This window comes from Corythoichthys intestinalis, chromosome 1 (genome assembly GCF_030265065.1).
Source record: "Corythoichthys intestinalis isolate RoL2023-P3 chromosome 1, ASM3026506v1, whole genome shotgun sequence".
NCBI lineage: Eukaryota > Metazoa > Chordata > Actinopteri > Syngnathiformes > Syngnathidae > Corythoichthys > Corythoichthys intestinalis.
The window spans coordinates 32077588-32180563 of NC_080395.1; the positions used below are offsets into that span (position 1 = coordinate 32077588).

General features: G+C 39.0%; 3 protein-coding genes across 7 annotated transcripts; 1 reads left to right on the plus strand and 2 right to left on the minus strand.

The window, feature by feature from the left end:
- The first annotated feature begins 3559 nt into the window (after positions 1-3559).
- LOC130923701 (putative gonadotropin-releasing hormone II receptor) lies at positions 3560-14675 on the plus strand. The gene is made up of 4 exons (XM_057849615.1): positions 3560-3699; positions 6422-6945; positions 13593-13797; positions 13862-14675. The coding sequence occupies exons 2-4, from the start codon at positions 6442-6444 to the stop codon at positions 14359-14361; spliced, it is 1209 nt and encodes a 402-aa protein (XP_057705598.1). The 5' UTR covers positions 3560-3699; positions 6422-6441; the 3' UTR covers positions 14362-14675.
- On the minus strand, positions 5967-42793 carry wdr93 (WD repeat domain 93). Of its 5 annotated transcripts, none has more exons than XR_009064757.1 (18): positions 42639-42792; positions 40474-40583; positions 37973-38174; positions 37812-37876; positions 37648-37726; positions 37483-37547; positions 34699-34768; positions 34523-34592; positions 34377-34441; positions 32754-32840; positions 32546-32677; positions 26869-27073; positions 22726-22786; positions 22424-22580; positions 22151-22337; positions 21957-22072; positions 14053-14176; positions 5967-6954 (listed from the first exon to the last, which is right to left on the minus strand). XR_009064757.1 is itself a non-coding variant. In XM_057849599.1 (17 exons), the coding sequence occupies exons 2-16, from the start codon at positions 40573-40575 to the stop codon at positions 21997-21999; spliced, it is 1623 nt and encodes a 540-aa protein (XP_057705582.1). In that variant the 5' UTR covers positions 40576-40583; positions 42639-42792; the 3' UTR covers positions 13763-14343; positions 21957-21996. The 5 variants fall into 5 exon arrangements, 2 of the variants coding, with proteins under 2 accessions (XP_057705582.1, XP_057705570.1); XR_009064756.1 differs by having other exon boundaries at positions 14053-14343; XM_057849599.1 differs by lacking the exon at positions 5967-6954 and having other exon boundaries at positions 13763-14343.
- Positions 42794-45726: 2933 nt separating this feature from the next.
- On the minus strand, positions 45727-91025 carry LOC130917846 (RNA polymerase II elongation factor ELL-like). Its single transcript, XM_057839584.1, has 12 exons — positions 90764-91025; positions 90491-90538; positions 64868-64995; positions 60764-60927; positions 55106-55350; positions 52366-52490; positions 52090-52198; positions 49734-50172; positions 47599-47650; positions 46176-46347; positions 46032-46076; positions 45727-45908 (listed from the first exon to the last, which is right to left on the minus strand). Exons 1-12 carry the CDS (start codon positions 90911-90913, stop codon positions 45798-45800), a joined length of 1788 nt encoding a protein of 595 aa, XP_057695567.1. The 5' UTR covers positions 90914-91025; the 3' UTR covers positions 45727-45797.
- Between the last annotated feature and the right edge of the window lie 11951 nt (positions 91026-102976).

Here is a 102976-nt window from a genome sequence, read left to right on the forward strand (position 1 = left end):
ATTTTCAGAATCTGCCGATACCAAGTCCCGATCCCATTCCGGAAAAAAAGTTTTTGTTTTTTTGTTGTTATCATTTGAACAAAAGTTCCAAACATGTTACAGTACTGTACAGTACAGTACTTCCACTTCCGCTCTTTCCAGGAAGGTTGCGGAGTATAAAACGTAAATATTTTTGTATTTTTTGGCAATGCCATTGTATTTTCGGATTATTTTGTCACTTTTTGCCCTTAAAAATGCATACACTCCCCAGCAGCTGGCAACCAAATTATCAATGGATTTCTTTGTAGATTAAACTCATTTAATCAATGATGGCAGCCCGATTAAACTTGGAAGAAGATTAGTTATCAAATGGTACTGGAAGTACAGTGGGGCAAATAAGTATTTAGTCAACCACTAATTGTGCAAGTTCTCCCACTTGAAAATATTAGAAAGGTCTGTAATTGTCAACATGGGTAAACTTCAACCATGAGAGACAGAATGTGAAAAAAAACCCCAGAAAATCACATTGTTTGATTTTTAAAGAATTTTTTTGCAAATCATGGTGGAAAATAAGTATTTGGTCAATACCAAAGGTTCATCTCAATACTTTGTTATGTACCCTTTGTTGGCAATAACGGAGGCCAAAAATTTTCTGTAACTCTTCACAAGCTTTTCACACACTGTTTCTGGTATTTTGGCCCATTCCTCCATGCAGATCTCCTCTAGAGCAGTGATGTTTTGGGGCTGTCGTTGGGCAACACGAACTTTCAACTGCCTCCACAGAATTTCTATGGGGTTGAGATCTGGAGACTGGCTAGGCCACTCCAGGACCTTGAAATGTTTCTTACGAAGCCACTCCTTTGTTGCCCTTGCTGTGTGTTTGGGATCACTGTCATGCTGTAAGACCCAGCCACGTCTTCAATGCCCTTGCTGTTGGAAGGAGATTTTCACTCAAAATCTCTCGATACATGGCCCCATTCATTTTTTCCTTTACACAGATCAGTTTTTGTGGTTACACAGATCAGTCGTTGTGGTCCCTTTGCAGAAAAACAGCCCCAAAGCATGATGTTTCCACCCCCATGCTTCACAGTGGGTATGGTGCAATTCAATATTCTTTTTCCTCCAAACACGAGAACCCGTGTTTCTACTAAAAAGTTCTATTTAGGTTTCATCTGACCATATCACATTCTCCCAGTCCTCTTCTGGATAATCCAAATGCTCTCTAGCGAACCGCAGACGGGCCTGGACGTGTACTGGCTTCAGCAGTAGGACATGTCTGGCAGTGCAGGATTTGAGTCCCTGGTGGCGCATAGTGTTACTGATAGTAGCCTTTGTTACTGTGGTCCCAGCTCTCTGTAGGTCATTCACTAGGTCCCCCCGTGTGGTTCTGGGGGTTTTGCTCACCGTTCTTGTTATCATTTTGACGCCACGGGGTGAGATCTTGCATGGAGCCCCAGATCGAGGGAGATTATCAGTGGTCTTGTATGTCTTCCATTTTCTAATAATTGCTCCCACAGTTGATTTCTTTACACCAAGCGTTTTACCTATTGCAGATTCAGTCTTCCCAGCCTGGTGCAGGTCTACAGTTTTGTCTGCGTTGTCCTTCAACAGCTCTTTGGTCTTGGCCATAATGGAGTTTGGAGTGTGACTGACTGAGGGTGTGGACAAGTGTCATTTATACAGATAATGCAACTGCAGTTCAAAACTGCAGTTCAAGTGTGAACCTGTCAAGTTATCAGCTGCAAAGGGGTGCATACGTCCTGCCGGGACACCCCGCACATATCAATGTATGTATACATTATTATTGCTGCTGTGGCATTCCTTCGCAGGCAAGAGAGAATCCTTATTCTACGTTCATCATTCTAGCAACTGTTTCCCATTGTTGTTTATAGCTGTCCATTTTATTTGTCTGTTTTGCAGATATTTTCTCTAATGTTATATATTCAATGATTAGATTTAGCCATTGGTTCATGTTAATATTTTGTTAATTTTTCCAATTAAGCAATATTGTTTTTTTGGCTATCGTTAAAACTTACCAATAGTGGATGGGCTTGATTATTTGAGATATTCACTGTGTTCAGATCGCTAAGCAGACAAAGATTTGGAGACCATGGAATCCTGCGGTTCATAAGGGATGAGAGTTTCTTCGTTACCTGCAACCAGAACTGTTGCACCAGATTATATTGCCATAAAGCATGCAAGTATGTATCCGATGTATCTTTGTTACAGTTTGTACATTTGTCGGGTTGGGAAAACCCCATTTTGTACATATTAGACTGAGTAATATGCCATCTGTGCAATATTTTAAACTGTATAAGTTGAAGATTCTTATTCTTAGTCATTGTAAATATATTTGTACAAATGTGGGTCCAGTAATTATTATCTAATGTTACCAAAAGGTCGTTACTCCATTTTTCAATTGGTAAACGTGTAGAGTTGTTGCGTAAGAACGCTTTATATACTTTTGAAAGTTTTTTTTTTTTGTTTTTTTTGTTGAGGATGTTTACTATTTTATTTACGAAGGGTGGTGGATCTAAAGTACCCGTTAGTGATGGGAATTTGCTTTTGATGGCTGCCCTGATTTTATTGTATTGAAGCAAATTGACCCCTCTGATTTGGAAATCGTGTAGTGATCTCCAACTCTCACTGGAGCGGTTTGCAGCATAATGTGAAGCGGTTGGGATCAAGATCAGCACCTCCAAATCCGAGACCATGATCCTCACTCGGAAATAGTTGACGTGCCCTCTCCTGGTCGGGGATGAGATCCTGCACCAAGTGGTGGAGTTCAAGTAGCTTGGGGTCTTGTTGATGAGTAAGGGGAGGAGAGAGCGGGAAATCGAAAGGTGTATCGGTGCATCGTCTGCATTGGTGCGGACTCTGCACCAGTGCGTTGTGGTGAAGAAGGAGCTGAACCAATAGGTGAAGTTCTCGCTTTACTAGTCGATCTACTTTCCCACCCTTACCTATGGTTACGAGCTGTGGGTCGTGACCGCAAGAACAAGATCCCGGATACAAGCGGCTGAAGTGAGTTTCCTCCACAGGGTGTCCGGGCTCTCCCTTAGAGATAGAGTGAGAAGCACGGTAATCCTGGAGGGACTCAGGGTTGAGCCGCTACTCCTCTACATTGAGAGGAGTCAGCTGAGGTGGCTCGGGCATCTGATTCGGATGCCTCTTGGATGCCTCCCTGGAGAGGTGTTCAGGCATGTCCCGCCGGCGGGAGGCCCCGGGGATGACCCAGGGCACACTAGAGAGACTATGTCTCTCAGCTGGCTTGGGAACGCCTTGGGATCCCGTCGGAGGAGCTGATTGAAGTGGTCGGGGAGAGGGAAGTCTGGGCTTCCCTGCCAAAGATGCTGCCCCTGCGACCCGAGCCCGGATTAAGCAGCAGATAATGGATGGATGGAAAATAATCCTTTATCATGCATCATTAACAGGGTATTTTTTAATGTAATATATATGTACAGCGCTGTATATATTTCGGGCATGATAAGAGGTGAGGCCACACCTTTGCTCTTCCCTCATTGGCTCACAGGATGCATGTGGAGGGTGAGTGAGCCTGCGTGCATGCATTCAAAGAGAAGCTCTTTATGCTGGACTGACTATTTCATTTAAAGGCTTTGAATATTTACAACATTAACAAAAGCTTATTTTCTCTCACTCCCTGAGGGCTTCATCGCAATCTTTACAGGGCATGGTCAGAAAAACATTTCTACACTGCGGGTAAGTACAAATTTGCATGTATTTTCCCTTTTCTCCGAAGATTAGGAATACACTAGATTTGTGATTTGATTAATGGTTGAAGTTCACTTTGATCTGAGACTATTGTTTAATTAGTAGGACTAATTAAGGTGGCATTTTTGTAGTAGAAGTACATTTTTCTACTATATTTAAGATGCTCTGTCAGGAATATAGTTGCAATGATATTTTTTTTTACCAAAATCAAATTGATATTTAATACTATTACTAATAGGCAAAATTACAGCATGTTTAATGAACTCTAGTTCCCAGTTCAAATAAAATAGGACCTTTGTTGCCATCAATAAGCGTTTTAAAAATAACATTTCCTGTTATAGTAACTACCACAACACACTCTTCAAATGTTGTACATATACCTGGCCTTGGTCAAGTTAATGATTGTTTTGCGAAGAATATCCACTTTGGTCTCCGTTTCATTCATTTCCCCACTTAACTATTTCAAAAGTTTGGTCATTTATTTTTGAACAATAGATGACCACATTGATTCATTAAAAAAAAAAAAAATCTTCTACATCGAGTTATCTATAACATGCTCGTCATTCAAAATGAATGAATCTTAGCTTTTACCATAGACTTCATAATGTATTGACATGACACATTCCCCATTCACTGCGTCATGCCTCCCCTAAGTGGTCAGTCCAACATTTCTCTTCATTTCTTAGCAGTCGGTCACATGCAGCGATCTAATGCTGGATTTAGGTTGAACAAGTATGAAAGCTGTACTGCATACAAACAGGAAGGATTGTCTCAGGAGTTATTTGTTCGAGGATTCAAGGTAATTATCATATTTTTCGTAACATGCATGCATTTTCAAACGTGAAAAAAATCAATGGTAGAAATTAGCTGCTACAGCATTGGCATTATACTTCGCAATATTTACGTAAAATAAATGCTACCTGCACAGTTTCTTTGCTTTTAACCAAGAATCGAGACTCTTTTACATCCATATTGAAGGAGATAGTACCTTTACTCCTAGGCACCGTCTAACTGTTTGCATTACTCCAACACCCCCTATATAAAATAAATAGCACTTATACCATAGTTAAGGAAAACAAGCAGAATATAGGGCATAAGGGATAAACAACACCTTCTTATCTCGGAAGCCCAGCACGTGCGTCATACAACTAACTGAGCAAGATTGACGCTGGAAAAACCTACGTCTGTACCACCAAGTCTCGCAGTCAGTTCTCCCGGACAGTCCACAACAAATAGTGGGACGGTCTGTCCTAACACAAGGAACACAGGAGAAAGCCCTATATCCAACTGATAACACGACTGACAAGACTCCGAGAGCCCCGTTGACAATGAGTTGGCAAAATCCACATCCTCGTTGCCCGGACAACAGTAACTCCCGAATCCTCCTGGCCAATCCACAAACAGACAATTATCCCAAACACACCCTTCTTCCTGCCCACGGCCCGCCCCGCGACAGCCTTCAAAAGACTGAATGTTTAACTAAGCGTTGTCATTTTTCTCAGGAACTTCTGATATGGTGACCTTGGGACGAGTTTGCCTCCTCGCCTTAGTATTTTCCGTTTCGCCTTGTTGTTTTGATCTCTGTCAATCTGAATAAATTGCCAACTTGTTTTCGGTGAGCCTTCTTTAAACCTCTCAAGATGGAGTCCGTACAAAGGGTTAAGACTAAGGTGAACGCGCGGAGTTTGCCCTTCTGGCCGGATTGCCGGGGTCCCCCCGGCCCGGACCATTGGATCTGCGCCAGCGCGGGTCCGGCGGGTCAGCTGGCGTGGTTCCGGCAATCTGGCTAGACCGCTAGAAGGTCAGATTCCTTCAATTTCTATAAAGAATTCAGGGATTTAAGCATTTATTCACAATAATTTTCATTGGGAAAATCTCTTTGTTTACATATGGCACACACAAATTTTCTTACTGACTAGCCTCATAGTTCGCAATATTTACGTAAAATAAATGCTACCTGTAAGTTTTTTTGGTGCTTTTAACCAAGAATCGAGACTGTTTTACATCCATATCTATAAAGTTCAGGGATTTAAGCATTTATTCACAAGAATTTTTAACATAAAAAGCTCTATGTCTTTCCACTCAGTCAGCTTTGACGGAGATAGGCCCCCTATGAGTCGGCCCCGTGCCCCGTCAATACATTATGAAGTCTATGGCTTTTACATGCTTTTCTCGTGGTCGAGGATTTGTTTCTTAGACCACCCAGAGGGAGGGCTGAAAAAGCCACTTGCTCTGTTGTTCTTCTTCTTCTTGGTGTACACACTAACTAAAACGGCTACTCCTTCGATATGCATGGACGGATCAGAATGAAATTTGGTTGGTATATTCTAGGGACGTATACATATCAATTCTCAGAGCTTGATTTTTTATTTTTTGTCTCGGTGCTCATTGTTTAATTGGGGATTGATTAACTGTCGTAGCTACTCAAGTTATCCAAAAGATGGCAACGTTGCATCTTGTTTGGGTACTGGGCAGTCATACGTCATTTGAAATTTTTTATCCAGGTACTGAAGTTTCCTGCTAAATCCCAAAGAAATCTTATTGGGGTTCATTTAGGTCCCATTGTTGTTCTTTAATTTAAATTTGAGTGTTAAGGGTTGTTTGGCTTCAGTCGTAGATTTAATATGTACAGTGTTAGTATTGAGCAAAGATGTCTCTTTTACATAAACAAAAAAGTCTTTACATTTCATTTCTTGTTTTGGTTAAGCAGAATGCATCTTCCTCTGGAAAATGGCCACTAGACTGTATCAGGTATCCGGCGAGCTCCAAGTCGGCAATGGTAGTTGTAACGCGTCACTGCCGTGCCTGGAGTTGCCCACCTTTACCACCGCTGCTAAAGTCCGGGTGATTGTCACCTTCATCCTGTGTGGTGTGTCGACCTTCTGCAACCTTGCTGTGCTTCGTGCGGCCTATGTAGACGGCAAACGCAAATCCCACGTCCGGGTTCTGATTGTCAACCTAACGCTGGCCGACCTCCTTGTGACATTTGTGGTGATGCCGGTAGACGCTGCGTGGAACATAACGGTGCAGTGGCTGGCAGGTGACTTTGCCTGCAGGCTCCTGATGTTCCTCAAGCTTCTGGCAATGTACTCAGGCGCCTTTGTCACCGTGGTGATCAGCCTGGACCGCCAGTCAGCCATTCTCAACCCACTGGCCATCAACGAAGCCCGGAAGAGGAACAGGTGCATGCTGGCGGCGGCGTGGACCATGAGTGTTCTGCTGTCTGTTCCTCAGGTCAGCTCACTGAAAATCAAATTGAACAACCACTCAGTAGAAGGCCAAAAATAACTTCCTACATTTGTGGCAATTAATTGAAAAAGAAAAGAGGATTAAAAGGATAAAGAAAACTCATTGAACTAACATTCATACTCTCCATAGAACAATTTAGTCTTTCCTCATGCAATTTTCAGTTATGTTTGTTCTCATTAAGGTCAAAAGGTGAACTGGGGGCTATCCCATTTGACTTAAAACGGTTGGGTATACCCTAAATCAGAGGTCACGGAACCGCGGTCCTCGGTCCGGTTCCGGACCCCCAAGCCGTATGGACCGGATCTCAAGGTGTCCGGACTAATACACGTTGCAACAACAAAAATCATTTTTTTCTGCGGGTTTGCAGAGCGGAGTTGGGCAACAAAAAAAAAACCTTAGCGGTGACGCGCGTGAGCCAGCCAATGGGAGTGAAGCATTTGAAAGTTATTTTTAGAACAGCGTGTCTCACACTCGCTTTCCAGACTCCGCGGAGTGACAGCCAAAAACTGAGCCGAATGAAGTTGGAGGAAGAGGCGAAAAGGTACGGCAAATGGCGTGCTCAAAACTTGCAAGAATGATGCAGAAAACAGAGTGTTTAAGGAGGAGTAGACCAACACATTTTTGTTCATTTGACCTAGCGGCAGCACAAGACCGCCATCATGCCTCATCTGTTCAGAGACGGTGTTCTGCCAAAATCTGCTACATCGGCGAAACGTCCTACATTAGTCGAATTTGACACCCAAAGTAATACCGTGCACGCTAAACTTGTTTTGTTTGGATGCATACAGGCAAAACGTACTAAAAATGCCTTAAGAAAATACTTAAATGCAGTTATACTAAATAAGGACGGTTTAAATACGCTACGTGACTAATGTGGTCAACTGCTTCAAAGCTAACACAAAAAACCACAATGGTTAAAAGTATGAGAGAGTAATACATGCAAAAAGTTTTTTTGAGGCAATGAAAAGGTTCTAAAAAACTAAATAAAAACAAAAATAGTGAGTACTCGCCGCTTCTGACCGATGTGCGCATGCGTGCGGATGCTTGCGCTGAGCGTTGTGTAGACGTTTCGCCGCGTAGTAAGGAATGGCCGAACAACGATAGCGCTTGTAAAAAGCAGCAATGGAAAAAGCACTATGAGACGAAGCATGCAGCTTTTTCGCAAAGTTTCCCTATGAACTCTGCCATCTGTTCTCAAAAAAAATAGCGGAATTAAGGGCTCAATATGATCGCTTTATTATACTGGACTGTCTCAGAAAATTAGAATACACAATATTCTAATTTTTTGAGACAGTCCTGTGTATATATACAGGACTGTCTCAGGAAATTAGAATACACAATATTCTAATTTCCTGACTGTCTCAGGAAATTATACACAATATTCTAATTTCCTGACTGTCTCAGGAAATTAGAATATTGTGTATTCTAATTTCCTGAGACAGTCCTGTATATATACACAGGACTGTCTCAAAAAATTAGAATATTGTGTATTCTAATTTCCTGAGACAGTCCAGTATATTACTAATTAATTATTATCAAATATTATCTATACTATAATTATACTATTACTATACTATTATAATATACTATTACTATACATTTATTTTTTATATTTTATTTACATTTTTGAATGTTGTAATTATCAGCATGGCCACGTAATCTTTACGCTACGTTTGTATTTTTTGGAAAAAACAAAGAAGCATTAAAAATATTTCGGACCTGAGATTGATGTAATTTTTTAATTTCGGACCCAGAGGATTTTTAATTCATGACCCCTGCCCTAAATGAAAGAATGTTTCACACAAAGGCGTAGGTTTGCATATAGACAGTACGGACAAAACACGACCAACTTTTCAGGATGCTCAAATTGTCCCCACCAACTTTTAAGCAACCTTATGTGCATTTTATAACGAGTTCAGTCATACATTTAATTTAAATTGTCTTGACCCCCCCCCCCCTCCCCCCCAACACATATACACACACACTCTCTCACAGTACAGAATTACGTGCAACATGCTGCCTCCTTCGCCCGCTTTGAAGAGGAGGGATATTAGAAGTTTTTTGGGGCCAGCAGCCGCTGTAAGTAATATAAAAAGTCATTGTTGTGAACGTGGGACACACACCACAATTTTGCTACTGAAAGTCCGACCTGCATCACAGTTTAGCATTACTATTACATTAAACTGTGTGAACTTGCTAACCTGAGTAGGAAGCTGCTTAGGGGGAAGTGTCCTCCTGTATGTGTTTCTACTATGTTAACGTTAATTAAACTGTGAGAACTGTAGTGAACTCTGCTCAGCTGTAAGAAATGTAGTAAACCAAGGTTTCCTCCCCCTTCTCCCCAGTTTTCATTTTAGTTTACTTATGTGGTCTTTAAGCAGCCCAAAGGAGCTTTCATTTTTTGTTGAGTTTGGCTGCGCTTGTGGACAAAACCAGTGGTGCTTTTCCTGAAGGAAGGCTCCATTTTTATTTATTTTTGTTATTCCCAGGCTAAGAAGTTTTTGTTATATTTATTTAGACAGATAATTTTGAGTAGTATTAAGACAAATGTTTATATATATTTTTTCATTCCTGGGTACTTAAGAGTTGATTAACTAGTCTGTATTTCTTGTGTATGTTAATATAATTTGTGTTCAAATAATCCAATTTAAATTTGCTGATAAAATGCAGACATTTATTCTGGAAGTTTTCAAAATATTTCTTTAGTAGTATTTGAAAACAAAGGTTTGAATCGAACGGTCTACCACCCAAACCAATACATATGCACTGCAAAAACACACCTCCGACAAAAACACAACTCAGATTTCTTGAGATAAGAAAAATAGCTATCTGAAAATAATCTCAACACTTATTTAAAGCAAAAAGTGAGTACCGTAATTTCCGGACTACAAGCCGCTACTTCTTTCCTTTATTTTGGGTCCTGCGGCGTGTGCAATGATGCGGCCAATTTGTGTATTTTCCTGACGGCCGCCAGGGGCGCTCGAGCATGGAATGTGGGAGTGAGACACATGGAATATATGTGTGGAGGAAGACGCTAGTTTGCACTATTACCGGTAGTTTAACTTTGTGCGCTGTGCATCCGCCTTTGTGCATGAGTATAAGTGGCATACCTGCATCATGGAAAATGCTCGAAGAAATTAATTTTGCCATCCGAGTTGTATTGGGAAGCTTTGATGACGAGCGGCGAGAGATCGTTTGCCAAGACTCGCCGCATGCAAAGAGCAGTTTTTGCACAGGTTTGCCGAGGGAGCCTGGCAGCGTGAAGCGCTGTGAAAGAGTGTGCCATCACCAACGGGTTTTGAAGGGGCCATTCTGCTGCGTTACGAGGAGGACAGCACGGGCTAGGAGTGAATTTGCCTCATTATGGGAGACATTGAAGGCGACAACGAAGGAGAGACAGTGGGTGCGTGGCGAAGTGCATCTGAGCGTCTTCATATCCGACACTGAGGGTGAAGACTTCCATGGTTTGAATGCACAGGAAGAAGATGATGATTGCTAAGAAAGACTTTTATGTTTTTATTAACCAGCACAATTAGTGCTGCACCGCCATGCTGATGCTATGTAACTTCCATGCCGCTGCTATATAACTGCTGTGTTTGCCGGCGCTGTTTGGAACGAAAAGTTAAAGTGTGATATTAAAATTTTGAAAACTGTATATTTCTTTGTCAATGTCTCTTGTTACTAAGTGGACACACGTGGCTTATAGGCAGAACGGTACGGTACGGTAATTGCTTTTGCTGCTTATTTTGAGAAATATCGACAGTGATGTTCTGCTCTTCGTTTCTGCACGGGTTTCAAATTGGAAAGGCAGAATGGACGACATGTTTACATAGCTAACGAGTGACACTGTGGAAGTACGGCAGTGCTGCCCAGTGACGTCACCTCATTGCGTCGTCAACAGCAATGGCGACCTACTGGTTAAAATTTTTCAAATTTGATAAAAACGAAAACATTAAGAGGGGTTTGAATATCAAATTACCATAACTCGTACTAACATTTATTTTTTAAGAACTACAAGTCTTTTTGTCCGTGGTTCCCTTTAAAGAACAATAGTAAATTTATTTTACATGATTTGGTGCATACAATAGTACATGGTATATCCACAGCAACAGGGTTCCAAATCCATACTAATGTTAACTTTTCTCTCAGGCATTGAACTGTTTTGCTAGTTGTTTCTGCTAACGAAGACAAACTCACTGATGTAAATAAGTAAAAAAAAAAAAAAAAAAAAAAAGTTCTCACACTAATCAAATACATAAATAGGATTGCGCAAGGTAAAGTGAAACATTCATTCAAGGCTATTTTATTATGAAAAATAGAATCGAGTACATAGGTTTACTCAGCCCCTTATATTGGAAAACTGATGTTAATTCCAGTGTAGTATATGATTACTGCTTCCTCCTACCATGATGAAAATATGGTAACAGGGTTTTCTGCATGTTGAGCGTTATACGTCCTCTAATTCTGGAATGATCCATAGGCCCGTATTTACGCCATGAGCAAATCAGATTCTTTAATTCTGCATTCCAAAATCATGCATGTTAAATTCAGTGAAAGACTTCCTCTGTGTGAAATTGTGTGTGAAACCAAGGGCGTAGGTTTGATCTCGGTAGGGACGATGTAACAGCATAACCTGCACGTACACTTTTTGCCTGGGACGGGACATTAATAAGACAAAAAAAAATTGAGTGAACGGTCGTCAGGGTTAGATTTCTCCCCAATAAGAACCTAATTAATTGATAGGCTAAATGATTGATAATGATGCAAATACACTCCTGAGCCCATGCTGTCCTCTTCGGCACGAAGCAGACTGGCCCCTCGAAACCCGTTGGTGATGGCGGACTTCTTTCACACTGCTTCACGCTGCCAGGCTCCCCCGGCATACATGTGCAATAGCTGCTCTTCGCATGAGGCAAGTCTTGTCAAACGATCTCTCGCCGCGAGCCGTCAAAACTTCCCATACAATTCAGATGGCCAATTTAATTTTTTCTAGCGTTCTCCATGATGCAGATCTGCCAATTCTACTCTGCACAAAGACGAGGGTCCGCCACCTCTGTTCATGCACAATGTACAAAGTTAAACCACCGGTCATAGTGCAAACAAGCGTCTTCCTCGACACTTATATTCCATGTGTCTCACTCCCACATTCCATGCTCGAACGCCCCGGGCGGCCGTCAGAAAAATGCACAAATTGGCCAAATCATTGCACACGCCGCAGGGTCCAAAATGAGGGGAAAAAGTAGCGGCTTGTAGTCCGGAAATTACGGTAAATGAGTCTCCAGAGGGATTCAAACCCACGTTTCCCATGCAAACTGTCAAATGGCAGGAGGTCAATTCAAGCCGCCTAGGATCGGTTTAAAGACACTGCTGATGAGCTGGAATTGGATGCAGGTACGACATTAGGAACTCATACCACATCTCTGTAACAAAACAATCTGACCAGCTGCAGAATTTGACAAAATCACACCAGTCGTTATACTAGCTTCACTTAATAAGTAGCACAGTGTTTCTCCCAGTCCAGGCCAACCGCGTCATCACTCCCAGCGTGCATTGCGCATGTAAAACATTGCACCCTTCGTGGGTCAAAACATGTTTTGAATATTAAAGATTTTTAAATCAATGGCAATAATATATGTTTCTAATAACATATTTTAGTAAAAGAAAACAATTGTGGCTTATTAGAGTCTACAAGTATTTAGGTCTGAGGATCCCTTTAAGCTGAGCTAATCAAGTCTTTGATGTTTAAGTGCCTATTAATATGTTGCAGAAAGAGTGAATTGAGTGAATGTGCATCATCACAGACATAAAAATAACGTAATGATAATGTAACATTTTGATTTATAACTTGACTTACGTTTTTAACCTTCATTTGGCTTAGGCACCCAAGCACTCATACCAAACCCGTGTCATTGAGAATAAAATGTTTTCATGAAGTCACTCGGGCATGGTTTAATAATAAAGTACACAATGAAGTCCTCATGTTTAAGGTCACACAACATCCTATTTTCATAAAACATTTAAAACATAGGCAGACTTGACATGGTAAACGCGTGCTGTTTTTATGTGCGCTTGTGGATATATTTTACGCAAAATATTAAAAATGTCAAATATGTTCAGTTAAGCCTACTGGCAGGGCCGGCCCAGGCTATACGCAGACTATGCAGCTGATTAGGGCCCCTGACCACTAGAGGGCCCCCCAATCTGGCAATTTTAAAAATTTATATTCTATTTTGTTTACTACAGTTTGCTTTAATTGACCTTTGTGAGTTTTGATACTTGATTACAAGCTTAAAAAAATAAAATTTCTTCCTTAGCTTCTTTCTTTCCTCTTTTGGTGCTATCTACTGTAAGTACTGACAATCATTCTGGGTGAGAAGTTTGAAGTATGCAGTGCAAAAAATCTGATTAATATACAAAATATGGACGTATGGGTTGGATTGCAAGTATGGGTTTCACAGTACACTGTGACGAAAAGATGGGCCAAAAATATGGGCCCCTTTGCATTATTTTGCTTAGGGCCCCCAAATGGCCTGGGCCGGCCCTGCCAACTGGATGTGGAAAAAATTAAGACATTTGGTTGCAAATATCAAGGTTTGCCTAAGACGGACATGTCTTAAATTGTACCAACTCAGATGTTCCTGTTTCACAACGTGACCATCAAGGATCCTAAGGACTTCACGCAGTGCACCACACGAGGAAGTTTCGGTAGCCACTGGCAAGAGACGGCGTACAACATGTTCACCTTCTTTTGCCTGTTCCTGCTGCCATTGACTATCATGATCACGTGCTACACCAGGATCTTCATCGAAATTTCCAAACGCCTGAGCAAGGATAACGGTGGGTTTTAAACAATCATTTCAATAGGCTAAAATTGTATTACTCATTTCAGTTGTCCTGCCAGTTTCCTCCACTGAGGTACATTTGCGCTGCTCCAAGAACAACATCCCCAGAGCTCGCATGAGGACTCTAAAAATGAGTGTCGTAATCGTCTTGTCCTTCATCATCTGCTGGACTCCCTACTACCTGCTGGGCGTGTGGTACTGGTTCTTCCCAGACGACCTGGAAGGAAAGGTGTCCCACTCGCTCACTCACCTGCTGTTCATCTTCGGCCTGGTCAACGCCTGCTTGGACCCTCTCATCTACGGCCTCTTTACAATTCGCTTCCGCAAGGGTCTCCTCCGCAGGTTCCACTGCAGCACCCGAGCCACCACGGACACTGAAATGAACACGGTTATAACCGGATCTTTCGCCGGCGCTGGGAGTGATGTGTTGATGAAACAGGAGGCAAGCCCAGGTAGCATGGAGACGTCCCAAATGCGTGATGATAATGACAGCGGGAGGCCAGGAACACACAACAATGCACAGAGAACTGGACACAAAGATCTGGAGAGCATAATATGAGGAGAAAACAAATAAAAGCATTGTGTGTTCTTGTTTCCACTCTGAAAATCCACATATACACTATATGGACAATTTCATCATCTCCATAAAGACATGTGTAACTGCTTTTAGTAAGAACATTAAGCACATGTTGTTGTTCTGAACGAATGGGGAAAAAAATGACATTTTGACTTGAGATGTCCTGATACTTTTGCTTTGTATTGTATCTATGTATAACGTGCCCCTTACGCTGGATCATTCTATATTCGGAAAGCTCAACATGAAGCTGTTTAAATTAAAATCACACAATGCATATTGTAAAATATATATATATATATTTCTGGGCAAAAAGTACCAAATAAAATGTAACAATCCCATTAAAACAGTAATGACCCATGCACTCATCCAAAGTCTGACAATGGAGATCAGTAAGTGAGTGAGTCAGTGAAGCCCAGATATTTATTTACTCTGCCACTTCATCCAGCTCATCATGAGGACCAGCTTGGAGTCATAGTCCCTCCGTAGTTGTGGGTTGCTCTGGTGCCTGGAACACCTCACTAGGCAGGTGTCCAGGAGGCATTCTAAACAGATACACAAGCCACCTCAACTGGCTCCTCCCAATTCGGTGAAGCAGACCTGTTGATCGTCCGCATCATTCTTAGTTTATCTGAGGACAAGATGCTTGAAATTTCTTCACTGGGGGCAGGATTTCATCCCCGGATGTTCCAACCAAGGGCGTAGGTTTAGTCTCAATATTGGTAGGGACCAGGGGTGAAAGTGGCTAGAATTTCTTGCCGGAACTCCCGCATAAAGTTGCCACAGAGCCCTTTTTTTGTGTGTGTGTGTGTGCGTGTGTGTGTGTGTGGGGGGGGCTTAAACCTCCTAAAACCACCAAAATGCAAGAACTTTTGGCACAGTTATAAATATAACACACAATAAAACACAACAGGTTTCACAGTGGTTAGCACGTTCCCCTCACAGTTCTGATACCAAGGGTTAAATCCCGGGCTCCGGCCTTCCAGTGTGGAGTTTGCATGTTCTCACTATGCCTGCATTGGTTTTCTCCTGGTGTGTGTGAAAGCAGGGCTATAATGGCTAAATTAAACTGAAAACATAATGAAATTAAAATGTCAATCATTACGTTCGGGTCGGGGTTCTTGCTAAATTTTTAAAATAAATATATATTTATATACGTATACCAAAACGATGTACGGATGTTAAACAAAGGAATACTTATCAAATAAATAATTTGGATAAAAAAGACAAGGCGCTGTATGGTCATTGCAGAGCCAGAGCGTGCCATGCGCCCTCTTTTTACTTTCTCCTCTGCGATGCAAAACCACATCTGTTTATTTACATTTTACAAACTTTTCCAGCGTTATTTCGTTGTGCAAATGCATTTAAAATGATCATAAAAAATATGTAGACTATTTAAACATTAAGAAAAGTTGCGTTTTTTTTCTGCCAACTGAGAATTCGTTACAAAAGACAGGCTTTAATGCGCAGGCATTGTCACCAAATGTGATCACGCAAAACGCAACCAGTCTGTTTTTCCAAGCAGCAAGCAGTGATCTGTCCATGTCTGACTGGAGCATCCTTTCTCTTTCCTCCTCACAAATAATACATAGAATTTTGAGGGGTTTTTTTCTCGGGCTTGGGCCTACAAATAAAATATAAAATTTCGGGTTTTTTTTCCGGGCGCGGGCCTACAAATAAAACATAACATTTTGGGGTTTTTACGGGCCTGCAAATCAAGTTAATTGATCGGGCTCGGGCAGGTCGGGCATTAAACCAGTGGACCCGGGTCGGGTCGGGCTGGATTTTTTAAAGCCCGATCTTACCTCTTGATGACCTTAAATTGGTTGCAGTTACACGTCGGGGAACGCTCCCTCCGGAACAAAACACGACAGGATTTGACCAACATTGTGACAATGCTGACCAAAAATGACGTAATGTCCAGGTTATAAAATCGCCCAGCAGCCTTCCACGCACAGAGAGTGCCAGTGGGCAACACAGGTCAAGTCTGTGAAAGAGTCCAACCGGCTTCATTCTCGGAATCTTTTCATGCACGAAAGCAATGACGAGAGTAAATCCTGCGTTACCTTATACGGAAAATTCCCTGGTAATATGTGTGAAAAGGGCTACAGGCAATGCGACTTGTCAGATAGAGAGAGACGGGGAGAACTACGTAGAATAAATCAATAATAAAAATCAGTGAAAACGGATGACGCTAAGCAAGCTCTTTATTAGGCTTGTATGTATTGTTAACACTTGTGTATGTAAATCTGACATTAGTAGATTGTTCTTATTGGAGATGCGTGTGTGGCAGCGTGGCAGTTTTTTTTTTTTTTTTAAACATTGGGTTTTGACAGTTGCCGTCATATTTTCGGGATCAAAGCACCGTATGCCGGAACGGCGTTCCGCCATCGTATTTCTTGGCGGAACGCCGATCCGGTGCGTTCCGGCCCACTTTCACCCCTGGTAGGGACGATATAACAGCCTAATCTGCATGTACACTTTTTGCTGGGAAAGGACATTAATAAGACCAAATATATTTGGTGAACGGGGGTCACGGCTACACTTCTCACCAATATAAACCGAATTAATTGATAGGCTTAATGATTAATGCAAAATAAATCTGTATTGACCTCGACTAACTTTCACACTGCAAATTTATAACGTCTTAATCTGATATTTTTTTGTTAAATCAAGTCAAATAATTTTCCCCCATCATGTTTTGAGTGTTAAAGGCTAGTTAACAGATTAATGTGTCAGATTGTTCCACTTACTTTAAGTAAATATTACTACAGTATTTGTTTTCATTAAGCCCATACATCCAAACGTTGGTCATTTTTCACCTAAATCAAGAGAAAAATTGCTTTCAAATAATGTTTTGAACAATATTCTTGCATCAAGAACATTTCTGATGAACAAGTTTTTCTTTTAAGATTAAATATACAAACTTTTTGCTAAAAATAAGTCTGTTAGTCTTATTTTGAGCTAGCTGTTTTTCTTATGTCAAGAAATCTAAGTGAGTAAAATTGACTTAGCACTGTAGCAGATGCAAAATTAGTGGTGTGTTCCCCACCTCCACAATATTGACGTCTTTTTACATTACTTCTGTATTCTACATTCTAATATCCCTCGTATTCGAAGGGGGCGGGGGAGGCGGCATGTTGTATTTCTGTCGGGCTGAGAATGCGTGTGTGTGTGTGTGTGTGGGGGGGGGGTTAAAGTCATGAGCCAATCAAACGTGCGAGGGAAAAAAATGGACCGGCACATTCAGCGAGTGAAAAGGGGATCAATGCAAGTCTGAACATAATGAAAATACTGTAATTTACCTAATAATGGTAGGATCAACTCTATCCTCACAACATATAGAAAGACAATCTAAATGACCGAGCCTGAACATAATGAAAGTACTGTAATTCACTTAATAATGGTAGGATCAATTCTATCCTCACAACATATAGAAGGACTATTTAAATGACCGATATAACTGAAGTCATAATATAAACAAGGTTGCTTCAAAGTTGGTGGGGATAATTTCAGCATCCTACAAAGTTGGTAGTGTTATGTCCCCACCGTCCCTATGCAAACCTACGCCCTTGGTTCCAACTGACTGAACCCTTTTCCAACTGATGGCCAAAGTCTCAGATTTGAAGGTGCTCATTCCAGTAGCTTCACAAAAAATGTAACATGTCGTACAGTTAATTAAAAATCGTTCACAGGGACTGCTTATTCCCTTTCGGCGACAAACACATAGCATACTCGTGAACACGCGCTCTGCAGCAGTACATATAATACAGCACAGATCCTCTGCATGATGTCAGCATTCTTTAGACTCAAAATTTAAGCTTTAGCCAGTCCTCAAGGGGATTACTGGCTTTTTATCAGGACTGACTCAATGGCCAAATGACAAAGGCCATGCCCCCCATCCACATAAATGTCTCAGCTATACTGAACAGGGCTTTGCCCTAAAATCATGTTTGCTTAACAAAAAATATTTTCCAATGACCATAGATCGCAGAATACTGTCTATTGTATGTTACACACAATACATGTCAAAGGGAATTGCATTATTCAAACACAAAGGTCATGGAGCTTGCATGAAATATTCCTCCATGGGGGGAAAATATTTTCATTTGCAAGGGAAATTTATGGGTTATCACTATTTACACATTATCCCACACACGCCGACTTTTCCTTAGTGAAAGGGCATTTTTACCCACTATATTTAAAGCTGCAGTAAAGAATGACTTTGGATGTTAGCTTTCTCCCATGCAAAATCAAAGGTTTATTTTAGATGTTTCTCATTTCATTAATAAGTAATGTTGTACCAATACGAATATGAGAAAGGGACCCAATACAGCATTAAAATGCAGGTATTGATATTGGCTAATGCTAAGAAATAGCATGCGGATGCTGCGCTACATGTACTTTGTAGATATATTTTCCAACCACTGGTCACCCTTTCCAAGATGGCCACCAACAACACAACACCACCGAAGAAACAGAAGAAGAAGAGGAAAAATAGGTGGTGAATAAGTTTTTCTTCTGGTAAGTGTTGTTGAACATGCTCATTTAGCAGTCATATCTTTGATGGATGGTCATAAACGTTAACTGGTGGATGAAGTTAAACAGCAATTCCAGCCAGGTTTTAAATTTTTATATACACTGACATTGAAATGAGCGTCTATAAAGATGTTTGTTTTGTTAAAAGGAAGGGAAACTGGAAAAGCAGGATAGCAAACTTGTGTCCTTTTCCAACATAGGTGATTAGCACTTGAGCTATGCCAATGTACAGTACTAATGTGGTATAATGTCACTGACTGGACTTAATACGAGCATCAGGCTTCATACAAAATTGTACAAACATTGAAAAACCAGCAACATTTTGGCCATTGGAAGCATCTTAAGTCTTAAATTATAGAGGAATATATTCATTCATTCATTTTTTATTGTCACACATACCAGGTAGGCACAAAGTTTGTTAAGCATTGTCTGAACAAACCATAATAGCATTCATTTTTTACATTCAATTATTTTGTATGTTTTCAAAAAAACGTGGCATCAGTACAGTATCGTTATCGCCAGATATGACACATTCAGTCAGAATCGGTATTGGGAGCCCGAAAATGGTTTTGATGCAACACTAATACAAAGTGAATAAATTGTTTGGGAGCAAAGTACTGCCATAGGTTACAGAGGAATAATCTTTTGAATCGGGCACGGTTTATTATCCCCTCAATGACAGTGCAGATCATTGGCAACCACTCTAGCGTACTAGCTGCTTCCAATTCGAACCTGGCTTTTGTGCACAAATTAAAAATCCATATCTGATCCCTGCAGTGTATGGTTTCATACAATGAGGGAGGGTATGAGGGGTGTAAGAGTATGAGGTATGAATATTTAATGATTCTAAAGCAGGGGTATCTCACTAAATGAAATGGAAGCTAGTTTAGGGTGACCATATTTCGGATTTTAAAAAAAGAGGAAAAAAGCTATATATAGCCAAAGACACAAATTCAAATAATCAGAGGTTACTCAACAGGCTTTATTATTCGTAAAATAATAGAACAATAATATTAGGGGCTTTGGAGGGGTGGGGATGGAAGTAAATAATGATTTAAAAAAATGCCTCTTCTGTATTGGCGAATCATCCTTGAACAAAATAAGAGCCATCTTTTCAATTCTTACTGTACAAATAAAAAAAATTGAAATAATGTTCTAAATATTACCTCTTCTGTAGAAAACCCAGCTTTAACAAAACGGTAATTTCTCTTTCTAGTGAAATAATATAAATCAAACCGTAGCCTCACAACAATACTAATTTAACCGCACACACAAAAAAAACTCATTTTATTCTTTTTGTTCGTTTGTTTTGCACTTTGGGGCATGATGGAACACTGCTCTGACGTCTGTTTTCTCTGTTACTGAGCACAGCAGAACCAACCAAAGGTGTTTAGATATTTAGGTTTGCCCTTACATTTGATGTTTTTTTTATTTTTTATTTTATTTTTTTTACCACAAATACACAGATTATAACCCCAGGAAACAAATGATAATAACATCACCATGATATATAATCATAGTCAACAACGTCATCATTAAGTCATCATTCCACAGAAGTTGTTCAAAAACTAATAGCTAAATATTTCAATAATATGATGCAGACCTATTGAAATGTAGTCCAGTCAATACACACAAACACAGTTGGCTATGTGCCAACTTAACAATTTTATAAATTACTACCAATACAATTGTCGTTGACAAATTGTTTTTCCCACTCAACTATTATTCTCATTCAATGTTCTAGATTGCACGCAAACAATAACCGAAATAAACTGACAAAAAATTCAACCACCGTGTTTCCAAACGCAGCAGTTTAAAATTAAAATTTCAATAATGCCTAGCACAGCTTAGCTCGCTGACAGCTACCCTATTAGCGAGCATAGGTAGCCGAGGCAAAAATCAAACATTTCTATGAAAGTTTACAGTCATCGGCAACGCAACGATGCGACACCAAACGGGATTTTACAGATCACATAGTACAACGCCCCGACAGAGGTCAACAGTTGCCAAAAGGTAAATTTAGCAAGTGTACATACAGATAGCCTATTAGCTCCCGTCGTGACGAAGGTTTGTTTGTGAATGAGAATAGATAGTTGACGCCATGATAAAGCCAGTCTGTGACTGTGCACGCAAATTTGTTCTCTGGGAACACTTCACAGGCAGCACAGTACCGTAATATTTTGTGCAAAGCGTGAGTCAATTTCAACGCACGCAAATTTTTCCAGTGAAAAATAATGAAAACCGGACATTTTCATGAATTTATAAAACCCCACTGGATGCCCCGGACAGGATGTAAAAAGTGGACATCTCCGGGCAAAAGAGGACGTTTGGTCACCCTAAACTAGCTTATCTTGGTTTACAAGTGCCCTAATCATACAGTCTTTTTTTTTTTGTCATTAGTTAGCATTCACTTGGAAAAAAAATCAGATATAACGCTGCTCGAGTGAAGTGTGGAGACAAAAAGAACCATACCATTCATTGATCAGGACAGTTTATGGAGTTTATGGAAAAGATGCTAACATTAAGCTAACCGCGTAAGAAATGGCAACCATGAGTTGGAGTCAGAGCTTCTGAAGTCGTTCCCTAGACCATGTTCAACTGCTATAGCGTGGGTGTGTCCATTTCAAATGAGCTTCATTAAACTATTTTTTGGGGGGGGTGGGGTTGCCTTTTATTACATTTTAATTAGGGATTAGTAGGGATAATTTTTTTTTGAGGATCGGAATCGGATAAAAATGATCCGGTTTTTAGAATCGCTCAATTATTTTTAAGTATTAACTCATTAGCTGCCATTGATGGTGATAGACATCCAATCCATTTGGACTAGAAGGGCTGGCAGTGATGGGTGAATGATGGCTGCTAGCCCACCCTGTCAAAATGGATTGGACATCTAGTGCCGTCAAGGGCAGACAATGAGTTAAATGAGCACCCTAAACAAATGTAAATCCATTCATTTCCATAGGGATAATTGATAAGATATGAGAACTTCGAGTCAAGGAAAAAATTAAATCACAGTATAACTATGTATCTGCTGATATTACCTCTGGACCGAATAAAAATGTTTTCCAGTCCTTAACATTTTTACATGGTGGTGGCACACCTCAGTCGCTTCCATGTCTGCGTTATTGCTTTGTGTCTTTCATCCATTGATAGGGCTCTACAAATGAAAATAAAATGGAAAAATAACAGAAAACGTAAAGGAGGCAAAACACAGTGAGAGAAAAACAATGCAAACCTTTGCTGAAAATACAGATTGCAGGCTTCTTCTCCAGTAACACCTGGCTTTTGTTGCCATGGAGATTCTGGGTGGGAAAACACATATGGCTTCATGGTGTCATGCTCCTCAAAACGAAGAATTAGAAGTCGTGTCTGACTCTCTTCGTCATCTAGGAACGAAGTGCCAGGCAAGGGCTCCTGGTCAGCTGGAGATGTGCAAATCTTCACTGTCATTTTTTACCTTCCATTAGCCACAGAGTGATGAATAAAGAAACTAAAATCTTTTTTGTACCACATATGAAGAGAATACGCTGTTTGACATTCAGAGCATAGATGGGATTGCAGGGGGTCGCCAGCACATGATGAGCCGGAAGGTACAAGACGCACACCGTGGCTTTGTTAACGACATCTTGCAGGAACATGTTCCCGTTGCGACACACCACCAAAGACTTTGCCACGAAAAATAAATAAAAACACGTTTTGAAACAATTTCAACAAACATCTCTGCTGCTTTAACTCATTGGCTCCCATTGAAATGGGTTGGATTTCAAATCTCCGTCAAGGACAGCCAATGTTAACAAACTGTTTTACTACCAAGCCCTGGAGGAATGGCACTGACGTAATAACAGTCGGGAGGTCACTGCTGTCTTTTGGCCTGTGCATGACATAAAAGAAGATTTGTTTAAATTAGGAATGCGTGTAAAATGAACCGCTGCACAGTCACAATTTGAAAAAGGATAAAACAATGTTTAAAAAAAAAAAATTATATATATATATATATATATATATATATATATATATATATATATATATATATATTAGGGCTGTCAAACGATTAAAATTTTTAATCGAGTTAATTACAGCTTAAAAATTAATTAATCGTAATTAATCGCAATTAATCGCAATTCAAACCATCTATAAAATATGCCATATTTTTCTGTAAATTATATATATATTCAGTAAAATAAATTATTGGAATGGAACGATAAGACACAAGATGGATATATACAGTTGGCAGTGTATCAAATACTTGTTCTCCCCACTGTACATTCAACATACGGTACATAAGGACTGTAGTGGGCATTTCACTCTACTGTCATTTAAATCTGTCTATGCTGTCCTCACTCCGAAGTGTCTACTTTTTCCAAAGCTAGACAGCTAGTGAATGACGCCTTAATAATCAGACTTCTCCCTTTTTCATCTGATTTATTAATAAAATAGCCTCAAACCATTGTCCGCTTTAGACCGTCGTAAAACTACAACAACGAAAAGTACACAAGCATTGCATTAGCAACAACGTTAGCTTAGCACGCTATACAGGTTCACTAAACATAAACAAAAAGCGTCTCATACAAAAAATAGAACATTTCGCTTACTAACATAATATGTACATTCTTTACAACAACCATACTTACGGACAAATCTTGTCCAAGGATCATATAAGCACAACATTACAACGTAGGCGTCAGCCCGAGACGTCGTGCAGCCATATTGAACTGGCAAGAAAAAAAATAAACCATGTCGCAAAGCGACCACAAGAGTTCGCTGTTAGACAGCACAAAAAGCCTGCTGTAAAACTTACCAAAAGGCAGAATACTGTCTGAGCGGGACATGTGCGTTAATTGCGTTAAATATTTTAACGTGATTAATTAAAAAAATTAATTACCGTGCGTTAACGCGATAATTTTGACAGCCCTAATATATATATATATATATGTCTATACAGAGTATAATTGTTTATTTGTAATAGTTTTGTATTATTGGATATGGCTTCCTGTGGAGGTAATATCCAGAATTGTCAGTTACTGTTATTTCTTTCAGTAACGAGTAATCTAACGCGGTAATTTTTCCAAACCAGTAATCTGAATAAAGTGAGTTTCCTTCGTGTCTGTACGTTACCATTTTGTTATTACCTCATAATGTATGTAGAATGAAGAATATTGTGGTCATGTACGAAGAGCATTTTGAATAGAAAATGCTAGAAAAATCCCCCTATGTGTTCGTTTCCATGGCAACCGCTCACAATTACTTCCTGTTTTGGACTCGAGTCGAGTGTTTTGGGACTGAGAAAGATGTCTACCAGGCTACCAGCGAGGGTGCACATTTGAGCTGAGCGTTGAGACGTGCGAGGGAATGTTGATCTGTGAACATCCTTGAATGAACGTATTTTTCCTTCATTCTGGAGGGTTCCAGCGATAGGTTGGACCTACTACTTGCGTATGGGGCACCGTTTGTAAAGCAGCACATGCTCAAAATTACGACATTTTCTCACATTTAGCGCCACACAGTGTTTAAAATGGTGTGAAATTTTTAGAGTCACTTTTTTTTGCACATTTACATTATTTAGCAACTTAAATATTTATTTTTAAATAAGAAGTTTTGAACCTGATTGTTTAAATCCAGAACTAAATATTTAATTTAAATCTTAAACTTATATCCTTTATCCTAAATGTTAAATCAGGAAATTGTCGGAACTAAATATTTAGCTTAATATGCAAATTCACATGACTGGAGACCGGAAGTAACAAAATAAAATCTGGTGGAGCAGCTCAGACTGTCTGTTTATGTTGCTTGAAAATGAATAAAACCTAATCAACGGTGGCAGTCTGCTCTTGGAGATGAGTCATTGTGATAATAACAATATATAGGTAAAATCCATATTTAGGAGAAACTATTTAAAGAGTATTTTGTGTGATCTAGCTTTTATTTTGTTACTTCTGGTTTCCAGTCATGTGAATTTGCATATTAAGCTAAATATTTAGTTCCAACCGTTTCCAGAGTTAGCATTTAGGATATAGGATATGAATTTAAGATATAAATTAAATATTTAGTTCTGGATTTAAACATTCAGGTCCAAAACTTATTTAAAAATGAATATTTAGGTTGCTACATAATGTTGTAAATGTGTGGGCCCCACCTTTGTGTTTATTGCACTGTGCAATTCATTTGTGTGTTGTTGATTATTGTGCGGTCAATTTGCGTTGTTTTACATTGGTACTGATATGCTGTTAACCCTAACTTCTAAACCCTAACCCGAAATTCAAGATTTTTTTTACATTGGGCTTAATCTTCGAGTTGGTGGGGTTTAATTAGTCGGTGGAGTCAGGGGTGAAAGTGGGCCTGAACGGTCAGGAACGCAGTTCCGGTATAAGATTCTGGGCCAGAACACAGTTCCGGTACAAGATTCAGGACCGGAATGCTGTTGCGGTACACGGTGCTTTGATTCCGAAAATATGACGGCAACTGTCAAAACACTATGTAAAAAAAAATTTTTTTTAAAGCTAAGCTGCCACACATGCATTTCATCTCCAAGAAGAAAACAATCTACCAACATCAGATTTACATACACAAGTGTTAACAGCAAGCATAATAAAGTGCTTGTGTAGCGTAATCCGTTTCCACCAATAGTTATTTATTTTATTCCACGGACGGCATGGAGGTTTCCCCAGCTGCTGCAGTTATCTGAGTCTGACGATGATGAGTCACGTCAATGTGCGAATGCACGCAGCACAGCAAAACGGCAGGACTCATTTATCCGTTCAATTGGCTGACATACTGACATGTGATCAGCAGAGATAGTTAGCTCTGATTGGTTCAAATGTGCATGTTTTCTGGAACAGCAAATAAAAAAAAATGTTGAATTGATGCGACAAAAAAGGGCAATGCAACATAAAATGGATCAAATCTTAATAGCATGAACAGAGTTGAGGAGGCTTATTTATCATGTATAGTTTTATTTGCTCTGATGGGGAGGTTCACAACATCTTAGCTGCCAATGTGCACTTTGGACTTATATTTGTTCATTTATGTTAGGTTACTTAATTTCCTTATGATTAAAAAAGTCAATGTTTGCGCGATCTTCAAAATGTATTCCATTTCACTCTGCATAATATAAGTCATTTGTACTTATTTTTCTGAATGTATGTTACTTATATCTTATTTAAAAAAAAAAAAAAAAAAAAAAAAAAAAAAAAAAAACTTCAATTTTAATATACATCCTATGTTCTTAAGTAGTTAAAATTGAGATTTGACATTTAGTATGTTAGGAAATGAGGGAAAATAAAAATTAGGAGATGGTTGGGGTTATTGCTGTTTTTGTTAACTTTTATTTTGCAAATCATTGAAAAAAAATATAATTTTGAATGAAAATCAGTTTTTGTATGTGTTATAGAGAAAAACTGTGCTAAAACGGTTTTCTTTGCATTTCAGTAGTTCAAGAGCCCCCCCCCCCCAAAATAGAAATAAATAAAAAAATAAATAAATACAATTTCTGGCTCTGTGGCAACCTTCACGTCGGAGAGATTCCGGCGAGACATTCTAGCCACTTTCACCCCTGGGTGGAGTTGATTTTAACAAATTCCATGCAGTTTGTGACTTATTGTGAGTTTCAGGCCTCCGGAGTGGCTAAGCTAGCGCAAGTCAATGGTGGTTGAAATCAACTCCATCGATTAATTAAACATCCGCTCACTCGAAGATTAAGCCTTATGTTAAAATTTCTGATCTTCCCCTTTAAATTCAATTATCGGAAAGTCAATTACATGCGGTGACATTTTTCCGTTGTCATTCCTATGTTGAGGCGGCAGAGGGAGAAACATTGGTAAAAAGTAAATTACTGTAGCTACTTTGATAATGAAGTAATCAGTAAAGTAACTAGATTACTTTTTTAAGGTGTATTACCCTCCACAACAGTGTGCCAACTGTATTTCAATATGTTAAACAGTGAAGACCCGAGGTAACCTTGGCGAGAGCTGCTCTGTGTCGGTTGCCACTCCTCGCCCCGTGCTTACGACGTGAATGGCGCCGCTCTCACAAAGCGTCACAAGGTGGACGTCACCTGCGGTTAACAACTGGCTGTTATCGTCACACGCAGGCCAATAATCAACAAAGTGCAGTCTGACGAAGGCGCTGTCTGTTGATACTCCAGAGACTGGCAATGGCGAGCCTGAGGGAGAGAAGCATTAGAAGCGTGACTCACATACAGTAGTGTCTAAACAATTTTGAGGGTGTTAATTAATCGTAAGCAAACAAATATTAGTTTGGCAGTTGCTCAAATGTTTTTCTTTGCGTTAAATGTCTCAGCTTCTCAGCTCAGTTTCTCGGAGGGAAATGCTAAATATATCTCTCGGTTCATGCTATACTCAAGTGTGCAGATGAGTATCAGAGCTGCGGGGGCTTTTTCAGATGTCACAGCAGCTGGCTCGCATAACTTTTTGTTGCTCCAAGTGATTTTTTTTTTTTTTTAATTATCTGATTAATTTTGAACAGCCATTGCCAGTTTGTTTACAAATTTTGCTTTAACCCTGAGAATGTTTCAATATTTTCTCTTTTAATTTAAGACACTTATGAAGAAGGATATGGTTAAAAATATCAGTTTTCAAATTATGGGTCTTAAGGAGGCACTAAAGTAATTTTCTAATGTTTCATGCATAAGATCACAATGGGAGCTTTCCATGGTTGAAGTGTGTTATCTATGTAGCAGTGTTGTTTTTGGCAGCCCTTTTAATTTTCGTCTTTGTCTTTTGGACGATAACACTTTTTAGTCTGACACATATTTTAGTCATCTCAAAATATGTTTGTTTTCTCTAGTTTTTGTTGGCAAAAACGCATGACCTGTTTTTTTCTAGTTTTAGTCGATGTTGACTAAAAATGTTTTCATCTGTAAAATTTTTAAAAAATTGCTCCCTCCCGAAAATAAATAAATGAATAAAGGTTTTTAACTATTTTGATTGAACATTGATAGACGAGCACATATTGTAGAATATTCAAGGACAACGCCAACTTGGTGATTATACACACTCAGCAGGAAAATAATACATTATTTTCAATTCTACCCAACTGGACGCCACAAACTGTATGTAAAAAAAAAAAAAAAAAAAAAAGTCCCATAGTTTAAGAGAATGCTCGCAGTTGGAATTAGATGCTATTCTAATGCTACGAGTTACATTTAGTGCGTGATGATTACTCAGCAGAGATCTTTAAAGGCTAAAGAAGCATTGCATGTTCTCTCTGGCCAAGATAAGAAAACAAATCTTACCGTGTGTGCGTGTGCAAGCCTGGAGAGCAGGAGAACGTCACGAGTGACACAACCAGACACTGCTTGTCTCGATCTCGTCTCGTCAGACCAAAACTAGCACTCGTCTCGTTATGTTTTAGTCTAACAAAACATGTTTTTAGCTTGTTATCGTCTCGTCATGAAAAAAAGTGTTTGTTGATGAAATATTTTCGTTGTCGTCATCGTTGACGAAAACAACACTGCTATGTAGTACATTATCTGATTGCAATCACTTTAGTAAGTATAAGCACATAGTAGGTTTTGAAAAACAGAGAGAGCAGGTCTCTTTGATTTACCCCAAAGCCTGAGGCCGCAGGCAAGTGCCTCTTGAGTTGGCCACTTCCTTGTTTTAAACTACACTGTAAAACCATACAGCCTCACCCTTTCTTCAGTTTGCCTGGTTTTCGATTAACCTCTTGCGACATTCACCCTCCGCCACTTTTTGTTGTTTAACCAACTGGCTCTGGTTCATGTCGCAGATTCATGGCGCATTAAGCCCCTGAACTATTTTTAATTTGCCCGTTGTACCCTGGAAACCCCAGTTTACCGACGTCGCACAACCGTTTTTGTTTCAAACCAGCCATTAAAACAAATAAGTTATTATATTTATTGTTCAAAATGTCTGTCATTTTTAGCTTAGAATCATTAATTAATGTCTAATATTTCGTTTAAAAATAAAAAAAACGACTTTAATTATTCACTCGCATATTTCAAACTTTTAAACAAATCACGCCAATGAAAAAATGGTTTCTGTAAAAAAGTCACGGATATCTACCTCATAACTATCGCCTAATTGTATTTTTTATGTTACTGTCGCATTTTCTTGGATATGTTAGATGATAAATAATCGATCTAAACAAAGAAAAGTAAAAAAAAGATTTAAAAGAGTAATTATATGAAAATGACCATCTCAACCACTCCTTGACGTCTACGATTTCTGCATTGCGACCCGTGTTATATTACCATGTTTCACCCATAAAATCCGCCACAAATCCTGCTTTGGCCATTTACAGCTGTGTCTTTACACTCAGTGATACATGCTACATGGAGTTTTTGGATCAAAACAAGGTAAGTACGCGATAATATCTCGTTAAAGTCATGCCGTCTGTAATTCTTCTCCCGCGTGCTCTCACCTCTAGATAGGGTTTTGCTGTTTAAATTTTTTTGGGGAAAAATGCCCTCCTGTTTAAAATTTTTCTTCCCCCAGAAAATTGAGATTTTAAGCTTTCCAATGATGTATCACACCTGTAAATCGGCCAATTTTGAAATTTGGCCAAATTGGGGGTCTCAGACCGGAACTTCAAGTCACCTGAGTGATTTCTGCCATATTTCATTTTTGTGAAATAGCAAAGCTTGGCGTCATTGGAAAAACGGCTGTAGCCCGCGTCTCTGCGATGTGACAAAGTCACCACACGCATTGCTAACGCCCATGAGCAATCTACCGACACACCAACTCCCATGACGGCCAATCACAGCAGAGTTGAAATTTAACAATGTTGAATATTCAAACTGGATCAGGTCAAACAGAGATAAAAAAGAATTGGGATTTTGTAGAAAGGGAAAAGAGGGGTGCCTATGGTGCTGCAGCAACCCATGGTATTGGGAAGAAAACAAAAGTGTTTTGGCAGATTGTTCTTTTTTCTTTTTTTTTTTTTTTTTTGGTAAAAACAAATAAAACTTATTGAAACAATAGCATATTTAACTTTGGGGATTAAATATGTATGTTGAAAAAGTGTTTTTTGTTAGTAACACCACCTGACACCTTGCTTGCTACCGGGTCAAATTGAATAAGGCGCTATTGGAACGGAAAAGTAATCTGTTGACAGAGGAGGCGTTGACATGGCACGAAAACAAATTAGCACTTTTTTTTTTTTCCTTTTTTTTTTAAATTTTTTTTTTTTACAAAACCAGCGAAATGTTTTAAAATTCAATTTGAGGTCGAAAATGAAGATGATTGTCCATTGGTGTCTTCAAATAGTTAAGACATGCTTGCATTGTAACCACATTATTTTTTGTTGTTGATGTTGCGCTGCCGCCGCGCAGAGCTCTATTGGATATTTGTTTATTTTAGTGTTGTGAAAAGGGGGTGTTAAACCGAGGCTTATTGGCCCTTGTAGTTTTTAAATGGGTTGGTGTGTCATTGACAATGGCACTTTTATTTCCAATACAAAAACTCCAACACACACTGTTGGTGAAATACAATGCTGCCATTTTAGTAGCCTAGTAGTAGTACGTAAACTATCCAGCATGCGTGTGTACTGCCATTGTGCACGCTGTGTATGCAGAAAACGCGCGAGCATGACAAATTTGGATGGGAAAAACTAAAAAAGATCCTCAGTACCCCCTGCTGTAAGTGACTTCCAGCGCTCTTTTCACTTTTAAAGCAAATTGTCGCGCAAACCTGGTAAAATGGCAACCAAGGCTATGAAAAACAATGTTAAAAAAAAAACTCAAACACTGTAGTGCCACTTTAAATAAATACTGGTAATTACTGTAGATATTTATGGGATAATTTAAAACTCAAGTTTTGATTCCACCATGTGACGATGGCATCACATTTGTATCGTACTAACAAGTATGCAACGAGTGCTTCCATAAAGCAAATAGTACTCCTGCCAAGCTTCTGAGTCTTGGAAGGAGTGACTGAATCCCTTGTACGGATCTTTTCAATCATCTCCTCAATTGACTCTCCTAATAACTTCTATGAAATATTTTCTGGCACAAGTCCCCTGAATAGGCCAGACAAGATATCTTTCAGAGGGGGAAGAGATTTTTATTTATTTTTTTACAAGAACAATCAATAGCGTACTGGCAGAAGAAACAGAATATTTAGAGTGAGTGTTATCCGATTCAGATTGGATTAAATATGCATATTGCTCAAGAAGCCAATATGTTGTGTGTAAATTCATCATGTTTGCATTTATGCTATTGAAATGTAAATTTATAAAACAGAAATTCTATTAATTTCATTGTTAGTTAAATGGCTGTCAAAGATGACCATATAAATCTGATTATAATCTCATTCCCTACCACTGACAGCAATTGACATCCAAGTCTAAACCCTAACCCAAACCTATTTCAATTTTTTTTTTTTTATCAGTGATGACTGAGGGGAATGCTGCTATTATTACAACGATGTGATGACTGAGGGGAATGCTGCTATTATTACTTAGGTAACTGACATTATTACAGTGTTATTTGGGTGTTATTACCATGTAAAATGTGGAATGATTGGTTTGAACGTCTACTATCATCAGTGACAATCAAAAAGTTAACTGGAATGGCTGGTATTTAATGTCCATTGTTCAGTTCCATTAACAGCGAACGCTCGCTGCCAGACCTCCCAGTCTAAATGGTGTGGATGTCTACAGCCATCAAAGGCAGTCAAAGAGTTAATGTACTAAATAAAATCAAAGTTGTTGGAAAAGTAGTAAGTTTGTTTTGTTGGTTTCTTGAATTTGTGTTTTAAATGATAAAACAGTGATCCTTGCTACTTCGCGCTTTAAACTTCGCGGATTTTTTTCAATTAAAAAATAAATAAATACAGATGTGCTGTCCTGAGCCGATCGCGTAGTCTCACTCTCCCTTCCTCCCTCCCTCCCTCTTCCTGCTCTTTGTTGGTCAGGCAGTGCACTGGAGTTGACAGACGTTTGGGTTTTATCGTGCCTGAGACGCGAACTTCAAAGCACCACATGCGTCAATCATCATTTAACTTATTAAACAGTTGCTGTGGCAAATTATTGTGCGTGAATAAGCTTTGAGCGGACCCACCTAATGAAGTATTTAATAAAGACAAGCATTTTTCTACTTTATTCTTGTCCAAAAATAATTCAGTGGGACAGTAACATGTTTAAAATTTATCATAATTATTACATTTGAAATGCTTACAAAAATTATATATATATATATATATATATATATATACACACATATATATATATATACACACACACATATACATACATACATACACACACACACACATTTATATATATATATATATATATAAAATGTATATTAATAAATTCTTTTTTTAATTATACTTTGGGAAAAAAGTGAAAAAATATGTCTCATATGTATCTCTTTCCAATGCTAAATCTGAAAGAAAAAAATCTGAATAAATACATTAAACAAACACATAAAAAAAGAATAAATAATTTTTGGGGGAGCGGGGGGGAGCTACTTTGCGATTTTTCACTTATTGCGGTGGGTTCTGGTCCCCATTTACTGCGAAAAATGAGGGATCACTGTAAGCCAATTGTATTGTGTGGTCAATGTAAAAAATTAAGTTTTTTTTTTAGCAACTCTGGTTCGCCTATCACCGTCAATGGCAGCCATAGAGTTCATGACTAACATACTCACTAGATAGCCTGTCCCAAACACACAACAGCCCGTTGCTGAGGCCGACTGCAATGAAACGAGTGCACGTACTGACAGCAGAGCACAGAATTTCAGATGCGTTGGGCCACAGTATCAACGGTGTTGGTTCTGGATCTGCTCCAAAACAGAAAAGGTCCAATATGTGACTGATGCAGTGCGTTGGTTCAGACAAATTTAATTGTGCCACGACCTTGTTTGGCCTTTGCTGTTTTGGACAACAACAGGTAAAGTAGATTGTGACTTCCGGTCCACCAAAAACAGACGGAAACAGGTGATCCTATCAGATAGAAAAACATATTTGCATGCTGCATATAACTGAGAAAACAATCTGTAGACTGACTAGAATAGCTTCAAAACTGACATTCTGGACACATACAGTGGGGGCAAATAAGTATTTAGTCAACCACTAATTGTACAAGTTCTCCCACTTGAAAATAGTAGAGAGGCCTGTAATTGTCAACATGGGTAAACCTCAACCATGAGAGACAGAATGTGAGAAAAAAAAACACATTGTTTGATTTTTAAAGAATTTGCAAATCATGGTGGAAAATAAGTATTTGGTCAATACCAAAGGTTCATTTCAATACTTTGTTATGTACCCTTTGTTAGCAATAACAGAGGCCAAACGTTTTCTATAAGTCTTCACAAGCTTTTCACACACTGTTGCTGGTATTTTGGCCCATTCCTCCATGCAGATCTCCCCTAGAGCAGTGATGTTTTGGGGCTGTCGTTGGGCAACATGGACTTTCAACTCCCTCCACAGATTTTCTATGGGGTTGAGATCTAGAGACTGGCTAGGTTGCTCCAGGACCTTGAAATCCTTCTTACGAAGCCACTCCTTTGTTGCCCTGGCTGTGTGTTTGGGATCATTGTCATGCTGAAAGACCCAGCCACGTCTCAGCTTCAATGCCTTTGCTGTTGGAAGGAGATTTTCACTCAAAATCTCTCGATACATGGCCCCATTCATTCTTTCCTTTACACAGATCAGTCGTCCTGGTCCCTTTGAAGAAAAACGGCCCCAAAGCATGATGTTTCCACCCCCATGCTTCACAGTGGGTATGGTGTTCTTCGGATGCAATGTGTACTGGCTTCAGCGGGGGAGACGTCTGGCAGTGCAGGATTTGAGTCCCTGGAGGCGCATTGTGTTACTGATAGTAGCCTTTGTTTCTGTGGTCCCAGCTCACCGTTCTTGTTATCATTTTGATGCCACGGGGTGAGATCTTGCATGGAGTCCCAGATCGAGGGAGATTATTAGTGGTGTTGTATGTCTTCCATTTTCTAATAATTGCTCCCACAGTTGATTTCTTTACACCAAGTGTTTTACCTATCGCAGATTCAGTCTTCCCAGCCTGGTGCAGGTCTAAAATTTTGTCTCTGGTGTCCTTCGACAGCTCTTTGGTCTTGGCCATAGTGGAGTTTGGAGTGTGACTGACTGAAGTTGTGGACAGGTGTCTTTTATACCGATAATGAGTTAAACCAGGTGCCATTAATACAGGTAACCAGTAGAGCCTTGTTAGACCTCATTAGAAGAAGTTAGACCTCTTTGACAGCCAGAAATCTTGCTTGTTTGTAGGTGACTAAATACTTATTTTCCACTCTAATTTGGAAATAAATTCTTTAAAAATCAAACAATGTGATTTTCTGTTTTTTCCCCCAACATTCTGTCTCTCATGATTGAGGTTTACCCATGTTGACAATTACAGGCCTCGCTAATCTTTTCAAGGAGGAGAACTTGCACAATTGGTGGTTGACTAAATACTTATTTGCCCCACTGTACTACCTCAAAATATAAATATAAAAAAACCTGACAAACCTGGCTTTGCTTTAATCTTTCCGCAAGATTGACCACAGCGCTTAAGAAAATGTGGAGTGCAGTGTCTGCAAAAGATTCCACAAAACACAAGGACAAGATACTGTATCAGCTTCCTGCATTTATGTATTTTATAAAGATTGTCATACCTGGGTGGCTCACTTGTGTCATCCAAAACTAAAAAGTTAGACAATATATTGGGGAGAGTTGTCGTGATTGCTGCAACATAACAAAAGCATGCAGGGTACATTTTTCCATTCTCATTTTGCTCCTCATCATTCAGCAAAGTACTTGTTGTGTTTATTATTCTGTGAGATGATACAACCTGTTGATGGATTAACTCGATTCACCCGAACAATAGCAGACCATTTCATGTTTGAAGAAATTTTTGGATCCTGTAAAAACACCATCACAGTTTCAAACTGGCCATTTTATTTCTTTCCTAAGATAATGCATGTTGGAAATAAAAGCAAACATTATAAATTTACAGATTAAAGAGACAATTGAAATATAGGCTATAGATGTCAAAGCCATATAATGGTTTGTAGTATCATGTAAAATAAGCAAAAAAAATTCTTAAGAGTTCCCAAAAATTATTCGTTACCATTAATTAAGGATTTAATATTAGCAAATACTCTTACATACAGACTTTGAATAGTTTTCCACTCAACACTAAAATCACCATAAAAACGGTGTTTTATGTTTACTTGGGTTATATTTGTGTATGACCATTAAAAGTAAGAAAAACTATGCATAGGAAAACGCTTTTTCATAGCACCGTATATAAAATACTACACACACAAGATAAAAACACAGAGATACTGTATCGATGTTTTGACAATGTCTGGCGAAAAACACTCAGGTGACTTGCAGTTCTGCTCTGAGACCTCCAATTTGGCCAAATTTCAAAATGATCCGAAATGCATGTGTGATATATCATTGGAAAGTTTAAAATATCAATTTTCTGGGGGAAGAAAAATTTTGAACAGGAGGGCATTTAAAAAAAAAGTTTTTTTAAACAGCAAAACCCTATCTGGAGGTGAGAGCACGCGAGAGCATAATTACAGACACCATGACTTTAACGAGATATTATCGCGTACTTACCTTCTTTTGATCCAAACACTCCATGTAGCATGTATCACTGAGTGCCAAGACACAGCTGTGAATGGCTACAGCTGGATATTTGGGTGATTTTATGGGTGAAACATGGCAATATGACAAGGGTCGCGTTGCAGAAATCGCAGACATCAAGGAGTGGTCGAGATTTTCTTTTTCATATATTTACTCTTTTAAACGTCTTTTTCAATTTTTTTTGTTTGGATCGATTATTTATCATCTAACATATCGGAGAAATGCGACAGTAACAAAAAAAAAATACAATTAAGCGATAGTTATGAGGTAGCTTTCCATGACATTTTTACAGACGCCATTTTTTTCCATTGTGACATAATTTGTTTAGAGGTTTAAAATATGTGAATGAATATTTTTTGTTGTTAATTTAATAACTATATAATAATAATTTAAGTTTTTTTTTTTTTTTTTAAACGAAATATGAGACATCAATTCATGATTCTAAGCTAAAAACGACAGCTATTTGGATTAATAAATATAATTAATTACCTTTGTTTTATAGCAGGGTTGAAACAAAAGCGGTTGCGCGACATCTGTAAACGGGGGTTTTCAGGGTAAAACAGACAAATTAAAAATAGTTCAGGGCTTAATGTGCCATGAATCTGCTATGGCAGAATATAGACATATTGTTTTATCAAACATAACAGTTGTTTTGGCGTAAAATACAGCAGTTTTTTTAAAAGAGGAGTGCAAGAGGAGAAACTGCTTTTCCAGGTCTTGTCTGTTTTCCGGCATATACATTTTTAAATCTTTGAAGTATGTCTATCATAGTATATAGTAGCATTAGAGCTTTCCCGACTAGTTGACGTAGTCGACGTCATCGATGACGTAAATGCGTTGACAAGCACACCATCCCATCGACGATTAATAAAGGGTTAAAAAATATATATGCGTGGAAAGTTGAGAATGGCGGACTATCGGGATTCAATTGGAGAAAGCAACACAAAGCCAAAAAAGCGCAACAGAGTGACTTATTTCAACAAAACAATGGAAGGTACAGTGTCGTGTGCAGTCTGCAATGCCAACTTGCATACCACGGCGCCGTCACCCAGGAATAATTTTGGAAGACGACAGGAGACAACAAGCTGGTGGATCGTAAGTCCATATAACAAAATTTTTTTTAATTGAAGTTGCCTTTATGTGGGTCGTATGATAGAGTATTCGGGGCTAATGTCGGGCCAATGTAGCCGAATAAGCAGCTACGTGCTTTACATAGCACGTTGCCGCCTCCATTAAAATAAAAAATATTGTAAGTATCTTGTGTTTTAGAATCTGTTTTACTAATAAGGAAATCTTTATTATTTTGCCTCATCTACATCAAATTATAATCAATAGAATTTGTACTAATGCTTCGTCGTAGCTCACAGCTAAGGTACATGTATGTAAAGTGCATAGCCGCTCACGGCTACATTACACTTATGCAATGATGTGACTTTTTTTGTCGTTGCAGTATTTTGACTTTAATCTCGTACTCTTTTTGAAATATATATATTTGGCCCTAATACTGCGTCATAGCGTTGTATCATCGTGCATCATTAAGTTTTTTTCCACGTACTTCACTCCAGTGATACGTGACATTAATTTATCTACTCTGCTAGTGCTCACTCTAATGCTGAGAACAAAATAGACCTCAAAAAGAGAAAGTAAGAATTGTTTTGAATCCTGTTGGAAAAGTGAAGTCACAGTGTTTGCTACATTCCCTTCTTTTGCACTAGTTAATGCCATCAGAATTTGACCTAATGGTTTATTTGTGATTTATTATTGTTATTTATGTGTTTATTTGTACTTGAATAAATAATTTAAGTGTTCCAAAATGTTATTTTGAATTAATATCGTCAACAAAAATTTTATTGCAAGATTAGTAAAAAAAAAAAAAGTTATTAAAAAATTATTAGACTAGTCGACTAATCATTAAAAAAATCTGCAGACTAATTGGGAGAAAAGTAATCGTTTGGGACCATACCATACTACACTATACCTTTAACTCTCTCAGCCAGTCTTGTGCGGGAAAGTAATAGATTTCAAGCGTGATTTCACTGTTGACTGAAAGGAAAAAAATATGTTCAAAGGATTATGTTCAAATAGTCCAAATTAAACTTTCAGAAACAAATTGAAAAACTTCAAATAAAAGGTCCTTACTTACACCTCATTATTATAGCTCCATGTTCACCTCCTTTACATAATTCAAAGTACAAGCAAACGCTCCTCTTGCTAACATCATCCTGACGGGAGGGGGGAAAAAAAGCATATCAAGTTTTGTACAATGTTTATATTATGTGTCCATAGTACGGCTTTTACAAAACTCACCACCATGTTGATAACACTGAAACAATAAAGGCTTTCTAAGTTGTACACAAAGACTCTGGCAACACCTAAGGAGAGAGACTATGATCACAAATGATAAAATGCTGAATGAGCCGTCTCAAGCTCATCTAACAATAGTAAAAGCATGTGTGCAAAGTACCGACCCATCTCATCAATCGTGCCCAGTAGATAGCCAGTCTCACTGATGCGGGTCATGTGAATGGAAGTAATCTCTATCCTGTCCTGCAGCCACTCAGCCTCACAGTCCAGACTACTCGCAGACCACACCGAGAGGCCTCTGGAGTGACCCAGGCTAAGGTATGCTCCATCATCTGAGCACGCCAGGCAATTGGTATTCTCTGGAACCTACAAGATGACACATGTGTCGTCAGCTCACAGGCAGGATAAGAACATATGCTGGCAAACTTACCTAACAAACCTACAGGTCACAATAATTCCGAAGTTAATTAACTTATTGGCTGTTCATCCTTCTCTATTGCAGCCAATGAGTTATTCAACCATGTAACAAAAAAATAAAAAACAAAATCTGGTTCCGGATGGGTGCATATACAAACCGGATTCGGTTGAAGTTGGGAAATTGTGTAAAATGTAAATAAAAACAAAATACAACGATTTGAAAATCCTTTTCAACCTACAGTGCCCTCCATAATTATTGGCACCCCTGGTTAAGATGTGTTAGAAGCCAAAAAACACATCTTAACCAGGGGTGCCAATAATTATGGAGGGCACTGTATATTCATTTGAATACACTACAAAGACAACATATTTAATGCTCAAACTCATAAACTTTATTTTATTTTTCAAATAATAATTAACTTAGAATTTCATGGCTGCAACACGTGCAGTAGAAGTTGGGAAAGGGCATGTTTACCACTTCGTTAAATCACCTTTCCTTTTAATAACACTCAATAAACGTTTTGAAAGAGAGGAGACTAATTCTCTTAGCTTGTCATGTGGAATTCTTTCCCATTCTTGCTTGATGAACCGCTTCAGTTGTTCAACAGTTCGGGGTCTTTTTTGTTGTATTTTACGCTTCATAATGCGCCACACATTTTCCAATGGGAGACAGGTCTGGACTGCAACCGGGCCAGGGGAGAACCTGGACTCTTTTACTTCTAAGCCACGCTGTTGTAACACATGCAGAATGTGCCTTGGCATTATCTTGCTGAAATAAGCAGCGGCGTCCATGAAAAAGACGTTGCTTGGATGGCAGCATATTTTGCCCCGAAATCTGTATGTACTTTTCAGCATTTATGTTGCCTTCACAGAAATGTAAGTCACCCATGCTATGGGAACTAATGCACCCCCATACCATCACAGATGCTGGCTTTCGAACTTTGCGTTGATAACAGTCCAGATGGTCCGCTTCCTCTTTGGTCCGGAGGACACGACGTCCAGTGATTCCAAAAAACAATTTGAAAAGTGGACTCATCAGACCACAAAACACTTTTCCATTGTGCATCAGTCCATTTTACATGAGCTCGGGCCCAGAGAACCCGGCAGCGTTTCTGGATGTTGTTCATAAACGGCTTTTGCTTTGCACGGTAGAGTTTTAACTCGCACTTACTGATGTAGTGACGAACTGTATTTACTGACAGTGGTTTTCTGAAGTTTTCCTGAGCCGATTTGGTGATAACCTTTACACACTCATGTCGGTTTTTAAGGCAGTGCCGTCTGAGGGATCGAAGGTCACGGTCATTCAGTCTTGGTTTCCGGCCGTGGCCCTTATTGGCATTGATTTCACCAGATTCTCTGAACCTTTTGATGATATTATGGACCGTAGATGTTGAAATTCCTAAATTCCTTGCAATTTTGCTTTGAGAAATGTTGTTCTTAAACTGTTTAACTATTTTCTCACGCAGTTGTGGTGAACCTCGCCCCATCCTTGCTTGTGAATGATGTTTGGGGAGGCTCCTTTTATGGTACCCACCTGCTCCCAATTAGCCTGATCACATGTGGGATGTTCCAAATAGGTGTTTGATGAGCTTTTCTTAGCTTTCTCAGTATTTTTTGCCAGCTTTCCAAACTTCTACTGGACGTGTTGCAGCCATGGAATTCTAAGTTAATTATTATTTGGCAAAAAACAATTAAGTTTGAACATTAAATATGTTGTCTTTGTAGTGTATTCAATTGTATATGGGTTGAGAAGGATTTTCAAATACTTGTATTTTGTTTTTATTTGCATTTTACACAATTTCCCAACTTCAACCGAATCCGATTTGTACATTCGTAGAATATAACTGCCAAATTTAATTCTGAGCTGTCAATGAATAATGGAGCTATTTTAGTCAGTGTCCTCACCAAGAAGAATAACTATCATGAAAAAAGCGAGTGAGATCTTGAGCCCTCCCACCGTGCAAAAAACAGGTAAAAAGCAAAAAAGGTACTTATAGTCGACCATCATGGTTCCTATTCCACCTGACTATCAGTCGTGTCAGGCCATCAATATAGAGCTATATTACCCAAAAAATAACGTCAGTACTACCTTTAACAGAGCAAGGTTCTTATCAAGAGCTTTTTCTAATCTAAAGTGTCGCACACCGAGGACCCTCCGGACTAAAAATAACTATTCTTTAATTTTTGCTGCATTTATTTAATTAGTTTAATTAACTTTAGGGAGATTAGGTTAATTAAAAGTGGGTACCTGGGTGACACTGATCAAGTGTAATGTTGCTGGTTTCTTGATGAATTTCTTCGCACTGCTAGCAGACATTTCCGACTCTGCTGAACCTTTTCTGTTATACATGGACAAACCTAATGAAGACAAAATCATTAGATAATAGGTACGTGCTTAAACCTTTACATAGCAAACATTTAACTCATTTGCTCCCATTCATGGCCCTAGACATCTGATCTATTTTTGACTGGAAGGGGCTAGAAGCTTAATTAGCACTGAAAATGATCATTTTACAGCCAGACCTCCCAGCTTAAATGAATCGGGACGTCTGTCTTTGTCAGTGCCAGCCAATGATTTATCGTAATTTTTGGACTATAAGGCGCACCTGACTATTAGCCGTAACCCATCAAATTTGACACGAAAATGGCATTTGTTCATAGATAAGCCGCACTGGACTACAAACCTCAGCTGTGCTCACCGTTTTATGGGATATTTACACCAAAAGATATGAACCGGTAAAACTGCATTTAACAGTGTCATCATAACTGTTTAAGACCAAACGAACCACAATTCAATAATCTTCATTTGGCCCTCACTGCTCCCCTGGGGGAGACAGTCAACTTCTACTGCCATCTGCTGTCAACACTGTTGCATGCATTACAACACTACAGGTGTAAATAACAATCAAAATGCATGTTCTGTGCCAATTACGTTTTCAGTTACTGTTCCAGTTGTTTCATTAATTGCTAGCTCTGGTATTTGGTTACACTTATTTGACAGTGGTGCCTAAAACTGTCATAAGACCATCATATCAACTTTGTTATCCGGGCTGGCTCTACTTGTTTTAGGACGAAGCGCTTTGTCCTTGGAGTTAGCTGGGAGAACTGATTGCAAGAGTTGGTGCGTCAATCTTGCTCGTGATGCACACGTTGGGCTTCTGTGATAAGATGGCGTTGTGTATCTTTTCAGCTTCTTTTCATTATACTATGGTGTGCTATTTATTTTATATTAAGTGTGTTAGAGTAGTACGGGCCTACAGTAAATATGAAAATGATACTATTCCTTGATTAATTATAATACGTGTGTTAGAGTAATGCAAACAGTTAGACGGTGCCTACGAGAAACAGTACCATTTTTCCCATTTCCCCCTCATGAGCCCTAATAAGGTGATTCACTTTACTGTGTCACAGGGCATGGAGTGAAGTCTGCCTAAACTATAGTTAGATGAATGTGTTAGACTAATGCAAACAATTATATGGTGTGTGCGATTACGGTACTATTCCCTTCACATGACATTGCCATGAGCATGAATAAATGCTTATGACATATGTCATTTTGTGTGATTCGGGAAATGATCTCACTTCACTTTTGAATGCATGTAAAAGATCCGGGCTGGACATAAATGGATTTAGTGACATACTTTGACGGATGATACTTAATGACATCTGTCATAAGCATTCATTAATGCCCATGACAGTGTTATGTCATAATTACGGCGGTCTTATGACGCCGCCGTCAAATAAAGTGTTAGCTATTAACCCATATAAATCAATAAATAAGCCGCACCGGACTACAAGCCGCTGGATTCAAAATGTCGCCAAAAAGTAGCCGCTTATAGTCTGAAAAATACGGTAAATACTATGAAATGTAATTAAGACAAAAAAATAATAAAATAATTTTAGCTTGTTGTTAGGGACAAGAATGTGTTGGGTTTTATTCATTTTATTAACATTTTTATCATATTTAATTTTTAATCCATTAGAACATATAAAATATGTAAAAATTCAATTGTGATTCATAATTAAAAGAAAACCAAAACATAACTGTAATTTAGACCCGGTCTCCACATATGTGTACATTACATGTCATGTAGGCCACATTTATACACCGAATGTAAATATTGTAGCCTATGACAAAATACAAAAATGGTTTAACGTGGTTAACTTTTCTTAAATTACACACACACACACACACACGCACGCACGCACGCACGCACGCACGCACACACACAATAATTCGTCCTATAAAAGGTTAAAATGTAGCTTTCGTAAAAAAAAAAATCTAGACGAATTTAGGTTGGATTTAGTTAGCTAGCGTCAGTTTAGCCTAAACCTGACCGTCCCTCACAAACAACATATTTTGTTTGATATGATTGCTGATTTAGAACAACTACTAATCGCTTGTTTACTTACCAATTTGTAGCTTGTGAAACAGAGTTGAAAAGAAGTGTTTGAACTGTCGGGGGGACGCTTATAAAAAACCCCCTCTTCAATCGAACGTAACTAAAAGTTGGCGTGCTTGTCATTGTCGCCATGACAACAGGCGTCTCGATGGAAACGGAGAGATTATGGGATGCTGTCACGAGGTTATGGAGCGGCAGAAATCAGGTCATATGATCTACTCATCCACCACAGCATTACACTACGCAAAGCCAATGCAATAACTTTATTTGGGAGATATACAGTAGAGATGGGCGATACCAGTGTTTTTGGATTCGATCCGATACCAAGTAATACCAAGGCCAAATATTGCGATCCTGATCCGATATCGATACCGGAAGTTCATATTATATAACAACCCTGCAGTGTTCTCAGCCATTCTGATGATATCTAATGTACAACTACATCAAGCACTCAAAAACTATTAAGTCACTTTGTGTCAAATATGCTTTGCAATGGAAAACTGCTGCTTTTAATAACTAGCAAAGCAGTTTCCCTCAAACTCACAAACCAATCCATCAACAACAAACTGATTAGTCAATCTCACTCTTTAACCATGACCCTTAAATTCATATGCACAGAACATTTCCCTGCTACACGTTGTATTTGATCAAATTTTAATCTACCTCAATTAAATATTTTTGATCTAATTAAAGAACGAATTAATAGTAGCATGTTACCGCCCTCAAATGGTTGATCATTAAAAACAAATCCAATAATCAATAGTCACTTGCCGTTTTTGAATTTAATTTTACTAACACAATTTTCAAACAGATTTTGAAATGGGTGGGGGGAAAAAATAAAATAAAATAAAAATAAATAAATAAAAAAAACATCGTGAAATAATTGAAAGACCTTTAACAAAATAAAAATAAGTAGCAACAAAACATAAGAAATCAAGCATTTAATTGTTTGTAAGATAAAATAAATATGGAAAAACAGTTCATGAAAAAATAAAAATATGAAACAAATTCACAAGAAATAATAATAAATGAATAAGAAATAATAACAAGGTTAAGTAAGAAATTAGGCGTGGGAGGGGCGAAGGAAAAGCATGCTGTTCGACACAGGATAGGGACGTGAATGGGGGCGGGAGCACACGCCGGTGCACTGCTTACGTGCGTGCAGAATGCGAAAGGGAAAAGTAGAAGAAAGTGTGCACAGAAATATACCCCAAAATTGACAAAGAAAATATATTATTTCCAGATATCGATACTTTTGCTTGGGGATCGATACCTAAAATTTAACGCGCTTAATCGAAATATCGATATTTTGGTATCGATCCGCCCATCCCTAATATACAGTATATCTTTAGCCTCTTCACTGCCATTGACAGGTATTGACGTCCAATGCATTTTAATTAGAAGGTCTGACATCAACCCCCCCCCCCCCCCAATGAATTATACCTGGTTAACCACCAGGTATAATTCGTCCAAAGTGTACCCAACTATCTTGCATATAAAACACTGCATAGCTAATTTCCAGGACACAATGATGAGTGCAAAGTTTATCGCACTTAGTGACAAATGCATGCTTTTATTTCATTTACCAATATGGCTTCATAATTCCCTCAACCAACCATCTTTATTTGATCCATCAGTCCTTGTCTGTGCTAGTTAAATGAATCAAATGTTTGGACTTACAGGAAAAATTGACATGATTCAAAACTGTCACCCACAGTTACATCATGTTGTGCAGCATCCCTGAAGTCCCTGTGTTTTAATAGTGGAACGTTAATTGAACGTAAATGAAAGAACACACGCAGATGTGCAAGGTAAGGTACTTTTCACACCACCTGGAAAAATCTGCCATTTGTTCCCCGTGTTTCATTCATGTCATGTCATCAGGGATTTTTTCTTCAAATGCTGGGTTTTACAGAGTGTAAAACGAACAACAGATACATAAAGCGAAAAGGTTATTCAGCTTCCTCTCCCAGTGCTTCACGTGACCTTAATCTACACAAGCAGCCCGCAGTAGAGGACGGAAGGCCTTCTGAAAAGAAATACATCAGGCGGTTCCGAGAAAAATACTTTGTTCCAAAACTTTGTTTGAAGGAGGACTTATGATGGCGATCTGTAAGGAAGTTAAAGGTTTTACTAAATAAATACTTAAGTCCAGGAGTGGGGATTTGAGTGCCTGCCGTGTAATTCTAAAAACATAAAACACCAAAAGGACTCGTATACAAAGAACACACATGCTTATGAAATAAAACAATGAATTCTTTTCATTCATTTAGAATGACACACACAAGACTAAAAAAAACAGGAACATATTTACCGACCCCTGATTTAAACAAGTGCATCTTCAGGGACAGTTTGAAAAAAATCATCTGCATTCAAATAGGAGAATTCATATAGGGTGCATAACTTTACACATACAGTTTTAGGTTTAACATACCACCCCAAATGAGGGTGTGGGCACACATTTTCAAGGTTGCAAAAGAGGCACTAGCTAAAAAGCGACCAGAAGGCTTTTTTGCAACATTTTAAAGGAGGCAACTCTGATGTGGATTCATAATTCTAACAGGCCCTTCTTCTTTCCATTAACCCTATCATGCACAAATTATGACTTTTTATTTTAAAACCTTTAAAGAGCACTCTTTTAACTCATTGGCTGCCGTTGACAGCACTAGACATGCATCAATGGCACTGGAAGATTAGCATTCACGGCTAGTCCCCCCAGTTTAAATTAACTGTACGTCTATCACCATCGATGAAACACAATAAATGAAATACTACGGGGAAAAAAATCTACTGTTTTACTTGGGGCTGTAACCAGAGAGTATTTATTAAATTTAGCTTTTCTTAACATTGTATTATTTTTTAAATGAACTGTATAATTATATAAAAATATAAATAATGATTACTAAAATAGTGATAGCTAGTTTTTAAATTTCAATGATCAAAAAAATTCTCTTAAAGGGTTTAAAGGTCTTTTGAATGGCTGTCCACTGTAGTGATCACTGTCCATTGAAAGGGTTACAATAACTTTAAACAATCTTGGTGGATGAACTTAGATGATTTTGCAGAGTTAGTTTCCTCTGACCATTTTGTTTAAAAAAAAAAAAAAAAAAAAAATTCTAAAAATATTGTTCATGGAATTCTCCCTTGATGCACTAAGGGAGAACCGATGCTATGAGGAGGTCCGAGAGACGTCGTAGTCCATGATAAGCTGCTTGATGAATGAAAGTTTTTGGTGCAGGTATTCACAACGTTTCTTCTCTTCTTGGTAATCTGGAAACTTCTGTGGACAAAGACAAACAACCCAAAGCAAATGATTGAGGCCTGTTGTGCATAATTGCTAATCAGGGACAAATAAAGTTTTATTGGAATGAATGAAAAAAATCCAACATATAAAGTCTTTCACCTTTCGATACTTGTTGTATTTTTCTAAAATTTGATCTTCCATCACCTGAACATGAAGTTGAACACAATTTCATTAAAATATTCTGCACAAAATCGACCATTAATGCATGACATCATGATTATCAATTATTGTATGATGACGAACCTTGTGTTCTTTCGTGCCAGGAGCCATGCTCTTGATCTTGGATCCGAGCTGAACAAACATTTGAGTGACGGCAGCGATCCGGGTGTGCAGGTCTTTGTATTCATCGTATTCGGCGCCGAAATCCTCCTGGTACTGCTGACGTTGCTCTATGCTTGTGATCCTGACATACGTGCTGCAAATACATCAAACACAATTTTAAAATAAGATGATATCAAAGAACATCAAAAGAAAAACCTGTTTTGTTTAATCCTGCTTAGATGGATTTAGTTCAGTGGTTCTTAACCTGGGTTTAATCAAACCCCAGGGGTTTGGTGAGTAAGTCTAAGGGATTCGGCGAAGTTAAAGAAACGCAGAGCACTTTTTTTGCATGCTGATTAAATCTAGGCAAAGCCATGAACTATATTGTTATTGTAAAGCACTTTGTAGACCTTTTTGGTTTCTCTAAAGGGCTATACAAATAAATTTGATTTTTAGACCTGGTTTTGCACCGATTTGTTTCCAATGTACAGGCTTAATCCCTTTCTGTTAATTGCTAGTCCTAAATCTGATGGGAGGAAGAACTGGTTTGCCCAGTGGAAGGTTGACTCGCACTTAGTATGAGGCAATACAACAGACCAATGAGCAGCGTGGCATCCAATTTTGACCTGTTTTATAAAACATTGCTGTCCAAATGAGAAGAATTTTCAACGGGAAGGAGCTAAATTATTAGCTTGTTATCTTAGATATAATGTTTTTAATTTTGTGGGGGGGGGGGGGGGGGGGGGGGGGTGTTATCTAATTGCGAAGAGTTCGGTGAATCTACATGTGAAACTTGTGGGGTTCGGTACCGTTAGCAAGGGTAAGAACCACTGATTCAGTTATTTATTAATTTACTTTTGAATTCCAGGAACCTTTAATTCCACTTAATTGACACAAGATGCCAGCCTTTCACGCAAATCCCTCTCAAATCTCATTGAAACAGTCATGTAAAGAATTGAATAATTTAACAATGTTTAATGTGTTTAATCCAAAATGCACAAGGAAGCAATACTTTTCTTCATTTGTAAATACAGAAAACAGAGTTGACTAAAGTTAAAAAAAGACAAAAATCTGGCATGTTTTCTGTAATGATGTGAAAAATTAAAAACACTGCCATTTTTATCTTCGAAACCTGGAACAAAATTGCTACACTGTGTTCCTTGCCGTTTTAAAAACATCAAATTTTCACAAATAGATGCCTGCCACAATAAAATCACTAGTTCACTTCACAGAGAGAGAAAAAAAATCTTCCTTAAATTAGATGCCACTCTAATTCATTCAATGCCATTGATGTCGTGAACAATCAAGAACTGACTGTTGGAATTGAAGTATTCATCAGACCCGTGGTGGTTAAAATGGAGTGAACTCTAAGAACTCACAAGAAAAAAAACATGTTTACACCTACCGTACATAATCTGGCTTCTCCACAGAGTCCATGTCTTTAGTGATGTCACAATCTATAAAGAAAAACAAGTAGAACACACAATGGATTAAGATATTAACATGCGTCAGCAAAGTAATAAAGTACAAGACACTTAAAAATGTCTATGTGGAGCTACTGACTAACTCAGAGCTGCTGACATTAGGGAGATGTCACCGAGGGGGAGTAAAGAGCTGTTATTGAGTGAGTCAGGAACATAACAGCACTCCAGAGAGAGTTTAGGGGTGCGAACATACCCGTGTTTATGAGATTATGATTATACTGTACACATGCAGATAAGGCTACCGGTTTTGATTTGGGACATCTGTGGATGTAGGAGTGGGAACCTCTTGGTACCTCACGATATGATACGATTTGCGATACAAAGCTCACGATAACGATGATCTGACGATACAACGATTATCGATATTTTGGTCAGGAAATCATTCGAGAATATTCTACAAACAACTAATAAACAGAAAAACAAGCTTCTGCTGTGAATTGGAATGAGTTTATCATTAGTAGACGTCCAATCCGTTTGAATTGAGAGGGTGGCATCCCTCCCACTTCAAACGGATTAAACATCTATGGCCAGTAGTGGCAGCCAATGCCAGGCAATGAGGTAATTTTGGGCCATTTAAGGTCATTTACCTGCTCATTTTCAGTTACTTCCTGTTGATTTTGGGGTATTTTATGGGTCTCTTCCTGTTTGAGTTACAGAACAGGAAATGACCTAGGAATGGTAAATGGTGTTACACTTATATAACACCTATCCACCTTTTCAGGCCCTCAAAGCGCTTTACACTCCTCATCTACCTACTGGTGACGGGGCACCAGGAGCAACGTGGGGTTCAGTATCTGGCTCAAGGATACTTAGACGAGTTCATCAGGGGGGAGAATCGAACCCACAACCTCTGGGGTGGGGAACACCTACACTACCACTGAGCCACATCACCCAAATGAATTGGCAGTGACTCAAGCTCAACAGAAAATGACCTGGAAATGCCCTAAAATGAACAGCAAATGACCTGTAAATTTCCTGAAAAGAATGCTCTGATTTTGAATGAATGAACGTTCCCAGTCTAAATGGATTGGGCGTCGAGCACCGTCAATTCAGCCTTCGAGTTAACTGAGACACTATTATGGTGGAAAATTTTGGTAGCAACTTTTTTTTTTTTTTTTTTTTTTTTTTTTAAGACATTGACCCTTTTTCAAAACGATATCTCGATTCTTGGCAGGAGTATATCAATAACCTTTTGGGATACAAAGTATCACGATATATCACCATTTCCGATAATTTGTCACACCCCTATGTGGATGTATATAAATTTTTGAGGTGGACCCATAAGAATATACCATATTTTTCAGTCTATAAACTGCATTTTTTCCACACAGTTTGGCTAGGCCTGTGACCTATACTCAGGAGCGACTTGTATCATGTTAAAACATTTTATATCCCCTGGAATGTTATTTAACACTAGCCAACCATGCAGTAATCATTACCCACGACAATCCGCTAGAGGGCCCTCTTGGCCTGTGATTAAGAAGCACCAAAAAAGTGAGGTTCGAACACTGGCTAGTAAGTTAGATAAATTATCATTTCCAGTCATTGTTTTTGAAGGCTTTAGCCTGTATTTCAACACTTAAAAAAAAAAAAAAAAAAAAAAAAAAAAAAAAATAGACAGCTAGCTATGGAAATTTGGACAGTCTTAAATTGTCTCTGGAGCTGACAGAATGAAGATATGGGACCTGAGCCGAGAACGCTTTGGATGAACTAACAGGGCAGTAGGCGTGTGTACCTTGTCAAAACTGTGAGTAAAAGTTGAAAAACAAATTTAAAAAACCTGACAAAGTGGTCGAAGTTGAGTGCAAAGTGCTGTAACATTGCAGTTTTTCCCAATCTAAAGGAATCTTATGTTAGCATTAGCACTGCAGGACTGTGCAACGCTGTTGGCCAAGAAGGTGATTTAAGCGGCAAGTAAGGCATTTGCCTTTGAAATACTACTGTATAATGTAGTAGAATTTTCCATTCGCAAATGCAACTTCTAGTCCAGTTTGACTTAAATTCTTGCATGCTCTAGTTATAAAGTGAGATCACAATATTGAAAAAAGGGCCTTACTCCCAAGTTTGTCTGGATCTGATTTGAGATCTGGACTGTCGTCTGACCACCTTTTGTCTTGGTGGTCTTTTAACCGTTCCCGCTCCTTGTCTTTGTGCTTTTTGGACTTCTTCTTCCTCTGCTGCTGAGCGCATTCTGACTCAGCCTGAAGTGCCTCGTGGCTCATGGCTTTGGTTCTACGCAGGTCAGTCTCTGATATGTCAGAGTTGTTTGACACTTTGTGAGGAGAGTCGTGCTGGTAAGTTCCATGGTAGCTCCCTATGGTGTTATTAGTCCCTTGGAAGTCCGTTTTTTTGGGCAAAGTAGGAGATGTAATTGTAGGCGCTTCCTTATTGTTCAAAAGTCCATTAATAGCTGGCTGCTCTTGTGTTGTGTGATCACTTTGCCTTTGTCTCTTAGCAGATAGGGCTTGTAGACAGTCTGTAGACACCGTCCGTTTCTAGAAGATCAGGAAAACATTCAGATAATGATTTACCGTATTGGCTCGAATATAATACGGTCCTGATTATAAGACGACCCCCTCTTCTTCAAGACTCAAGTTTGTAAAAAGACTTTTTAAAATGTATTATTATTACTATTATTTTGAACAAATTAATTTTTATACAGAAAATAATTACAGTACATCTGAAACAAATAATTGTAACAATATATTTAAGAGAAAAAGTATGTTATTTTGCCTCATTCAAATCTTAATATCCGAACATTTAAACATGTAAACTAAAGTGCAATCACATTTTTAAATGAATGACTTTTGATTTTTTAAATGTATATAAACCAATCTATAGTGATAAAACAACAAAATTGCAATAACCACATTAACCATCAAAGTGAAGTCTAACTGTAACTGTAGTCTTGAAACAAATCTGAATAAGGAAAAACATTGCAATAAAATCATACAAACTGGTTAAACTTGAGAGTAGCTGAGATTTGTCATGACAGAACATCGCTTCAATGATATCTGGCACCATCTAGCTTCGTGAATGGGTATAATGTCTAGACCGTGAATATAAGCCAGTGCTTCTCAATTATTTTCTGTTACGCCCCCCCAAGGAAGACGTAAATGTTTCGCGCCCCCCCCCCCCCCAAACTCTCTGCCGCCACTGTAATAGTATAATTTGTCTATAAAATTACCATTATAAATACGCATCTGCCTAACATTGTTTCCTTTTTTCCTAATAAAGAAAAAAAGTAACATAGATCAACTTATAATAAAGTATAACTTTATTAACATTGTTTTGTTTGTAACAGAGAAGACTTGACGCGCATCAGTTTGCCTGAATAAAAAAAAAAAAAAGTCCCATCCAAATTAAAAAATACACTCAAGGAACATTTTTTACCATTTGATACAGAAAAATAAAATGTAATAAAATCAGTAAATAATAACAAATTAAAATTGATTAGAAACATTCAATCATGACGACAATATGCCAAAAAAAATTGACCGAAAAAACAAAACTGAATAAAAGAAAGGAAAAAAAAAGCGTCCTTGGACAGAAGGACAATTTCTATTTTTGTACCTCCTTTGCAATGGTGTGGAGTTATCTTTAAATGAGCATGCTAACAATGCTAATGGGTTTACTGATATTACACTGACAAAACAGAACGATTGTTGGAAATATTCGGCCGTTTTCGGTGAAAAACAATCAAGCGGCTTATCAATGAGATTGGGGTCTAATGTCTTCAAGTGGCGTCTTAATTGTTTTGGCTTCTGGCTGTCCGCTATAATTATTTTTAGACACAGTAAACAGTGGTCTTTCCTCATTACCCACTGTAGTAAAAGTCAAAACTAAAAGGCAAACGGCACGAAAAAAACGCATTCTCGGCGGCCGAGGTAGAACCGTAGGTGAGGGCGGTCGTCGTGACGATTCCAAGCCGAAAATGGCACTTTTCGGGCGGCGACGTGAGAACAGGACAAGACAGTGGGTCGCTGCGTGAGTTAGTCCGGTCGGAAAACGGCTTTCGAAAACGGCGGCGGAGCACTGCTCTTCATATCTGTTTTCTGTGTGTGCTGGGTGCTCTTCCTTAGTTCATAAATACTGCGCGCACTCTGAAAAGGAGAGCGCCACTGCCACCCACTGAGTGGATGTGCAAGTATACTTTATTCCAGTACGGCCCAAAAAAAAAAAAAAAGGAGAAAAAAAAAAACATATTCCCCGAGGTCACATGCGCCCCCCCTGGCATCGCTCGGCGCCCCCCCAGGGGGGCGCGCCCCACTATTTGAGAAGTACTGATATAAGCCAACCCCGACTTTTTCAGTCTTATTTCAATGCAAAAAAAACACAGTCTTATATTCGGGCCAATACGGCAATTCTGATCAAATCAAATTTAACACACCAAAAAAACAATCTTTGCTCACCACAATCGGGTTCTTTGTTAGGCTATGTTGTAGTGTTCTATCCTCACACGGCTTCTCGATTGTGGCTTGAGGATTCCTTGAAGTACCCCTCACGTGAGGCTGCAACTTCCTGAGAACAGACGGAAAAGATGAAGAATGAACATAAGAGCCACACTGAAAGATAAAGGAAAAGTGAGGACCTCAATAATGGCCAATTCCTTTGTCCACTTAACAAACATAATAGCTATTGCGGTGTATTACAATAGCAAAGGTTTAATGGCCATCAATCAAACACACCTCGACAACAACCTACTAACGAGCTGTCGCTCTTCCTCATTGTAGCCAGGCCAGTCCTTCCGTACGTACTTGTAGAAGTCATCTTTCAGGAGGTAGCTGCTGTCTTTGGGGTTGACTTTTGCCACCTAAAATAGAAGATACAGCTAAACTTTAACCTTTGCTGATATTACACTAATAAACATAACTGTCTCCGTTGGGTTAATTATCACTTCATTTTACTCTAGTCTCAAGCGATACCCTTGTACTCATTCTAATTTCTGCATTTTGGGATTTCTTATTCACACAAACTTAAAACTTTAGGTCTAATGGGGTGGGAAGCTCTCTGTCTGGGGTTTATTATCTTTTGTGGGAAGCAGACAGTTTGTCCCGTGCTCAAAACAAACACATCTGCAAAGATAAGTGCAGCATTAAGACAATTACACATAAACATGAGAACATAAAGTCTGTGTAAAAACATCATTAAACGACATAATATTTTCTAATAAGACCCACCCATTCTGCCTCCATTCTTGACATTTTATTCATTTGTTCATTTTAGTTCTATCACAGTTTAACATTCATTCGAATACAGTGTTACCTCTACATACGAAGTTAATTCATTCCAGGATCTTGTTTGTAAGTCGAAATGGTCGTATGCTGAGCAGGATTTTCCCATGAGAATACATTATAATTCCACTAATTTGTTCCACAGCCCAAAAAACCTACACTAAATCCTTAATAAATACTGCTGGTACTATTAAAAATGGCAATTAAACATAGCAAAACAAATAAATTATTATCCTTAATAAATACTGCCGGTACTATTACGAATGGCAATTACACAGAGCAAAACAAATAAATAATAAATACAAATTTGAATCATATAATAATAATAATTCCTGTAATAATGTAACGATTCCGGTTCTAATATGGCGGATATTTTTTGCGTGCTAGACCTGAACGCACCGCTTGCCTGACGTGCCAGTGAGATAGAGGGGCAGTTTACATGGTGACGCTCAGAGAATACGACAAATTTCAAATTTCCATTTATATGGTTCCGTCTCCATTCGAACAATGTCGCAATTCCACGTGAAAATGATGTAGAATTCATGCCAGGCCCTATCTGGCAATGCAGATTGTGAAAGAGTACATTTTATTCATGCTTATAAAACACATAAACTGTTGTGAATCTACTGTATATTCCCCTATATTCGTTTGTGAGATTTTACTCATACTTACTGTTCATATGTGCTGCAAATATTCCTATGAACCTATTACATTGGATTTCTGCTTCATGCCTTACCAAGGTTTGACTCCCTTTCGTCCCAGCTACAGCTAAATTTCCAAGGTCGTACCTTCTGTGGAAAATCCCCAGGTTGAGCTGTAATAAGTTTCACTTCTGTTTCACAGTAAGCATCCAGTTTTGAGAAACAACACCAAATAAGGCACTTCCTAAACTGTTGCTATTCTGAACTAACCAATCACTGCATGCCATGTACTCACTTTCTGCATATTCTATTATCATGTGACTTTGTCAATAAAAGGGGTGCACAATGAAAAAAGAGTTGGAGATCTATCCCCACCTGCACGTGAAAGAAACTGAATTCGAATGACTTTCCTTTGTCTTTGAGACTGTCCTTAGAATAGAATACTGGTTGTGTTTTATTTCCTGACAGAGATTTACAAGGCGACAGCCAATGATGCACTCTGACACCATCAACCTCCTCAGCCCAGAAGACAACATACCCGCCCACTCCAAGCAATGGCATTTTTCTTTTACTCTAAAAGGCACAAAAATGGAAACATTCAACATATTTAAACCAAAGAGATTATAAAAACAGTAAATTAAAGCCGACATTCCACCATATTTGCTGTTTTAATGTTTAGTCGCACCGCTGCGCACGCCCAATGTGGCGTGTGCGAGTGCTGACATTATCAGCGCGGGAGCTTTTCATTGATATGGATGCGGAGCAAGGCCCCTCTAGGGCCCCGACCAAATATGACGTAATGTCCGGGTTACAAAATCGTGCCAGCAGCCCCCCCGCACAGAGAGCCCCAGTGGGCAACATGGAACAAGTGTGTGAAAGTGTCCAACCCGTTTCATTCTCGGGACATCCCTACATGCATGAAAGCAATGACGCGAGTAAATCCCGCGTCAACATACACGGGAATTTCCCTGGACATTTGTGAAAAGGGCTATAAATAGTCATATCTCAAGCATGCCTTCAGATGTGGAAACAAATGGCGAGTCAAATTTTACGTCAGATGTCGAAGCGATTGTATGTCGAGGTACCCCTGTACTTTTGTTAATATCATTTAAATATGAGTTCAACTAATGACCACCTTACCAAAAGACTACCCATCAGCAGGCGGGTAAATGGTAAATGGTAAATGGACAGCCAGTACTCGTGGCAGAAATATTGTAAACAAAATTCAAATTCAAAAATAAAAAACCTCACACCATTGGCATTGGGCAAAATCCTTCAATCGGTAAAACCATCACTTCTCAGGAAATGGAGTCAACAGCATGTTTATTAGGCTATTAAGTTGCTTTGTCAAGAAAAAGCAAAGCATTTTCAACCATTTACTGTAGATTTGTTTTACAATTTATTTTTACCATGAGAAATAGTAGAAATAAATACCACTTTGACATCTATCAGCAGAATTGTTGATACATCTATTGTTTCTGATAATATTTAATTGTAGGTGTACCTAATAAAGTGTCCGGTAAGTGTGATGTACTGTATGTGCTTCGCCATACCTCATCCAATATGGCACTGAGCTCCGCTTTGTCCCTGGTAACAACCCGCTCTCGCTCCAGCCATAACAGCAGCTCGGGCTTTCTGTAGGACTTGAGAGCCAACAGGTGAATGATGCGCTCCCTGAGGGACTTGTGGTGGGCCGAGGCCAAACTGCCGCTCCACCGGCTGGGCGCAGGAGCTCTGCAAACGCTGCTGTCTGATGCAGACAAAACGGGTGCCTTCTTATGTAACTTGACACTTTTACCTGCGCAAACAATACAGGAAAGCTTGATTAATCACTAGAAAATCTACTACAAGGAGCTTTTATGACTAAGCGCAAACTGACATGACGCCTACAGTTTTCTGTCCAACTGGAAAACAACTGTGTGGTAACATGAGTATCCTGACTGCTCAGTCCAATAGGGCAAAAAGAGATCATTCAACTTAAAGATGTACAATGTAGGATTGGTGACAAAAAATGGTCCTGCAAATAGATCAAAATATTAACTAGCAAAAATGTCGTCCCTCTTCAGGTTGCCAGAATGCCCCTTCACATTGGAGAACCTGCAGGAAAAGAACTATTTTTAATTTTCACGCAAGATGTTTTCAATGCAAGAATGCCAACATGTAGAATTGATGATTTAAAGAGCAGTCATACGAGGTCCAAGATAGTTAAAGGGCGCTTTCACACTAGCATTGTTTGGTCCTTTTAAAACGGACCAGAGTTCTTTTCTCAGAAAGTCCGCTTCGTTTTGTAAACGTGAACGCGCATTCGAACTCTAGTTTGGACCAAACACATGAACTCTGGTCCACTCAAAAATCATGGGTCTTGGTCCACTTTAGGCGCACCCTGCTTCGCTTGTGAATGCAAGCGAAGCAGGGTGCACTTTTAACAGTAGCCGAGACAGGCGGAGCCTCCCGGGTTGGCCGTTTCGTGAGTCTCGCTCTTCTGGAAGTGGCGACAATTTACCAGTCCAAAATGTTATGAAAGTGAAAGTGATTGTGCACCTGTGTGATTTGGGGTACCCCGTGGTTCTCTTTCGTGGTTCAATTTTCCTCTATGCATTTTTTATATATTCCAGTTCGCTCGGCAGGGAGTTGGGAGGAGCCGACCCCGCCGCTGGCCGAGCGGCTACTTAATTTATGCTACATTACGTGCAGCGTCACAGTACCACGATGTGAGGCTCCACGCTCCCTCCTCTCCCAGGGGGAAGGTATTTCCTCTTTTATTTGTCCAATCAGAGTGTGCCTTTCGTCCACGTCATGGTACTCAGAAAGTTTGGTTGGCGCAGTGTGAATACAGCTGCAGCTTTCGAATATTTTTATAATCGAGTAATCGACTGAAAATTTTATCGATTAATTGGATGAAACATATTTTTAGGTGAAGAGCAATTATACATATATGTGAGAAAACAAGACGTTTCATTTAATATTGAACCATTTTCATTCAATCAATGTCTTTATTTTCGATGTACATTGTTGAAAACAGCCAACAATTGCATCTCAGATGTAACTAGAATAAAAAAAGACTAATTCACTGCTTTCACTCAAAATTTTTTTTTAGATCTTATAAAAAATATTATATCCATATATTAAATATATATACTGTATATTAAATATGTATTTCTTGCCTAAATATTCCATTATGCTTGATAACACACATCACTTAAAAGTTAGGTGTTTTTCCCACGTGTTTCAATTGAATTTCTATAAATTGTGTCAAGCTATTTTTAATTTCTAGTTAAGTTTTAAGTTAGTCTAAACTGTAAGTCCTGATTTTGTGTTTTTGCAGTGTTCAAAATAAATGTATGATACCTGCTGTATTGGAGCACATTAGGGACCAGTGCTACTTGGTGTTTCATCCAGCAATGACTACTGAGCTAAAATTGATAGTTAGCATTATTAAGTTTTTATTTTACACCCTCATCACTCTACAGCGCTATGTTTTCACAGTTTAAATAAAGCCTGTATGTAAGATACGTTAGCCACGCATTGAGAGTGGTCATAATGAATAGAAACCTAGCCCTCCGCAGGGCTAACGCTACGTGAGCGCATGACAGTAACGCTAATCTTATTATTAGCGCTTAGAAGTCTACTGCTTTAAGATGGCGGCTGTTTACTAACGCCGCTGACTCTGTCATTTCACATCTAGTTCAACATACATGTGATCGCTATGAGATGCATCAGACGCGAGCTGCTACCACCGTAGCATCATGCGGGCTAGTTTCTCGCAACGTCGTCGTCGTTTGTAGCGGCTGTCGGCCGCAGTAAGTTTATTTATTTATTTATTTATAATTGTTTCTTCCTCTACGCACGTGACATCAGCGCATTGTCCCGCATTAAAAGTATTCCGGGCAAAACGTGATGCTTAGAGCTGTCAAAATTAAATGATTACTCGAGGTGAATAAAATTACTCGGATCAGTTTTTAAACTCTAGTTACTCGAGTTGCTCAAGTACTCGTTTCAGCTCTAGTGAATACTGAACCTTTTTCAACAAGTCATTTGCAAGTGTTGGTTCGAGCTAGCTCTCCAACCGGACCTGGTCCTCTTGCTCTAATGTAAAAGTGCCCTATTTCACCATGATCGAAATGAGGGAGGGCTACTTTTCTCAATGTAAAAGGACACTGGCAAAGATATCTATAATTTGGTAATGCATTGACAATATCTACAAAGACGATTTAATTGATCCATCCATTTTATTTTCAATTACTGACTAAATATATACACGCGTAAAGACTATCTTTGCCCCGGTCCATGGATCCACATGCTAAATAACGTAGCATCGGTCAATGGATCCACATGCGAAATAATGTAGCACAACCACACTAAATGAATGCATATCCTTGTTTTGCTTCTCTTGTTGTCTTGAATCCATTGAGATTCGTAACAACATTTTTAATTGAGTGGTAGACATAGAGGGGGATGAAAAAGTATCTGAACCTTTTGGAATTTCTCACATTTCTGCATAAAATCACCATCAAATGTGAGCTGATCTTTGTCAAAATCGCACAGATGAAAAAACTGTCTGCTTTAACTAAAACTACCCAAACATTTATAGGTTTTCATATTTTAAAGAGGATAGCATGCAAACAATGACAGAAGGGGGAAAAATAAGTAAATGAACCCTCTGCCTAAGGAGACTTAGAGAGCAATTGAAACCAATTTTTACCCTACAACTTATGGTTGTATGGCATGGTTGAGAGAGCATCATGATTTGGGGTTGTTTCAGGGCCTGGACAACTTGCAATCATTAATGGAAAAATGAATTCAAAAGTTTTGCAGGAAAACCAGAAGCCGTCAGTCAGAGTTGTAGCTAAAAAGAGGATGGATGCTGCAACAGGACATTGATCCAAAACACAGAAGTAAATCAACTTCAGAATGGTTTCAGAAGTACAAAATACACGTTCTGGAGAGTCCAGACTTGAACCCCATTGAGATGCTGTGGCACGACCTAAAGACAGCGATTCATGCCAGACATCCCAGGAATCTGACTGAACTACAGCAGTTTTGTAGCAAACAATGGGCCAAGATTAGTCCTGATCGATGGGCCAGACTGATCTGCATCTACAAGAAGCGTCGGGTTAAAGTTATTGCTGCCAAAGGGGGGGGCACAAAATATTAAATGTGATGGTTCACTTACTTTTTTTTTTTTTTTTTTTTTATCTTTCTGTCATTGTTTACATACTATCCTCAATAAAATACGAAAACCTATAAATGTTTGAGTGGTTTTAGTTAAAGCAGAAATTGTTTTTTTATCTGTGTGATTTTGACAAAAATCAGATGACATTTGATGGTGATTTTATGCAGAAATGTAAGAAATTCCAAAAGGTTCAGATAATCATACCACAGTAATTCAGACTGTTTGTCAAAGTTGGTGCAGCCTTCGTTTACAGAGCTGTGCCAACCCGGACGAAGACTGGTCTGGTGATTGGCTGATGATGAACACAGATGCGAAACACAAATTTGCGATGCACAAAGTCTTTAAAAATGGGAAAATCTTCGCTTAATCACTGAGAACAGTTTTAGAATCATTTACAAACACATATTTCTTTAATGTCTATTGAAATATTATGGCCATTTCATGAATAATTAAAGCGCAACCCTACATTGTGCACCTTTAAAGAATAATACTAGTATACAAAAGACAAATCAAGTCGACTTGCCTTTGGAGGCCTGCGTAAGATTACCTTGCTTAGCTAGCGTAGCTTCTATTGTGTCTCAAAAGCCAAGTTATTTGATGCACTCAAATTTTGTATGGTAGTCAACTTATTTCTGGACTTGTATGTCAATTCAAATGTCACAAGAGTTAATCAAAACATCATCTACACAGGTAACAAAGGTTTTATGATGGCAATAATTTGACTATGGAAATGTATTTCTGTGATATGTATCAGAATGAATGTATTGTGAAGATCACAAAACAATAGAGCTTTATGACTTGCGTTCTTCTGCAAAGTTAACATTTAGGGGGCAAAAACATGCTAAAATATGACTGAAATTGTTTAGAAACACTATCTTTTTTCATGTTGTTGGACTTACATATGAAGCCGATTTAATTTTGCCACACTATACATGTAGTTAATTTGATACTGTATTTAAAATATTTTAGAGGACATGTGGATATAACTGACTCCCGATACTGTACCGATACCACAATTTGGTGACAAACGCTCTTTAAAAAAAAAAAAAAAAGGTGGACGCGTGTAGATGGTGGTGCATCTTGGGTAGGTGGTTGCAGTATTTGCAAATTAGATTCCGAAAAGTATATATTGGAAGCTTTGGCACATTATTTCTTAGTACTCCTTCACATCATTATAGTGCCATATCGGTACCGATACCGTTGTTAGTATCGGTTAAACACAAGTATTTAATGAACATTTTTGAATGCGTCCAGCAGGTAAAAGTATAAAAACCACAGTACCCGATCATTTTATGAGGTCACATTGTCTGATTTAAATCATCAACCCAGAAAATTACCTGTTATTCTACAAAGTGTATGCAAGCTATTTATCTCCCATGTGAAAATGATCACTTCAGCAGCTTGCGGGGCGTGTTAGGACATGGGTAAGAGCTACCACCCCTTGCTCATCTCATTACATATTAAGCTTCAATTTGAAGGTCACAGTGGGGACTTTTATTTCAACCGCAAAATATGCACTGCAACACTATCTGTGATGGCAACAATAAATCAAATTTGCAACAATGACCGTATGAGACGTTTGCACGCACACCATGTGTCTCTTTCGTAGATTATAAAATTCTTCTTAACGTGTAAGTATAAGAGTATGTCGAAAGCTAAAATTTTTTAATATGCGCACCTTAAAAGTACGGACTTGTTTCACAACTCACAAGGGCTAAGATTTGGACAAAAATATTTTGAATTTGAGCAAGAGTCTGATATGGGGGGGTCTAACTGCTGCCAGGAAACAATATTGCACAACTGCACCAAGCACTGAAGAGAAAAAACTAACAGAAAAGAAGCTGGCCAGTGTCAACTCTGCACATTTGATTTATACGTTGCGTGATGCTCATGCTTTGTACCACCTAGTAAAACACATGAAGTCATTGTGCGCTAAAAAGCGAGTAATTCCACAGGAAAGAGCTGGTTTAGCAAAGCGCATGGCGCTCAAACCTACAACAATTGGGCTGTGGGGCACACGCCTCTAGTGGATACTTACTTGGATGTGTAGCTCCAGGTTTGATCTCAATAGCGGAGCGACTCCAACTGTCCTTTTCCACCTGAGACATCCTCTCTCGCGTCATCTGGTAGGAATCCTCTGTGGCACACACGGTGATCTTGTCCTGGATGACTCCTTGACCTTCCAGCTGCTCGCAGCCGTCACTGCAAAACGCAAAATAAATAAATGAATCAATAAAATAAAAAGCCACTGAGATGAGGATGAGGTGAAGACAAAGCCCAGTGAGCTACCTCGCAGTAGCAGACCAACATTGACTGAGTTCAGTGTGATTTATGGTGGGATCTGGCCAAGATGGCCGAGGTTACTTTTTGTTATGTCATAGACTGGATATAGCAGTGCATGTAAAAAAGACAAAAAGGTTCATGGCAGGATACAGCCTGTTGAAAACTTCCAGTTTGGTTCCGTCAAATTTGGCTCTAAAGTGCTGCCTTGTTAAACTCTTCCAGCACATTTGGCTCTAAAGTGCTGCCTTGTTTAAACTCTTCTAGCACAAAAGTTAGGCACTGAGCACAAAAAATCACTGGTCTGCTTCAATTCTGCACATGAATGCACACTTTCTAGCCTTTCTGTTGGAAATATGAACTCACTTGTGGGACCAAAGCAAGCAAAACAGCTGGAAGAACATGTTAAAATACTGTATAGCATTACCGGTACTTCTCAAATCGTGCGCCCCAGGGGGGCGCAGAGCGATGCCGGGGGTGGCGCATGTGACCTCAGGGAGACTTTTTTGCTGTTTGAGAATAAAGTGTACTTGCACAGCTACTTAGTAGGTGGCAATGGCGCTCTCATTTTCAGAGTGTGCGCAGTATTTCTGAACCAAACAAGAGCACACAGCAAAGAATACAGTTGGAGATGAGGAAAGACCAGTCTGTTTACTGTGTCCTAAAATGTTTGCAGCGGACAGTGGGAAGACAAATCAATTTAGACAACACTAAAAGACATTAGACCCCGATCACATAGATAAGCCGCTTGATTGTTTTTCATTGAAAATGTGCCGAATATTGCCAACAATCGTCCCGCTTTGTCAATGTTACATCAGTAAACCAGCATGCTCTGTTAGCATGTTCAGTGCAAAAATAACCCACACCATAGCAAAGGCGCTGATACTTCCTTCAGCAAAAATAAAAACTATGCCTCTGTCCAATGACAATGTCGATTTTGTTCTATTTTTGTTTTTTCGGTCAAATTGTTTGGCATATTGTCTTCATAAGTTAATGTTGACGTTACAGTGTTTAAAATACATGTGTTTCCTTATTTTGTATGTCTGAACTGTAATTCTACGGCGCGTTGATTACCAATAAACATCTGTGAAATGAACTGGAGTCTCCGATGTCATCTACACGCTAGGCCTGAACGATATATCGTTTAAACATCGCCATCGCGATGTGCGCATGCGCAATAGTCCCATCGCAAGGACGTGCGATAGTTTTTTCATTTCATTTTTTTAAATCCACAAACGTTTGTTTTGAGCAAGGAGCGAGAAAGAGAGTGCACAGTCTCTCATTCTCTCCAGCTCGCAGTCATCGGCTCCTCCCCCTCCCCTGCTAGAGCGGAGTGGAGGGAGGAGGGGCCGAACAGCAGAGCGGAGGGAGGAGGGGCCGTTTTCAAAGTGAAAGCAAGCAATCAAGCAGCACGTTGTATAGGGAAGACTGTCTCCAAAAGGAGTTTTGGAAGTATTTTGGCTATCGACAAGAATATAAGGAACAAAAAACAGCCCTGTTGACAGTGCCTCGCCATGGTTGCCTCAACAAGAAGTAATCCGTCGAACATGTGGGACCATTTAAAACGCAGGTATCTATGCATTCCTGCTACGAGCTTCCCATCAGAGGCTTTTTAGTACAGGTGGGAACATTGTTACGTGCCAACGTTGTTGTCTCAAGCCTGCAATGGTGGATAAACTAGTAGTCTTGGCCAAAAACCTATGAGACCCAGTTGAGAATTGCTGAGCAAGGAAGGTGGACGATATGCAGACAAATACATAAATTTGGGAGTTAAAATGGTTCTGTTATTCATCAGTTATTTGCTGTTATTCAGTTCAATTATTTACAAGTTCAATTGAGTTTCTGTTTCTTTTATATTTAAATTAACTGTAAATCGTATTTTTCAAATAACTATAGTACAGCTGCACATAAAGTTTTGATACTTAATATTTTTTAAATATTTTTACAACTTTGTTGCAGTTTTGCAGTTCTATATTGTTATATTTTGTGTAAACAACTCAGGGGACTAATGCACTTGCACTTTTATTTGACAGATTTAATATTTAAGTTCAAATATGTTGACAACTTTATTGTTTTACTGAGGTTCTTATTTATTGTTATAGTTTGTGAACAACTCTTATTTGTCATATTTAATATTTTTGTTCAAATATGTTTACAACTTTGTTGTTATTTTACCGAAGTTGTTATTTATTGTTATATTTTGTCAAAAACTCAGGGGACGAATGCACCTGCTCTTTTATTTGTCATTTAATGTATTTGCTGCTGTTGAAGTGTCAAATATTGTGTTCAAGAAATTATCTATTTTGTGCAGACATGGCTTCCTGGATCCCTTCATAATAATACAGCAATCTTAATCATTCACAAATGAAACCGTATTATATGAATACACTGTGGTCACGGTGTGTCATGCAAAGTATTTCCAAACAGCTATTCAAGTCATCTAGTGAATATTTCTTTAAAATTATTTATTTATTTATTTTTTTACTATCGCAATATAATATCGCAATATATTGCACACCTAAAAAAAATCGCAACAATAGTTTTTTCCAATATCGTTCAGGCCTACTACACGCACGCACAAATGTATGCATGCATGCACACATGCACGCGGTGATAAAACGGAGCCGTGAAAATTATTATTTACCTTGCGACAAATGGACTTATTGCATATCGCGACAGGTTAGTTAGTTAGATGGAATTACGACCCCCCGCCCCCTTAAAAATGTTCTCCTCGGATCTACACAATTCACGTAGGTCACCCTTTCTGACTTCAAAACGGCGAATTTCGCCGAAAGGTGAGTGATTTTCATGCCTGAATATAATAATGTGATCGTCATTGACAAAAGTGCTTTATTTTGAAAGGAAACTGGTAGTTTTATTTTGCATCAGTGCTGAATGTCCTTTCCAGCACAGTGGTATTGTTGTAACTTCATTCGGTCCAGCGACGCCGTACAGAAAAAATAGACTTCTGCGTCAAACCTACCATTACCTGCGGCACATCGTAGACGATTCCGCAGGCGGTGGAAATTGTCATATTGATTAGGATGCTTGCGAATACCTTCGACTTCGTGAACGCAGGCAATTTTCTTGCAGCCGCAGGCGGTGTGAATTCGGGGTAAGTTTCAAAGCTGTCACTACTAGTTAACTTTAACAAGCAAATGCCAGCTGCACTGGTGAGCAGGAAAAGAAGCAGGAGTGAGACTGAAGGCTGTACGCGCATGAAGCAGAGAAACATAAATATATTTCTTTAATTAAAGAACCGATCCCTTTCAGCCAATTCCGATCCTCGGAAAAATGGCGCGATCAGCCGATTTCCGATCACATGATCGGATTGGGACAGCCGTAATACTGTATAAAAGAGGGGAATTTTAATGTTCTCCCTCCCAGAAACAATAAAGCTGGTTGTTCTTCTTCCTGTCACTTAGCCTGTTAGAATAATATAAGCACACAACTGGAAGCAGGGTCGGTTTTAGATAGCTGTCCTGCAACAGGAGCTAGCAACCATAAACAAATAAAACGATCCAGTTGCCCAGAAAAAACAGTTTGTTCTGACTTCAACAATAAAAAAAAGCACACAACTGGAAGCAGGGTTGGTTTTAGATAGCTGTCCTGCAACAGGCAGTAGTAACCATTAACTAATAAAACTATCAATTTTTCCAGAAAAAACAGTTTGTTCTGACTTCAACACAGTAGCAAGAGGTTTCTTGCAATGATGTTAACAGAAAGTGTGACCTAATACTATTAGCTTCTGATAAGTGGCGCTATGTAACGTCATGCTGAAGTGTTGGCAAGGGATTCTGAATTGCTTACTAAATCAGAGACTGAGTTCACTCTTCTCCAAATTGGCACAACAGCTGCCTACCTTGACACATATTGATGGATGCAGTCGAAGCTTGCTTGTGGCTGGTCTTTGCAGTCGCTGGATAAGTAGAATGAAAAGATGCGAAACGCATTGGGTGACTCTACCGTTGGAGCTGGCAGCTTGATGTACTATGAAGGAAAAGAGTAGAACAAAGTTGGTGAATGGGAAAGGAATGGCGTTAGGACAGCGTTTAAGACAGCATCACAATGTAGACATAAGCTGACTCGGCATTTCTGATTGTGAAACAAGGGCTTCACTTTGCTCTGATAGCTCACTGCACAAGTCTTTACTTGCAGGCTTTTACAAGTCTTGAAACAATGTGCACCGCTACAACTGTATATTTAATTTCACTCTTATGAAAGTTACTTATCACTTTGCTAAAGCTGCACAGGTAGCTTATCTTAGAATGTGACATAACACTTTAATGAAACTGTGCACTATTTACCTCTTCAATAGACTCAAAGCTTGTGTAGGTTAATCCCTGATGTGGTTATAAGAGCAGTCAGAAACCATTTGGTAACGCAGGACTGTTGAATTCACATTTGTGATAGACTAACAACCATTTAGCTATGAACGGACTTTTGAACAACTGTGCTGCCATGTAGAAACCTCGGTCTTCGATCAATGCAAGTTAATGCTAATCTTTGAGTAATATATCTTAGAGGAAAAAATGCAAGCGAAGCATCTAACTTATCACTTGTTCTGTAGTTGATTCAGTATTTCTCCAAGGTAAAACCACAGAAGCTAAAATCATTGCAAATGGTTGTGAGATGAAACAGTTGTACAAAGGTCAGCTTCCTTGGCCTCTGACTCGCCATTAGATCTTTACACTAAACATTTATCAACACTAGGGCTGCCAGTATTTATCAAGTAATTGATTATCAAATTAATCAACAACTATTTTGATAGTCGAGTAATTTGTTACAGATAGTGGTGACCTAAGAATTGTCCAAATCCTATCTAACTTATTCAATACTATTGATGACAATAGTCACCCAGTATAATTAAACTGGAAGGGAACCCAGTCCGCATGGAATTGACACATATATCAACGCCAATGGCAGCAAATATGGTACATAGTTTTATTTTCCACATAAAAAAAAAAAACAAAAACCCTGCAGTATATATTCTCTATTTAATTTCATTATAAAATTTAACCAATTAAGAAAAGAGGGGGGAAGTACTTATATATATATATATATACGTATATATAATCTGTATATACACATTTAAATAAAAAAGAAAGGAAAATTTGTTATCTTTTAAAAAGCATTTATAATTTTATTAATTCAACTTTTTAAATTAACTCAGTGGCTGCCATTCAAAGCAACAGACTGGGAGGGCACACCCTCCCGGTTCAAATGGATTGGACATCTATAAGTGACAAACTAATTAATTCACAGAAAGATGAAAAGAGCCACATGATTAAACGTCTAAAATAGTCAATGGCAGTGAATGACTTGGAAAGAAAAAAGCAAACGGAGCTTAAATATTTATACTTAAGTTGTCCGATTTGTGACTTTTTAACCAATAACCAATATCCCCAAATTGTCTAACTTCAAAAATCCGATAGCAAACCAATATCGATATACAGTATACGGTCATGGACTTAACATATTATGGCTAATTGTATTGTGATGCCCAACTGGATGATTTCCTAATGATAAATGTAAGAACTTCAAGGCTTTACAAAGTAACACTCTGTGGAAAAATAAAAGAACAACTTCAACTGAAGTTATGGGAATAGTGCCTATATTGCACCACAATATTTATTGCCCGGAGTAATTTCAAACCAAATAACAGTAAGAGTCGATTACTTAACTAATCGCCAAACTATAATAATCGGTTATTTGCCACTCCCAAAATAATTTACAGAACAGGGGTGGCCAACCCTGGTCCTCGAGAGCTGCAATCCAGCTTGTTTTCCATGTCTACCTTGTTTAACACACCTGAATCAAATGATCAGCTCATCAGCAAGCTCTGCACTTGCCTGATAACAATCCTGATAATTTGATCCAGGTGTGTTGGAGGAGGGAGACATGGAAAACAAGCTGGATTGCGGCTCTCGAGGACCAGGGTTGGCCACCCCTGTTATAGAAGCGCTACTAAAAAGCTTTTTTAATTATACATCTTCTAACTCCTCAATAAAATACACAGTAGAATGTGTTTAAATGGTGAAAACCTCTTATCTGAATTTCCAGGAACTTCATCTCCGAGTAAGGATCTGACTTGGTGGTACTTGGAGTAAAGCAACAACATGACTACATGATGTGGGAAAAATGCCCTTTCACAAGAGTGGGGCTGTTGGACAGCACATCTATGACCACGCAGCTGTAAAACTGTTCTGGTCTTGTTAAAAAGCCAGCTTTCTTTCTAACTGCAAGCACATGGCTGCACATGATATATTTGAAGGGGCCATGGCGTTGTCAGTGACAAGAGAGTGTAGAAAGACACGTCGACGCTGTGTTTAAGTGCAATGCATTTTAAAGGTGTCACTAATTATATTGAGGGTCTGGGTCTAGCTCAAGTAGTAAATCATTAGACCTTCGCCACAGTGACAACTCATTACCTCAACCAAGGTTGGAATATTCGGCCTAGACACTTCCAAAATTATGGTACATTCAGAAGATAAGATTGTGAGAGTGTAATACATTTTGGTGTTGAACTAATTTAGTATTTCTGCGAATGCTAGAGGTCAGTGGGTTTAGTTTAACTTTTCTGGTTATGTTTTTTATTGAATTGTGCAACATGTGGTCCGCAGACGAACCCAGATGTTATAAACACCGAGTGATGGTGGTTTGTTGGAGCACTTTGCTTGTTCCTTGCGAGACCTCCGATCAGCAGACATCCAGACTCCCACTGTGCAGATTGCAACAAGCACTCTCGCTAGATCCACTGGCTCCTCGCTGCCTCATGTCTCCTGAGTAATTCTCTATGACAATTCAACTTATATGACCCCTAGTCTGAAAAAGGTCTCAACTCTTAGCTAATCTGACAGATCACATTTAATAAAAAAATTTCAGTGAGGAAAAACAAGGTCAGATGAGGTAGATAACTAGGAAGCTGGTGCAGAAATGGGCGGACTACAAGTTATGATCATTGAAGTCACATATAGTGTATATAGAGGTAAATGCGACAAGTTGGGAGTCGACGGCATTGGTAACAGGTAGCCATCTTAAAGAGCATACGACACCAGAAAAAAAGTCTTAAATGGCATTATTATGTGAATTAGAATCATATTTTGAGACGATTCGACCATATACAACAATTTAGCAAAGCGCAGATGACGAGAAATTAGTCTTTTAATCTGCCGGTTAGCCACGCCTACAATTATAGGGCTTTAGCGTCCCCAACAGGTGGATGACGTCAGCGGTAGACTAGGCTCATCGGTTTTACTATTCAGCCCACTGAGGGGGAATTGTTCAGGACGAGGAAAACGAGACGAAGAGAGCTGCAAAATGTCATTGTTTCAGTCTCTCTACTCCCAATATTTTTACAGGATATTCTTTTTATCCAAGTATTTTCCCCAATAGCTATATAAATGGCTTGAGAAGGACCAGTCAGCCCGTCGAGGGGGAACTATTCACAATGAGGAAAACGCGACGAAGAGAGCGGCAAAATGTCATTGTTTCTGTCTCTTTACTTCAATATTTTTACAGGATATTCTTTTTATCCAAGTATTTTTCCCCAATAGCTATATAAATGGCTTGAGAAGGACCAGTCAGCCCGTCGAGGGGGAACTATTCACAATGAGGAAAACGCGACGAAGAGAGCGGCAAAATGTCATTGTTTCTGTCTCTTTACGTCAATATTTTTACAGGATATTCTTTTTACCCAAGTACTTTCCCCAATTGCTAAATAAATGGCATGGTCATGACAAATAACTTGTGCTAAATGGAATATAAAATAATAAAAATCCATTTATTCAAGACGACATGGCAAAATTACTCCATAATGGTCAAAACAGTCGACTTTACCTTTACTGTCACACCTGCCGAACGATATTTTATGACACTTAAATCGGACATATGTCATTTCCCTTCCCCGGCTTCGGAGAATGTAAACAGACCAGAAGGAGTGACAGCTAGCCGACATGCTAACCCGAACCGAGGGATGTTTCTAAGTCTTCGAAGTGGAAAATCACACATAACTAGCCTGGATTATTTGACATGACGACCCGGTTGTCGAGTTTCTTTGCGGATCGGCAAACCGCCCGGCGGAGAGCAATTTACAGTTCGTTCCCTGGAGGAGGGTGGCTGGAATTGTTGTGTAGCTAACGTGCTAACAGCTAACTGCTAATGAGCGTGAGGATAGCTTTTTACATGCCTATCAATGATCAAACGTAAGTAGTCCTTTATTTAAAGGAATTTTATAGTGTTTACTTTGTAATCACTGTATTCGTATTTGACATAATACAAAACAAGATGTTTACTCACTTCCTTGTAAGTCCAATGGTCCCACAGTAAATATCCACGGTGAATGGGAACCTTTTGAAACTCCAAAAAGGCGCATACGCCTCTCCCGCATACAGAATGATTTTTCTGCAGCCGTTTGGCTGGCGTGATGCAAAAAATAAAAGTATTAATCCCCCAAATCAGCTGAATCCTTCGTCCTCATACACAACAGTACACTGTAGCGTGAAGGGGACGTCTTCTACCGTACACGTCACAGCGCCCTCCTCCTCAATGCGAGACCGAAGCCGGAAGTCACTCATTTTCCTGGCGCGGGATTCAAAAAACTAAATAAATATAGCGATCGCTTCCACACACATCCAAGCGGTCCATATCATTCAGGAGCATAAAATACCGCGTGTATTATGAAATAAACATGCTTTTTCGTGTCACAAGCACTTTAAAGTGCTTACGACAGGAGAAAAAAAGTCTTAAATAGCATCATTATGTGAATTAGAATCGTATTTTGAGACGATTCGACTATATACAAAAATTTGTCAGAGCGAAGATGACGCGAAATTAGTCTTTCAATCTGCTGGTTAGCCACGCCTGCCATTATAGGGCTCTAGCATCCCCAACAGGAGGATGACGTCGGCAGGTGAATGGTTTCATCTGTTTTACTATTCAGCCCATTGAGGGGGAATTATTCAGAACGAGGAAAATGCGACCAAGAGAGCCGAAAAATGTCATTGTTTCAGTCTTTCTACTCCAATATCTTTACAGGATTTTCTTTTAACCCAAGTATTTTTCCCCAATAGGTAAATAAATGGTATGGTCATGACAAATAACAGTCTTGTGCTAAATGGAGTATGAAATAATGAAAATGCATTTATTCAGTACGACACGGCAAAATTACTCCATAATGGTCAAAACTGTCAACTTCACCTTTACTGTCGCATCTCCCGAACGATATTTTATGCCACCGTAGTTAGTTGGGCTTTTGTCATTTCCCTGTCCCGGCTTCGGAGAATGTAAATAGACCAAGAGGCGTGACAGCTAGCCGACATGCTAACCCAAATCGAGTAATGTTTCAAAATCTTCGAAGCAAAAAATCACACATAACTAGCTTGGATCATTTCACACGGCAGCGGGGTTGTCGATTGTCTTTGCCGATCAGCAAACTGCCCAGCGGCGAGCAAGTTACAAGTCGTCGTTCCCCTGCTGAGGGCAGAGGGCTCGTTTGCGGGGAAGCAGCTGGACAATGACCGCCGGAAAAAACGTCCCGACGTCGGAGGAGCGCATAGCTGCCATATGGTCAACACGAATATTGCAAAATAATGCTTTACTACACGGCGAAGACGTAAACAGCGAGAGAGTCATAGGAGAGCGGCTGCTGTTGTTGTGCAGCTAACATAGCAGATTGATCTTAGGAGAGCTTTTCTACATGCTCATCCATGATCAAACGTAAGTACATAGTCGTTTATTTAAAGAAAGTTTGTAGTGCTTACTTTTCATTCACTGTGTTCGCGGCCATTATTAACACAAAGTTGCAATTTCTGATCGGGTGGAAAATTTGACAGAACACCGAGTACAGGAAGAGGGCAATAAGCCGAGTATAGTGCTCTCCCGGCGGGGGGATGTGCAACAAGCCGCCACACTGCTGCGGTCCATCCACTTTAGCTAGCAGCATGCAGGCTCTCTCAGCCAATCGGCGCATCCATGCACGCTCTCAGCCAATCAGCGCATCGTTGTCATAGAGATGACAACAGAAGTGGGAACATGGAAGATATTTGACTAAAAATGAAACAGAATTTAGCGATAGAATAGTAGCGCATAGTGATAGATCAGCGATTTATACAAATATGTTTAAAAAAATTATTAATTATTATTATTAAATTATTATTATTATTATTATTTTTTTTTTTTTAAAGTGCCATTTGCTCTGGGTCCGCAGAGAGGTGCACCGTGGTCTGGTTGTGGACCGGGGTCCACGAATTAGGGACCCCGGCTATAGACTAATCCTAGTAGATTCGTGTACGTCGCGATTTAGTGGTTGGCCGCAATTACTTTGTTGTTTGTTTTGCACACCTGTAGCAGCCCAGCGTCAGTCAGTGTAAACAGTAACGTTGTTTTGTGTTTTGTTTATTAAAACTTTATTTCAAGTCTTTGCCTTTTTGTAAGACTCTCCCATTAAGTATTGTCAATAAATGGCTTATAATTAATAATAACAAATAAATTTAATTTCTAAATTCATGTCAACTTAACAGATCTATTTTTTTTTTGTCTTCATAAATTACTTATTTTCCTGAAACAAGGTTGGCTGCTGGTGGACTTCTCTACCACAAGGCTTTGTGAGTTTCCTAGAGGAAACCCTCTTTACAATATACTGTATGTGGCGCCCCAAAAGCCTACACACTGAAACATTGCAAGGTGTCCGTTGATCAAATTGCAAAATCAATTAATTGACGGTCAGGATCACATGACGCTCTTGCATAACTGCTTCGTGCGGACAAAAGTCCCTTATAAAACATGTGCTCATTTTCCACATTGCCAAGTAAGCACAGCTAATAAGCACAGCTAATCTCCACCCTTCTTTGAGTCGGCAATGTTACATGAGCATCAATAATAGGTACTGAACTATTTATGTCGTTTACTTGTTCATCCAAGTACAGTGGTTCCTCAAAGACCACCTGCTATAAAGCTAAAACTATTTTGATATCTTGCTGTTAACTGTTGTTACCTGTATAAGAAGAGATTGTTAAACATCAGCTTTCACTTGTAATAATAGTTGAAATGTTACTTGGAAAACATTGTTTGTACTTGGAGTGCGTTCATTGCCACATGAGGATTCAATTCGCAAATGCTAAAAAACCCAAAACAATTATGGTCAAAACGCAAATGCTGTTCAACACTCATAGAACAAAAGTGAATAGCGAAAAGTGAAATACTCCCACATTTCCCATCTTTTTAATATCATTGTGATTCTCATATCTAAACCCCCTGACAACAATAGTGAGTACACCCCTTAGTGAAAGTTGTCAATTTTAACATACAACATGTCAATATTTTGTGTGGCCACCACTATTATCCAGAACTGCCTTTACTCTCCTGGGCATGGAGTTGACCAGAGCTTCACAGGTTGCCACTGGAATGCTCTTCCACTCCTTCATAACAACATTGCGGAGCTGCAGGATATTGGAGACTTTGCGCACCTCCACCTTCCGCTTGAGGATCCCCAAAGATGTTCAATTGGGTCCAAGTCTGGAGTCATGCTTGGCCAGTCCATCACCTTTATCCTCAGCCTCTTCAGAAAAGCAGTGGTCATCTTGGAGGTGTGTTTGGAGTCATTGTCATGCTGGAACACTGCCCTGCAACCCAGTTTCTGGAGGGAGGGGATCATGCTCTGCTGCAGTATTTCACAGTACATGTTGGAGTTCATGTTTCCCTCAATGGAATGTAACTTTCCAACACCTGCAGCATTCATGCAGCTAGAGGTGTGCGAAATTTCCAATTCTTAGATTATTCGCGATTCGGCCGTGCAAGATTTGAGAACGATTCACAAACATCCAAATTCCGATTATTGAAATATGTTAAGTAAAGCAGAACTAAAACAAGTCAGCGCGGTCGCAGCGCAATGCGGTCCGTTCCTCATTGCATCCCGAGAGTAAACATCATGCTTGCCATTACCTGGGTAATGACAATGCTCAACTCACGGCTCTGGCTCAACTCATGCTGCTAGATTAAAAAACAATAATACCTGACTGCTGCCGTCAGCCGCTAGAAACTACGTCCACATCATGCTACAATAGGTAATAGATATCATATATGTATATAGAACTAGATGCGAAATGACAGACTTGCCGGCGTTAGTAACAAGCTGCCATTTTAAAGCAGGAGACTTCTCTAGAAGGCTCTGTTGTAGGGAACCTAATTAACTTTTTATCTAAAATACTCCTAAATTGGCAAAATCTTGACTTGAATCTATCTTTAAAACAGTTTTAAAACTTTACATTAGTAGACAGAAGGGAAATTATGGAATAACGGGAGCAATTTTAACAACTTTAACGGTTGATTCACAACATTACATTACTTGAATGTTAAAAGCTGCTGATACAGAATGGGGACTGCAGTATTTTATTTACTGTTTTGAACTGTTAACTTGATACTGAAATAGTCGTTTATTTAAGCCTGAGAGGCTTTTTGTACAATTTTTGTAACTAATGTATGAAACATTGAAAGCAGCTAATAGCTTCGGGGGTTTGTGGGTGTTATCAATAATCGATTTAAAATCGAATCGTTGCCTCTGAATCGTAATCGTAATTGAATCGTTAGGTGCCCAAAGATTCCCACCTCTACATGCAGCCCCAGACCAAGACATGCTTGACTGTAGGCATGACACACTTATCTTTGTACTCCTCACCTGGTCACGGCCACACATGCTTGAGACCATAGGAACCAAACAGATTAATCTTCGTCTCATCAGACTATAGGACATGGTTCCAGTAATCCATGTGCTTTGTTGACATGTCTTCAGCAAACTGTTTGCGGGCTTTCTTCTGTACAGTCTTCAGAGGAGGCTTCCTCCTGGGGTGACAGCCTTGCACACCAAATTGATGTAGAGTGCGGCGTATGGTCTGAGCACTACCAGGCTGATCCCCCACCTCTTCAATCTCTGCAGCAATGATGGCAGCACTCCTGCGACAATCTTTCAAAGAAAGCATTTGGATGTGACGCTCAGCACGTGCGCCCAGTTTCTTTGGACGACCAACCCGAGGCCTGTTCTGAGTGGACCCTGCTCTTTTAAAACGCTGGATGATCTTGGCCACTGTGCTGCAGCTCAGTTTCAGGGTGTTGGCAATCTTCTTGTAGCACAACAATACGTCTTTTAAGATCCTCAGAGAGGTCTTTGCCGTGTGGTGCCATGTTGGAACTTTCAGTGACCAGTATGAGAGAGTGTGAGAGCTGCACTACAAATTTGAACACACCTGCTCCATATGCACACTTGGACCTAGTAACACTAACGAGTCACATGACATTTCGGAGGGAAAATGACAAGCAGTACTCAATTAGGACATTTAGGGATGTAGTTTCTCAGGGGTGTACTCACTTTTGTTGTCAAGGGTTTGGATATTAATGGCTATATTTTGAGGCGATTCTATTTTGAGGGCAGAACTGTGAGGGGTGTACTCACTTTTCTGATACACTGTATTTTAACGTGTGGTAACACATGCAACCAGTGAGCAGTAATAACCGTTAAACTGTATGTGCAACCAACACCTGTATTTGGCAAAACAGTTTCAAGCATTTCCTTCTGGTTTTAGGAAATCGCGGCAGGAGATGTGGACAACACATCTGTTGGAACTTGAAACGTCTAACCTGAATCTACAATTTCTTTGGTTTAACACAAGATGTTGGTGCAGAGCTACCAAATATGACAATACCCTATATTTAGGCTTGTCCTTGTTTACGTATACCAGTTTTAGATAAGATTAGTTCAAATCACATTTTGCTGCTTCGAGTATTCGTTTAGTGGAGTTGTAATGGTTTGTTATGAAAGTGTTTGTATTTAGTGTTATTTAATTGGGTGGATATACTGCCCTTTAGCGGCAACAGTTAATATGACAAAACTCATTTAACATGGCAGAATCCAGCTGCTCCCTGTTAAGACCAACAGAAGTTTTTCTTTGAGCCAATGTTTATAGGTATATTTAGCCGTTTTTTGTGAGAATATGTGTTTGAACGAAATAAGAGTATTGTGTATAAAAACAAACAAACATACAAAAAAAAAAAAAAAAAAAAAAAAAAAAAAAAACATTTCATCACATTTAAACTAGAGGGCTTTTGCTATGCAAGTTAGCTAATTGTTCTGTTGCTGCACTTAGATCCTCATTCATTCATTTTTTAAAAATACCATTTGAGGCTAAGCGCAGGTATTTTAATTTATTTCAAAATAAAAGTGTAATTCTCCATAGTTTGAAGACACACTTGGGAATTTTACTATGTATTCACATTTAATGCTCTTTTGAAAGTGCAATCTTCATAATCCGATTACTCCATTATTCCAACTAACTAGTGTATAGATTAATCGACTATTAACTAGATAAGATGTATGAAACATCACAGACTCCAAGTCTTATCAAGTTCCGCTTAAAACCATCAAATCAATCCAGTTATGTCTACTAGGCCAGCATACACTGGAAGTCTACTAACCTGTTTTCCAGGTTTGGTGATGTGACGGTGCAGATAGTGGATTAAACAGTTCTACGAGGCAGACGTGAAGTCTTCTGGGTATCATTTTTCACTGAGGGTGGGTACTCCAAATAATCTAGTACCTGTTCCACCCCTGGTGCTAGTCAATAACACAACACTTAAAATATTTGCATGTCTCTGAAAAAAGTGCATGCGAGGTCCGTGACAACAAAGCATGCACTAGATGAGCATAAGTTTCACTCTTAGTCAAGTCATCATAAATGTCTTGGCGCACTGGACAGGAAAAGGCTTTTCCTGAGGTTATCAAACTCTAAAGTTGATGGAACAAAAACTGTGAGAGACTGCTGTCGGTGCACAGGGCTTATGTTTCCTGCGAGCTTTTGGCTGAATGTGGTGTCGGGGTGTAGAACTCATGCAGCCTATTGTTTCCATATCCTCTACGGCCTGAGTAATGGCCTTCTGAAAACAGGCCCTCTTTTGTTCCGGCCTCCTGGGCTCCAGAGCCATGGCACGGCCTCGCCTCTCTGGTTTGATGGGAGGAGGAGGGGAGTACAAGGAGCGATTGCGAGAGAAACCTGCCGCCACCACCGCTGTCGGTTACCAGCAGGAGGCAAGCCACACTTGGCTGCATTCAAAATGCTCACAACCCATGTGTGACTGCGTTAATCCAGTGTGAGCAACAGGAGGCTGAGCTCCAACTCCTCTCACAAGGGCATAATCAGCATTTCTGCCACTTGGAAGGCTGAGGAGGAACAAGGCCAAGGATGGGCTATCTATGACACACACACACATACACACAAGAGAGTCTGGCTGTCTCATCCTTGCTGCTGTCAAATAAACTCATCGCATTCAGACAAAGGAGGAGATGCATTACCAGAACCACTTGATGCCATTTGTGTTGATTCTATTCCACCAAAAGTCGACCGAACACATACACTAGACTCGGTCACTCAACAGGCAATTGCCCTTCACGCATACCTGTGTACAGAGTCACTGCTAGGATTGGGAATTTTCGGTATGATGCCAGTACGATATGTATCTAAGAACTAAAAAAAACGTATTCACAGTAGAACTTGTCGTAGTCTTTGGTCAGCAATAAAACTTCAACATTTGGGCATAAGAACAGCCTTATTTATAAAACCAGAAAATTGCTCCAGAAATGTGTTTTTTTTGTTGCGTTGAAAATTGTCCCATGTCATTATGTAGTTATCACTGTACTTCCTTCATTATCTACATCATCATTGGGAAACAGTGCTTTGACTTCTTACTGGAGCGCTGCAGTAAGAAGTCAAGCATGCCATCGCAATGATCTAAGAAACGGGCTGGCCAACTTCAAAATAAAATCCAAAACATTCGTGCATAACATCAAAGCAATACTTAGTTCGGCCTTTGTTTTGAAGTTGGTCTAAGATTGCAATCATTGCTATGTGCAAGTACTAATGCTATTGCTATGAAGTGTTAAGTGAGCGCTCACTGTGTTAAAAAATAATTACCGTATTGGCCCGAATATAAGACGGCCCTGATTGTAAGACGACCCCCTATTTTTCAAGACTCAAGTTTGAAAAAAGACTTTTTGAACACCAAATTAATGTTTATACAGAAAATAATTACAGTACATCTGAAACAAATGATTATAACAATATATTTGAGAGAAAAAGCATGTTATTTTGCCTCATTCAAATCTTAATATCTGAACATTTAAATATGTAAACTAAAGTGCAATCACATTCGTAAATGAAAGGCTTCTGGTTTTTGGAATGTAAATAAACAAATCTATTATGATAAAACAAAATTGCAATAACTGCATTAACCATCAAAGTGAAGTCTAACTGTAACTGTAGTCTTGAAACAAATCAGAGTAAGGAAAAACATTGTAATAAAATAATGCAAACTGGTTAAACTTGAGAGTAGCTGAGAACTGTCATGACAGAACATTACTCCTCAAGTTCAGCATTCGCTTAATTGATATCTGGCGCCATCTAGCGTCGTGAATGGGTATAATGTCTAGACCCCGAATATAAGACGACTCCCACTTTTTCAGTCTTATTTTAATGCAAAAAACACCGTCTTATATTCGGGCCAATACGGTATAATAAATTGTGAAGCTTTGAATAACCAATTGCTAGCCACGTGATAGCTGGTGCGGCTGGCAGATTTTGTATCGATTGGGAAGTCTGGTACTGATGGGATTGTATCTCTTGACTTTACGAATGGATATCTTGTCGAATCGTTTTTTTTGTCACTATTGCAGTATCATTTGTCGCTATAGTAATAACGGCAACTTCATGTTGAAAACCAAACTTGAAGTATGTAATTCGAGTTGACTTTTTTTGGTATCCTTGGCTACTTTTAAACAGCAACAATCCTGAATGAAGATACCAAAGACCGAAGAGAGAGAGAGTGGGAAGATTTTACTTTTTACATGTTGTTGCTAGGGGTGTGATACGATCCGATTTGTGATACAAAGCTCACGATAACGATGATCTCTCGATATAGCGATACAAGGATTATCGATACATTGGTCAGGAAATCATTCTAGGATATTGTACAAAACAACTGATGAACAGACAAACAAGCTATCTTCATTCCTCTGCTGTAAATTTATCACTAAAAGACATCAAATCCATTTGAACTGGGAGGTTGCCAGTGAATTAATCCCTCCCTCTTCAAAGTGGCCCCTCCCACTTCTATGGCTGTCAGGGGCAGCCATAGGCAGTCAATAATCGTCGTATTTTGAGCATGTCGTCATATGTCGAGACAATTGACGAGTCAAATTTTACGTCGGATGTCGAAAGGATCGTGTATTGACGTGATTGTATTTTGAAGTATCACTGTTCCTAAATCTAGTTTGACCCAGTTTTGCATCTCTAATCATTTATCTCCAGTTTATTATCGACTTCTTGATAATGTTTCAGTCGGCTGGATCTGCACTATGTCGCTAACTAAAATTCACATGCTGGGTGATTAATGTGTCTGCCTCCAATGGGAGACGGTGCATGTAATCAAGACTGAGCTTGTAATCACCTTCCATTTGCAATTTTACAGAGAGACAGAGCCACAAGCCCCTATGCTTGAGGGAAGAGGAAGTCAGACTGCGTCCTTGAGACTTTCCCAAAATTGATGCCAAGAAGAATTTGTCTCTGGCAGGTGCTCGAGGCCAGACTGTCAACTTCAACAAATTGTGGGTCACTACGACCCCTCCCTGTGCAGCCCCCAAGCAAGGCTACACATACTCTTGACACGTGTATGCGGTTGGGAAACAAGTGCCCTTTTATTTCGCATAAGCGTGTACCCTGGACTTTCACATGAAGGAATTAGATGGGACGCAGTTCATGTAAGCCAAGATGAACCGGTTCATCAAACAGTGAAGTCATTTTTCTACTATCTACGTGGCAAGTTGTTACTAAAGTTCAAATTTGGCTGCATAAATATGTAACACAACCACTATGTATGATTCGTAATCTCTACATTTTTTAAATTTATAGCGTGGGACCATTCCATGACGTAAGTCGAGTGCCTATTTATTTGGAGACCTGTCAGAACAATTTTAATATATATACTTATCATCTGATTTAGAAAATGGCTAAAGATAGTTTTTACTGTAGAATAGACTTCAAAGAGTACGAGATTTAAAGCTTCGCCATAATGTGCACCACATCGAATCACCGTCCAATATACCGTATCTAATGCATAGTTTCTCATCGTGCGATAAATTACATCAACATTCATTCGCTCGTCCTGGTTCTCTTTCTCTCTCCAGAAAAATACTGTCTCTCTCTCGAGGCGGGACTCACATAAACACAATACAATGATCCCTCCTTTTTTGCGGTTAACGGGGAGCAGAACCCCCCGCGAAGAGTGGAAAAAACGCAAAGTAGGGTTTAAGTAGGGTACCTGCGTGATGTGTGGGGGGAACCTGGTACACCTGGTTGGAGGTTTGTAGCAGGCTTTGGGTGTTCTCAAAGCAGGTAAAAATTGTGAAAAAAGTACCACTGAAAATGAGCCTGGAGGTCCAGAAGGTGTTTGGAGAGGATAGCATACCCGTCAACCTGAGGCCGTTGGCAATCTTACAAATGGTCACGTATGCCCTTACAAATTGGTGACTAATCTTACAACGTTTTATATAGCGTGCAATATGAAACAAAAATAAAACTCGATTTTTCAAATAATATGAATGTATTGGTAGTATTGTCACATATAACCTGGTGCAATCAAAGAACAATATCTTCAGCTACATTATGATTACTCGAATTGAAATTATTGCTATTAATTAATAACTATTGCTTATCAATCAGCATTGGGGAGGCTGTGATGGTACGTAGCCAATCAGTTTATGTGGTAGTAAGGCCACACTTATTGGTGGATTTGTCCGTCGATCTTAACGGGAGAGGCTGCAATGGTGCTCATTGGTGCTCGGATGTGTCAATCTCGCAGCAAGAACCAATCACACGTCTTGTATGAGTGGCCGTGGGTATGTACAAAGCCCCTAAGTCATGTATGCCTTGCTACGAAACAATGCCTCTTTTACCTCATATTGAAACATGTATTTTTTTCATTTTTATTTTCTGATGACTACTTTATAAAACCCCACGATGCACTGAATCCGCGAAAAGTGAACCACGAAGTTGCGAGGGATCACTGTCCTGCAAATTTTGGCAGCGATATGGTGCTAGTGACTACAGGGGAGGTATTGTCTATACAGATACAATACAAATATTATTGGTAAGCCGCTAAACCAACAGGCCTAGCGGGCAAACGTCAAGATAATCTAAGTGTCATCTCGGGAATAGCAAAACACATAGCAACTGCCAGAACCGAAAAAAATTGCTTTGCAAATAAAATCAATATTCAGCATTAAAAATGCCTTCTTTTTTTTTTTTAAACAATAAAATTTTAAGCACCGTTATTACCTAAAGTAACAGATAACACCTGGCATAAATGACACAGATGCAAACGAGGTTTAAGTATGCAAATCACAATTTTTTTTATAACTTGGATAATGGAGAAAAAGTTGAAATACAAAAAAAATGTCTACTTATGAGTGTAGCCACTATTGTGATAACTGTGACATAAATTATACCCACGCACATAAACACTGATAGATTCGAACACAGATGCATGTGATAATGAGTATTAATGATGTCAAGAGGATGGACGTGCAATCTGGGATACTCACATTTGATTGGCTGAAATAGTACAAGCCTTGATGAAATGTCTGCCTGCGCCAAGGATGACCACTTCCCAAAATATTTCTCCACTATTACTGAAAAATGAAAATTCTGTGGTTTCTCATTTCATTAAATAAAATTCCGTTGGGATTCACATGGTATACAGAAGGTGTTGTCTATGCCTATGAGACAAGGACATGTTTTCAAGTCTTTAAATTTTTTCACATGGAGTGATTTGGGAATGTTGAAATGTTTATTACAGTCACTGAAAAAGATATAAAGGAACATTTACTCCAAAGTGCCGGGTTAAATAACTAAACCACTAAAATCACCAATTAGAAAAAATGTAAATTCAAATCGGGTGCTAGAGAGAGACCAGCTTGGTCCTAAAGCACAGGTGTCCTTGTATAGAACTCTATTCATTCAATGCATCCCTCCTCTAAGCATAACCAAAAATATAATACACATGTGATATCTTCCAAGACTGTATAAAAAAAATCAAATGTAACATTTAAACTCTTCCCTCAAGGGAACAATTGAGTCTTTTGTTGTTTTCCCTTCTGCTTCCTTCAAGCTTACTCAGCACTTCCCGTGATCACCAGTGATCTTCAGTCAGGAACCTACTGTAGATTGTCCTCAACTTGCAAAACTTTGTTGAAAAATTTGTTATTCGCGTGTTTGCTTCCGCTCCATTGAATGCACAGCAGGGCTTTTTTGTATCATGTAAACCCCGCTTCAGGGCAGAGTACATCACATCTGGATTGACTGTAATGTATTAGCACGAGGAAGTCGATTCATTGCGGGTGACAAAACACAGGCCGCATACCCTGGCTCCTTGTTATTCAAATAAGAGGCGAGGATGTGCGCGCACATGCACAACACGCACACACACGGTCCCTCGGGGGATTTCGACTGGTCTTGCTGGCTAAAGAGCACTGCACAATAGGCTGGGGTGCAGGACATGAATAAATCATGCTTTGAGCACTAAAACAAGATGCAAACATGTAAAGACTAAATGAAAAGTTGAATGGCTTTTTTAACTGGAGCAGATAGAAAAATGCAGCACAACAGGTTGAATAATTCTGACAAAAGAGGTATATTGTTTACTAAACACAGCAGAAAAGAAATCTACTCTGCGAATATGCTCCTCCACAGCACATGCATGCTGGAGTCAAACGAGACAGAACGCTGACGTCATCTGGATTATTACAACTTCTGTAATTAGCTCTAAACATTCATTTAGATAATAACTAAGTGTGGAAAGCCATGGCAATAACAGCATAGGGTTGAATAAGATAAAACACACCGCAAACGTTTACATCTGACAGGACCCCAATTGTGGAAGAAGTTCAATGGAACATTTAAGGTCCTGGTAGCCGTACACTATGGAATGTGACCATATCAAAATACCAATATCTCTCTCAAATTGAACAAACCTTTAGAGTTAAAACAGACATCAAGCATGAGTACTTGGCACACCACACGAGAGCTCAGTTGGGTAGACATCAAAGGATAAAATCTGCATGCAGTGCTTGGAATTTGCCTATTTTTGCCACAGTAAAAAGAGCAGTTTTAAGAAATCTGAAAAGACTCACATTTAAAGGAGCGAGACTATTTTATGCTGTATACTGGTTAACTTTTTACAAACATCTGTTCAACCTTATCAATTCCAGTCCAGCTCAAAATTAACTACCGTATTGGCCCGAATATAAGACGGCCATGATTATAATACAACCCCCTATTTTTCAAGACTCAAGTTTGAAAACAGACTTTTTGAACACCAAATTACATTTTTACAGAAAATAATTACAGTACATCTGAAACAAATGATTATAACAATATATTTGAGAGAAAAGGCATGTTATTGTGCCTCATTCAAATCTTAATATCTGAACATTTAAATATGTAAACTAGAGTGCAATCACATTCGTAAATGAATGGCTTCTGGTTTTTGAAATGTAAATAAACCAATCTTTTGTGATAAAAAAACAAAATTGCTATAACTGCATTAACTATCAAAGTGAGGTCTAACTGTAACCGTCGTCTTGAAACAAATCTGAATAAGGAAAAACATTGCAATAAAATAATGCAAACTGGTTAAACTTGAGAGTAGCTGAGATCTGTCATGACAGAACATTACTCCTAAAGTTAGGCATTCCCTTCAATGATATCTGGCGCCATCTAGCATCGTGAATGGGTATAATGTCTAGACCGCGAATATAAGACGACCTCCACTTTTTCAGTCTTATTTCAATGCAAAAAACACCGTCTTATATTAGGACCCATACGGTAATTTTCTGCTCTGCCTCTGATCTCCAGGAATGATGCCTGAGAAATTACCCACAGACTTAAAAAAAAATCTATTGACCTGACACTTCGTCATTCTTTGCATCGCGCCTTATCAGAGGGGGCAGAGCTTCATTTATTAATAGCCGAAGACGGCACACGCTAATGTCGGATTTAAGCTTGGATTTACTTACGATATGATTTAAACAACAAAAGCTGTACCGCATACAAACAGGAAGGATTGTCTCAGGAGTGATTTGTTCAAGGTAAATATTATATTTTTCGTACTGTGCATGCGTGATTGAAGCATCTATTCGCAGGAATTTTCTTCTTTGTTTACACATTGAGGTGGCTAATTTTCATAACTGGGTAGCCTCATAGTTGGCAATATTTATGCGAAATAAATGCTACCTGCACGGTTTCTTTGGTTTTAACCAAGAATCGAGAAGAATCGTTTTACATCCATATCTATGAAGAATTCGGGGATTTAAGCATCTATTCACAAGAACTTTGCCAGAAAAGCTCCTTTTACGCCAGGCGGCCACTAGCCTCATTCGCTAACATGGTAGCGTGGTAATTCGTCAATAAATGTAAAATAAACGCTAACTGTACTGTTTCTTTGCTTTTAACCAAGAATCGAGACTGTTTTACGTCCATATCTATGAAGAATTCAGGGATTTAAGCATTTATTCACAATAATTTTAGCTAGCCTCATTCGCTAACAGTATATAGTGTATAATGATAATAAAGGGATATTCTATTCTATAATAAGTTGTGATAGTATATAGAATTTATAAATTATCCATTCACATATTATTTATGATTGATTCTGCGTGTTTTCCTCAAGTATTATGTTTCTGATGTTAAATTGAGTGATTTATTAGCTGTTGAAAACTTAAAATTAAATTAAAAATTATGTTGTTATTTTGGTCAAAAATTTATATGATGTTAAATATTGCTATTGATCCTGAAAATATAGGTGATTATCGCTGCATTTGGTGATTTTTGTGCATCTAGTGTAAAACCTGAGACTTTTATAGCCATTTCAAGTTTTGTTATACTTGTATACAAAATAATTAATAGGGATTTTATAAGGGAATGACTGAATTTTTTTATGCCGCTGCTCATGGAGACTCATATATGGGTAAGGTAGGGGCCTTTTTTGGTTTTTGGTGGGTAGCAGCTTTGGTTTTTGTAAATATTTGAAGTTTTTGAAAATAGGCCCCCTAGGAATCGGCCCCGTTTTCCGTGCCATGTCAATAGGTTACGAAGTCTATGATTTACACCTTTACATGGCAAATAACTATTTTTGATTATTAAAGGGAACCTCTGACTTAAAGACTTGTAGGCTTTAATAAGCCACAATTGTTCTCTTTTACTAAAATATGTTATTAGAAACACATAAAATATTGCCATTAAATTAAAAATCTAAAATATTGAGTACATGTTTTGACCTACGGAGGGCGCCATGTTTTATGCAGGCAATGGAGGCTTGGAGTGATGACGTAGACCGTCACGCAACAAATACTACCGGGTTACTGCAATTCCTTCTACGCTGCGAGATGTCCAACACATGCGCTCATCGGTTATCTGTGTTTTCATTGAGTCTTTTATTACCTTTTCATTGTATCAAAATACTTTTTGCATGTGTTTCCCTTTCATACTTTTATGCATTGTGTTGTCTTGTGGTAGGTTTAAAGTACATACGACATGAGGAAAAAGTCTTAAATAGGATTATTATGTAAATTAGAATCATATTTAGAGACGATTCGACTATATCCAACAATTTAGCAAAAAGCACAGATGACGAGAAATTAGTCTTTTAATCTGTCGGTTAGCCACGCCTACCATTATAGGGCTCTAGCGTCCCCAACAGGTGGATGACGTCAGCGGGTGAATGGGCTCATCGGTTTTACTATTCAGCCCATTGAGGGGGAATTATTCCGAATGAGGAAAATGCGACGAAGAGAGACACAAAATGTCATTGTTTCAGTCTCTCTACTCCAATATTTTTACAGGCTATTCTTTCTATCCAAGTATATTTCCCCAATAGCTAAATAAATGGCTTGAGAAGGACCAGTCAGCCCGTTGAGGGGCAATTATTCATAACGAGGAAAACGTGACGAAGAGAGCCGCAAAATGTCATTGTTTCAGTATCTCTACTCCAATATTTTTACAGGATATTATTTTTTATCCAAGTATTTTTTCCCAATAGCTAAATAAATGGCATGGTCATGACAAATAACAGTCATGTGCTAAATGGAATATGAAATAATAAAAACCCATTTATTCAAGATGACATGGCAAAATTACTCCATAATGGTCAAAACTGTCGACTTCACCTTTACTGTCGCACCTCCCGAACGATATTTTATGACACCAAAATCGGGCTTATGTCATTTCCCTTCCCCGGCTTCGGAGAATGTAAACAAACCAAGAGGCGTGACAGCTAGCCGACATGCTAACCCGAACCGAGTGATGTTTCAAAGTCTTCGAAGCGGAAAATCACACATAACTAGCCCGGATTATTTCACATGGCGACTGAGCTTTTTACATGCACATCCATGATCAAACGTAAGTAGTCCTTTATTTTAAGAAAGTTTGTAGTGTTTACTTTGTAACCGCTGTATTCGTGGCTATTTTTAACTCAAAGTTGCAATTTCTGATCGGTCGGAAAATTTGACAGAACACCGGGCACATGAAGAGGGCTCTAAGCTGAGTATAGTTCTCTCCTCCGGCGAGGGAACTTACAACAAGCCTTCGAGGGGGCAAGGACCATGTCAGCCACAAAAGGCAAGCCACCTACATATTAAAATGATCCGATCCCAGTATTTGACATAATACAAAACAGAGTGTTTACTCACGTCCTCGTAAGTCCCATGGTCCCACAGTAGTAGGGCTTGTTTTGGCCAATATCCACCGGTGAATGGGAACCTTTTGAAACCCCAAAAAGGCGCACACGCCTCACGCTCCTACAGCAAGATTTTTCTGCAGCCGTTTGGCTGGCGTGATGCGAAAAATAAACGTATTAATCCGCAAAATCAGCTGAATCCTTAGTCCTCATACAACAGTACGGCTGTATAGTGAAGAGGACTCCTTCTACCGTACACGTCACAGCGCCCTTTTTCTCAACTCGAGACTGTTGCCGGAAGTCACTCATTTTCATGGCACGGGATTAAAAAAACTAAATAAATATAGCGATTGCTTCCACACACATCCAAGCGGTCCATTTCATTCAGGAGCATAAAATACCACGTGTATTATGAAATAAACATGCTTTTTCGTGTCATAGGCACTTTATCAAGGCAGATTGTTGATCTATTGATCACATTAATCACGTAGGATATTTAAACCACCCTTAATTGATATTACTACCTTTAAGTATTTTGTTAAGGCATCTTTAGTATGTTCTGCCTGTATCTAAACAAAACAAGCTGAAAGCGCACAGTAGTACTTCGGGTGTCAGATTCGCCTCTTGTATTCGCCGGTATAGCACATTTTGGCAGAAAACCGTTTTTTCCAACTCTTGTCTCATCTCATCTTTCCTGTTCATTTTGCTTTTGCTGCTCGTTTTGTGAAATATTGACAGTGCTGTCATGCTCATTAATGTTCCTCTCGGTTTCAAATTGAAAGGGTTAAACAGATGACATGTTCATGTAGCTAAAGTCATACTCTGGAAGCCCGGCTGTGTAACCATGCGACGTCACCTAAACCTTAAACTTATTTTACAAATTGTATAAAAAAGAAAACATAAGGTTTCAATATCAAATTATTTTAACTCATAATAACGTTTATCTTTTTTAGAACTACAAGTCTTTCTATCCGTTGATCCCTTTTCAAAAAACAACTCCATACAGACCTGTCATCCACATACAGTATGTTGACATCACATTTTGGTTCATGTACAGTATTTGGTTGTAGTGTGGTGGGTATTTGGTAAAGAAGTGTGGCATACATGACTCAAATTGTGATGTCCACATACGATATGTGGACGCCAACCTCTCCCAGTTCAAATGGATTGGACATCTAGCTTTGTCAATGGCAGACAATGTTTTAAATGAGTTCATGATAAAGAGTTAAATGTTTTTAATGTGAGTCAATGCTTCTAAACGTTTGCTGAAGAAAGGTGCAATTATAAAAACACTTATTAAAACTGATAATAATATTCACAGACATCCACACAAGAACACCTGCTCCACAGTCTCTCACTCTGTTACAGTCGCCAGACAAAACTAGTTACAGGTCTTGTCCAGACAGGAAGGTTGCAAGCTGCAGCTATTTCCCACCAGTCTGTGCAATTAGCATGGACTGAAAAGTAAAATATTCCCCAGGGTCATAGCGGTAACTGTTCCTGACGACACACAGTCTACACACAAACACACAGATATGATCTGGTGCCGCTTGCTGTAGTTTTTGGATAATATCTGAATCTCCTCTTTAAAAAAAAAAAAAAAAAAAACTTTCCAACCAAGCGTCAACAAGTGTGCTAGCCAGGATTAAGTCCCCACATCGAAATAGGACCAGTGTGCGTCATCGTGGGCTCTTCATTTGACACATGAATGGCTTTTGACGACACTTTTGACTCCGCATGTGAAAGTGTGTTTGTGTCCCTCACACCACCCACTGTCGCTTCACAGTCCCCAGCCTGACCCAGTGACCTCCAAGCCTTTATATGTGCTGAAAGCATGAGACCGTGTTATGGATCATTACAGCACATATGTGCCAGAATCTTCTCAGCAGTTGCACAATAGTAGAGAAAAGTGGCAAAGATCATATTTCCATTTTACCTGGAGACATTTTATTTTGATGGGTGGGGCAACATTATTTCTTTTATACAGTATATACAAAAATGACAACAAAACACAAACAAAGGTTTAACTGGTGATTGAAACAAAAAAAAGATTTTCTCCCAGAAAACGTGTAAAGCCTAATGGTACAGAAGCCCACCAGCAGCCTACCATTTTTTATTTTTTGGGGGGTGGGGTGGGGGGTGGGGGTTTGATTACAGGAAGTTTGAGATTTTATTCTAAGCCATTTATTAACAACTACAACTAATAAATATGCGTACTTTTTAAACTTTTTTTCACACTGTTTCAGCCTGGTGGGGACGCATGAAAAGCCATTTGGCCCGCCAGGCTTATAAAGAACTGGGGGAAACCCTAAATACAATTATGTATACATGCAGAGAAACAACCAGAATTGATAATAAACTATTTTTAAAGGGAAAGATAACATGTTTATCATATCCATCATAGCAAAAAGAATCTTGCTCATTACTTTTGAAAGCAAGAGAATGTCATTTTTCTAATATGCAATAGTGAAGAAAAATATAAATAAAAGCCAGTATTTCCAGGAGGTGGTGGCCCAACATAAGAGCAGACATTTTATCAACGTCACTATTTTAGCCAAGCAAATGTGAGTCTCCATTATCACATACAGCTGAACCTGAGTTCCAATAGTGTGTACAGTGGGGCAAATAAGTATTTAGTCAACCACTAGTTGTGCAAGTTCTCCCACTTGAAAATAGTAGAGAGGCCTGTAATTGTCAACATGGGTAAACCTCAACCACGAGAGACAGAATGTGGGAAAATAAAAAAACAGAAAATCACACTGTTTGATTTTTAAAGAATTTATTTGCAAATCATGGTGGAAAATAAGTATTTGGTAAATACCAAAAGTTCATCTCAATACTTTGTTATGTACCCTTTGTTGGCAATAACGGAGGCCAAACGTTTTCTGTAACTCTTCACAAGCTTTTCACACACTGTTGCTGGTATTTTGGCCCATTCCTCCATGCAGATATCCTCTAGAGCAGTGATGTTTTGGGGCTGTCGTTGGGCAACACGAACTTTCAACTCCCTCCACAGATTTTCTATGGGGTTGACATCTGGAGACTGGCTAGGCCACTCCAGGACCTTGAAATGCTTCTTACGAAGCCACTCCTTTGTTGTGTTTGTGCTGTGTGTTTGGAATCATTATCATGCTGAAAGACCCAGCCATCTCTCATCTTCAATGCCCTTGCTGATGGAAGGAGATTTTCACTCAAAATCTCTCGATAGATGGCCCCATTCATTCTTTCATCTACACAGATTAGTTGTCCTGGTCCCTTTGCAGAAAAACAGCCCCAAAGCATGATGTTTCCACCCACATGCTTCACAGTGGGTATGGTGTTCTTCGGATGCAATTCAGTATTCTTTCTCCTCCAAACACGAGAACCTGTGTTTCTACCAAAAAGTTCTATTTTGGTTTCATCTGACCATAACACATTCTCCCAGTCCTCTTCTGGATCATCCAAATGCTCTCTAACTAACTGCTGAGGGGCCTGGACGTGTACTTTCTTCAGCAGGGGGACACGTCTGGCAGTGCAGGATTTGAGTCCCTGGCGGCGCATTGTGTTACTGATAGTAGCCTTTGTTACTGTGGTCCCAGCTCTCTGTAGGTCATTCACTAGGTCCCCCCGTGTGGTTCTGGGATTTTTGCTCACTGTTCTTGTTATCATTTTGACGCCACGGGATGAGATCTTGCATGGAGCCCCAGATCGAGGGAGATTATCAGTGGTCCTGTATGTCTTCCATTTTCTAATAATTGCTCCCATAGTTGATTTTGTTACACCAAGCATTTTACCTATTGCAGATTTAGTCTTCCCAGCCTGGTGCAGGTCTACAATTTTGTCTCTGGTGTCCTTCGACGGCTCTTTGGTCTTGGCCATAGTGGAGTTTGGAGTGTGACTGACAGAGATTGTGGACAGGTGTCTTTTATACCAATAATGAGTTAAAACAGGTGCCATTAATACAGGTAACGTGTGGAGCCTTGTTAGACCTCATTAGAAGAGGTTAAATCTCTTTGACAGCCAGAAATCTTGCTTGTTTGTAGGTGACCAAATACTTATTTTCCACTCTAATTTGGAAATAAATTCTTTAAAAATCAAACAATGTGACTTTCAGTCCCCCCCCATTCTGTCTCTCATGGTTGAGGTTTAGCCATGTTGACAATTACAGGCCTCTCTAATCTTTTCAAGTGGGAGAAATTGCACAATTGGTGGTTGACTAAATACTTATCTGCCCCACTGTATGTGCATGGGTCATTCAGTATAACTGCACCAATGACATGCCATTTTTGTTGTTTATTTAAACATTGTTTTTTCCATTATCGTGTCTAAAAAAAATCGCAATTGTCATACTTAAAAATTTCAAGCAATTATCTTTTACATAGATGTTATTTATAAAATGTATTATTTCACGTTTTAAGCAATTACATATGAAAGTGATGTCATATTTATAATAAGTTTTGCACAATTGATTATACATGGACCTTTTTATCATAATTGCTGATTTAGAATACTGTGAACTGTAATCGTGACAATTGAGTCATTGCATTCCTCCTATGGGGTCAGTTAACGTTTTTAAAAGAAATTTAGCAACAACAAAAAAATGATATGCATGGAAAATATCTGGTTGTAAATACTGTATTTCATATTTAAAAGGGACGTGCAGCTGATTTGGTGGGCTGCCTGCTTATTATTTTATGACAAGTGCGTTACTTTAAGTGGAAAATAAACACGTACTCACCCCTTGATTCCCCTCGAAACAAATAGACGGCTCATTTGGTAAATTAGCCTGCGGTGAAAGAGGAAAATACGCATTTTAAATTAGTGCGTGTGTATGATACTAGCCTGTCATTTTGCATCTTGTTAAATTTAACCACGCAATTCAAAAGCATGACATAAAAACAAAGCTTGGGAGAATACGATAGGAATATGAAGGGAAATTCAGCCAAAAGACTAACTTTTAACAAGTTTACGTGTGCGTATATTTGGTTTGGTAGGTACGCGCCACAGGTACCTTGAGGTTCTGGTAAGACTCCAAAGCTCGAATGGCAGTGTCGGTGAGCTTGACGTGGTAAAGCGTCCTGTTGAGTCCGTGTTTGTTGTTGCTAGAGTTGTTTTTCCCGCACGACAGCCCGTAACGGCGGTCCTGCCCGAGCGAAGCCATGGCTGGCTCTCCCTTTCGGAGTCCGCTCGCCAAATTAAGGCAGCTTGGCTTCGAGCGCCGCTCAAACCGGGAGACGTCAGACAACGTAACAAAGTGGGCGGAGCTATGATGACGACGTCGATTTTCGCACGCGCTTGACTTCTTGGCTTCTTTTATCTGCTTTACTTGCAGCCACTGATCTATTTGTGCTTATTCACAGGTAGGAAAACTCTTGAAAAGTTTAAGGTAGGTCATGTTATTTAACGTTTAAAATATCATTTCACGACTTGAGCTTTACTCATTGGGTGGTATTGACGGCACTAGACGTCAAATCCGTTTTGACTGTGAGGGCTATATATATATATATATATATGTTATTATTATTTTTTTTAGACTTTTCATTTTGAAATGAATCAAGAGGCCAAAATGAGTTCATAAAGGATTTCCCACACAAGGAACCAAAGTTGCTAATTCATTTAAGCTAACTTGTTGGTAAAAAAATACCACCAGTTATCAATAGCTTGAGCTACGTTAGGCCATTTTTTCATAAAATAAAATTCCCAGGGCAAAATACATGTGTCACAATTTTGTTTATTTTATGAATTGTTTTTTTATTCCTTTTTTTATTTAGTTAATCAAATTGCTTGTCTGTTTTGTTTCGCTGCCTATTGCAAAATGGGTGCAGGCTACATTAAAAAAAAGTTTATTGTCTTTTTCTTTATTATAACATTATTTAACAATACTTACTTAAAATAATAATCATTATTTTATTTATTTTCCATCTTTCTTTTTTCTTTCTTTTTTTTTTTTTAAAATCCTCCCATGCAAATGGCTGGCAACCAGTTAAGCGTGTACCCCGCCTTCAGCCCTTAGTCAGCTGGGATAGGCTTCAGCACCTCCTTGACCTTCATGAGGATAAAGCTGTACATAAAATAATATTTTATTTAAAACTATATATTTGATTGCCCTTGGTGAAAAATGCTCAGACATAATTCTACACTTTGATATTAACTAGGGGGACGCAAAATATTGTCCAATTAGCCGCCATTGGTCCCCGAAATTACATTGTTTACCAATAATATGTGACTAACAAAGGGACAACAGTACATGAAACATAGAAAAAGACCCTTAAACATGTACTGTAGAGAAACCCAACAATCCCACAATGTGGGTCAGGCCTATAAATAATCTGTGACAGAAAAGATTATCCTGAGGAGTTAATGGGTTTAGTTATTGTCATTTTGGACAGTCTGTCAAACTCTCCCCCAGTGTCTTGTTGGTCAAGACTCAGACAAACTAATGTCCAAACAGGAGCCAGTACAACATTAAACTAGGTCAGCATCATATTTGCAAATATAATTTAAAATTATGTCCATTATTTGGTCATCACTCCAAAAAGTAAATAAATAGACTTGGCGTTACATTTCATTATCTCACTGCCCTAAAACATGACTGATTCGAATGGCAGCAGATCAAGTGTTTGCCTAGCTGGGAGAAAGTGCAAAAGGGACAGTGGCGGTAGCCAAAGCAGGTGAGTCTGACAACCATAAGCCTATTTAACTAAATTCTTAAGCTGCTGTGTGAATGAAAGCACGTAACAGGAGGAGGAGGTTACTGTGGGTTAAAGGAGAGAGAGCAGGTTGTAAAAAAAAAAAAAAAAAAAAAAAAAAAAAATATATATATATATATATATATATATATATATATATTGTACAAGCCTTGCATGAGGTTTTATTCTTTTAAAAATGATTTCTACCTTCAGGAATTACAGCATAGCCATTTACAGTAAATGTCAAAAATGTAAAACATGATTATCAATAAAATTAGAATAGAATAGAAAGCATTTATTGTCATTGTACTGAGTACAATTACCGTAGATTTGAAGCTTAATTTAAAAATCTGAGATTTGACAGCACAATAAACCAACACACCATCAGTCACTGACTACATTGTAAATGTATTCAGACACAGTCACGTTTGGTAGCCTTTGCAGTTTTTTAAGCTGCTAGAAAGATTTGAAAGTAGCCTCACTTGACTGCTCCATCTGTTTTGCTCATATCTTTGACAAAGCAGATGCGGAACCTGTATACAAACAGGATTCTTTTTCATTGTCATGTCACATTTTTAGACCACCCAGAGGGAGGTCTCAAATACTGGCTTGCTTAGTTCTTGTTGATCTTCTTGGTGAGGACACCAACTAAAGTTTCTACTCCTCCATTATTTGTGGACATAAAATGAAATCTGGTCAGTATATTCTAAGGCATATGCATCCATCTTCAGAACAGGATTTTTTTGTTTTGGTCTCATGGCTAATAGATTAATTGCAGAACTAATATCGACACTCCTCTTATTTTTTTCCTCTTATTATTATACTCCTCGCCTTATTTATATATGGACAGGTCAAAATGAAATTTTATAAGTATATTCTAGGGATGCATACGATCGATCCTCATTTTTTTTGTCTCAGAGCTGATTAATTACATTAATTAATTGCAGACTTATTGTTGCCTGTAGCTTCCAAGTTAACCAATAGAGGGCTTGCAAGCTTTTAGATGAGCTTTTCATGTCTTTAGGCTGATGAGATTAGGCCCGCATAATATATTGTTTGAGCATCGCCATAGCAATGTGGACATGCGCAATTGTCCTATCGCAGGATATGCGATAGTTTAAAAAAATAAATAAAAAAATTAATGTGAACTTATGTTTTTCTTAATAAAAGCAGCAGTTGTGCAGAGATGTGGCTTCCTGGATCCCTTTTATATACACCAATTTTCATCATTCACAGTTAAACCACCTTAGCCTGGATTAAATTATATGAATAATCAGAATGTCCCAATCGCATATTTTCGCACCTGAGCTGAGTCACCTGATTTTTAGAATCTGCCAATACCGAGTCCTGATCCGATAAACCGAAATAAAAGTTTTTTTGTTTTTTTTTTTTGCTTTAATGCTCACGCTACCGTGAACAGCCTCTCACTTACACAATGAATGAGCTGCCACAGCACACTTCAGATTGTGTACCATGCTTAACGATGAGTAATACATTTGTGCCTTTGATCGTAGAGCTACCGAGGCGTTTCTGGCTAGGTCAAAGCTACAAACCTGTCAGTCATCGTTAACTTTAAGTACCAAACGCCAGCTGCACTGGTGACCAAGAAAAACAGTTTGGTCGCACTGCTTAGCAGGAGGGAGGGTGAGAGGCTGTATTAGCATGAAGCAGAAAAACAAACACATTTTTTAAATAAAAAACTAGATCGTCTGAAAAACGGCGCAATCGGATTGGGATATCTCATATAAATACAATGTGTTCATAGTGGTCCACCAAAGTCTTCCCCAACAGAGCTATTCAAGTTAGCTGGTGAAAATTCTCTAGTTTTAATTTCGCAATATTACGCAAACCCCCAAAAAGTCGCAATGTCTGTTTTTTTGCAATATCGTTCAGCCCTAGATGAGATGTTCTGGGAGTAATCTGGACAGACATTGGTAATTTTTAATTTATTTTGTTTGGTCACCTATTGCTTGAACTTAAATGTGTAGGATGGCATAACTTTATAAAACCCCTCTCATTCCTTGTTCTGTTTCTTGATCCTGGAGAGTCAACAGACACAATGCTAAAATATCACGATGAGAACTTAAATGTTCAACAGGATTACTCGCACTGTGTTTCCTATTCATGTCAGATTTGCAATTTTCGTGGCGAATAAGGAAACGATATCTGCAGTCATATTTGACAAACTGGTCTTAAAGAATAATTCCAAAAACAGCATTGTACAGTATGGACAGTGGGTATATTTTCATGATTGAATCACATCTTTTTTCAGCATAGTGATATTAGATGAATCTGGTGGGGCAATGCATTACTTGCCCCAAATCCAAAACAACAGTGGATTCTGCTATTATAAAGGGGAAAAAAGGAAAACACTGACAAAAATGCTTACGAACCAACATATGTCCAAAAATCCAATCCATTGCGAGAATAACATCTTTTGGTGTATAGATAATAGCGCTCAGCCTTTACTGCCAAAACCTCACTTTTACATTTTCAAGAGTAGGAAGATTAACTCCGTGCAGCCCCTCCTACTCCACCTCTACCTGGCTCGTCTGTCTCATCCTCTCATTGTCGGCACTTTGCCATCTGCTTCGTTGCAAGCCGCTAAAACCGAGTGAACCCCCCACCCTCCCCCCCAGCCTCCGGGGAGCAGAGCACCACACCTGAGCTTAGTCGCAAGCAGTGTTGTTAATCTTACTGAAAAAAAGTAATTAATTATAGTTACAAATTACTTCTCCCAAAAAGTAATTGCGTTAGTAACTCAATTACCTGAATGTAAGAGTAATTAGTTACTTGGCAAAGTAATTGGTGATAATTACTTTTTTTTTTTCCCTCCAAAAAAAAAAAAAAAAAAAAAAACATTGGCCACATTATGTGAAGTTTTTTGTGAAGGTATTTGGTAAAATTGGCCCGAGCCCAATTCTTTACCCTAATTTACCCTTTACCCTGAATCAACTGTTAAAAGTTGTTAAAATTGCTCCCATTATTACATTAGTTCCCTTCTCTCTACTTTCGACATATGAAAGTTTTAAAACTGTTTCATCATTTAAAGATAGATTCAAGTCAAGATTTTGCCGATTTAGAAGTATTTTAGATAAAAAGTTACTTGGGTTCGCTAGGAAGGTTCTCTACAACAGAGCCGTCCTAAAAAGTACTGCTTTAAGATGGCGCTGTCTACTAACGCATTTAGTGCCATGTCTGTCAGTTTGCATCTAGTTATATCTATATACAGTACATGTGATATCTACCATGTCTACCATATCTACCATAACATGCGGGCGTAGTTTGTAGGCTATCGGCTACAACATGTATTATTGGAGCTACCTAGCATCGCGTTTGCTCGGCGTCACAACTTTCTAGCCTCCTCCCCACTCCTGCTCTGCTCTGTCGTCTCGGTGAGTCCGTCTCCCTCAGACTTTTTGACCAATATAGTAACGCATAGTAATGCATGCCTTTCCGTCCTCAGTAACGGTAAGGGCGTTGCCAAGATGAGAAAAGTAATTCATTAGATTACCCACTACTGAAAAAAATAACGCCGTTAGTAACGCTGTTATATTGTAACGCCGTTATTAACAACACTGGTCGCAAGACACCTGTGAAAAGCTCAGTTTGTTCACAATTGATATTTTCTTCCTTCTCCATATATTGTCTGTATTCACACACAGAATGCCTTTCATAGGTCACTTTAAAATTCACTTTTGCAAGAAAATGCCAGATAACGTGTTGAAAAAAGGATTTCTTACATACTGTAGCTGCTACAAATCCAAGGTTTCACTGTGCAAAGTGGAAGAATTTCAAGGCTGCGTGTCAGTTGTGAGGCATGTTGGCAGTAGATTATTCACTATGTAGTCTGCCTAGCATGTCCACGTCTGTTGTTCTTGTAAAAAACTTGTTATATGTCCTGTAAGTTTTGCACTCAGTGCAAGTGGAAAACGTAAACTACAAACTAGATCAGATTGTGCAAAGCTGAAAAAGTTGCTGAATATACAGTAAATTGGTGTCTTCAAATATGAGTGATATCCCAGCAGAAACAATCTTGTTTTAACCCTTTATAGCGCACTCATTGGCTGCTATTGACAGTGCTAAGCAGCCAATCCATTTTGACTGGCAGGGATCTTTCCCAGTCAAAATAGATTGGACATTTTTGCACTGTCAAATGCACTGAAACATAAGCATTTACAGCAAGTTTTCCCAGTTGTCTATTGTTGTCAATGGCAGGCAAAGAGTTAAATATAATCATAAAAATAAAAATCAACTTTAGAGTGCTATTGATAGCCCTAACCAGTGTGGATTTTAATTCATATGTAATCAATTGATATTTTTAAAATTTGAGACGAACCAGAGTTGTTCTAAAAGTGAGCCGTTTTGTACATTAAGCACACAGTAACTTTGGCAAATTAGCACTTACAACACTCAAACTATGGAAACACTTCAACAACCTTCCTACACCCTTAGTCAAAAGTTTTGAGACACTTTCTTATCTGTCTGAATGGTGAAGTACATCAAAGCCTTTACCGCGGGTGTACAATTCTAAAGGCTTTAATGTTATTTCATAAATTAAATCATTGAATCAGATAGACGTCACTGGTACTGACACATGATCATTCAATGCAAGCCATAGCAAATAAACTGGATTTTATGTGTATGGCTGTCAATGGTAGTGAATACGTAAATAAATTGAAATAAAACAGACTTTGGGGATTTTCATTGGAATTTTTCATTTTGGGGAATTGTAAAAGTGGAGAAAACGCCAATAAAAGCCAGCATTTCCAGGAAGTTGCAAAAATGTTATCAATACGGTACTATTTTAGCCAATCAAATGTGGGTATTTCAGGTTGCCCAGCCTTTATCGTGACATTATTAATACACATTATCACGTGGTCCCGTGCTCGAGTCTATCAGTGTTTTAAGTCTGTGGTTATGACTGAAAACATTATTTCATTTTAGTTATTATTATTGGGATTAAAGATCAAGATGAGAATGTGTTAATTAGTGACAGTAGTTTGCCTGATAGAAGAAAGAATACTTTGAGAAGTGCATAAACAGCAGTGTTTTAGCAGGCCCAGGTGAGCGGAGTTTTGCAGAGATAGCTTTACAGCCACTACTTTAACACTGCCTACAGGTGTGATGCATCATTCCACGCATAAACACACAGAGAAGGTAAAAAAAAAAAAAAAAGCAAGTCTGTCCCATGAAAACTGAAAAAATGACACCATGTTGAACTTGGTTTGTATAATAATTCCAGTTACTTTCTGCTTGTAGCACGTGCTGTCTGTGAACATCACGCTGTAGACAACAATGAATGAAGTGTGCTGCTGGGAGAGAATCTAGTAAATTGGGAGCAGGAGTCCGTGTCCATTTTAAACCACAGGGGCACACTGTGACAGAGTGATCCCATAAAAGTCAGACACCAGACTACTGAAGCATTTATATCGAGAGACCAGGAAGTTCTTGTGTCATTGAGAGTATGTTTAGACTGACTTTTAAAGTACTTCTTAAAGAATACACCTACAGCCCTAGCTGTTAACACATCTGCCTCACAGTCTTGAGGTTCAGAGTTTGAATTTCTACTCTGTTCTCAGCATGATTGCGTGTTTTCTTGGGCCACTCTGACCCACTCCCCCTAATATGCGAACAGGAATATACAGAATCGTTGTTAAATGGTAATACCAACCAGGATTTGAAGTTTTATGAAAACTGATGAGAGTCAAAAAAGATTGTTATCTTATTTTAAAAAGAGGGGAAACTACAAAAACAGGCTTGCCTATTTGTGTCCTCCGCTAGCATAAGTGTTTAGCACATTAGCCAAGCTAACATACAGTGGTATGAAAAGGTATCTGAACCTTTTGGAATTTCTCACATTTCTGCATAAAATCACCAGCAAATGTGATCTGATCTTTGTCAAAGTCACACAGATGAAAAAACAGTGTCTTCTTTAACTAAAACCACCCAAACATTTATAGGTTTTCATATTTTAATGAGGATAGTATGCAAAAAATGACAGAACGAGGAAAATAAGTAAGTGAACCATCACATTTAATATTTTGTGGCCCCCTCTTTGGCAGCAATAACGTCAACCAGACATGTCCTGTAGCTGCAGATCAGTCTGGCACATCGATCAAGACTAATCTTGGCCCATTCTTCTCTACAAAACTGCTGTAGTTCAGTCAGATTACTGGGATCCCTGGCATTAATCGCTGCCTTCAGGTCATGCCAAAGCATCTCAATGGGGTTCAGGTCTGGACTTTGAGTTGGCCACTCCAGAACGTGCATTTTGTTCTTCTGAAACCATTCTGAAGTTGATCTACTTTGTTTTGGATCAGTGTCTTGTTGCAGCATCCATCCTCTTTTTAGCTTCAACTGTCTGACAGACGGCCTCAGATTTTCCTGCAAAACATCCTGATAAACTTTTGAATTCATTCGTCCATTAATGATTGCAAGTTGTCGCGGCCCTGACGCAGCCAAACAGCACCAAACCATTATGCTCCCTCCACCATGCTTCCCTGTGGAGATGAGGTGTTGATGTTGGTGAGCAGTTCCATTTTTCCTCCACACATGACATTGTGTGTTACTCCGAAACAATTCAACTTTGGTTTCACCAGTCCACAAAATATTTTGCCAAAACTACTGTGGAGTGTCTTTTTGCGAACATTAAATGAGCAACAATGTTTCTTTACGACAGCAGTGGCTTCCTCCGTGGAGTCCTCCCATGAACACCATTCTTGGCCATATTTTTACATATAGTTGATGTGTGCACAGAGATATTGGACTGTGCCAGTGATTTCTGTAAGTCTTTAGCAGACACTCTAGGGTTCTTTTTGACCTCTATGAGTATTTTGCGCTGAACTCTTGGCGTCGTCTTTGGTGGACAGCCACTCCTTGGGAGAGAAGCAACAGTGCCAAACTCTCTCCATTTGCAGACAGCTTCTTTGACTGTCGATTGACGAACACCACACTTTAAGAGATGGTTTTGTACCCTTTCCAACCTTTATACAAATCAACAATCCTTGGTCGCAGGTCTTAAGACGGCTCTTTTGACCGAGCCATGATGCACATCAGACAATGCTTTTCACCAAGACATTTCTTACCAGGTGTGTGTTTTATAGTGGGCAGGGCAGCTTTAAACCACTCATCAGTGATTGGGCACACACCTGACTTAAAATGTTTGGTAAAAATTGGTTTCAATGGGGTACCGCACGCTACACGTCACTTCCGCTCATTAATATTTATGGCGTTAGCTACTGTGGCTCTGCTGTTAGCTAAGGGGGGACAAACAGGAGCTTGTCCCCAATAGTAAATGAATGGAAACAGTGTACGAATGAGATGTTTATGAGCTAAACATACCAATTCTGTCCGAAAATGGTGTTCCTGGTGCCAAATTCACTCGTAAAGATGTGGAAGGACATACAAATTTTCAGTTAAACAGATGGCTTGAGTGTCGAAAACACGGGAAAAAAACGAGCTGACCTAAGCTTACCCTTAGCTTTTTTATTGACTCGTTTTTCTTACGCCACTGACAATGACATTCTCCTGTTTCAACAATCCATCCTTTACCACCGTAAGCCCTGTCTTTCTTATATATTATATCCTCTGGTTGTATTACGTCTCTGACCGTCTTTTGGCCAGTTTACATAGCTATTTCTGTGTAGCGATTGCAAATGCTACTCGCTGACAGCCAACGAACAGTTCTAATTTTTTCATTAATAACAAATCCTAATTATATTCATTTATTTACACTTCCGTCTGACTAAATTTGTTTCTTTACAACAGAAAAGGTAACAACTGTGGCAGTCAGATACCACTTAATTTTTTTTTCAGGTCATTCATTGTCAGACAGAAGCAGCACGGCAAAACGCCACGCTAAAAAACAAGTCAAAATATCAAAATGGCTTACCCGCTGGCACATACAAGATGTTTACTGCATATTAAATGTGAATGGCTTCACGTTGCTGACGTTAAACTGGTCTTTAGACGACTGCGCCATAGTAGCGCCTAGGAACATAGCTCCATTCTTCGCATTTTTTCCTCCGAGTTTTTGCTTCCGGGAAATGTGTGAAGAAAAATATCCTTTATATGTCGTAATGTCTAGAGTCGTTTCTTTAAGTTCCACAGTAGCGGTGAATAATCGGCAAGTAATTTTTTGAAAGATTACCGGAGAAAGAAGGCCGAAATATAATAGTTTGCATGCGAGGGCATGTATGTAATGTCCCACTTCCGCTTTACGATGCGACGTCACGGTCTAAAAATAGCCTGCGTGCGGTACGCCATTGTTCTTTAAGTCTCCTTAGGCGGAGGGTTCACTTACCTATTTTTCCCCGTTGTCATTGTTTGCATGCTTTCCTAATTAAAATATGAAAACCTATAAATGTTTGGGTAGTTTTAGTTAAAGCAGACACTGTATTTTCATTTCCATTTCAATGTGGGAAATTTCAAAAGGTTCAAATACTTTTTCATACCACTGTACTTATGCAGTATATTAGCAGTGATTGTGGACTAAATACAATACCACACCGAACAAACAAACAAACAAAAAAAACATTTTGTCAACAACTTTAAGTCTTAAGCTGTTTTCACCCATACTTAGTAGACACATTGTTGGTTAAGCAGTGTCTGACCAAGCCGTGATAGCAATTGTTTTACTTTCAAGTGCATATGCAGTAATTTAGTTTATTTCAAAAAACATCCTATGGGTGGGTAGAATAATTGGTATTGGGAGCATAAAAATGGTATCAGTGCAACACTACACATCACTGCTGAAGCAAAATCACACTCAACAAAGCTGCCGCATGATGCATTTGCTTTTGAAGCCTGATTAGGGTTGTCCGTCACGACCGGGTAATCACGTGTGAAACCACACACAGGAAGAGAGGATCTCACAAAAGAGCTACAACTCATCTTATCTGTGAATTTATTACCTCTCACTGGATGCCTATTCTTCCGACGCATGACCGGAGCCGTCACATCCACGACTTGAGGGGGCTTCCAGTGGCTCTGATGACTCATTTTGCCCACAGACGTCATCCTATTCAATACAGGTGACTGGAGTTTGCACGACATCATTATGGTACCTTCATTGAATGCTTTGATGAACACTTAGTAGACACAATTTACTGTGTTAGGCATCCAATTTATTTTGACCGGAATGCTTCCAGCCCTCATTTGAAATGGAATGATCGCTGCCAACCCTTCCTGTCAAAATGGATTGTGTCTAGCGCCGTCAATGGCAGCTCTTGAGTAAAATGGGATGGAACCGGTGGATTTTGATTGACGGGCATGGTTCTAAATTTGCTGATAGGATTTTTTTTATGCTGTAGTTGTTGATTCTAATTATCTTTCTGTAGACAACACATGTATTATGACAATTTACCCAAAAACTACAACATGTCCTCATCGCAATGGCTAAGAGCTGCGAGGAGATTAACGGCTTCTAATTCCGTCCTTCACAATATTTGTCTCCACTGTGTCCTCTGAGAGAAAAAGTCACAGAGGACAGTTTTCACTGCTCCGACCAAGCGCAGTGGGAATTGAAATGTGCCGATCCAGTCTGATGTGCTTATCTTCATCAACTCCAGATGGGTGAGGGATTCCCAAGTGTGCTGCCATGCAGCACACTGAGACTGGTTACCATGGAGGAGACTCCCTTATCTGGGATACTACTTATAGTGACACTCTGCTGGGATTGTCTGATGGTTTATTTACCGATTTGCATTAGAGACGGAGAATCTGTTTGATCGGCTGTGTATTACGTAGAAACGCTATAATGTGAGGTTGATTTCCCCAATAACTAGCACACCATACCACACCAACACCAACAAAAAGTTACTAAAAGCAAACAAGTCACCTGGAAGGCTTCTTTTTTGACGTAAACCATTAAAAGCAGTACCTGAAGATACGAAAGCTTACAGCTTATACAAACATTTTATTTTACAAAAAGTTTTTGGAAGCTTTTTTCGCTTCATAATAAACAAAAAAGTATTCATCATACGAAAGATAATACGTATTGTAATAAATAATTCCTGCTCGCAGCAGTGCAAAAATGTAACTACGTTCGACAGTAAATGTCAACAAACAAAACATACTCACCCCAATGTGCTACACAATGATCATGTACAGTGGTATGAAAAAGTATCTGAACCTTTTTTGAACTTCTCACATTTCTGCATAAAATCACCATCAAATGTGACCTGATCTTTGTAAAAATCACACAGGTGGAAAAAAAAACTGCTTTAACTAAAACCACCCAAACATTTATAGGTTTTCATATTTTAATGGGGCGCAATGCAAACAATGACAGAATGGGGAAAAATACGTAAGTGAACCCTCTGCCTAAGGAGACTAAAAGAGCAATTGAAACCAATTTTTACCAAACATTTTAAGTCAGGTGTGCGCCCAATCACTGATGAGTGTTTTAAAGCTGCCCTGTCCACTATAAAACACACCTGGTAAGAAATGTATTGGTGAGGAGCATCGTCTGATGTGCATCATGGCTCGGTCAAAAGAGCGGTCTGAAGACCTTTGATCACGGATTGTTGATC

Excerpts from the sequence above, each read along its gene's own strand:
- LOC130923701 (XM_057849615.1), top strand. The coding sequence starts at position 6,442 with ATGGCCACTAGACTGTATCAGGTATCCGGCGAGCTCCAAGTCGGCAAT. Across the intron at positions 6,946-13,592 it reads TTCTGCTGTCTGTTCCTCAG|ATGTTCCTGTTTCACAACGT; the intron begins GTCAGCTCACTG and ends GTACCAACTCAG. Across the intron at positions 13,798-13,861 it reads ACGCCTGAGCAAGGATAACG|TTTCCTCCACTGAGGTACAT; the intron begins GTGGGTTTTAAA and ends TTGTCCTGCCAG.
- wdr93 (XM_057849599.1), bottom strand. The coding sequence starts at position 40,575 with ATGTATAACAGAAAAGGTTCAGCAGAGTCGGAAATGTCTGCTAGCAGT. Across the intron at positions 38,175-40,473 it reads ACTTGATCAGTGTCACCCAG|GTTCCAGAGAATACCAATTG; the intron begins GTACCCACTTTT and ends GTCATCTTGTAG. Across the intron at positions 37,548-37,647 it reads TGGAGCTATAATAATGAGGT|TCAACAGTGAAATCACGCTT; the intron begins GTAAGTAAGGAC and ends TTTTCCTTTCAG.
- LOC130917846 (XM_057839584.1), bottom strand. The coding sequence starts at position 90,913 with ATGGCTTCGCTCGGGCAGGACCGCCGTTACGGGCTGTCGTGCGGGAAA. Across the intron at positions 64,996-90,490 it reads GTTTCGAGGGGAATCAAGGG|TACATCAAGCTGCCAGCTCC; the intron begins GTGAGTACGTGT and ends TTTCCTTCATAG. Across the intron at positions 55,351-60,763 it reads ACCTGGAGCTACACATCCAA|GTAAAAGTGTCAAGTTACAT; the intron begins GTAAGTATCCAC and ends TTGTTTGCGCAG.